General features: G+C 38.7%; 6 protein-coding genes across 7 annotated transcripts; 1 reads left to right on the top strand and 5 right to left on the bottom strand.

Annotated features, from left to right (window-relative positions):
* Window positions 1–8,107: 8,107 nt before the first annotated feature.
* On the bottom strand, window positions 8,108–62,726 carry cnnm2b (cyclin and CBS domain divalent metal cation transport mediator 2b). The gene is made up of 8 exons (XM_042485420.2): window positions 58,743–62,726; window positions 21,925–22,068; window positions 19,605–19,742; window positions 16,719–16,888; window positions 15,022–15,115; window positions 12,960–13,022; window positions 10,509–10,687; window positions 8,108–9,736 (listed from the first exon to the last, which is right to left on the bottom strand). The coding sequence occupies exons 1-8, from the start codon at window positions 60,226–60,228 to the stop codon at window positions 9,455–9,457; spliced, it is 2,556 nt and encodes an 851-aa protein (XP_042341354.2). The 5' UTR covers window positions 60,229–62,726; the 3' UTR covers window positions 8,108–9,454.
* Window positions 62,727–62,870: 144 nt separating this feature from the next.
* On the bottom strand, window positions 62,871–69,213 carry as3mt (arsenite methyltransferase). Its single transcript, XM_042485357.2, has 11 exons — window positions 69,057–69,213; window positions 68,695–68,737; window positions 68,277–68,404; window positions 68,021–68,171; window positions 67,234–67,370; window positions 67,068–67,137; window positions 66,819–66,900; window positions 66,574–66,705; window positions 65,304–65,443; window positions 64,587–64,709; window positions 62,871–63,645 (listed from the first exon to the last, which is right to left on the bottom strand). Exons 1-11 carry the CDS (start codon window positions 69,071–69,073, stop codon window positions 63,538–63,540), a joined length of 1,131 nt encoding a protein of 376 aa, XP_042341291.2. The 5' UTR covers window positions 69,074–69,213; the 3' UTR covers window positions 62,871–63,537.
* Window positions 69,214–70,680: 1,467 nt separating this feature from the next.
* Window positions 70,681–91,793, bottom strand: wbp1lb (WW domain binding protein 1-like b). Of its 2 annotated transcripts, none has more exons than XM_042485402.2 (4): window positions 91,415–91,793; window positions 81,126–81,228; window positions 76,256–76,417; window positions 70,681–74,421 (listed from the first exon to the last, which is right to left on the bottom strand). In XM_042485402.2, the coding sequence occupies exons 1-4, from the start codon at window positions 91,499–91,501 to the stop codon at window positions 73,586–73,588; spliced, it is 1,188 nt and encodes a 395-aa protein (XP_042341336.2). In that variant the 5' UTR covers window positions 91,502–91,793; the 3' UTR covers window positions 70,681–73,585. The 2 variants fall into 2 exon arrangements, with proteins under 2 accessions (XP_042341336.2, XP_042341337.2); XM_042485403.2 differs by lacking the exon at window positions 91,415–91,793 and adding an exon at window positions 84,974–85,143.
* Window positions 91,794–93,552: 1,759 nt separating this feature from the next.
* On the bottom strand, window positions 93,553–99,221 carry poll (polymerase (DNA directed), lambda). The gene is made up of 9 exons (XM_042485279.2): window positions 99,151–99,221; window positions 98,056–98,199; window positions 97,573–97,870; window positions 97,191–97,308; window positions 96,698–97,036; window positions 96,351–96,524; window positions 95,475–95,603; window positions 94,672–94,840; window positions 93,553–94,572 (listed from the first exon to the last, which is right to left on the bottom strand). The coding sequence occupies exons 1-9, from the start codon at window positions 99,209–99,211 to the stop codon at window positions 94,211–94,213; spliced, it is 1,794 nt and encodes a 597-aa protein (XP_042341213.2). The 5' UTR covers window positions 99,212–99,221; the 3' UTR covers window positions 93,553–94,210.
* An 81-nt stretch (window positions 99,222–99,302) lies between these two features.
* dpcd (deleted in primary ciliary dyskinesia homolog (mouse)) lies at window positions 99,303–102,788 on the top strand. The gene is made up of 6 exons (XM_088075769.1): window positions 99,303–99,513; window positions 100,165–100,245; window positions 100,363–100,487; window positions 100,655–100,788; window positions 100,954–101,056; window positions 101,498–102,788. Exons 1-6 carry the CDS (start codon window positions 99,450–99,452, stop codon window positions 101,600–101,602), a joined length of 612 nt encoding a protein of 203 aa, XP_087931895.1. The 5' UTR covers window positions 99,303–99,449; the 3' UTR covers window positions 101,603–102,788.
* A 1,496-nt stretch (window positions 102,789–104,284) lies between these two features.
* fgf8b (fibroblast growth factor 8b) lies at window positions 104,285–109,171 on the bottom strand. Its single transcript, XM_042485482.2, has 5 exons — window positions 108,496–109,171; window positions 108,371–108,407; window positions 107,586–107,766; window positions 105,396–105,502; window positions 104,285–105,135 (listed from the first exon to the last, which is right to left on the bottom strand). Exons 1-5 carry the CDS (start codon window positions 108,552–108,554, stop codon window positions 104,839–104,841), a joined length of 681 nt encoding a protein of 226 aa, XP_042341416.1. The 5' UTR covers window positions 108,555–109,171; the 3' UTR covers window positions 104,285–104,838.
* Window positions 109,172–121,792: the final 12,621 nt, after the last annotated feature.

The following is a 121,792-nucleotide window of genomic DNA, read 5'->3' as shown; positions in this document are numbered from 1 at the left end:
ACATGTCCCAAAAACAGCTGAAAACAACTCAAAACAGCATAAATGACGTGCTGAGACACGCCATAGCATTTAAAAGTGCAAATATGGTCAAAAACACCATAATTTGGCATGTCAAAAAAATCACCAAAAAAGCAAGGCTATAGTATGGCAAAAATGTCAAAAATTGACATGTCCCAAAAACTGCTGAAAACACCTCAAAACAGTAGAAAATATCGTGCTGAGACACGCTATAGCATTTAAAAGTGCAAATATGGTCAAAAACACCATAATTTGGCATGTCAAAAACATCACCAAAAAAGCAAGGCTATAGTATGGCAAAAATGGTGAAATGTCAAAAATTGACATGTCCCAAAAACAGCTGAAAACACCTCAAACAGCATAAAATAACGTGCTGAGACACGCTATAGCATTTAAAAGTGCAAATATGGTCAAAAACACCATAATTTGGCATGTCAAAAAAATCACCAAAAAAGCAAGGCTATAGTATGGCAAAAATGTCAAAAATTGACATGTCCCAAAAACTGCTGAAAACACCTCAAAACAACATAAAATAACCTGCTGAGACACGCTATAGTATTTAAAAGTGCAAATATGGTCAAAAGCACCATAATTTGGCATGTCAAAAAAATCACCAAAAAAGCAAGGCTATAGTATGGCAAAAATGTCAAAAATTGACATGTCCCAAAAACTGCTGAAAACACCTCAAAACAGCAGAAAATATCGTGCTGAGACACGCTATAGTATTTAAAAGTGCAAATATGGTCAAAAACACCATAATTTGGCATGTCAAAAAAATCACCAAAAAAGCAAGGCTATAGTATGGCAAAAATGTCAAAAATTGACATGTCCCAAAAACTGCTGAAAACACCTCAAAACAACATAAAATAACCTGCTGAGACACGCTATAGCATTTAAAAGTGCAAATATGGTCAAAAACACCATAATTTGGCATGTCAAAAAAATCACCAAAAAAGCAAGGCTATAGTATGGCAAAAATGTCAAAAATTGACATGTCCCAAAAACTGCTGAAAACACCTCAAAACAGTAGAAAATATCGTGCTGAGACACGCTATAGCATTTAAAAGTGCAAATATGGTCAAAAACACCATAATTTGGCATGTCAAAAAATCACCAAAAAGCAAGGCTATAGTATGGCAAAAATGTCAAAAATTGACATGTCCCAAAAACAGCTGAAAACACCTCAAAACAGCAGAAAATATCGTGCTGAGACACGCTATAACATTTAAAAGTGCAAATATGGTCAAAAACACCATAATTTGGCATGTCAAAAAAATCACCAAAAAAGCAAGGCTATAGTATGGCAAAAATGTCAAAAATTGACATGTCCCAAAAACTGCTGAAAACACCTCAAAACAACATAAAATATCGTGCTGAGGCAAGCTATAGTATTTAAAAGTGCAAATATGGTCAAAAACACCATAATTTGGCATGTCAAAAATTCACCAAAAAAGCAAGGCTATAGTATGGCAAAAATGTCAAAAATTGACATGTCCCAAAAACAGCTGAAAACACCTCAAAACAACATAAAATAACCTGCTGAGACACGCTATAGCATTTAAAAGTGCAAATATGGTCAAAAACACCATAATTTGGCATGTCAAAAAAATCACCAAAAAAGCAAGGCTATAGTATGGCAAAAATGTCAAAAATTGACATGTCCCAAAAACAGCTGAAAACACCTCAAACAGCATAAAATAACGTGCTGAGACACGCTATAGCGTTTAAAAGTGCAAATATGGTCAAAAACACCATAATTTGGCATGTCAAAAAAATCACCAAAAAAGCAAGGCTATAGTATGGCAAAAATGTCAAAAATTGACATGTCCCAAAAACTGCTGAAAACACCTCAAAACAACATAAAATAACCTGCTGAGACACGCTATAGCATTTAAAAGTGCAAATATGGTCAAAAACACCATAATTTGGCATGTCAAAAAAATCACCAAAAAAGCAAGGCTATAGTATGGCAAAAATGTCAAAAATTGACATGTCCCAAAAACTGCTGAAAACACCTCAAAACAACATAAAATAACCTGCTGAGACACGCTATAGCATTTAAAAGTGCAAATATGGTCAAAAACACCATAATTTGGCATGTCAAAAAAATTACCAAAAAAGCAAGGCTATAGTATGGCAAAAATGTCAAAAATTTACATGTCCCAAAAACAGCTGAAAACACCTCAAAACAGCATAAAATAACGTGCTGAGACACGCTATAGCGTTTAAAAGTGCAAATATGGTCAAAAACACCATAATTTGGCATGTCAAAAAAATCACCAAAAAAGCAAGGCTATAGTATGGCAAAAATGTCAAAAATTTACATGTCCCAAAAACTGCTGAAAACACCTCAAACAACATAAAATAACCTGCTGAGACACGCTATAGCATTTAAAAGTGCAAATATGGTCAAAAACACCATAATTTGGCATGTCAAAAAAATCACCAAAAAAGCAAGGCTATAGTATGGCAAAAATGTCAAAAATTGACATGTCCCAAAAACAGCTGAAAACACTGTAAAACAGCATAAATGACGTGCTGAGACACGCCATAGCATTTAAAAGTGTAAATATGGTCAAAAACACCATAATTTGGCATGTCAAAAAAATCACCAAAAAAGCAAGGCTATAGTATGGCAAAAATGGTAAAATGTCAAAAACTGACATGTCCCAAAAACAGCTGAAAACACCTCAAAACAGCATAAATGATGTGCTGAGACACGCCATAGTATTTAAAAGTGCAAATATGGTCAAAAACACCATAATTTGGCATGTCAAAAAAATCACCAAAAAAGCAAGGCTATAGTATGGCAAAAATGTCAAAAATTTACATGTCCCAAAAACTGCTGAAAACACCTCAAACAACATAAAATAACCTGCTGAGACACGCTATAGCATTTAAAAGTGCAAATATGGTCAAAAACACTATAATTTGGTATGTCAAAAAAATCACCAAAAAAGCAAGGCTATAGTATGGCAAAAATGTCAAAAATTGACATGTCCCAAAAACAGCTGAAAACACCTCAAAACAGCAGAAAATATCGTGCTGAGACACGCTATAACATTTAAAAGTGCAAATATGGTCAAAAACACCATCATTTGGCATGTCGAAAAATATGACCAAAAAAGCAAGGCTATAGTACGGCAAAAATGTCAAAAATTGACATGTCCCAAAAACTGCTGAAAACACCTCAAAACAACATAAAATATCGTGCTGAGACAAGCCATAGCATTTAAAAGTACAAATATGGTCAAAAACACCATAATTTGGCATGTCAAAAAAATCACCAAAAAAGCAAGGCTATAGTATGGCAAAAATGGTGAAATGTCAAAAATTGACATGTCCCAAAAACAGCTGAAAACACCTCAAACAGCATAAAATAACTTGCTGAGACACGCTATAACATTTAAAAGTGCAAATATGGTCAAAAACACCATAATTTGGCATGTCAAAAACATCACCAAAAAAGCAAGGCTATAGTATGGCAAAAATGGTAAAAATGTCAAAATTTGACTACTCCAAAAACAGCTGAAAACACCTCAAAACAGTAGAAAATAGCGTGGTGAGACACGCCATAATATTTAAAAGTGCAAATATGGTCAAAAACACCATAATTTGGCATGTCAAAAAAATCACCAAAAAAGCAAGGCTTTAGTATGGCAAAAATGTCAAAAATTGACATGACCAAGAAACAGCTGAAAACCATTTAGTATAGCATGCAGAGGTATGTTATAGCATACGGTGTTGAAAAACATCCAAAATCTTAACTATAACCCATAAAATAGCATGTTGAAAAAATGACTAAAAAGCACGGCGAAAATGTCAATATTTGACATGTCCAAAAAACAGCTGAAAACCACTTAGTATTGCATGTAGAGGCATGGTATGTTATACAGTGTTGAAAAAACATCCAAAAACAGTCAAAAACACCATAATATGGCATGCATGGCGAAAAATAGCAAAAAATGACATGTCCCAAAAACAGTTGGTAAGACCTGAAAACTGCACAGAATAGTGTGCCAACACACGTCATAGCATAGAATGTTGCAACAACGGCCAACAACACCTTTATATGGCATGTCAAAACAATGACCCAAAAAGCAATACTATAGTATGGCGAAAAATTTCAAACAATGACATGCCCCACAACTGAAAACAGCTCGAATCTGAATGAAATAGCGTGCCAAGATAGGCCACCACATAGAATGTTACAAAATCGGTCAAAAACACCATAATAAAGCATGTCGAAGAAATGACCAAAAAAGCAAGGCTCTTGTATGGCAAGAAATGTAAAAAAATGGCATGTCCCAAAAACAGCTGCAAACCGCCTAAAATAGTGTGCTAACACATGCCATAGCATAGAATGATGCAAAAATGGCCAAAACACCATAATATGGCATATTGATAAAATCACTAAAAAGCAAGGCTATAGTATGATGAAAAATGTCAAAAAAAATGACTTGTCCTAAAAACAGTTGAAAACAGCTGAAAAGCGCATAAAAAGCGTGCTGAGATGCACCATAGCATGGTATGTTGCAAAAACAGGTGAAAACACCATAAAATAGCATTCAGAGACACACCATATCATAGAATGTTTCAAAAATGGCCAAAACCACCATGATATAGCATGTCAAAAAACGTTCAGAAATGTCATACTATAGTATAGCAAAAAATGTCAACATATGACATTTCCCAAAAACAGCTACGCTATAGAATAGAATGCTGAAAAACATTGAATTTTGACATGTCCAAAAATGGCTGAAAACAACATATTATAGCTTACAGTGAAGCATTATATTATACAATGTCTAAAAAAAAAAGACCCAAATCGTCATAATTTAGCATGTCGAAAAAATTGCCAAAAAACAATATAGTATAGTATGTCGAAAAAAACATCAAATTTTGACATGTCCAAAAAATGTCAAACAATGACATATCATAGCTTGTAGAGAAGCTAAACAATACCAAGAAAAGCCTAATAAGAAAACATTTAGAGGCAGCAGAGCTTTAGATTGACCACATTGAGCCACCAACTGTCTGTCTGTTAATCATTCACTTTTTTATTAAACAACCAGCTGGAGGAGGCAATGAGAGTGTTCGTCAGGTAGAAGAAGCATTATGGACAGCACATGTGTACAGTAGCAGCACTGGTATGGACAAAAGACCCATTAAACACAGGCCTGCAAAGCATTCATATAATGGAAGGATGATAATCTTGTGTTCAAGATAACGTGTGTGTATTAAAATGACCGAGTCACAGATGATGCTTCCCCTAGTGTTTCCTGTTGTGCTTTTGGACTTCTGTGTTATCCTCATGCTTTCTGTCCTCCTGTCAGGCACTGAGTATGTAAAGCAGAGTCTGAAAGTCCCAAACACAATCTTACAAGCTGATCATCATTCATTGCTTTATCTCTGGAGTGATTGTCCCTGCAGAGCGGGAGCACGGCCTACTGCATAGGAGCACTTTCAAGTAAACAATAAACAACAGCGAACACAGCTGCAAAACAATGCAGATGTACTCTTTGTCTGACTATACAACCGAGACACCCCTCGTGGCTGAGCAGATGGAGGGGCTGTTTGCTCATGTGTGCTGTTTTCAGGGGCCGTTACACACACACACACACACACTGAATTACATGTGAAAACAGCGACCACCAGTGGTTACAAACTGCAACTGAATATTAAGAGAATTCAGCTTTAGGACACTGATGTTGGCTGTAAGGTGGCAAGAAAACTGCCAGCATACAGTACATATAATGTAAATGAACAGGCTTGGAAATGGAATCAAAGTCTTTTTTTAGTTAAAGAGTTAATTATCTAAACCCCTACAGATATGAAGTAAACAGAAATATTCTACACTAAGACTTATGTAGCTTTAGGAAAAAAATCAAGCACACATACAGTATCTTGAAACGTTTTTCCTGTCTTTATGAGGTAAAACAATAAGGGCAAGAAGGAACTAAAGCAAACAAACAAAAAAAAACTATAACATCAACATTAAAAACCCTTGAAGGAATAGTTTGACATTTACACTGCACATGAAGCCAGAGCCAGAGGAAGGTAGCTTAGCTTAGCATATATATAGCGGAGGTGGGACCAAGTCATTGTTTTGCAAGTCACAAATAAGTCTAAAGTCTTTTTACTCAAGTCCCAATTTAAGTCCAAAGTCAAATTAGCATGGACCTAGCACCAAATTCTGGGCCCTATGCATAAGCAGTCTCTGTGAGCCCCCCATCCTTCCTTTCTTGATCCATTTCTCTCTCACACAACTTTTTTCCCTCCACAAATTCAGTTTGCTGTCTTTTCATTTCCTTTCTTTTCATTTTGGACAGCAGCATACGCAATCACGCACTCTGCTTCATTCAGAGACGAATTCTAGTGCAAGGGAGGACCAAACCATTTTGCGCCATTAAGGGCTGAGAGGGGTCTCAGAGAGCTTCTGCTATTTTTTATACAAAGCTCAGACTTCTATCTAATTTATTCTGCCAATTTGAATTTAGTTAAGGAATTACATAGAAAATGAAAAAACAACTGCAAACAAAACCAGGCTTCTTGAAGGCCTTCTGTTAGGGCCCCTGGGAAATCCTACTTTTCCCCCAACTACAATGCCCCTGCAAATCAGCTGAGTCCCAAGTCAAGTCCAACTATTAAACTTTGAGTTTTGAGTCCTAAACAAGTCATAATTCACTCCTTGCCAAATGTAATGCCATCACAACAACAGAGTATTAATATAGAATAATTTACAAAAATCATGAATGCTTTCTAAAATGTGTAGGGTATTTCTCTGTAAGCAAGCTGTCCAAAACAAGTCAGACTTAGTCATCAAAAGCACTGCTGACATGGTACTTTCAAAGCATATAGCATTATTAAACATCAACACAAGAGAAGGAATTTTGTATGTTTCTCTCCTATCTTGTCGTAATTAACTCATCTTACTTTGGAAAAAATTCTATAACTTTCTCTTCCCAAATTGGCTTGGAAGAAGATAATGAGTATTTTAAAGTCAAAAGGCCCAAGTCCAAGTGAAGTTATTGCTGTTAAAGTCCAAAATGAGTCTTTCTTGAGTGTAAAATAATCAAATTGGTCACTAAAGTTTAAGTCGTGTAACTGGGGAATAACTTTTGGAATAACAGTAAAAATCACAACTTTTCTTGTTAAGGGCGTATCTAATTTTTTTCTTTTTTTTCCAGATAGATTTAAAAAAAGGATATAACTTGCTAATTAGTATAAAAACATCAAGTTGTAGTTTTGCCACCACAGTTTGGACTATGTCTCAGAGCAGTGACTTTCAGGAGTGTTAATAATCTTTAGAGATGATTGTAGTTTGATTTTTCTAAACCTGTGGACAAAGCCAGGCTAGCCAGCTCGTCCTCTCACAGTTTTAATGCAAGGCTAAGCTAACCAGCTGTTGGCTGTGGCTTCATATCTAGCGTAGATAAATTATAGTGGTATCGAACTTCTTGTCCAACTCTTAGTAAGTACGCCTGTTAGTGTATTTCCCAAAATGTCCAACTGTTCTTTCGTTGCGTTTTTTGAAATTGTGAAAGAAATAAACATATATGGCTACAATTTTTCTAAGATGAAATGAAATCAACATAAATATATTTCTTTAATAGCAGCCAACATCTGTGCCGAATGTTTTAGAAACTGACAATCAACTCAAGAATTATTAAGCGTGGATTATAATCTGCATTTTTTGGGAGCGCCAAAAACATGAAAAGTTTAGTCTCTTTCACATTCACTGCTGTCAAAAAATAGCCTTTATGATCTAAATCGGCGGGCTATGTTTTATAGTGGCACACATGCAAGTACTAAACATGCAAAACAAAAAAAAGAAAAGAAAAAAAAAAGAAAACATTCATACACATAAACAGTGGAAAAGCATAGCTGTGTATCATTCATGGACATGTTTAATGTCGAGGTTACTTTTTGTGACGTTGATGAAGCTCAACATGTTAGATGAGGTCATTAATACTGTGCAATTATCAAGTTTGATTACGCGTAAAATTGGCAAAAAAATAAGACACATAACCTCCACACGCATAGACGCCATGTCACTTTCACCCGCCCCTCCCTCCCCCTTCCCTCCATGACACTGTGGCCAATTGTCTAAGCGTCATTACTCTCATATGAACGTAGAGCAGACGTTGTGTTTGAGGTCAAAGGATGCAAAAACATGAAAAAGAGGAAGAGAGACTGACAAAGGACAATTTTGCTTGTGGATGGCTGCAGTTAAGCATTTTTCAAAAAAAATAAAACAAAACAAAACAAAGAAACAAATATACATATACATACAGTACATACATACAAATATATCTGTCAATTTATAATACAGTGATTCTTTTTTATTCATAATCATCTCTTAAATAAATTGCTGTTCATTGCACTTTGTTAAAATAATTAATTATATGATTTCTCTTAAAGGCAATAGTGTGATTTTTTTTTAAAGGTGAAAAAGATAGTGTACCATAAGCCTGATTTAGGATAATAGTAAAAATAACAGGATCTGTAATATACATACTGTATCTGTAAAAGACCCTCACCTCCTCATATACATGAACGGTTGTTCGTCTCCATATATGTAGCATGTCCTTTTTGATATGACATGTGTGCACCGCGCACACCTTCGTGTACATGCTAATGCATGCTTGTATGCCCGTTTATGTCATACCATGTATCCACGCATACATATATATAAACATACAATATTATAAAATAAATAAATACAGGAAAACATTCTTGGTTCGTGGTTTAACGGTTTCTTTCACAGCGGTTTTTGGTGCAGTCTTTGACCGACCGTTCTCTCTGCTTGTTTGGGTTTAAGTCCTTGCTGATGGGATCAACAGTCGTCTGAGCCTCCCTGAAAGATGCACAGGTGGGGAGTTGCATTTGTGTGTGTGTGTGTGTTTGAATATGTGTGTTTATGTGAGTAAAAACAGTCTATGTCCAGTGTAAGAAGGGGGGACCAAAGTCTTTGGCCTGAGGAGAAAATACAGCGAGCGCTTGTGTGTGTCTGTGTGCGTGTGTGTGTCTGTGTGTGTGTGTGTGTCTGTGTGTGTGTGTAGGCGAAAGGGACGGGTCTGCATGCACCCTGTCGTCCTCTGGTCCAAGTCACCGCTATGAAAGTGTCAGATTGTCCCGAAAAAGAAGCTCAGTCACAGGTTCTGTCTGAGTGCACCCTCTGTCAGAGGGTGTAGTACAGCAGGGATTCTGACAGCGTTCAGGTGGGGGGCGTTCAGGGTGACGTAGCACCCGTCTTCCCCTCTGCCCCTCCATGAAAGGGTCTCACTGACTTACTGACTGGGGGCTACTGGTCGGAGCAGAACCCTCACTCCACCCGCCTCCCTACTTTCCCTCATTTCCATCTACGCCACCACTCCTTGTGTGTCCGAGAGACAGGGTGGAGCGTCTGGGTCTCCACCAGGCTCAGTGGGGGCTAGATGGGTCCCTCGTTGTGGGCGCTGTGGTTGCTTCTGCTGAGGCCTACACAGTTCTGCTGCTGATTGAGCAGGTGGGACGTCTCGTTGGCCACAGACACGGACACGGCAGGGGTGGTGCTAGTGGTGCTGGCTGTGGTGGTGACAACGGTGGGGGGCTCCACTCCGTCATGAAGCTCCGTTAGCGTGAGCTCGATCTTAGTGAACTCACTGTCTGTGGATTGAGGCGTTTTGTCCATCCGTGACGCCATGACAGCGTTTTGATACTGTTGGCGTGTTACCTAGGAAACAGAGGGGATGGATGCACGAAAATTCTAAGAATTATTTTTTAATTTTGTGAGATTAGCTGATGCATAAATAATTGATTTATAATGGAAACCAAACATTTTTAAAGTGCTCCAATTATTAATAGAAAGCTATTCATTTGTACAGAATTTGAGCTCCTTAAAATTCATTTATTACACTCATTTATTACAAACCTGAGCAAATCTTTCTTTCAAAAACATGGGAAGAAAGCAATGAACAACTTAAGAAATTAATTACCCAAAAATAAACAAAAAGGAAGTTGCCTGTAAAAAGTGCCTAAAAATAATAATTCTATAAAATATTTTAAAATACAGAATTATGATAATTTATATATATATAGCTTTTTTGTAAATTTTTTTCCTCTCTTTATTAAAAATAATTTCTAAATCTTTCAGGCAATTTGTCGAACATTTCTTACCAAGTTGCTCATTGCCTGTTTTCCCATGTTTTCAAAAGAAAGCAAACCAATTTGTTCACAGTTCAAGTGATTAAATGCTTTTGAAAGGTGTCAACGCAGCACAAGAGAAGTGATGTCAATCCTGCTCTCAAAGGGTTAATTCATTAATTTGTTAATTTGTTGTGTCAGATCTTTTATTTAACATCTTTTATGGATCCTTTTTTCAACTTTACAATTAATCTATTTATAGATTGCCTTGTGATCATATGCAAGAATCTTTCTTACCGGTATTTATGTATACACACGTGAGCCTCACTTTACCTGACTTGCTCACCTGTGTGTGTTCTCACCTTTATATACTGCAGGTCTGTGCGCGCTCGGACTGAGTAGTCAGGAACATAGATCTGCAGGAAAGAGTTGAGCTGGTTGTTGCTGCTGCCGAGAGTCGGGGTGATGGCATCTATACGATCACTCCTGTTGAGCGAGTCCGAATGGTTGAGTCCAAACGGGCGTGGAGGAGATTTATTTTCTGCAGTGAGGTGACGGGAAAGGTAAATACATTTAAACACCCCAAATGTATGAAATACACATTAAAGACCAAGTCGAGATAAAGAGCAACATAGATGAGTTATTCCTTAAGCCTTCGAAACCTGAGCAAATTAGCTTGATTTCTCTCAAAAACATGGGAAGAAGGCAATGAGCAGGGAAAGAAGAAATGACCCCCAAATTAGCTAGAATTTACTAAAAAGTACAAGATAATTACTTGAAAATGAGCAAAACAACAATAACAAACAATAAGTGATAATGATATTTATTCAGGGTTCCTACACATTTTCATGGACAAAATTTTGAAACATTTCCATGACTTTTCAAGGACCCATAAAACATTTTTTATACTCCAATTTTAATTTTAGCTAGCTAAAACGGAGAGATAGAATACAGGAAGGCAAATAAAGAAATGTACGAGATGGTGAACAAAATGTTGTCACACGATTCAAATTACAGCTACGTAACGCTGGCAGCTACAGCAAATAAATTTGCCTTTATGTTACAAAACATGGAAGTTTATCTTTGGAGGATCGCATTAACAATTTCATTACACACAATAAACTTCCATGATTTTTCCAAATGTTTCAACAATTTTTACTAATTCCATGACTTTTACAGGCCTGGAAAAATGTAAATGAGAAATTCCATGACTTCTTCAGGTTTTTCATGACTGTGGGAAACCCCGAACATCGCAACTTTTTGACATCAGTATGTTAGCATCGTCATTGTGAGCATGTTAGCATGCTGATGTTAGCAGTTAGCTCAAAGCACTGCTGTACATAAGTACAGCCTCACAGGCCTGTAGACTCTTATTCGTGTTAATAAACAGGGATGCCAGTCATCAATCACCATCTCTCACATCCCCACTGCTCTAACTGAATATAATTCCAAGTTTATATGACACTTGTTATTGATCCATATGATTGTTTTATCTGGTTAGATGCTCTCATCAAAGTGACAAGTACAGTACATCATCTGTTTGGACTCTGACACTATCGGAGTTGTTCAGCACTTCAGCTCCTGTGTGCTGGTAACATTTTTCCAGGTTAGTGTTCGACGCCAGCACAGATGCTGGCTGTGATTTATGGAAATCTAATTTCTACATAAAGTCTTTAGGTGAGGGGAGTTTCTTGCAGCAGGTATTGAGTTGGTGGTCTCCAGTGATGCTGCTTCCTTCTATGTGCTACCACATAGACGACTTGTTCTGTATTTTTTATTTTTTTAAATTTTTTAATTAAAGCCAGATTATGTTTTCCACTTCTTAAAGAAGCCTAGTGAAAATCACACACAACAAAGTGGAAACGGCTTGGCCAACGCTAATGCTACTACGCTGACTGGAATGTATGTAATCCCATGTTGGAATACGTGTGTGAGTGCGTGTGCGTGCGCACCGAGCGCAGTGGGCAAAAGACCTGGCATGTGAACTCTTGCGGATTAGTACTCTACTTCTAGGGGCTGCAGGGGCCAGGTCAGCATACAAAAAAGACAACGTGTATCAAGAATACACACATAATGCATTCATGAACACGCAGACACTTAAACGTGTGCGCAGCGGGGCACAATGAACACGTTTAGAGGTGCACTTTGGGTCACTGCTAAAGAGAAGAAGAGACTGTATTTGTTCAACTGCATTTCCGGGTACATGTGGGTGTGTTTGTGTTCGTGGCAGTTATGTGTGGAGTGTGTGTGACTCTGCGTACATGTGAACATATGTGTACGTGCGTGTCTTTGTATGTGCGCTCAGTGGTGTGTCCAGCAGGGGGCTGTAACTGTAGGTCTTGTTTATGTAGTCAGAGGGTTAAAGGTTAGGGGCGAGGGGGGCGGAGCCTGGGTCCGCTCTGGGGCCTCCAGTCTCCAACACCATTCAGCCACTTGACTAATGGCTCAGGGGACGAGGGTGTTAAGTCTCAATCTGAATCTGTTTTCCTCTCTCACTCTTACTCTTTCACTTACACACGCATGAATATACAGTAAGTGTTGCATCATTCAGGGACCAGCAGACTTTCAAGCATGCAGCCTTTGACATCTTTTTGGTCACATAAAACAAAAAACTATGATCAAAATGACCAAACACTTATGCAAGTTTACATAAAGAATGCAGGTCAAACTTTGAATACAATCTTCTGTTCAATTTTTTAAAGTTCATAAAAAAATTCACTTTCTTTTTCAAACTATCTTATCTAATCAGTGATATTAGTATGATGTCATATGTGAGGATGGGTGTAGGAAGAGACAGAAAAAGTCCACTGTACCTGGAGATCCTGCTAATGATTCAGCCCTACTGACCACAAATGTGCGAGACAGGGACAGGGGCACTGCGGGGGAGAGAGGGAGCATGCAAAAGAAGGACAAAAGAAGAAGAAAAGAAAGATGAGATTGTCAAAGCGAGAAACAATCAATGCATATACACACATAGTAAACTTGGATACATTCTAGTAGTAAAGCAACAGCGGGAGCAATCAGGTTAACTGCTACCGAGCAGCTAAAGTTGAAGTCAAAGAAAATTCACATCATGTCTTATTATGAAGTAACTGATTTCTGACGGATGGGCGCCGCACACATGACATGAAGGTTATTCTGCTATTTCACCAGTAGGTGTCTCTCAGATCTCACCACCCATGTGAAAAAAAGAGTCTTTGAAAAAAGGCTGAAAATAGTTCTGTAGTTTATGAATGAACTGAGAGGATCACTAGGTGACGCTTTCTCATGATGTCACTGCAAGACAGCCACGTCAGTCTTACAATCATTGTTCATAATCCTTCATCAAAGGGAATGTGGGCTTTTAATAACAGATGGTGTTAAACTGATCTGCACAATGCCAGCATGGTGACACAAACAGTGATGGAAAAGTATTCAGATCCTTTACTCAAGTAAAAGTGGTAATACCACCCTGTGAAAATACTCTGTTACATCTGTCTGTCTATGTATCTCAAAATTATTTGAAGAAAATAGAAAAACACCCTAAAATTAAAAATTATTTTTAATTTTAGGGTGTATATCCAAATATATATCCGAAAAACTCAAAAGTATAAAAAAATAGGACAAACGCCCAAACTTCGAACTTCAAAAGAAAAAAAACATCTTAAAACTCAAAATTATTGAAAAATAAAAATGGAAATGTGAACATGAGCTACTCTCTCTCAAAGCCAGAAACCAGTGAAGTAACTCTCAAAACGTGTGATTTCACAGGCAAAGGGTATAAAGTCTTGAAATGCTGCATAGATGATGAATGGAAGCCTGATTTTGTGGACCCACAAATTATTTGTTTTCTTTTTGTACACCCAAATGATCTTTATGCAACTGTTGTGTTCTCAGTTGTGAAACAAATTAGGTACCCATATATTCAGAACATTCCCCCCACGCTGCTCTCAGTGTCATCTATAATATCTTTCATCATTCATTGTCTATGAAGCAGCTCCAGACTTTACAACCCTATAACATCACAAATCTGACTTTAGTGCTAGTTTTTGAATTTGGAAAAAGCACACAGTCCCCTTTTAAATGTTGCCACAAGAACAGAAGCAGCTACCCAATAACTTTGTTTGAACAGAACATAGTCAAAGTTTGCAAAGTGTGGTGGTATGGATTTTGTCTGTTTACTGGTGTTCTTTTTTTCTGCATTTTTGGGGCTGTTTTTTCTGCTGTGTGTGCTTTCAGAGGCTGGTCGTGGCTGCCAGATTGTTTCTGCATCTCTCAGTGATGCTTTCGGTTCTTCTCAAGTGAAGTTTTTTGAACTTTTTTCTGAACAAGATGCATGAATCATTCTTATGTGTTTTCTGGATTCGTAACAATTTTTTTCTTATTCCAGTGCCTCCTTCCTCAGAGCTCCAGTGCCTCTACCACAAGCCACCCATCCTCTCACCACCTGTGCCTCCCCCCTCAAACCACTGCAATCAGCCAACTTCATCCATCTGCAAACTCTACAATCAACCCTTTTTACCAACACAAAGTTACTATTTAATCCCTAATTATCTCGGCAAAGAATAAACTAAAAGGAGCATTTTGATACTTGGTGCCACTGGTGATACTTGGACACATTTCAGTCAGAGCCAAAATGCAGTTATGTTTGGTGACTAGCTTTGGTTGTGACTCATCTTAAACTGATGTAAGCTACAGTCAATTCCAATATGAGTGGACTGGACCTTCAAAAACGAGAGAAGAGCTGCCTTTAAAGTTTCGTTCTTGTAGTTTTCTCAAAAATGATGAATGACTTAGTTCAATGTAAGATTTTTCAAATGTTAAACCGACAAAAAAACTTTGTTCAACCACTCTAAGAAACTTCAGTTTACTTTTGACATCCGTAAGAGATTTTACCTGGTGAGGCAGTCAGAGCCATCATCCCGTAGAAGGAGAACGGTCCTGCTTCAAACTTCATCCCCTCCTTCCCTGCCTCCACCTCCACTTTCCCCTGTGACGGAAAGATCCAGAGATGACAAAGAACAAGGAGTTAAACAAGCAATGTTCTCCAATTTTGTTATTGCTTTTGTCCACATTAAACCAAAATCAACAATCTAGGCTTTTAGCGTTTAAAGTTTTGTATTCATCCTTTCAGACTGTACATGTGTTATCACACTTATTTTATTTCTAATTAGCTCTCAATTGCACATTTTCCAGTTTGGAGCATTAGTGCTTCGATGTGTTAATTATCCTTTCTATCTAGGATTTCCGCTACAGCTTTGCAGTCACACTTTCACCCTGTTCAAAATCTGCCACTTTTCCTGCTCAAATATATTTATTCATCCTACCCGTGAGTTTAGAACAAATCCACCCCGCCCCTCTTTCCTTTCCTTTTTACTACTTGTCGAAAATCCGTACTCTGTTTAATAACTCCCAATCTACTCCAAAACCCCGTCTCAAGGGCAGTGACCCCAAAACGTGTCCAACCTGGATCTTATTTGAATCGGGGCTATAACACATTAGTGCAGTGGTTCCCAACTGGTCCAGCCACAGGATCTAGATTTCTCCATAGTCATTAGATCAAGATTCAGATATTAGATACATTACCAAACATTTAACTTTATTTCACAAAATATAAACAACATGTTGGCTTAGAACACAAAGAACAGAAACGGCACTTCAAAATAAAAGCTCTGTGCTGGAAATTCACTGTACAACGAAATAAAGTGTGCTTTTTTTCACAAACTTAAAATGTTCTTAAGTCACTGGACTACAGGGGAAATATACAAAGAATGAATATATAAGACTTTCAGCTCCACTTGAGCACCACTGATTTGGGATTCCCCTTGATCTAGATCCTTTTTAAAGACTTAATACTCCCCCTAAGACCAAAGAAGAAGATGCAATGTTGGCAGTGTCAGAGACAGCACTGACATTCGGACCAGTTTTCAATCTGTAGGCTACGTGAAGGTCAGCAGCGCTTGTTTTGATCTGCTTTTGAATAAATAATTGTAACTCTATAGCAGGATTTCTTTTAGGTGTCTGCAAAGAGAGAATGGCAGGGAAGAAAGAGATGGATGGTATACAGTAATACTACTGATGCACTACATTTTTAAGTACAGCACAGTAGCATAAAAACATGAAAATAAATGTATTTCACTTTCTATTTGTGGTGTTTTTCAATAAAAATGGAGACTGCAGTCATCATTTTCATCATACTAATCATATTTTTTAATTTATTTTGAATCGTTCTTGTGAGTGTCATATCTTAGGCCAGATGTTTATGTTACAATATAACTGTTTAAATTAGGTATTGTTGCTTGCTTTAATCCAAACTGCTCTGCAGTACAATCATACCATGCATACCTTTTTAGGATGCGTGGCCCCTGTGGGAAAAAAACTGCAGTACAGTTTTGTTAGAAGGATGGCTAAACTGTGAAAAACTGCAGGAACAGGGAAGACAATAGCTACCAACAGCAGCATATCCCTTTTTTAAATGTGTTTCGTATGATGTATAGTTTAGTGTAAGAGTGCAAATACTTTCTTACTGAATGAAATATCGTTTTATTTTGTGAGTGACATGGACTACTTTGCACCTCATTGTGTCCACACACCTGCAGTACGAGGATGAAATAATCCACAGGCTTGTTCCTGTGGAAGAGGTAGTGCTCTGCCGCCCGCTTGTTCTTCTCATCGTATTTCAGCTCCTGGATGACGTTGGGGTGCTTCAACAAGCGCAGCAGAATTTTTTCTGACATTTGCACTGGTGCGAACGGTTCGACCTCTGAAGAACCAGAGAGAGACAGAAGGGGAGACTGTGAGAAATATGAAATATGAAGCACAGACAAACACATACACACGAGGCTAATATCAATATCAATATTTGAGCTTTCAAAGTCAGCGGTATATTGGCTTATAATGTTTTACTCACACAACTACTGATTGATTTTTTTCTATAATTATGAATCACATATTTTAAAAAGTTGGAGTGTGGGTTTGACAACACAAGCAAATGTGATGATGTCACCTTTTGCAATGATTTTGATTCCATTTTCACTAATTTCTGACATTTTAAGGACTAAACATCCAATTAACAAAGTGGGCCTCATTGCAAGAATTACCCATACAAACAGCTTCATTCTTCAGTGGCAAGAGAATTGGTGACCAATTCCCCTGCAGTAATTCTCAACCAATTTTCTTGTACATAAGAAGGAGCAAAAAAAAGAAACAAGGTGTCCAGACCCGTCATATGAGTCATGCATTGACAGACCGACTCTCTCCACATGAGGAAAACACACTCATTTGACTTAAGAACTATAATGCTATCATCTTGATGGCTGTGGAGTATAAAAAAAACAACAACATATAGTTCAGTATATTATCACCATTTGGCCACTACTGGGGACTTCTATAACATCTTATATTATCTGATTTTCTTTGCATATTCTGGGCTGTAGTCCAGTCGATGTGTCAGGTCTACTTTATCGCCTCCCATCTAAGACATTTTGCTTGAGAAAGTTGTTTCATGGCATCTAACTTCATGTCAAACTATTCACTCTTTAAGTCTGTTACTGCTCTAATGACACACTGCTGGCAGCAGTAACCTACAGATGCTTTGGTATTTGCAGTTTCCGGTCTTTTGATACAGCAATAGACACTGCTTAATTTGTTCGTCTGCTGATCTTCAGCAGGACTTAAAGCTCTGCGGTGTGAAATTTTTTTCAATCTTGTGTGTCACACACGAACAGGGCTGAAAAAATAGCCTTAAATGGCAGTTTTAGGGGTGTCCATTACACTAATGATGAGTAGTATTATTATATTAAGTATAATAATAATAATAATAATAATAATAATTATTATTATTATTATTATTATTATAATTATAATTATAATTATAATTATAATTATAATTATAATTATAATTATAATTATAATTATTATTATTATTATTATTATTATTATTATCACTTACAGTGACCCATGAAAGACTGAAAACACAAGAACTTTTTCTGGCTAAACAGTGCTTCATTATAAGTGAAACTTGAGACCATTTTTAAATGGAAGTATATATAAAAAGTCTGACAATCAGCAGAGTAGGAAAGGAGATGCGTGTGCGCAACTAAAATTTTGCCATAGGGTGTTAATTTTTTTTTTTCTGATATGGTAGACAAGAAAATGTGCATGGTGTGATAACCGTCAAATTTCATACAATGATGTACAGTTTAACTGTCTATCGTTACCTTTATCAGGTCGAAAAAAGTAAATTAAGTTTGTGCAATTGAGAGAGTTTAGTGAATCTGACTTGGAAATCTCATATAAACAAACCTTAACGAAAAAAATTGGAGAATTTTAGGAAAAGAACACAAAAATGTAGTTGCGTGAGGCCCAGTAAATTTCTCCATATTGTCATTTAAAAATTGTTACTCAAGTCTGCTCTTTGTTTATATGACACTATTGCATCTTGTCCCCTTAGAGGGTTATTATTTGTGGAGTTTTTACTTCTCCAAATCATAAGAATGCATGTTCTGTTGACTGTAAAATTACTTGAGGCACATTTGTGGTTTGGGGTAGTAAAGGTAAAATGAAGCTGATGTGACTATATCTTAAAAAAAATAATTAAAATATACTGTTGCAGCCCAAGTTTAAGCTGTTACTACATTTATCCAAGTGAACAAACATACAAAGTTGCCTAAAAACTCCATAATACGTTTTAAACACTGTATCTAGATTGTGACTGGTCTGCTTCATCCACCCAACGGGCCAATCAGCTCCTTCAACTGAGCGGCGGTGATATGTGTCAGCTGGCTGCTGGCTCCACCACCAGGAACTAAACTCCCTAATAGCCTTTAGAGGAACTTAATCAACGCTTAGCTGCTAGGTCAAAGTTCTGAAGCAAATCCAACTGCAACGAGGCATAGTCAACTACTGCTACTGCTGCTGCTGCTGTAGTAGAGCTCGGATATTCTGCAGCCTGTTCAGAAATCCATTTCCCAAGGGAAAGCGGGTGAAATATTTCACATTTTACACTAAGTATGTCGACTTGTGTGAGAACCCCGATCATAGGCCAAAAATGCTGGACGTGATGTCACTGAGGAACGCGTGTAAGCAAACAGGGCGGTGTTTTTAAAGCTGTGAGCTAAGATCTCAACATGTAACCATCAGTGCATGACACGCAAGTAAATAGACGCCTGTTTTTTTTGGGAGGGGGGGGTTTGGATCTGGGCACAGTGTGCACAGACATCCCGTGCCGCGCTCCCGAGAGGCCTTCCACCTCCGTCCTCACACAACTCATTCCCTCTCACACACACACACACACACGAACAACAGATACTCATTCTACACACATACTCACTCCTCCCTGCACCCAATTGCCCAAAACTCAAAGCCCACATGGGCACATGCACACACAAACAGCTCTCACATACGCACACACAAACTTTCTCCACAGTGGGGGCTGAGGGCACACTGGGGGAAGTCAAGCAGCAACGCAGCCCACTTGCCTGTTGCTAGGAAACGCAGGGTAGCCAGCAGAAGCTGAGGTGATATTTTAACCTTCATTTCATTGTCGGTAGGCTTGAAGGCCGAGAAATCCTGCTTCCTTTCCCGATGGGTGATTTTCTTCTTGGTCTTGTTGTCAGCTGAGAAGGGAACATGAAAAGTCGAGTGTAAGACACAAACTTAAAACTTTTAGTGCAACAGCACAAGGTTGATCCTCGCCACTCCACAGACAGTGAGCAAGTCCTCCCGGGTCATAGGGTGACTAAACTTGAGTTACCCAAAGCTTATTGCTTTTTCCGGAAATGTAGCTGTGGCGTTCTTTCTCAGAACTAAAAGAGAGCTATAGGGGGCTACATTGTTAGCTTACCACATTCTTAGCATTACTTAAAGCCATATGTATTAGGGCAACAAATAGACTGGCACGTACTCCAAGTCTGCAGGCCTTTAGCAATAGAGGTGTGACAGTACAGTCAGGGCAGGCTTTGGTATGGTGCACTGTACTATGAAGTTAAGAAATAAGTTTAAGTTATTAATTCCTCCATGAGTATAAAATGTAAAGTTTTGGTGCATGAAGCATTTAACTGAATCTAATCTAATCCTTGATGAAAAACATGAAGAAATTCTTTATCCACATAGAAGTGAAGGAAAAAATATTACGATTCTGAAATTAGTTTAAGTTATGCTCCTGAAAGACCACAGCTGGCCACAGACCTTCATTTAAACATTGTCACACAAAGTGACTTAACATTTCTGACTCAGGACATTTTTCAAGTTACTAAAATCAGTGTTTATATAAAAGACTTATAATAGTAACTTGACAAACACTGATCTACATGTAATGTGAAAGTGGTCTCTCACAGTGACAGTTCCCCTTGGCTCTTCCTTGTTTTTAGCATCTGTCTGATCATTGTTTTGGTTTTCTTGTAGCAACTTTATTCTTTTTTAAGTCACGCTCACTATTCTCATTAATTATGTTTTCAGGCGCAGCAGGCATATGTTGTCATCAGTAAATTTAGGAAAATCAACTGTATGCTACCTGCTCAACCCCGAACAGCAGACAGACAAAGTCGGTAGTAGTCATTTGATCCTTTGTTAATGTTAAAATATTGTCAACTGCAAGTTTAATGATGCACTTTAATTGGAGTTTATGGCATGAAAACAAAACTTAGTATCATTCAGAATTAATGACTGATAAAATGTTATGAAAACTGTAATCAAAATTCAGCTCCACATTACATTTTTGTACAATTATATACTGTGTCATGACCATAAAACATTTCTCAATGGCCTAGCAGTGCTGGTTTTTATTTGAAAGCCCATGCAAGTTCACAAAAAAATGTATATTAAGATTGTTGCTGGATAAGTTAAATAAACATCAAGGTTAACCCTTTGAAACATATGCAACTGGATTGATGTCTTTCATTTATAAACGTGGGAAGAGGGCAATGAGCAATGAAATAAGTAATGACCCATAAATTAGCAAGAAATTACAGGAAAAATTAGGGGGGGACTTGGAAAAACAAAGAATTTCTGAATATGTAATTATGCTAAATATAATTTAAGTTTTTCCCTAGCTTTTTTCTTTTTACCTAGACATTTTCCCCAAGCTTTTAAAAATTAAACTATAACTTCCACTAATTTCTTGCAGTTTGTGGAACAGTTCTTACAAAGTTGCTCACTATCTTCTTTCCATGTTTTTTTTCAATGTACTTGCACAAATGCCTTTAAGGGAAAGTGTCTGAAATTATGTCACTTCAGGTTTCAAAGGGTTAAATAAGTGATACTCAACTTATGGCCCGTGGACCAAATCTGGCCAATGATAGGGTTCTTTGTGGCTAGCTGACCATTGTTTAATTCACGATTAAAATAAATTGACTCAAACTGGATTTTTTGTACTGTTAATACATTGCCTAATACATCGCCATAAAAAGCATCAAAACAGAGCTTGTCTTTACAAAGCTGACAGGGGAGGATCCCCCAGACACCAGACAGAGGTCCAGCCTAAGCTCAGAATGTCCTAAATTCTAGAAACGCTCTTGGCAAAGATGAGTGAGGACAGCAAAAGTCAAAAGGTTGGGAACAGGCAATTATTTTATTATATAGACTGTTGAATACTCATATTTGTTAATCAACAGGCCCCTTGACATCTGTCATTTTCCAAAAGTTGCCCACAGTGTAACAGAGCTTTTAAACAGAGCCAGATTGCTGGGCTTGGTTTATATCGGGTCTTGGATTTTATACCAGTTCTAATACAGTGACAGGCTGGAGATGTCATGAAGTCTTTTAGTCTATGAGGGTATGAGCTTAAAAATAGGAACCTACTGTACAAGTCAGTCTCGTCCAGGATCTCTGACTTGATGATTTCTTCAATAACGTCCTCCAACGTGACAATACCCAGAACCTCGTAGAAAGGGTCTCCCTCACCCTCATTGTTCACCCTTTGAACTATGGCCAGGTGGGATTTTCCTAGCAAAACATACACAAACACACACGCAGATACACAAACACAGGTCATAAAGTTAGGGTCATATAATGATAAAGGGAGTTTAATAGAGGTCAGACAGTGATGGTGGTACAAGGGCAAAAACAGGCAAGGACACACATGGCTGTTTATGCTTTGATACATTTTATAGGGTAGCAATTCAACTTGTATCACAGATAAATACTTTATACATAGTATTTATTACTGTGAAATATTTGCAATAAATCACTCATGTTGAGTAGTGTTGTGACTGTCATAAAACTGAGGCTGCAGTATGCATTACAGCAATCTGATGATTACAATCACTCACAGAGAAACTGTTCTCGTATCAGACCAGGGATGCAGGACAATGGCAGGTCAAGCGTTAACAGAGCCAGCAGAAACTCAAACAGCCAGACAGACAGACTGACAGTCAGACAGTCCTTAATTTCATCATACGAGTCCCCTTAGCTTTCCCTCCCTCCACTTCTGTGTTCCCAGGACCCTCCTGTGAGCTTTACCATCTGAAAAAAAAAACACACAAACTGCCGTGTATGCAGAGAATACTGTCAAGCAAAACGCTAAACAAATTCTTTGCCTTTTCTCAGCTTGTGATCATTTAAAAGGAATTTTCCAGAGGCCCAGGCTAATATTAGCCCCTGCAAAATGAAGTTTCCATTCCGCCCCGGCGATATTCTCACCGAGCGAAGGAACAGACCGGGCGAAGCCTCCGCTGTGTGATCAGATTGTCTCGGAATGGGCCGTTTGCATGCAGATACACCTTGGTGAAAATAGTGGAGTGTCGGTGTGCCTGTGTGTACGTGTGCATGCACATGTGTCCGAGCGTATGAGTGTATGGGTGCGCAAGCATGTGTGTGTGTTTATTTCTGGAGAACACAGGTACATCACTGAGTCGGTGCTCACATGCTGTTTCAGCTAATGCTGTCAGCTTTGGTGCAGGCGAGTGCAGACTCAGAGAGCTGAGAGGGCTGATCACCAGGAGTGTTTTATTGCACTGCAGCTCACTGCTTCCTCACAACCCAGTGACAGCACACACTGATGTGCGGCGTACATAGTCTGAGTCTGAATTTGAGAATGCTGCGAGCATTAGATGCAGAATTGATGCTTTCGAGAAATATACTCGGGTTTCACCTAATAGGCTCGCAGGGTAAGATCCCTAAAGAGCGGTATTAATTATGTAAACACCAGAAATCCACCATGACAAAGAGTCTGCAGACGGCAGGCGATATTTAAGTCTTGTCCGAGGAAAAGCGTCTTTCTATTTCTATTAAGATGTCAGTGATATCTTAAGCATGTTCCTTTATCGGTAAAGGGGTTGGGTTTAACTAGGACAAACACAAAAGGAGCCTCAGTGGGTTAAAGCAATCAGGTCTCAGAAGTCCTTGAGCAAGCAATTACTCAGAACTGCCCAGAGATGGAAAGGCAAATGGAGAGGCCCGCAAAGCACAGTACAGTGAAACAGATCAATGCTCACTTCCTTTTCTTTAATGGCATCCACTCCACTCATATCAGGTTTTTAAACAAACCTTTCAAATGTAGGTTTTCAGGCAAAGAATGTCAGCATGACATACCAACATGACAACTTTTACCACTTCATCTGTTTTTAATGTCTCTCTTTGATGTCATACACTTTTAGTGTTATGAGTGGATCTTTAAGTGTTTAAAAATATATATTAATTGCGACTGCTTTATGTTAACTGTATATATTCTATTCTAATCCTCACTTGTAGGAAAAAACTTAGCGGAGTGTCGTTCCTGTACACCCGGGCAGCATTGAACCCCGCTCTTGCCTGACAAAGAGTAACTGCACAAACCCGCTATTTATTAACATCTCACTGCGGGAGACTCTCACTCCAGCCTGCAGCCGTATTCTGTCGATGATAAACAGGGAGCAGCATTCACTCTGTATCGCTGCTGAACAAAGAAACACAAAATACAGCGAGTGCTGCCGTAAAGAGCAGAGAGTGACAATGACCTCACCTACATGCAAAAGCACTGTCTGCAGTGGAAAAGCTCAACAGATCTAGGATTTAGGTACCTGTTCGTTGGTGTTACTTTTGGTCCAAAAACTACTTTACCAAAAGCTTTTTCTGGAAACGCAGCTTATGTGTCAGCCCTGTGACTGTCTGGCGACCTGTCCAGGGTGTACCCCGCCTCCTGCTCAAGGTCAGCTTGGACAGGCTAGGGACCACTAATAGGATAAGTGGTTACAGCTAATGAATGAATGAATGAATGAATAAATGAATAAATTAATATAATATAAAATGATCAATTTCCAGCACAAATAAGCATTCTTTGTTCCTTGTCATTTAAAGGAATACATTTTGGTAAATACACTAATGTCATTTTTACATAGATGAGATCTACACCATTGCTGCAGCCAGTTTTCTTAGCTCAGCATAAAGACCGGGAACATCAGGATACTGTTTGCCTGTTTTTGTTAAAATGTAACAAAATCCAACAACCAGCACTTCTAAAGTTCGCTTATTAACAATTATATCTTGTTTGTTTATTCTGTAAAAGAAACAAAGTGTATATTGAACACTTTGTGGCTTAATGCCGGAGGGGGGCATGTCCTGAACTGTTTTCTGTCTTGGATATTTACTTCCTGAAGTCTTCACTAGAGAGAACCAGGCTAGTTGTACATGGATGTACAAAGAGAACCTGATGGAGCATCAAAGGTGGAGCCCCCATTAATCCTATGAAAGTTGCTCTGTACCAAACAAAGACAAAATGGTTTAACTTCCTTGTATACAATCACCCATTCGATCAGAACTGCTTGCACACTGTGCAACCCATTAAAAACCCACTTGAGAAGACTTCCTTTCATTATATAGGCTTCTGTTAACTTGAATTGGGATTAAATAATTTAATTGTGTCCTTTAGACCTTACAAATGTTATCAGACTGAATGGATCAAACCCCCATAAGGAAACAAGTCACTTTGAAGGGGTTGTGACACTTTAACAGATGTCTCTTTTACCATGTAAGTCAATGTGAAAAAGTCTTTTTGGGCCACTGGGCATCACGTAACAGATCCAGAAATCGTGATTACACTGTTCGGCCACAATGAACATTGGCGGGCCTGTAGCTGTTTCTTGTCTTTATGCTAGTTGAGCTAACCTGCTTCATATTTATCGCACTGGCATGAGAGTGGTACCAATCCACTCATCTAACTTTCAGCAAAAAGGCAGATAAGCATATGTTACTAAAGTGTTTAACTATTCTTTTAAGGGATTGGGTTGGAAGCAAGAATAAGTAGTTTGACCTACAAATCCTTAAGCAAGGATGACTAACCAGCTTTTTATAGAGGTTTCAACCTCTACAATTAAGTTTTCATTATCAAACTAATACATAATTATTGTTTACATACCAATATCCAAACTAGAATTATAAAGCTTATGATCTCACCCTATATAACCCCACCAGCCTTCACATGACCCAAGCCTCATTCTGAGGTCACGTGGTGACAACTAAGAAACTACTTTTAATTGCTGTTGAAAGCTCAGAACAAAAGCTGATAAGTGGACCTTGGGTTGAGATTACTGATAAGGTCAGGAAAGGACATTCACTCTCAAGAAGACAGAATTTTAAACAATATCTATATTTTGTGTTAAAATTAAAACAGCTATTAATATTCTACAGACACTTCCCCAATGGAAAATAATATTATATACAACATAACAGGAAACCTTTCAGTACAGTACACAACAATATAACATACCGCAACCACAACAACTTCCAGTCTGTGGGCCAAATCTGGCCCCCGATAGGGTGCCGGCTGCCACCCCTCCAACCATTTTCTTATTCACTATAAAAATAAATTGATTCAAACTGAGAATTTTTTGTACTTTTTAGTATAACAAGATGCCAGAGTACATAAAATAGCATGAAAATAGTGCTTGTTTATTCAAAAAGTGCCAGAGGAGGATACCCCATAACCCTCATAAGAGGTCCTAGTTAAGCTCCTAGTGTCCTTAAATCCTAGAAACATCCTAAAATCCTTGAAATGTCCTAAAATCCAAGAAACATCATAAAATCACAGGAATGTACTATAATCCAAGAAATGTGCTAAAATCCTATAAACATCCAAAAATCTGAAAAATGTTCTAAAATCCCAGAAATGTCTTAAAAGCCTAGAAACATCCTAAAATTCTGGAAATGTCCTAAAATCCTAGACACATGGGGTTGCTGTGACTGGCCCCTGGCCTCCTGTAATTTTGCAAAAGTGCCCCCCAAGAAAAAGCAAGTTCAGTTTCCCTCAGTTAAACCATCACAAACAAAAGTGAGTATTGTAATTATTAATTTAAGTATCCTTTGCAGGGATATGGTATTCAGTTGAATGTTTAGTAAAACTGTTCTTGTTACTGCATTCATCCCGCGTGGAATGACAGGTTTTGCTTTATCAAAGGAAGAGGAACAACCAATAGGAATGTGTGTCAACACAACCTTACCTTTCTGTCACTAACCGAGGCCCGAACTCCGACCTTTATGTAAGCCGGCTGATAAGAATTGGAGGACATCACTGAGATCACACACAATCTGTTCTGCTCTTCAAGAGGCCATGTGCTTAACAGTGCAAGTCACTTGTTTGACAAGTTAAAGTAAACCCATCAGGATGTTTGTTCACACCAAGAACACTTTCCATCACCTCGTTCTACAGAGGAGTTTACTCAGGGTTAACTATTAGAGATGACCCGTTGTAAGAGCTTTAAATGAGGTTGCATAGGTCACGAGTGAAAAAGAAAAAAAAAAGAATTAGGGAAAAAATGAATGGGAAGCTATTCAGTAGAAAAACATGTTCATGAAAAGTTTAGTGTTTATTCTAGAGTCTGTCTCATGGGCTAAACTGTAAGAAGAAACATTTCACGAGTTCCATGGAAGAAACAACAAAGGGATATCAAACACCCACCGCTCCCTTTATACTATTCATATATTTTCTATGGAAATAATTTGGCTGCATATTTAACTTGTGACAAGTATTGAGAAAATATTTTTGCCATGCTGGTGCTGTGGTTCCAGGGATGGCAACATCAGTCAGGAGTACAGCTGAACGACCACTTTGTTGCAGAGTGAAATATCTCAACAACTACTGGATGGGTTGCTAATGAGGTTTGTGCAAACAATTCCAGGTGCCAAGTGGATGGAGCCTTCTAACCCTGGTGATCCCAGACTTTTCCCCTAATTCAAACCAGAATATCAAGTATATTACTCTTCGTTTGAAATATATTCAAATCTTCTGGCACACAGTTTGGTGCAGACATTAATGGCCACCACATGATGAATCCTTATTACCACCAATAGGTCATTTCCTGTTCCCCATGGCTTGAATTGTATTAACTTTGGTGATCCCTTTTCTTTATACCAAGTTATATTTGAACATCTACTTGGTAGATTGGCCAGCCTGTTCTCATTCTGCTCGTATAATAGCGCTGCTTTGTCAGTGCTTTTGGCATAAGACTGTGATGCCAAAAGGTACCTTTCACATGTGCATGAAACACCACTGGACCGTGTCAGGTGAGAACACAACTGGTTCGGTCGAGCCGTGGTGTTATTATATGCCAACGGACAGCACCTGTCGTCCTCCAGGTCCGTGTGACTTGAGAACGTGAAATGCTGCTGGTAATGAAGGAGCACAACAGCACCTATAGGGCGGGTGGAAGAGGCAGTGGATGGGTCGAACAAACCTGGACTTTGATGCAGGAGTCCAGTGTTCACTTCCCATTTAAATGTGATGTTTTTTTTTCTGCACCTACCCATGTGCCTCCTTACCCCAATCCTAACCATCGATGACTTTTCCCCCTAAACCCAACCATCCATATCAGCATGTGTGTTTGTTGATGTTCGGGCATGGGTTGCCATGTGCTGAACATAACTATGTGCAGTGTCATCCCACCATGTGCATTTGTTCACATCAAGGTGGCGGCATCCTGAAACGTAAAGAGCAGACGCAGAGGATACCTAAAATGTAATATGTGGACGTGAAATTCCAATGACAAAGCTGCAATATGTGAAAATTCGGGATGAGAACGCCCTGGATTGGCACAAACTTTTGTAAAGGCATTCATGGTTCCAAGAATATGAATCCTTATGAGTTTAATGATCCTTTGACTTTATCTCTAGTGCCAGCATTGGTTGACACTTTTTGTTCTGACAAGCACATGTCATTCTTTAGCTCGATTTGTAATAATTTTCCGGATTTTTTATCCCTGCTGAACTTATGACAAACTAATCCACCTCAGCTGTACTTTTTGTTATTTTGTGTCAACTAACATATGTTAGCATTTTAACTTGCTGATGGAACCTGGTAAATATCACAACAGAGTTTTAACATCGTCACATATTTTAGCAACGTTACGTCAATATCTACAGAAAATAAATGTGCCTTTATGTTACATTACATGGGAGATTATCCATGTAAGATCATTATAACAATTTCATTACCCACAACAAAAATCCATATCTTTTCCTAAACTTTAAATGATTTTTACTAATTCCATGACTCTTCCAGGTTTTCCATAGCCATGAGAACCCTGCATTTAGTCTTACCATGAACAAGATTAAAAGTCAGTAGGATTCATCCTCTGGGAAACAAGAATGGATATACAACATTTTGTGGTAATCCATTCAATAGTTGTTGAAATATTTGAGTTTGGACCAACATAGCTAGAGCCATTGTGCAAGCATACATATACATCTTGCAATTTATAATTTATTTTTCCTTTTTACTCCAAATACTCTTACATTTATTTTGGGGATGCAGTTAGTGTTATGTGTCGTGTAACATACGGTAGTGGTAAATGAGCAATATAACAGTCAACTAGGCAATGAAACATATCTGACCACCTATATATATTGAATTTTAGCCTTCATAGTGAGAGGAACAGACACCTAAGTTGAAAATCACACAGTGAAATTGGACTTTTTGCCCAACTTACAAATTTGTCAAGCTGGATGGATATTTAGGTTTGAATACTTCCTTTCTATACATCAAATTTATGTGCAGACGCTTTTGTCAGTAGTGACTTACAAAAGTTCACTGAAAATTCAAATCAGCTTGATCAACTGATCTTTATGAGCACCACATGCTTCTACAATGACAGTAGTTTAAAACTGAACTATTTTATGTAAATGATGATCTAAAAGTTTCCAGTTCACAACAACTGCATGTAAACTCCTCTTCTATTGTTGTTGTCTAAAGTCTATCTAGAGTCTATTTCTGTCTCTGTCAATGTTACACACAAACATACACACACACACACACACACACACACACACACACACACACACACACAGTCGCCTTTTGCACAGTAGCTCCACTCCAAATCGTTTTGTCTCGCAGTCCCACAAGATGAGTGCATATTTTCTAGTTTCCCACAAAGACAAAATACCACACAAGCAATAGAAAAAAATGTAGCTTCTGTCTTCCATAAATATATTACGAGACAATGACAGCCTGTTTATTCATAGCTCCTTAGCTGCTGTTATGGCAGTGGGTTTTGTGAGGGGGGACTGGAGGTAGAGTGGGGGGGCTGACCCTCTGGACCCTCTGAAGCCTGGAACTTGGCCGCAGGCCACAGGGAGAGCGTGTCCTTGCGAGGACCAGTCGTCTGGGGTCCTATAAGCCACCACTGACATCTGGGGCTGTCTAGCTGGGCTGAGGCTGAATGCATGCTGGGTATTCCGGCACACAGGCACACTGCACACATCAGGGTCAGGGGCCAATTCACTTTCAATTTCATCTATTAAGGAAGCATGTTTTCTTGGGGTCAAAAACTAAAATGCTTCAGTCATTAGCTCTTATGTGCGATTTCGAAAACATTTCTGGGAATAAAGGTTATGCCATTAGACCTTTAAATGGCAGTTTAAGTTTACATTTGTATTTGAAGTAAAAAAAGAACACACACACAGTATTATTTTGTTTCCCCTAACAACACAGCAGCAGATGACATAGGTATCAGGAGGTGCTTAATCTCACTGAGTAGAGAGTCAGGGACCACAATGCATTTATTCAGTTGTGTGCATTAAAATACTTGCTGTGGAAGGATGAAGATGCATGGTAAAATATCTGCTACACAGGGTTGTAGTCAGAATTTTAAAAATTACTGAGGTAACTCCTGCGTAAACCTCCTGGTGGTGGAAAAGTCAGAAAATAACTAAACTCAATGGACTTCCTCCTCTGAGAACCATGACTGTCTCTGCAGTAGAAAGATGCAAATCTTATATTATTTGATCAGCACTGCTTAGTTTTACTTTTTGATCTCTGTTTTTTCAGCCACAGTTTTTTACTGTGCAGGAAGCAGTATGGCATCCACTTCCTGTTCACAAACTCTTGTTATTACAGTTACACAGGGCACTACAATATGTTTCTGAAAATATTTTTGTTGAGTAAAAGGTAACGCAGTAACAATCTTGATTTATGTGCGATCAGCACTACTTAGTTTTACCGTTCAAGTTTGAGAGAGACTGAGAGGAGCGGGTAAGTGTCTCCATCCAGCTCTATACTCTTTGTGTCCGAAGTGGTGGCATGGATGGCGACCAATACGAGAATGCAGAAGTGCAGCCTGTAGTTTGAGCAACAACTCTGAAACTATGGTATCTAGGCACTTATTAGATGGAGGGAAGTTCACCACAGTTCATCCACACATACTACCCACATTGTTTTGCTGGTTGAAAATTGTTGGAGTATCCGTTTAACTTGAATTCCCACCACACGGTTGTATGCTTCTCCACACCAGTCAAGATGCACGAACAGTTTACATCCATGTCTGTGAAAACATAGATGGTTCACACACTTCTTCCCCCTAGCAGCGCAGAAGATATATACAATCAGCACGGCTTGAAGGACCAAAGATTCTTTAAATATAGCCAAAAATATGCTTTGTAAGGTCACAGTGACCTTGACCTTTACCTTCACCTGTTCTTGAGTTATTGTGTTCACAGGAATGAGACGAATGCAAGGTCAGAGAGACCTTTGATCACCAAAATCTAAAAACCTCATCCTTGACTCTACTTAAACATTTGTGCCAAATTTGAAGAAATTCCCTCAAGATGTTCTTGAGATATTGCTTTCACACGAATTAGACAAACGCAAGGTCACCATGACCTTGGCCTCTGATCACCATAATCTAATCAGTTAAAGTTATTGTGTTCACAGGAATGTGCTACATGTATGTATGGAAAAAAAAAAATCCTCCGGCCTTGGCCAGTGCTAGCACATAAACAAATCTTACCTTGTGCAACCATAAATTATAATATGTAAACTAGACATCCTTTAATTTCCAGATAAAACATCACATTGACCAATAACCCCGGTGATAACTACAGCCCTGCTACTGCTTTGCTTGAGGGATACACTATCTGAAGATATGAACGGCAATAGATCAATAGAACGGCATGCAATTGTGGCAAAAGAAATAACAAGGTGATAAACAGGAGATAAAAAATGAACTTTTAATGCCCGGTGTGCCTACATATTTGTCACCACAGTAAAGAGAAATACCACCAGCACTCATAAGACTTCATTTATTTAGGGCAATCGTGGATATGAATGCATTTTAGCTCCCAAGCTGTCTTGTTAAAGCTGAAGATAGCTTGTTAGTCTTATGAGTTCTGGTGGTTTTTAATGGAAAGTGCTTATTTTACCCTGTAGATTGACAAAGCCCAAAATCAAAAGCACTTCAACTCTTGATAGCTGCAAAGAGTAAAATCATCCATCCATCTATCCCTCCCTCCGTCTATCCATCCATCCCTCCATTCATCTGTAATCCAAAGCCAGGCCTGAGAACCTCCACTCAGGCCTACAGAGACCAAGCCGTGTGCTCTTTTCCACCATTCCCAGCTTATTTATGGAATGCAGCTTTGTCATATTTTTCCATAGCGCAATTTTCCCCTATTAATAGGCACGTAAGGCTCAGAGAGTTGGGGTGGGAGTATGAGGGGTCAGTATCTGTTGTGGACACTCATCATTGCCCCCCTCCCTGTCTTGCTCTCCCCCTATTTTTCCAAATATTTGAGCTCTGACAAATATAGTGCAATGGTAGGGTGATGGGAACCCATTGGACAGTCTTTCTTCTAAATCTACCTCCAGTGAAATTTTCCAGCCAGTCTGACCCATTTTTCCATTGACATGGACAAAAACTTTACCCTGATGCCGGTGACATGTCAACTATTTAAAGCCTCTGCATTTACATAAACATTTAGTCTGAATACACGCAATAAATAAAATTATTCTGTTGGTCTGGAGACATCAGTGGAATGTGTGTCTGTCTGTATGTTTGTGTATATAGACGTCTGTGTTTCTTCGTTTGCTAATATTATAGATAAAACAGATAAATAATATAAATATGAATATCAATAAATATAAAAGTGAGGTCACTCAAAGCATTTGACTACTGATGGGATTTTTGGTTCCTTAATAATCTTACACACTTGTCAATACAGAAGTGTTCAGATCAAACACAAAGCCAATTTTTGATGCATCGCAAATACATATAAAATCAATACAAAAATTGTGAATACACATCTGCATGGGCTAAAATGTTTTAACTTGAGCACAAAATTCCTGTGACACCGTGTCACAAAAGCTTACCAGCTTTTGAGATTCTCCTGATGTCACTGAGCGACAAACTTAATGTTACCGCCTATGGCCACCCAGAGCTTTATGACTCAACGTCAGCACTGTACAGAGACAGAACAAGACGGAGAGGGCTCCGAGAAAAGTGAGCAAACCCATGGGACTACATGGTCAATTCTGAAAACATGCATGAGTGAGAGAGGCAAGTGGACACAGAGACAGACTTGCACACAGTGACACACACACACACACACACAGATACATAGCCAGATACACAAAGGCAAGCAGGGACAGAGAGATAGGGACAGAGCTTTCCATGTGAACAGAAAGGAGCAGAGAAGGAGGATCACTGCTGACCAGCACAGAAAAATGCGCTCCTGGTGTGAACGACCAGGCAACTTCTAACGCGCCGCTACGCAACAATTAAGTTAGCGATGCACTTTCTTGTCCAGTGTGAACCTGGCGTTCAGCTACTAGCAGTTGTATTTGCATGAGTAAAGCTAAGCGAAAATTTGCATTTGGACTGAATACACCTTGAAACTTTATGATGAGCCAGAACTCTATTACATGGGACCAAACGCTCGAAAAAGTTTTAAAAGAAATTTAAGAAAAGCTGGTGTTTACTTGGACAACTGCTACGAGTACTTGCCAAGACCACAGATTGCTACATGATATGAACAACACTGAACAAGCTAATGCTAATATTTGCAAACACTACTTTAAACACTGACATTCATCCCTATCTGGAAGTGTAACAAACACATTACCGCTTTAACATGCTTCCAGAGGCTGCATGTAAGCAAACGTGCCCAGTTATCATTCACTTAGCTTTTAAAACTTTTACAAACATATACTTTTTTTGTCTGTCTCTAGAAAGAAAGAAAGTTAAACTTAAGCTTAGTCATGACAAGAGGAAATAAGAAAACAGGCACTTCCTCTCTGGCTGACTTAGAAAGAATACAAAGAAGAAGAAGAAGTTTGCATTCAATTTTTTTAATAACTCTAAATGAATCCAACCAGATTTTGCCATGATCTCCCGAAGACAATAAAAATTGTTGCCGTCATATTTATAACCGTTCTCCTCTCTGTTGCTGTCAGATGTCATTTCAGGACGCACAGATGCAACCCTCCTCCACCCCATTTATCCTCCCGTTTTCAGCACATCACTGCCCAGTCCTGCCACTCACCCCATCAGCCCCATCCTTTAGCCATCCCTCTTCTAACCTGCACCACCAGTGTCTAGACTACACTGGGGGAAATATTCCTCAACTATCCATGGCATCACTACAAATACGTTTCCAAAGTCTCAGGCCATCATCTTTGAGTTGTGAGGACGGTCTGTAATTCACTAGTCACACAGCTAGCTAGCCAGGAAACACAGACATAAGATTCAATAATACACACGCGCACCAACAGTCACACACTAACAGTTCAAAGACAATAAAGTATTACCAAAGCTCAACAGTCCTTGACGAGCAAACATTAGGAATTACAGATGACAAACTGGAGATCTATTTTATGTCACCACAATCATATCTAATACTTATATTGAATTTCTAACTGTAATATTATTTCAATAGCAAAACATGACAAGCACAACATTTCACTGCTGACACCAAATACTATCAAAGAAATGATTGAATTGTAACCATGCACTGTCTTCAGCAGCACATTCTTCCATCACACGTACAGATACTTTGCCAGCATCCTGTAGGAATTCAGTAAAATTACAGGCCTTTGCATGCACAACACATTCTGCAATCACATGTGTAGCCCACACTACTGCCAACACCACTGCATTGCCTAAGCCAAGGGACTACATGCTTTTAAGTAAGTTTTGACTATATTTCATATTTGTTTATGGTATTTAAGTTAACCTGCAGATAGTAGCCTAAAGCGGGGATCTTCAACATTTTTCAGGCCAAGAACTCCTTGGTCATTTCTCTGAAAGAACGATGGAGCAAGGACCCCCACTACATTTACTGTATAAAATTTAGTTGGACTAGAGATAATTTTCTGAATATTTTGGGGTCCTCTCTAATTTGCAATTGCCTATCGCTGCTAAATCAGCAGCAGCTGTAGCATGGCTATGTGCATTAGCCTTAACCTCTGCACCTTCGCCAGTGGTCTCTGAGGTGGATGGTATGTAAGGGTCTCTTACTCGAAAACTTACAAAAAAAATCCATTGTGATTCACAAGAATGTCCATAGAGTTGACATATCTGGAAAAACATCGCCTATTTGTGAAAACAAGTTTGGTTTTTTTTGTTTGTTTTTTTTAAAGGTGCTGCAGGATTAATGGGTAACAACATTATTATTGTGTACTGTAAACTAAATAGTTTTAATGAATAGGTCAATTTATCTTCACTAACAATATGTTAGATTCAGGTTAATGTAAAAAAACCCCAGTCATCACAAACCCCCTGTTGAAGACTCAGGGCCTATAGCAAAGTTACACCAAAGTTACACCTAATTTTTTGCTGGCCAGCTGATATCATGTGAGTGTAGCTTGATTAAGCATGCTAACTGAGTGTTTCAATTAATCTATTTCCATTCATTCTTTACTGTAAAACATATGTTTTATAAATAATTATTTACATTAATCCCTAAGTTTGCACACGGCCCACACTGTCAGTTCAAAGACTCAACATACATCACCCCACAGGAGTGTAAATATAGACAGTGCAGGTCATAGATAGGCTATTAGAAACATAGATACGTTATTGGCCACTGTACTGAGCTCACTGCATGTATCTTTATGGGGGCCATATTGGGGAGGTCAAGATATGCTGGTAAAGAAATACATGGATATTGAGAGATTCAGATTTCACAACAAAATTGTCTGTAACTCACTTAACTCAAACAGTTTTCATAAAATTTGTTTTGTTGTGGACATCGGAAAGTAAACACGATAGCGGTTACTTGTTTGAATTAATTTCTGTTACTGGAGGAAATCTAATCAGTTCTATGACAAAACAGTAATATGCTGAAATGCTAAAAAAAAAAAGTCTGGTTTTCTTTAGTATTTTTGTCAGATTAAGATGACGATGACTGCTGCATGATGTATGCTGATGTTGTACAATGTCGAGTCTATATGATCATGTTACAAGACCATATTACATACAGTAGCAATTTAGGTGAATAATCTGTCTAGACTGACAAGCGAGCACAAGTTCAGTGTGCGGTCATGAATTTCAAGCTAGAGTTGGGTTTATATATGTTTTTTCCTGTCTGGTCCGATGTACAAGCTTAAACCAGTTTGATTTATGCAAAGCGACCAAAACGGCATTTGTCATTATGACACGTTCTAGCAATTCTAAAAGTGGCCTACCACGTCGCTAAATCTGAGTCAAATTACATTAGTAATAAGCAATATGACAGCATGAGTAATATATCAGCCTATCATGTTTATAAACTTACTAATGGAGCAACTAGTGTCATACAGGCTGTGCTTTAATTTACTGCCGGGCAGAGGTGGCTGGTATCAAACATGAGAAAGATCAAATTTCAGCAGAGGTGGGAGAGCGGCGCACGCTGTTTGTTTACTTTTTAGTGATGAGAGGAGACATGGTGACATGGAGTTGTTCTCTAAATAATAAAAAAATTTGCGCCACTATGACAACATTTTGGATTTGAAGCCAACAAAACAGCTATATTGGATGCAAGCGCTGTTGTGAGCTGAATTTTCTTAGGACACTGTGTTTCTCTTTATATCTATTGCTCGCTTTGAAAGCACTGCTGTGGACAAGTACTGGCTGATTCATGAAGTTTAAAAGAGGAATTGTTTATATGAAGCCTACTTTTTCACTAAAAAAAACTAAACACAGTGTCAGTTGGCTGAAGGGAGATGGCTGGGAACATTTCTGCTTAGTTAAATGACCATTACTAAGAACAAGCTAGGCCAATGTTACTAGCTGTTTGCTATGATGTATGTAATTTTCAGTTAATATCACAATATAAAACTGGGGTTTTCTGATTTAAAAAGTAACGTTGCAAGCATAGGAAGATAGCAAGTGGGCTTCTCACCCATCTTTTAAGTGTTTACATCTCCAGTCTCACCTCAAGCGCACAGCTGTTAGCTACATGGTTTGTTAACATGGAGTAACAGAAGTTCATATTTAATCAATTCAGTGGTGACAGAGAGCTCTGGTGTTATGCGACGCTGTCAAGTGTCATTATGTTCCCTCGAGGACTGACTGCTGAATCATGTGGGATACCTGGCGTAGATTCGATTAACTGGTCTGGTCAATTGTTTGGCTTAATATCAAACCAGTTTGAAAATTTCCACACAGACCAAACCCTATTTCAAACATAAAGGCACCAGTGAGAAAAGACAAGAGAAATGGTAGTAAAGCTGTGTATGTTAGCACTTCTTAACCAGTTACCAGCATGCACTAGGGCCCTACATAACAGTGTGCACTGGGGTCACTGTTCCCCCATTTGTTTACTTGCTAGCTAGCCAACTCACCACATAAGCTTTATACACTCAGTGACGAGAAATCAACAAGACGCAGATGTCTACCTGCTCACTTATTTTAGCCTTTTGTTTAACTCTGCTGGTGCTGCACAATATAGCAGACTTATGTCAGTTTGACCTAAACCAGTCTGGGGCTTGTTTTCAGTCACTGACGCTTTGGTCGCCTGGCCTTTAGGTCAAACAATACAGTTGCACGACATGAACTAATCAGGGTAACACAAGGAAGTTAAGTCTGCTCACAGCTCCTAACCGTCATTAAGGGGCCTTGGTCACAAGATCACTCTGCTGCTACTAGCCAGTGGTGTTTCACTACACATACACACATACAGTACAGCAGTGCGCGCACCCACGCACACGCATACACACACACACACACACACACACACACACACACACACACTGCTGGAATGACATTGTTGTTCATTCAGAGAAGCAGCTTGCTGTCGTAGCTGGCTGCGTTTGTTGTTGAAAGGTCCCCTGGGTGGAGATTCCTTTGGGCCTCAGTCATAAGGAGAGGCATCAATGGGAAACCAGTGGGGATAAATGAATGGGCCTGTGGTCAGGTGCTGCTCTGTTGTGTGAGTGTTGCAACTGCTGAATGGTGAGCACATCACACAACGATGACAAGAACTGGGGGTGTTTTTAAGTAGCAAAACACATTAAAGTAGAACTGTGTCCATAAGGATTTTTAACTTAAAAACAAATTATGTTCTCATAAACAACTGCAACTACTTTATCATCATGTTTCATCACTAGTCTCATACTGTTGTTTTATTCTTTTACTTGGTCTTGGTTAGGAATACACATCTGGATTCTTACATGATATATAGCATCTATAGTTACACTTGCAGAAGTTGGCATACTTTCTTTAACATAACGTAGTTATGCATTTAGACTAGAAGCTCGGGAAAATAATTTAACGGACTTGTTTTAAGTTGGAAAAAAGAAAATCAACCCCTCTAAAGCTTACTGTACTTATGATAATGCATCTTTTAACTTGTATCTCATTTTTTTAGTTTGTATACAAAAAGGAAACTGGAACTATAACTTGACAACAACAGTAAGTGCTGTGACTGTGCATCCCTAAGTCTTATCAGAGTGAGGTTGGCAGGTTTGTTACCACTGAGCCTTTAAAGTGACAATTAAAACTTTTGGTGAGCAATCATGTCTCACAATCCACACCATAGCTTAGAACGCTGCACAGAGGTCCTGGGTAGTATAGTTACAGTATGTGAATCCACCTAAAATCAAAGGTTGCATTTTTTTTTGTTTTATATACATGAATTAAATAAATGAGATACAATGTGTGATCTAAAAAAGGTGTTGGCAGACATATATTCTTTCTTACTATGGGCAGAATAAGGCAAGCCGTTTCTCTCTTTCCTGGTGTTTACACCAAGCTAGGCCAAACATGTCTTGACGCCAGCTCTGTACATAAAGCAGGACTATGCAACTTTTGAAAGGCACCATAACACAATTCTCCCATTGAAAGCTGAATTCATGAGTAACTAGAATCACTGCCTTGCTGTTGTATGCCTCTGCCAACCAGTTAAGTTTCAGCAGTTTCAAGTTTTTATCCATGACTCAGATGAAGCCATGACAGTAGACAATGCTTCAAACATGGGTGCTGCTGCAAAGATGCTTAAAAATTCTAAAACGCAGATGCTTCACACACATCATCCACCCAACAGCTTAGAAAATCCCTACAATCAGCACAGTTTCAAGATGAACACCCAAGATTAGTGCCACCGATTCAGTATCTGACCAAATGTCTGCCCTTCTGTTCCTGAGATATGACGTTAAGTAATGACTAGAAAAGCTTTTGCAGAGCATTATGATGTCACAGTGAAGTCAACCCTTAACCTTTTGCATATAAAATTTCATCACTTTATCATTACATCCAATTAGATGTTTGTGTGAAATTTTGTCATATCTAATAAATGAATTCTTGAGTGCTGGCTAAAAAATGTGTTTTGTGAGGTCACATTGACCTTTGACCACCAAAATCCAATCCCTTCATTTGATAATAACCAGATGATGCATTCGCAAGAATAGGAAGTACGAATGGACAACCTGAAAACAGAATGCCTAGAGCCACGGCTGTCGCCGGTGCGGAGGCATAATACAACACAACCAGGAGTTTTGCCTCTAAAGCCTTTCTTGGTCTTTAGTGGTGGTTCTTAGATTTTGTTGTGTAACTGATGGTACTCATTTGGTTTGTTGACTTCATGACTCTTCTTTACCGGTCTGCTGTTATATACATATATATTTTTTTTGGGGGGGGGGGCTTTTTTTTTGGAATATGCCAAATATTTTAAAAACTAATGTTTTACATTAAAATCACTCTTTTCCTGAAAACCTTAAAATAGTTTTGACGACTTATCTTAAATTTGGGGGCATATACAGAAATTGATTCAATAACTTATGATTTGGATGACTCGCTAACCTCGCCCATTAAAGAGCGTGGTTGAGGTCTATTTTTTTTAATTTTTCCATCATCGTGTTCCCCTACTGATGCGTAGGTAGAGGCAAGCTCTGCATCTCTGTGCAGCTCTGTATCGTGCCATACTTGCTAAGCCACGTCCGCTTTTGAGCAATCCAATCAAATTTGAGGGATTTGATTTTAAGCCTTCTCATTATTACTTTCGCCCCACTATTCTGTTTTACATCACTTTATGGAGGCTAAAGACACTTCAACTGCTGCTCCTTGTGACTTTAAGCTCAGTGCTATTTGCTTTTACATACAGTATGACACATGTTTAGAGTTGAATACAACAAAAGATTTAGCTTACTTGCCAGGTTGTTAGTAGGTGCAAATTTGGGTGGTAAGCCGTTGATCATTTGGGTGGTAAGCCGTTGATCATTTGAGCGGATCGTTCACTAATCACAGGGCTGGCGGATCGATCCCCGGCTGTGATGTGTGTACTTGTGTGTGTGTGTGTGTGTGTGTGTGAGTGAGTGTGTGAATAAGAGGCAAATTGAAAAGTTCTTTGCATAAAATTGTTGTTTAAATGCAACCATTTAACTTATTGAAGTCACCTGTCATTGTGGTCAATCTTCTACAGTCTATACAGAAAAGTGTGATACTGTATCAAAACCAGGAAATAATAAATCACTATCATGCTTCATATGGATGCACCCACTAAGTATACTACAACTCCAAAATTTATCAGTGAATATCAGCAACATCAGCAGCAGTAATATGTCACTACTGCAGCTGAATCATTTGACGCACTCCTCATTGGTGACACAGAAAGAGCAAGCTAATTAAACACCTAAAAACACGCATTTTTGGCACCCAGCACTTGGAGCTTTAAAACTCATAATTAATACCTCAATAAAAACAATTAGCCGTGGCGAAATCCTTAAAGCTAGAATGAGCTAAGTACTCCATAAAAAAAAAAAAAAGCTCCCATGCTTTGTGCAATAAGCTTTGAGAATGTGGGTTGTTCAGGAAAACATGAAACCTGCAAGAACATTCAGTAGCCTGAGTTGTTTTTATTATATTACTGGCAACATGAATCATCGGGATATGAATAATATGATCCTATTTCCGTGTAACTAGGCACTCTATTGGAAATTTCACTTTTGGTTAAATCTAAAGAACAATAGTCTGGTTTAATTGAATGTGTTTCCCGTTCAAATGGTGACTTATGTAGGGCAACGTATTGTATACGGCTCAATGCAGACTTAGGTTCTCCTCTTAACTGACTGTAGCTTAAAGCCATGTTAGTAGCAGCATTTTCATGGACAGAATTTCAAAACTCCTCCATGACTTTTCAAGGATAAATAATAATAAAAAAGTTTATAAATAAAATCTATAAAAGCACAAGTTTCACTGTGTCTGCAGCACTTGTTGGCCTGTTATAGTACTTTTTTTACACACATGCTGGAAATCTCACCTCCCATAAAAAAATACCGGATGCTACTATTACACATTGCAATGTCGATACTGAAACCACATATTGCGTAGCCCTAAGTCGACATTTTCAAAGCCACATTTTGTAAACATAACTTACAAAAAACAAATCTGCCAGTATTAAGTGGACATTAAGTGAAAGGTTACCTTCAGAAGATTAGTGTAACAATTGTTATTACAGACAACAAATTTCCATGACTTCTCTAAAACTTTCAGTGATTTTTACTGATTCCATGACTTTTCCAGGCCTGGAAAATGAGATTTGTGAAATTTCAGGAATTTTCCAAGCTTTCCATGCCCATGGGAACCCTGTAACATGTTCAAAGAATATCAATAAGTTAGTAGTTTAAAAAAGACCTAGTAAGTATTTCAGTATTTTGTGTGTCTTATGTATGTATATAGTTTTATAATGAAACATGTTCATATAAAATGGCCAAATTTCAAATAATAAGGCTAACATATGGAAAAGTCATTTGTGTGATCAAAAAGCTCAGGCTTCAGATCATTCTGAATTCTCTGTTTCCAAATTTTTTTTTTTACTCTGGCTAAAGAATGATGCCATAGTGTGTCAGATTTCTTCATATGGTCATCTGCCACAGACATGCTTCTCCAAATGTTTATCTCAATGACGGTGCAGCGACTCAGAGATATGGAAGACCTGGAAACACTGACCAGTCAGAGCTGACCAGTCTTTTTTGGGAGGGTGGGGGGCTTTAAGAGACAAGTGCTAAACAGTGTCTCATACAGGGTAAACACAGGTATTCCACCACAGAAAGTATGGGGGAAATGAATACTAAAGCATGTAAACATGTTCTAATATAAACCCAAAATACTAGGGATGTCCTGATTGGATCAGTATTAGGCCCAGTCAACTTATTTTTTAATTGATCGGGATTGGTTAATTTGAGCATGAGCCCCGCCCGACCCTTTGTTTGCATCTGCCATCACGCAGGTGCCCTAAACAGGGAGCACGATTTGCAGCACAAATTCAGGTTTTATTGTGATGCTGCTACTCCGATGAGTAGAAAGTGATTTCTATTTTAAGTTCAACTTAAGCTGCAGCATCATTTAAAGTGGAACTAAAATTTTTGTTGTTCATTTTTGGTGAACGGGTTTTACTATAATGCTGTAATAAGCAGAATTGTGACCGAGTTTTATTTGCTGTGACTGGGAAAGTTAAGTTTCAGCTATAACACCAGTCACTGTGAAAACACAGGAACAGCCTTAAACAGAGACTCACTCAACACCATACTGTATTACCTAGAAATGATTTGAAATAATTCTGCTCAAACAATAAAAGTATTGATCCTATTTCCATGACTAAGATCTTATAGATGTCAATGCAATTTCACGTTGTTTTGGATTATAGTTTTATCTTGTTTGTATGCATGTATTTCTGTTTAAACAAATGTCTGCTTCACACTTGAGCTAACATTAGCTATCCATCAGTAGTGACTGTCAACAGCATCATTAAGCAATATGCCTCACTGACTGAATACTCAAAAATCTCATGTGCCTCAAATCTTAGTGTGAAAGCCTTGATTAACCTGCTACACAAGAGCTTTTCAGCATTTTCCTGTTTCTCTCCTTTTTTTGACAGCATGTTTCTTTCCTCCAAAAGGGGGCTTGCCCTTGGCAATGATGTAATGCTGGTCTGGTCTATGTGTATCATGTGATACTAGTGACTAGTTGTCACTGTCAGGCAGCACAGCGTTACATTGTAATTCATTAAGAAAAGGGGTGTATTTAACCTAACTTTAGACATGCTTTGGGTTTTACATGAAAATATTTTAAAAATAAGCCACAAAGATGTTTTTTTTTTTCAAATCATAATGTTAATTTCAAACAATTTCTAGCCTTGCAAAGTTCATAACTTTTCCAGGTATTTTGTGACCATGGGAAGTCTGCCAAAGGGAAAATCTAAATATAACAGATATTCCAATGATTTCAAACACTGCAACTTTCACCTGAAACAAGAAATCCAGACATTAAGACTTGCTAACACACTAAACACAACTTCCTCTTTAGGCACAGAAAAATCAAATAGCAAATCACCGTCAGCCATGGCTGCAAACAGGACAGGAATAATAAGTGAAGCCGGAGGCTCAGCTGTGGATGGGGTTAATGCTCAGAGCCTGGATCTGAGTCTGGAGGGTCAGCTAGAGCAGTGGCAGGGGCCTGCAGACCATAGTGGGGCTCTACTAGCAGCCCCCACCCCACCCCTCGCTGTTAGTTGGGAGACACCAGCGAGGGAAAAAGTGCAGGCATACGAAAAGAACTGAATGACCTAAAAAATGTGCATTTACAACAAAAACTGCATATGCAGATATTTGGTTTCTCTCTGGTTTATTTCTGTGACTAAATGATCTGAAAACTGTGTTTTCCACCTGCTTTTCCCCCCATTTACAGATTTCATCTGTGCCACATCACATGTAAGAACAATAAACTGGGTCAGAAAAAGATGCCGATTTTGGAGTTTGCTTCATTCAGATTTTAATTGGTGAATACCACCCTTGGTTATAATTTTTATATATGTTACATCCAAATGGGCTTTACGTAAAAGCAGAAAAGGAGTTACACTAAACTACCCAAAAAAGGTGTGCGTCTCACAGTCATTAAGTTATTATGGGCTAATAGGACTGCAGTGTGGAACTATTTCTATTTGTAAGATGAGTAAAATCACCTTGTAATGCCTGTAATTTCAGTGTAAAGAGCAATTTATGATAATATGAGGTGCCACTTTTAAAGGAACTGAGCGTTTTAATGACATTGTTATATTATTTGTTTGCACCTTTATTTTGTAAAATGTTATAACTATTTAAAAAAAAAGCTGTGATGCCATATATTTATTCTTAATAAAGCGATGATTATCAATTGGGGTCTTGGGTGGATTTTCCCTTTTAACAGTACTTGGGTAGTGTGAGGCCATAAAATGATCACATGCACTTGAAAGACACTGTATGACCCATTGGCTTTTGCTAACAAATACTTCTGAGTGGCTGGTGCCAATTTCTCACAAACCAAAATGGCAGCGTGAGAGTTTTCTTAACGTCAGCGAAAAATACTTTGATTAGTTTCAAACCCATCAACTTTCATTAATAATTAAATCATAAGATGTTAGAGTAAGTCTAACGTCTTGATACTCAATCCATTTTTGTTGTTGTATCCATTATTGATGTGTTTTACGTGGCTGGCCGAAATGAAACACTAGCGCTGCTGAAGTCTCCGAAAAGTAGGCTCCATCAGCTGATTGTAAAAAAGCGCTGGTGTCTTTCGGGCCTGTGAAGGGCCCGTCTTGGGCTTTTCCTCCTGCCAGTAAATGGAGAGACGGACAGTGTGCCCGGTGTTATCAATGAAGCCAGCCCTCTTGGCTCTCCAAAAAGTGCAGCTTGGAAGGCGTCCATGGCAGGGCATTAGGCAGGAGGTTTGTGTCGTTTGTAATTTATAACACTGAGGGAAATGGGCAAGAGGACAATATGGAGAGAAGAGGGAGAGAGGGAATGTGGGAGAAGGGGGATGGGACTGCTTGCTGCACAAGCAAGTGGCTCTGCTTCCCTGAGTGTGCTACACAGAGCCTGGTTACTAGGCTGACCAAGCTGGAGGGCTTTCTGTCCCTCTGAGGCACAGCCTGAAAGGGCCTCAGTTTTCCTTCTGCTCTAGTCAAAGTTAGACAGAAACTTTACAAAGTACATCCATAGTTAAAGATAAAAATAAGTACAAATACAAAGAAAATGAACTGTGGAAGGAAAGGAGTGATTGGTTTAACGAATAAATGAAATATCAAAAGCTCTACACTGTGCAAGATGCAAAGGGCTTGATAGCAGCTAGTAGCAGCTTTAGTGTACATCAGAGACTCAGAAGGTGTCAAAGAGAAACCAGTAGATCAAAATGGATGACTTTCATAAAGTATATCTACCTCCTTGTTTTACTACTGCACTGCACCTCTGCAGCTTAATAACTTAACCAATGTGACAGACTGTCACTGTGAGGAAAATGGGCCTGATATTTATTGGAAGCTTTACAAATTTGCACATTTCAGCCCTCACTGCAACACAGCGATCATCATCATCATTCTTCTCCTCTTCCTGATCTTTATACAGCTACACTAATAGCAGCAATTTCCTTTCATTTCATGAGAATGACATAATGCACAACACCCAAATTACCATGATAATATCTTAAAGACACCACTGTAGTCAAAACAAACATGTCTATTATGCTTCCTCTCATCAGAGACAAAAAGAATATGGCTTTACTTTTTACAAGGGACAGAATTAAAGTTTTACAAAAAAAAAATCGTAATCAACCTTTATGTCCTTTAGCGAGGCAAGATGTGACACTGAATACACAATTAACCTCTCTTAGCTGTCTTTTCATGATGACATTAGGGAAAGAGTTTTTGGTGTCCTTAATGATGACTAAATGGTCTTGATTTAACTTGCCTTGCACATTTAATATTATTTTCTTATAGGGGAATGAGATCTGCTACTACATTCATGAATGCTTTGGACCATTCACTCAAAACTGTGGATGTCACCAAGCGTATCACACAGCTTGAGACCACACAAACAAGAACTGAATCTGTCATGTGACTGACACTGAGAACTCAGAGATGCTCATTTGGTGGGGATGTCCTGGTCCGATCTCAAAGATCAGTAACAGGGCAGATCAAAGTATTTTTTAACTGACTGGGATTGACTACAATGAACTATATAGAGCACAATGCAAACCTTTGTCAGCTGACAGCAGTGCAGAGCTAACGACAAACTCATTATGCCACTGCAAGTGCATCAAAAGCCTTCGGAGCACAAAGCTAAGAGTAATGTATTAATGTAGCCTAATCTGCACAAAAGATACACAAATGACAGAAATAAACACTCAATGGAGCATAGTAGGCTAACTCTGAGCGAAGCATCAAACAATGAAGACTACTCAGGGACAGAGAAATTTCCTCGAGGAAGCAACATGGCAACAAAGATTAAAGAGAAGGTTTTATATGTAGTTTGTTATTTTGTAAAAAAATGACTTATAGAAGTGCTTGTATAGAAGTTTTTATTTCTCATTGTATTGCCATTCATTTGTCGAGGAGAGGCTATATTCAATTAATTTTGAAGTTTCCTGTGAACTGTGCAGCTGTATTATCTGGGAAAATACTCAATATTAAATCATACACACACTATACACATATCAGTAGCCGATTTTGTTCATTTTTGCCCAATTTCAAATCATATTCCTGCTGGAACATGAGCAATCGTGAAGATTTTGGTTGAGAAACATTTTTGGCTGCAGTGATGGTGCACAGATGCTGAGATGTGGTAGACCTGGAAATGCTGACCAATCAGAGCAGACTGGGCTTTTTCAGAAGGGAGACTTAAAGAGTAAGGCGCTAAAACAGAGCATCTCACAGAGCTTGCACAAACAGTATGAAGTGTTGTTTTTCTTTTTACATTAAAGAATGTAAACAAGTTCTAGTATAAAACCAAAATACAAATAGAAACCTGAAAATGAACATAACAGGTCCCCATAAAGTACAATACACTGTCTACACATAATGATCAGGCCTATGTTTGACTGCAGAGGTGTTACAAATGAAGCACTGAACAGTTCCACTACAAGCTGCATTTCCTAGTCTTAGTCTGCTGTTATGGTTTCAGTTATAGTGTCTATATAATCTTCTAATGCCGTGGCCCTTCAAAAAGACAAAAACACACACACAGGTCCAATATGATCTCTGTTTTGGGAAATAGCTTATTAAAAGGTATGTGGGGGTGGTTGCATTCTGGATTGCATAATAACAAATTTCCTCAGTAGTGCATGACTACAGATCCTTGGCAACACGTGTCTGAAGCAGACTCAGCTCCTTAACTACATCCACAACACAACAGTACCAAAGCCTTTCTTCAGGAACAGGAATCATCAGAGGCTACCAGAAACAAAGTGAGTCACTAATGAGTCTACGGTCAAGTTATTAAGAAGAAGAGACGTGACGCGTCTGATGTAAAACTGTGCTGGAGAAAAATAGCAGTCAAAATGTGGGCAATATGAACAATTCATTACACTACTGTGATTTCTGCAGAGAGAATCCGAACAGAAGAGACCTTAGTAACACAGAAAGACGAGTATATCTGTTACAACAAATGCATTAGATGTATCCTACTCACTTCCTGGGTACAATATGGGACTTATTCTCAACTGGCTCTATTTTAGTAGGCATCCATTGTAAATCTATAAAAGGCAGTCTTGATACATCGCCATTGCCCTACAGAGGGAAGGAGGCCAGATCACAGAGGTTTAGATCAAAAGTCCTCCATGAAAGAAATCCACACAATTAGCTCTTCAAAGTGAGATTTCATAACACCTCATCTTCAACACAGGGACCCTGTTGTGATTTTTTTTTTTAGGTAGCAGCACACTGTGTATCCTGCACGATTTGTTGGTTGCACACTGATTTTTCCAAGTGTGGTGAATTTGGAGGCAAAATGTTTTCCAAGTAACACCAGATATGACAAGCTGACACTATAACGCAGTTGAAGTGAATAACAACAGTAGGAGTTGTAGGTAAGCACCACATCATGGTAAAGGCTACCCGGAGACCTGACTTCAAGCAAAGCAAACATTTGACCTTTATAGCACACACATCACTGAATGGAAAATCTGTGGTGTTTTTGTTTTACACACATAATATAGGGTGCCCAAGGAGAAAATAAATGTAAAGGAAAAGTCATAATGCCAGATCAGACAGGCTGTGGGAATGCACTGCGCCTAGATTCACACTCCTCAACTGTTGTACTAATCGGGTCTTAAAAGCCTACTCCATGTTGTACCAGAATCTGAGGAATGTAGGCCAATTCAAAAGCCAGTCCTTTAACACAACAAACTCAAGAGTTTTATCCAGACAATAACTAAATCATCAAAAGTCAATCATGTATCCTTTTTTAATGAATGGGGCTAATTACATATTACGACAGATGGGGAATTTCTATAAAAAGCATACTGTACTCTACTGTGTCGCTCTGTTTAATATATGCACTTTATCCACCATAAACTGAAAATACCATAAACTGAGCATTTCTGATAAGAATTTCCTAAAGCATCCTTAACAAATGGTTTAGATTGATATTCTAATTACAATCCACCACTGATTTCCATTCACTTAAGTGTGAAAATCAACTGCAAAGATTAAATCAACTTGGCAGGTGCTTGAAAAAAATCCATCAAACTAAACATTTTGTCATCTTAGTTATTTGTAAGACTTACGCTATTGTGGAAAGTTGCAGCATTTGTTAAAAGGGATGATTTTGAAAACTTAGTTGAGCACTCAAGGACACCCTGACATCCCGAGCCCGGTTTAATGAAAAACAAACCAAGAAGACAAACAAGTTGTGAATAGATAATTTCAGTTTGGTTGGCTGTTTTTCAATTGAAGTGAGGCAAACAAGTCTGAGATCCCAGAAACCTGAGAAAGCTGTACTAACAAGTATTAGGCTATTACAGAAATGTTGAATCAAATGACTATGTGTAATGCGGAGGGGTTACTGACACTGAGATTATAACCCAACTCTGCAGTTCTACAAACCGGATTACATCTTGGAGCTCAATGTTTTGGTTTTCCAGCTAAAAAACTGCACTGATACTCGCACTACACACTATCTGCCTAACATCAACCATGGTCATTTAGACTACACTGTGAACATAGTGGAGTATGAAAGTTTTCTGGAAAAGTTTTGCAAAGAGATAGAATATTGACTTCATTGCCAGGCATCTGAAAAAAAACAAACAACTACATAAAATAAATTTTAACAAGGGATAGGCACGTGTCATGTTTTCCCAAATCACGACATTGCATGAATTACTCAAGGAAGGACCTTGAAGAGGGAAATCTATTTTTATGAAGGCATCTTAAACAGCATGGCAGCAAGAGCAATGTACGGCACTGTATTCGGTGCATATTGCTTATTTTATGTCAACAGTCACAGCTACCATTAGATATATATACAAAAAATCACAACTAACAAAACGTCACAACAAAGCATTAAATCATAGGCCTAACATCACACAAAAGCACCATCTATCAACGTATTAAGATCAAAACAAAAATAGGAAGGGTCTACAGTCGCTTGCAGTTTTTCACAAGTAAATGTTACAAATAAAACTGCAACATTTGAAACAAATAATAACATTTGAAAAATAGAATTAACGTGCCAAAATTGGAGAAAAAGGCAGACAAAGTGACCAATGCCCAGTTCCTCTGCACTCCACTTAGAGCTTAAAACCGATTTTCCTTCTGAGGTACATTCTCGCTCAAGAAAACAAGCATTTTGATATGCTTAGGAAAATGGCAAGAGCGATTTTGGTTAAAGATCAGGCCCACTGCGGAAAACACAGATTACACAGTCAATTCAGATTGCTTGCCTCAGAATAGTTTCATTTTTTAAAACTTAATTTAGTTAGTTTTCCATTCATGGAGCCAACAAATAGTTTTGTTTTAAATACCCCCCAAAATATTTTGAAAGATATGAAATATTTTGAAATTGAGTTCTTGCAGTGACCCCTCAAGTTCCCTTATAATTGCAAGTAATTTAAGAATCAGTTACTAAGGCCGATCCCCAATTGTAATGTCACTACATGTCTGCTAGATGTATAAAAATGACTTGACAAATTAGGAGATTTGTTTGATAATAAGAAGGCCAAAACAACATTTGCCATTAGCCTAACTGTGACAAAAAGTAATCCCCATGGCACTTTAACTGTGATGGATCACATACTGTACCTCCAGAAGGTTTCAAGTCTATGCAAATCAGTCCTTTGAAACAAAATTCTGGCATTTATGTATTCATCATTTGTAGTATAATGGGCTGAATCCTGCAAAACAGCAGGTGGTCCTTTAAATTAAAACTCAAGAGTACAATAGAGGAAAAGTTACCATGCAACAGGTTTCTACAACAGCAGTTTTTGCTTTCCCTCTTAAAGTGCTGCCAAAGGGGTCGCATTAGCACATAAAAACTCAAATACATGATAAATGACACACAGGTGCAAATCAAAGAGACGAAAATTCTCATTCATATACGAACTATATCGTGAGATTTAAGTCGCAGAAGGCAGCACAGGTGACTGGACGAATCAGCAGGAAACACAGCTGATGGATCTTTAAAAGTCCTAATAAAATACATTTTTTGTTCCAATCAACAGCATGTGTTAATGTGTTAAAGCTGTTTGTTATATGTACAGGCCACATGCCAGTTTTGTATGAAAATTACATTCCACACAAGAAAATCCATCTACTACTAATGCCATCTCCTGTAACACAAAGTACAGTGAAATGCAGACAACCTTTAATTCGAGGTAATTAGTTCTGATAAAGTGAGCGGCTGGCAGGAGAAGTCTTGCTGAGTTCAAAGGGGTGTCCCTCATCAGGAAACATTAAGTGTTCTTACCAACATGATGCCATTTAATCCCAACACTCGTTGCAGCATTAGCACCAAGGGTTACCAGGCAAACACACACAATTTCTAGACATTTGCTATGATACGCTTCACAAAAACACCCAGAAAGAATAACAGCGTTTGAAGCAAACCACAAAACTCCTGTCAGTGTTTCAACAAGGCCAACAGAGAAAAAGAGTTTCACTTTAAGACAAAGTACTGAGCAAAGAGACCGTGAAGGCTGCTGAATCTGAATTAAGCATAGATTGGCCTATATTGCAGCGATCGGGGAACTAGTTCAAGACGTGCCAGGCCTCATGTAGGCTCATTTACACTGGGGACCTCAAACTGGGAAGCACATATACCCTAGGCTATGAGACACTAGCGGAGAAGATAACGAAACAAACTGTTTTGGTCATTTACCATTAGGATATTCACTGGCAGATTTTCAGAAAAGGCAATTATAAAAACATGACTTAACTTTGTCGCTTTAAAAGGAATAAACTGTGTAACTTAACATAAACTTATACACCAAGCTTACAAAGCGGTGTCTAGAAGTATCAGGCACTTTGGTGATTTTTACAATCTTTTCAAGATAAATATAACCTAATTAAGACAGATTTTGGACAAGCTTTTTTTTTTATTCAAGCATCACAGGCAACCATAAAGTTTAGTTTTTATAGAGATTTTATGGAGATTTTATGTAGAAACATAATTGTTTGAGTGAGTTAGGTTAATCTACATTTTGTCAACAGATAAGTGCAACTATTAAGTAAAAATATATGAGTACTCCAGGATTAAGTTCTAAAACCCAGAAATAAGTTAGCTTTTTAGCACCTCCATTTGCCTCGTCTTCGAGGTCAATGTTTTTTTTTTAATGGGTTTTTGGTTGGATGCCAGAAATAAGGTCTGTGGTTAACACAAGCTTAAGAAAATTTCCCGTTTTGTCAAACAACACAGAATACATCAGTAAATCCCCCACTCATAAACTTTGAAGCTTTTATGTGTAAAGGACGGTTGCTAACAAATGGCTGAATGAGACTACAGAACGTTACCACGACCCTTTACAGCCCCACTGTGAGGCCGACATTAGGTCGGGTGACCTAGTGTTGTACACCCTAATGGGAGGTTAGTTTGTTGATAGCCTAACATTAGCTTTTTACCTCAGGTCGATCACACTGAGACATGTCGCTACAAAAGCATCGCCAACAAGACCATTGTTTCCTTATGGTACAGCGCTCAATTTTTGGGCATAAAAGATGAAATATTTTGTACTTTTCCACTCAGGGCGCAGAGTCGCACCGCTCATCAAGGCCACTTTTGGCCATGCGCACGCAGTGTGCGCACCCAGCCCTGCTCCACAGGCGCTCCAAGCTGTTTTTCCAGATGCGCTTCAAAGGCGTTTTTGGAGCTGTCGCGCCTGGCACAATGTGTCTCAGTGGGATCAGCCCCTTTCGGCTTCAAAAATCCTAAAAGTGGAATTTATTTTTGAAGATTAGCTTGCTGAACAAAGCGTGCAAGTATCATAAATGTTTGTTTGCCACAGAGCTTATTTTCTGCCATGATCTAAAATCCACAAGAAAAATCCCATAGGCTTTTTGACAAGAGAACCAGGATGGTTCTAACTTCAGCATCAACCCACAGAAAAACATCATCCCTGGAGCACTCTATTCTGTGACAGCTTTAACACCAGAAATGTGGACTTCCACACAGAAGAGCTTGACTTGTTTTAACAAAAAAGATATTAAAAGATATTAAAAGATGGATAAATGAAATTAGATCAAATGTTTGTGGACATTAAGATCTCACAAATTCGCATGTAAGACTATTTAGTGATTTTTAGGGTCTCATATAATATTTAAATCAAATGTATGACTTTATAAGCACCTGCAGACACCCTGTGCAGGTTAGAGATAAGGACTTGGAGTTTGTGTATTTGTATCCATTGTTAACAAAGCAGGGAGACAATTTGCAGAAAAGGTTTTCTTGTCTCTGCTGAGTGAAGTCCCCAGTCCCTCTCTGGACTCCCATATTCAAGTTAGGCAAGTGTCCTGCCTTCCCCAGGGGCAGAAAGCACACATAACCTGATTTTGAGCTCTCCAAACATCCATACAGTCGATCCCGTCCTCCTCTCAAAAGGCTGGTTACACTGCATGTGAGTGAGTGAATTAACTTTCACTTTCAGGAATATCACACATAACTAAGAGTCAGAAGGGCAGCTAAATTCCTGTTTCTGACTCAACTGCTTGGTTTAGTCCCAAATGGCACACACTGACCCACTCATTAACTGGTAAACCTGCAGCTTGACAAGCAGCCCCTGGATGACAGTAATTGTTGCAATCGCAGATGGAGAGCAATTAATGAAGGGTCAGAAGTTTCCAGAGGGGTGTCTGCCTGAATTAAAAAGCTCTCCCATGAATCTGACTGTAACCCTTAACCCAGGGCCGGGGTCGAGCGGGAAAAACATTAGCATGTGCATTAGAGCAGCAACAATTTATCGATTAGTCGATCGACAGAAAATGAACCGGCAACTATTTTGACAGTCGAATGCTAAGAGTTTAGTAATTTTACATTTAGTGGTTTCATGTTTCTTAAATGTGAGAATTGATTTTGTTTCTTTGGCATACATGGTAATAAAGTGAATATCTTTGGATTTTTGGACTTTTGATTGGATAAAGCTTCTTCATAAAAAAAACAATATGAAGACATCACCTTGGACTCTGGGAAATTACAGCAAGAGAGATGTTTGACTATTTTCTAACATTTTATTGACAAGACGATTCATTGATTTATCATGAAAATAATGGGGAGTTTAATCAATACTGAATATAATCATTATTTACAGCCCTAATGTGCACACAGTTGGGATCATTTCACTCACTACCAAGAGATTGTTAAACTAGGGTTCCTGCAGCTTAAGGCGAGTGAGATTTAAGAATTGCTACGACTGATTTAATGTCACTTGGAAAAGACTAATTTCACAATAACCAAAATTGAAGGAAAAAAAATTGAACTGACATCATTAACTTTTGGTTAGGGACAATTTTGCTCAAATGTTTATTGTAACATAAAGCATGATTTTTTTTTTTTTGTTCCAGTGAAAACGTTAGGTTATCTACTTAAAATGTTGGAAAAAAAACGTTCTCTGCATATCAGAGACGAGGTTAGACAAGGAAAAGAAAAAACATCGATAAAATCCTCGTTTTCAAGTGTTCGAAACATTTTTTCAGGCTTCAGAACGATTGATTTAAGACATCTTAATACCTTATTTTTAGATAAATGAATTCCATGTCTTTAAAGCTTTTTAGGGCTCCACAAGGACCTGTTAACAAATAGTACATTTAAAGCTCTTGCTTTGCTTCCCATTGAACCATCAATACTTTCATTTTTAAGGGTAACATCAACTCACTGTGATTTGAGGTGGAATGGAAAAAATCATATTACAGCAAACTAAAAATTGTTCTAAGGTTGAGAATGTGAAAACGAAAGCATCTCCTACAAATCAACCACAGCAAAGAGACCCAACTTGCCAGAAAGTTGATATCCAGTGCTGCAACACAGTCTCTATAAAAGCACGTTGTGGGGTTCTTTCATTTTTGTAACAGACTTCAGACGACTGTGCAGCTCCGCAAGCGGCATCAAATTAATTAACAATGACTTACAATACAAAGCACTTTGAACTTAGTGTGCACTGTGAACAGAGCCAGATTGACGGGAAACTTTGACCCCGCAGCCCTCCCCTACAACAGTTGCTTATGACTTCCATAAGACGCTGAAGGCGAATTCCCTCTGGCGCAGGGCCAGTCGCACCAACAGTCTGCCTCAGCCATGACACATCAGGACCAGACCTATACGATATATAGTATTATAGACCTATACCTATATAGTATTTGAGGTGTTTGTTGACACTGACTAGGATACACTGTCACACTTTGTATGGGTTTTAAATAAACTGTGCAGGTTTACATTGTGGGCTGTTATTCAGCTCGTGTCAGATGACCATTGCAGCCAAATGACTAAGAAAAAACTATTATAATGCAAATCATAAAGACCGCTGTATAACAATATCCTGTATATCTGGTACAGGTTAACACCTTGATAACATTATACACAACAAAACCACACTGCCCAAGCTCACTGTTTGAGATACACTTTGCAGCATTATCTGAAAAAACAATAGAATCATGTCCCTCTCATTCATCACTTATGACTCACTAGAAGTGTGTAGTGGTGCATTTTTCTGCAGGGGCTCTGCCCTCTACCTGTATTACTTACTTTTTGAGATCAGGCCATTTATGCATGCGTACCCCCACAGCACTCAGGTGAGGGGCTTTAGAAAAAAGTAGCGACCAGATGCCAATCCATCAGCAGCAAGAATCCAAAAACACAAATATAGTCAGGCAAAACACCAAACAAGAGTGAATCTGGGTTTGGCTTTTACTTTCACCAGCAAGCATGTCCACAAGCAATAACCGACAATCCTGTACAGTATACCTTTAACAATTTCAAACACTAGTTTGCACAAAGCTAGAAGACTGACAACATCAACTCTCATTTAGACATGGAACTGGAGGCGTAAATCACGAGTTTCATCACAATACGATATGAAATCGATTTCAGCAAAGAGTGCAAACTGTAGCTAGCAAGAGGGGATGAGACCTGATGCGACAGGGCAGGTGGTGAGTAGAAAAACAAAACCTGGATGCAAACTGAGGAGTTTCCCTAAAAAAAAGGACATTGTGAATGAAGCTCATGTCATAGCTTCGTGGTAAGACTATAAATCTACCACAAAGGCTCCAATACTATTTTCAAACAAAGTCCCATACTGTTACTAAACTCCACTTAGTTTAATAGTTAATTTTGAATAAGCTTAGTATTATTTATATAGATAGCAGAGCCAAGAGTAATGAAGGTAAAAATCAATACTGATAAATCATCATAATACATTTCTGTTAGAGACAGGGCTTCCACTAGCAATTATTTTCATTGATTAAATATTAACTATTAATGCATTAGTTATTTCCTCTATAAAATGTCAAAAAAATGTGAAAACAGTCAGTAATTGTTTCCCAAAGCTGAAGATGACATCTTCAAATGGGTTGTTTTGTACACAACCCAAATATATTTGTTTATTGTTATAAAGGAGGAAAAAAAGGAAAATATTCCCACTTAAGAGGGTGTAATCAGAGAATTTATAACTTTTTTTCTTAAAAAACTTTTCAAACCGATTATTGGTCATCAAGTTAGTTGCCAATTAATGGTTGACAACTAATAAATTAATCATTTAAGTTTGAGTTTGCAAATAATACTATTTTCAGAATGTGTTCAAAACAAATGACAAAGATGTAGAAACCGTAATGAGCCACTGATCCTGCATCAGCACAACAATTTTGCATCCACAATCAGAGATCTCGCTGCTTCCAATCACCTATTCAAACTTTCAATAAGAGCTGAAAACATATGTATGTGTATTTGTACATGCCATTGAATTCAATATAACGTTGCATCCTCTGACTTTTCATTTGAGCTGCTGGCTGTCTCCTGATACTCCTTTCGCTATCTGTTTCTTCTTACAATAACCTTATTAGCTTATTGTAATAATGCAGCAGAACAATGTGCAATCGCTTTGTCTGAAATATGATTAACAAGGTGAAGGGAATCAATGTTTCCTGCTGCTTGTGAATGTTCGTAAATAGTCGACTGTGACGAAAACAAACAAACCCCACTAACTAGTATATTATGCAATTCTAATTTGGCATGGAGAACTTCACCTAATTTCTAGTAATGGAGCTGAATGATTTTCTCTGTTTTCCTCCCAATTAATCCTCTTAAAGCAAAGTGAATATTCTAATGAGCACGCAATGCATCTATCACGCTTTCCTCTCACATTTTAAGTATTGACAAATCCGTTTCAGTACAGGTGTGCCCGTGTGTCAATGGGCGACTCTCATAGCTGCGCATATGGGCCTAGAGAAAGAACAGGCTAAATCTACACACACTGCCAGGAATAACTTAGTCAGAGGCAACAACAAGAGAGGGGGGTGGCTATGCAAAACATCAGGTAAACCGTGGGTGAGGTAAACATCTTTCTCAAACTCCATGCGCATACACACACAACACATGGGGGGGCTCGAGGGTGTTAGAGGCTGTTATTCATTATCCACACGACTGCATTCCAGGGCTGGACAAAAGGAGTTATCGCCACCATCATTCAGAGGCAAGCACAAGAGAGGTAGAGAGGGATTTAAGCAGGTTCTCAAACAAGATGCCCCCACCTGATAACCTTAGCACTGCCGTTGCACCATTCCCACATGTCCTGATGCATTCACAAATCAGAGAGGGAGGGGGAGAGGGAGAGAGAGAGAGGGGGAAAGGGGAAAGAATAAAAAAGACTGAATGAGAGACAAGGTGAGAGGAGGAAAGCAAGAGGAGAGAGAGAGAGAAAGAAACTGTGTGAACATTAACGCTGAATGGAAGTGATGGAGAAAGATAAGGACACCTCCACCTCCCCTTTACAGGAAGTGACCAGTGAGGTTGTTGCAAGTGCACCTCACTATGAAGAAGAAACACCAAAACAACTCTTTCTCTTTTTCCCCTCACTACCTGGAATTTCTTGTGAAATCTTGAAGGGGACACTAAATTCTCGTCCTTGTTTTATTCCTGAAGATCAGGTTTTAAGCTATCTGGCAAGAGCCTTTGGCACTAGCAAGGAGGGGGGGCACCTGTTCAGTGGGGGAGGTTGGAAGTCCTGCCCCAGAAAATTCAGTGTCAAACACTTAATTTCCTGCATTCTGGTGAATTTTTACCAAATTGTGCCTTTCTTGCAACTTTTTTCAGTGGAAATGTCTTTAATTTAATTTTTTTTTAAGTCTTCTTGCAAAAAAGCCCTCACTAGGCCCTGGATACTTCCTGTAACTTCCTGTGCTTTTAGGATTCCCTCACGCCTTGACCTTTTGATGGACTGAGCATCACAGGCATTCAGCACAGACTGAACAGACAAGCTGTGGTTTCTTGTATGATAACACCTGAAATAATTCACCTGTCCCTCATCCGAGGGTGAGAAGGCTAGACAAGTGAAAGGCCAACCAGCTTGTGCTATGACCTTTGACACTTGCAAGTCAAGAGGGATTAAATTGAAAACTGAGTGGGCTCTTTTCATGTGACATCAGAATACTAAATTAAAGTTGATAGGGTGAGGTCAAGTGATGTGGGACACATTTTGGAGGATTACCAAAATAAACAACACCTAAAATCTGAATAGAACCTTGAAAAAAATTGTTTTTGATCTCTGCTATATCGCTAGAAATATATATATTTATATATATATATATATATATATGTATGTGTGTGTGTGTTGTTGAGTAAAATAATTTATAAAATGTATACCTTGTTCAAACATATGGAGAACCTCAACCACATGCTGATGACATGTTCAGGTAAAATGTGACAATCATGGCAGTTTTTTAAGTGGTTAAATCCATTCATCATTTCATTCATTAATAAACTAAAACATTATCTAACCTGAGGATATTCACTAAAAAAAAAATGTCAAACTTTTGTGCCTTACTTTCCCTGTTCTCTGCTGCCTGTTTCCTCAGTGCAATATTATCCACAATGTACAGGTGTGTGTGTGTGTGTGCAAAACAATGATAGTTATGCTATTCACAGCATCATTTTGAATATTTTAAGCGACAAACATAATGTAAATGTAGGAAATGTGACAGGGTGGCACACAATAGCATAAGTCCTGATTTTATGGCATCTGGTAGTCTAAAAGAACTAGTTTCACTTCAGAAAAATGTCCCATGTAACCTAATTTTTTGTCCCATTTTACCTGAATGCTTTAAATATTTACTCAAAATCCATCTCCATAAAAGGTAAGTGCATTGTGAAAATATTTTAAAAATAAGTCAAGCTGTTGATAAAATGCAGCACCCTATAACCATCTCTGTTGTTATCCTCTTTTTGTTTTAGCTGCAGTGCTCTTATGACCATCATGAGATAATCAACATGCCACACAGTTTTCCTACAAATTGTGGGCCCAGTGGGTTTCTGACTCTTTTCTCTGCCCATACTATTTATCTCTAATAAAAATGATTGTTTCATATAAAGCACATTTAAAGCAACAACCCAAGAACATGTTTGGTGTCCGGCTGCTAATATTTTAAGAGGCCAAAATGCAATGTGTCCCATTTTACCTGACGTCCCACATTACCTGACTTCACCCTTACTGAGAAGATCTGCGCACTGTTTCCAGTTGCCTCACCTTTTTTAAACTCCTCCAGCATTGCATCCAGCTTGGTGTCATTGAACACAAAATGTAACGGGTGGCTGTAAAACTTTGTGATGGTTTTGAGAGGGGTGCAATCATCCGGGTCCACAAACGCCAGGTCCTTGACAAACAGCAGATCCACAATGTTGGACCTCTCGCCCTCGAAGACTGGGATGCGCGTGTAGCCGCTCTTCATGATCTCGGACATGGTGTTAAAGTCAAGGGTGCCATCACCGGGGATCATAAAGCAATCTCTCAGCGGCGTCATCACGTCCTCCACGGTCTTAGTTCTGAGCTCCAGCGCGCCCTGGATGATGTTCAGCTCCTCCTTCACCAGGTCGTTGTAGGGGTCCGTGACGCGCAGCATCTCCAGCAGCTTCTCCCGGTTGTACACGGTTCCTATCTCCTGTCCCAGGAGGTAGTCTAGCAGCTTGCTCACCGGGTAGGAAGCAGGGAAGGTGAGCAGCATGAAGAACTTTGTGAGGAAGATGGTGTTGGCCCCGACAGCCAGGCCGTGTCTGGAGCAGATGGCCTGGGGCACGATTTCTCCAAAAATGACTATTCCAATGGTGGACATGACCACCGCGACCAACCCGGAGCCGGCGATATCATCCAGCAGGATGGTCAGCGTGGTGTTCACCAACACGTTGCCGAGCAGAAGCGAGCAAAGCAAGTAATTCCCTTGACTCCTGACCGGCTCTATTTTTTTGGCGTAATTCTTCTCCTTCTCCGTGCCGCAGTTCTGCACTATCTGGAGCTCCATGGGGTCCAGAGCCATGAGCCCCAGGTTCAACCCGCTGAACATACCCGACAGGCACAGCAACATGGAGATGAAGATGACCTGGAGCCAGAAAGGCAGCAGAAACTTTTTCTCCTCCACCACTATCACTTTGGTGTCATCCCCATCGTGGTAGATCCAGGTGTTCTCCGTCCACGGGTCGTGCATCCCGGCCACAGCCGGTGTCGCGGTGGCGATGCAAAGGTAATACGCTTTACTCCTCTCCGTCTTTCGCAGAGGTTTGACCTCAATTTCAACTATTCCGGACGTCTTTCGATTCAAGATGATGTTGGGCAAAATTATTATATCCGAAGTCCTAATACCACACGGATGCAAGCCGGACGAGTCGTCCTGGCTCTGGTTATCCCCCGAGGAGCTGTCAAGGCTCCCCACCGTCCTGCTCCGCTCGTGTTCCGTGAAAGCAATTTTGGACCAGGTCTCGTTGTTGATGTTCTGCCCGTACACCCTTAATTTCACCCGAGACCGCTCACTCACCCGCAGGTAGCCCTTATCCATGAAGGAAATGTCGTCCGTGTCCTCCAGTCGGAGCCCTATGATGACGGTCTCCTCGGACCCTTCCTTGCCACTTGTCGGGGTGACACAACAGCCAGTGACAGTTAAGAAAATCATCGCCAGAGCTCGGACCCGGTTAAGTGACGCCATTTTTGCAGCGGTGGGCGCTCGGGATAACGGCTCTGCCATATTGATAACCGTTGGCAACCGACCTCCTGAATGAAAAGGGCTTTTAAAAATCAGAGCCAGTCGGAGTCCGCCTTCATCTCCGCCGAGGGTTGCCGTGACTTGTGCATCGGGACCTGCTCGTTCCCACTACGTGTCCGACACTGATGACTCGCGAGCGCAGGCTTATGGGCCAACTCGTGCCTCCCCTGATGTCCCCGAGACAGGCGACGGAGGCGACCAATCAGGAGGGGCCGTTGGCCGGGGGGCGGGGCGTTCGCAGCCTCCTTGGCGAATGAAATTCCAAAACAAGTGCACCTCATGTTAAGAGACAGACAGGACTCTACTCGTGACTTTTTTAACATATATTTTTAGTGGTGGATGAGGTACAATAATGTGCATAAGTCCGAGGCCACCCTAAACTATATTTTAGTAAGGCTATAATGATCATAACCATTTAAAGAAGAGAAATTGTTTCTATATTGTTGTTTACAAAAGGAGCAGTAAGTGTCAATGTCTGTAAACTTAATAAGTCAATTAGCAGGGTGCATGGATGTAACACTTTGAGATGTACTTATTTAGCCTTATTTGGGAAGATATATCTAGTTGCAGTATAAACTGGCTTATGAAAAAATTCATAATTTGACTCAGAATCATAATCAGAAATACTTAATTTATCTCCCACGGGTGAACTGTGATTTATTAGTCACTCTGATGCCAAGCATAGAGAATTAGATAAAGAAAAATAGGTACCAGCACAGAGTATGTAAACATATAAATTACAGTAATATTAAAAACCCTAGTATGTGAATATTAAAAAAACAAATATTTACAATGTGCTGAGTGATTAAAGAGTGTAAAAATCTAAAATAAAAACCATAAATACAGTAATAATAGGAACAATTAGCACTAGTATGTGACAAAAAATTACAAATATATGTGCTAAGTGTGTAAAGTGTTTAATAATATAAACCTATATGCCTTATGCTACAAAACAGGGTATAAAATGAGTATGTATAGTTAGAAATATAAAATATGAGTCTGATACTACAATGTACAACAGATATACAATACTGTGCAAACGTCTTAGGTCACCTTAAACTGTGTTATTTTAGCAAGGTTATAATGATCATACATATTTATTTTTTATAGTAGTCTCTTTAGCAAAATACAACCTGAGCATACAAGATAGATAGATAGATAGATAGATAGATAGATAGATTATTAAAAATGCAAATAATTCAGAATAAAACATCAACAGGCTAAAGCTGCACGTATTTAGTGTGAACTCTCTTTCCACTTCACATGGTCTTGAACTCTTATAAACAGACAATGTGAGATTTACAATTCTTGTCTTTTGGTGTATTTACAACAGGTTGCATTTAAATCGTGTCCAAAGCTCAATACTGATTATTTGAGCCACATTTTGTTATGGTTGTACGATTCTATTTTTCACACTAAATATTTTTGCACAGTACTATCTGAAAGCCATACTTACATACATACTTGAGTAAAAGTACAGATATTTGATCAGAAAATGCCTTTGGAAGAAGAGTCACCTTTTAGGATATTACTTGAATCAGAATCAGAAGTACGTTTATTGGCCAAGTTCAACAAATAAGGAACAAGGAATTTTTTCCGGGTTGGCAATGCTCACAGTACAGGGGAGGGAAATAAGTTAGGGATAAGAAAAATAGAAAAAAAGACAGACATAGACATGTAATTGTATTTTCAAAAGGAAGAGATAGAGAATATATACAAATGTACAGTATGTAATTAAAAAATATACAGTATGAACAGTTTAGTGCAAAAACCACTGTGTGTGAGTTAAGGTCTTAAAGTATATGATGTTTACTGTACTTCAATATCAAAAGCAATGTCATGATTTTAAATGTAGTTCAGTATTGAAAGTAAAAGTACAAGGAAATGCTGATGGGGAAAAAAGAGAATTATGAAATTTCTTCTTTGTAATATAAACCAATGTAAAAAATGGATTAATTTTTTTTTTTACAACTTTAATGATTTAAGGAATGAAATCCAGAAATCCCAAATCCATTTTCTTTCTCTTTCTTTCTTCTTCTCTTTCACTCCCCATTTTGTAGTGAGTAACTAAGATGCTTAGGGGAGATGTAGTGGTGTAAAAATATACGAGAGAAAAACTGAGCATTGACAGAAATATAAAATATAAAAACTCAAGTGCATTACAGATACTCTCAAAACAATCTTAACTACTGCAATGAAGTATTATTATTTTGTTACATTACACCACTGTATATCTTAATGTTCTTGATAACCAATGTAAATGGTTTAAGTGTATTTGTTAAATATTGGCATACCTATAAAGATTGAGACAGTAACATGAACACCTCCACAGTATAACTCAATGCAATATGACTGTTATGTTCCCTTTTTAATGAGACTTTCAGAGGTGTTTAACTACATGGTAATTGTTGAGATACTTAATGTATTTTATTTATTTGCTTTGCAATGCGTTTCATTTTTTGGAAAAAGAAAACAAAACAGAGATGCAAAACTCTGGCTCCTATCACAGTGGTTCCCAGACTTCTTTTTTTTTAAAGCTAACCCTTAAAATGAAGCACTATTTGTGACCTTCAATCAGGTTAATATGGTTGCAGGTGTGAGTCAAGGGGAGTTTGACCAAAGAATACACTTTCCTTCTTAGATTTTTTTATTTCAAGGATTTTAAGGCAACTGGAGCAGGGAAAAAATTCATTATTTCACAAGTAAAAGCAAATGTTAGAAAAAGTTGTACTACTACTACTACTACTACTACTACTACTACTACTACTACTACTACTACTACTACTACTATGTATTTAAAAAAACAATTAAATTAGAGGTATTACAACAGTACTAATGTTATTTGTGAAGGCATAGGTGGGAAAGTCTGATGAAGGTGTGAATGGCACAGTTAAGAAATTCAGATGTCTAAGATTGTAGACAGATGGAAAAAAGCCTTATGAAAAAAAGGCAGTTCTGTCCAAGATTATGTACAAGTTTTGAATTTGTAGGGATTTGGATCCTGCCTTAATAAAACCAAAAGTCATACTCATGCAACATTTTTATATGAATAAATTAAATGAGGTTGTGGGGATTAAGAGGAAAGTGGGCGCCAAACATCAACAGCACAGATGTTTGTGTTGAAGTTATTAATTTTGATTTTTTTTGATTGCTGAAATCTTTTTGAAATGTTAATAAGACACAAGATTATGACACTACATGATGCAAAATTAAGTCAGTACATTTGTACTACTGTTATGATGCAAACACATTATGATGCTGAGCCTGTATTTCACAGTGCTCTTCCCACAATCACTTGCAGCAGGTAGCAGACTTAGTGCTGCAGCATCCCCCTGTGGCTGAACCTGGACCCTGTTTCTCCAGCTGAAGGACCAGCTCGAAAGGATCCACAATGCCTGCCTGTTATCAATAGTCCAACAAGGTAAAAATCAGTGGGAGTGTACAACCTATATCCACTTCTATCTAAGTATTACACACATGATTCTTTTTTTTTGCCCAAGATGACTGTAAGGAGTGTAGAAAAGTTCTAAAAGTTATTTCTGTTTCTAATTTTCCAGCAATAAACAATAAATAATATGCTGAACACTTTATGTAATAGCAGAAAAAAAACGGTGTTCACTGATGCTTTTTTTACTCCAGGTATCAGTACCTTTTTTATCAGGTTTAATCAGGTATCTGGTTGTTCATTAATTGAACATTTCACAGTAGCCAAGCTTTCAACAACAAGACCAAAGGGGTTTTATTGCTATTATCACCAGCTAGCTGTGGTGATTAGAGAAAAGCATCTTGGTCCTGTATTCACTTCAGAGGGGCAGTCCGAAGGTTAAACCCAGCCACAAATTAAGATAAATCACTGAGATTTTCAATTTTTGCTTCACAAAAACGAGATAGAAATCCCTCAATAGCAGAATAAAATGAGTGATTACAGGATTAGGGTAGTCACTGAAAAACATATAGTAGTGTTTGTAGATGTGTGTGTGCACAGAACGACCATGAGTGCTGATAAGATGGCATTCCACTCGCTGAGAAGAGAACATTCCTCCCTGTTCAAGGTTCCCCAGCATGACTCCACAGTCTGGTTATGACTCCAAGACAGCTGCTTGACCTTGTGTGTGTGGATGTGTGCGTATGTATGTTTGAGTGGGTATGTGAATGTGTGTGTAGGAATTTGCAGCATGCGTCCCGGTGCACACATGCGTGTGTGACTTTGTGAACAAGTGGGGGCTCTCTGGGTGTGTCACACACTTGAAATCGATACGACAAACACACTGACCTCTAGTGCTCAAAGAAAAATCAGACAGACGTTTATCCACATCCAGGAATTTAGCTGTGACACTGACCTTAGGTTTGGCTCCGCAGGGCTCACTGGGGCCTCCAGGTGGCTGGAAAGTGAAGTCCTCTGTAAATCTGGACTTGGTCAGGATGGTGGCTAACTCTCCATCTACCTCCGCCACTTCATTGACCTGTGGAATACACGCACATGTGACTTAATTTCAGGGTTCGCACAAACATGGAGTCAAATTCAAGGATGTTGACAAGTACTCTTTCAAGCACTCATTTTTATTTTCATTGACGAAATTGTTTTCCACACGATCATCTGTTGTAAGAAAAATGTGCAAATCTGTAAATGGAGCAAATGTGCAAACCAGAGCTTAAAGTAAACTTTTTATTAATTGACTTTGCTTATTTACTGCCAAAGTACAGCTCAAAACTCATGCTAACGTCTCTAACTGTTCCAGTGTGAGAGTTTTGCAGGCTACCAAAACATCTTGGTGCCGTCAATTTACTGGTCCTTACCAAAGATGAACTCTCATATGGCATTATTGAATAACTCTATCTAATACAGTTAATAAAAATATTTATCATTCTGTTCACCTCTCAAATATATTTAAGTACTTTTTCAAGGACAAAGATCAAAAATGTCTGATTTTCAAGATATTCCAGGACTTTCAGTGTCGCATATTCAAGTACTTCAAGCACCTTGTGCGAACCCTGTAATTTGCATACAATGCATGAGCTGAACACCAAGCTGTTCTTGTACTGCAGAATGTACAGACCTTGAACGTGTACTGACAGTCAAACTGGAAGCTGTCCTCTACTCCAGTAATGCTCCCGTTATATATGACCTGACAGGGCTTGGTGTTGCCTTTAGGAACCTTGAACAGGCGGTATGTAGCAGAGACAAACTTGAAGTCACCTGTATTGCCAGAAAAGGAAAGAGAGAATCAATATACGCATCAGTCAACCTCGACAACAATCTACTGATCAATGAACCGCTGATCCTTAAGTTGCACAACACGATAAAAAGTTAGTGATAAGTTTATTAGAGCCCAGTATAATGAACGGTGAACATTAACCATAGTTGAGCTACATTAAACAAAACAAAACTCTAGCTCTGTAAATCAAAATGAAAAAAAAAGAAAACCTAAAGCTGTCTATCTAAACTATTGTCTAAAAGATGATGATTAAATGAACGTAATTTTAGCATTTACATCACTCATACTGACAAAAATTATAATATTAAATTTAAATAATTATTATTATTTAAAAAATAATACAATAGATGGTAAAATAGCTTATTTTTTTTAATCCGGTGTTGTTGTACTACCTTTTCCACAATACAACAAACAGTGGAAATGTTGGTGCTGGTCATAGCATTTAATTATTTCCTAATCAAAAGCTTGCCAGCAGTGCTCCAAATTTAGCTTCATTGATACATGATTTGTATCAATTCCAGTTAAATACAAAACAGTTCTGTAAAACAATTTTGGGGGATTTTACCTGCCAGAGTAGCCCGCATTACTACAGACTAGGGCTGGGCAATATATCAATATTATATCGATATCATGAAATGAGACAAGATATTGTCTTAAATTCTGGATATCACAATACCATAAATATTGTCTTTTCCCGGTTTTAAAGGCTGCATTACAGAAAAGCGATGTGGGTTAGTTTATTTTTTAACTTACTAGAATGTTCTAGCAGTTTAATTACTAACTTTTACCAGCTTTTTCAACATTAATATCAAGGTGTTTGGTAAAAAATATGACAATAAATTAATTTTCAGTCAATCATCAAGCCCTACTTCAGTGTTTTTATTAAAGCATAAAACTGTCCTAAAAAAACATCAAAGACAGAAGTACTTGCTGTTACTAAATGCACAGGACTGAAGGAAAGAGTATACATGTATTAACGCATACAATTCTGTCTAGTTCAAAAGCGAATGCTCTTTACTGCCACTGACCCTGACTTATAGTTTCATGCACACAATGTAATACACAAAAGTAAATAAACAGGTTAGAGATAAAGAACAAAACCGTATCTAACCCAGAATGTCCTGCAGCTCTTTGTTGTCCACAGTGATGATGTTGGCTGTTACCAGCCGTGGCGGACTGAAGCCCACTTCTTCAGCCAACTGTAGCAGATCCTTCCACCAGAGCGCTCCACCAAGACACTCACCTGCCAAGACAAATTAAACCGTGATGTTTTGACGTACGTGTGTGTGTGTGTGTGTGTGTGTGTGTGTGTGTGTGTGTGAGCTTTTATGGCAGTAGGATATTAATTTGACGCACCCCAAAGGACTTTGTGATTTTTAATTTCCTCTGTTAGCCTGCCACTGCTATAGACGTCACTGAAGTACAGCTCACCACCATCCTAAAGACCAACAGTCAAACAGCGCATGTCATGAAGATCAAGGCAAACTACAGACTAATAAGTTCATTATTACATATTTTTAATTGCCTTTTGCCGCAACATTCTCATCACGTTTTGTTAAATTTGTTTGTTGAAAGAGGCTGAAACTCAAGTCAAAAGCAGCGTACCTTAAGCACACTGTAGGCTTCAGCCAGTACTCGCCTCTTGTCTGGAGAGAGATTCACCACACAGTTGGAACTATGGTGGAAAATAATCATTTCAACACGTTTTCTTTAAAAAAAAAACCCACAGCATTTAAATACAATAAGAAGTGAGACAAATAAAACGCCTTACATGATGATGTCAAATGAGCTCTTTTCAAGATCTGCTTCTGTTAGGGCCTCAATGTAGCCCCGGACAAAATTGACATTGGGCTTCTTGTAGCCAAACTCTTTGGTGTGATAGTCCACATACGTCCTGGCCACTTCAAGCTAGAAGAGAGCACAATGGTGCATTTCAATCTGAATTTTCTTTATGTGATGAGTCTTACATACTAGGGAGCATTATTTAATCTTTGAAAATCCAGAATAGGACAACAATCACATTTAAGTGGAATGAGTTCCTATTTGGCATTTTACTCTCAACATAAACAAATATAAAAACAAAATACTTACTTGGAATATTGAGTTTAGCTGCTAGAAAAGCAATTACAAGGATGCCCCATTTTATAATAGAAAGAAATACCTTTTCAATCAGGTTGCATGAAAACATATTCTGGAAAGATGTGGAAAATGTATATTTCCCTGAAACACTAATCTTTTGTTTAAATATGATAACTCAGCTCTGTGTCTTTATTTCTATTCATTTATCTTAAATGCTGAGCACCCTATTTTCTATTTTCTGTTGTTGTTTTGTTGTGTAAAAAAATGGAAAAATGGTTCACTCTGTGAACATACTTAATTGAAGGTGATTGTTGATAGTTGCTAGGTAGTGAAAACCAAATAAACAAAATGTCAAACAAAAAGAAAATCCAGAATAAGAAAGCTATTGTTTACAAAACAGAAAGCCTTCAGTCAAGTCCCAGGGGAGCAATTTTTATTTTTCCGTATTGACGCTTCACCATGATAGTGATATACAGTACCTGTTCCTCAGTCATGTCAATGCCAGTGACATGGCCCTTCTCGCCCACCAGCTGACTCAGCATGTAGCAGTCTCTCCCACTTCCGCTGCCCAGGTCCAGTATCCTGCAGCCCTCCAAGCACTCTGGCACCACCAGACCACAGCCATAGTACCTGAGGGAGAAGGACACACACTGTAAGCATCTATGGACCAGTGATTGTTGCAGTGTGAACACATCTGAAGCAACAACTGAGAGAGTTTGACAGCAGCCCAGTGACCTGGCAGTGACCTCGGGGTGCACTTTCTTCAGAGCCTGGCGGATGAAGGCAGGGATGCGCTGGGCTGGAGCCACACAGGCATTGCTCTTTAGGTCTGCGGAGTTCTTCAGCCTCTTGCCATAATAATCCTGTTTGAGCGCACCAAAGAAAGTTATAACTTTAATGGCTCCTCATCATAAAAAGGGTTGCCATCAGTTAGTACACAGCACGTGGGTACAAGTGTAATATTGACTGTTGACTCATGATAACACTATGGTCGGTTTATTCACTTAGAGATCGGAGCTTTACTGAAGAGCAGTAATGAACTACAAAACAACTGTCTGTTTTAGCTAACTTTATTATTAAAGCACTTGAGCTAGGCTAGCTAAAATGCCAAGTACAGTGATTAGGACATGACATGTGATGCACGTTATATTACCTTGACGTCCACGTGAATGTTGCTATCAACGAAGCCTTTTGCACTTTAAAAAAAAAAAGTTTTCACGAGTTAGCTAACTTCAAATAGCAGTATGTCAAAACTAAGCTACAATTAGTTAGCTGTATGCTAACTGCTAACTCACATTGCTAGCAAGCTACAGCACATTAAAAGTTATAACTTCATTCAACAAGTTTACAGTTGCAATTTATTATTTAGTGTGTCGTTGCTATAAAAACATATATTTCTGTCTCAGTCTAAAGTTACAGGTGAGTCTTATTTGACACACGCCACTCGCTTCAGTGCAAACGTTACGTGAAAATGCGATAAATATGATAACAGGTATGTTTTGAGGTCGCTCTTACCTGTTTTCTTCGGCCATTGTCCCGAGCAGTGACAAAAGTCCACCGTTTACAGAGGAGAGCTGTCAGTAGTGATTCGCTCTCTGCATAAAATGAGCATTACAGTGTAGAGTTGACTTCCTGCTAAACAGCACACCCTGCCCTTTGATGACTAACATCACAGCTGAACCCTCGTCCGGTCAAAAAAGTTTAAAGACACAGTGTCCTCTGACATGCGCAGCGTGTGGCACACACACCACATCTGCGCATGCACTGGTGCCCCGGACTGCTTGATCTGCACTTAGTTGATAACTAACGTTTGATTCCTTCACACTGCGCAGTTAATCTGTTTGTGTTTCATATCTTTTAAAATGCATTTTACTGTTTTTTTTTCTACTCGTGCTATGTGCCCAGGGAGATACCCCGCTGTTTTGTTATTTTATGCAACAAGATATGATGCGTGTTTGATAGTTTATCAGGTCTACTTATCTAGAAATGTTGGTTCTATAAACGTTCTGAGAACGTTACAATGTAACCAGTGCGATGTTTTGGGAACGTTTTCAGCGGAACGTTTTCTTTTAGTTCCCAGAACGTTCTTCTTAATGTTAGGGTAACATTCTCTGTAATCAGCAGTAGTCTTACTTATTTCAGTTTTTGAAATCTACAGCATATAAGTAAATGTTTTTTCTTTTATTTTTTTTTGCTGTTTTTCTTCAACTACACTGTATTTATGCTACATAAAAAAATATTGTTGAAACGTTGATTTTCTGGTCTATCAGTTAATGTAAGTGCCAGTTGTCTGAAATTTTGTTGGTAGGTAGCACAGGAGTCCAGGGAGCATCTGCTCTCCTTGGGACAGTTGGGACAGTATTATTTATATGAATCAACAATAAGCAGACAAAACAAGACAAAGGCTTTTCTTAACAAAATAAAACCCACTGCAAATTGACTATTTTAAGGTATGTTAAGTCTATTAAGAAATTAAGGGTGCCAAAATTAGTAGGCCATGTAAAAAACAAAACAAAAAAGAAAAACTTTATATAGGCCTACATTTAAATCTCCAAATATATTTTGAAAGTGCAGAGATGAACTTTTTTTCTTAGTTGTTAATGACTGTATTTCCTTAGAAAAATGAAACAAACTCTTATTACCTAGAAACCTATAGACTACATGAAGCCAAATCGAGCTGATAGATGCAACTAAAATGAAGACTCAGAAGACAGCCAAAAAACATATTTCAGTAATTTATGAAAATATAATAATTTTACAAATGTTATTTTCTCAAAGATGTGTTTGCATAAGTGTCAAATATAAGGTATTCAAACTTATACTGCATTTTTTCGTTTTCATTTTTTAAATATTGGCCCCGTTATTTTTTAGCCCAGAGGAAGGTGTCCCAACTGACCAAGGGAGGCAGAATTTTGGAAAAAAACGCACTCCTGGTACATTGAACAAAACGGTGCCTTTAACATTTAGGATGGGCTCCAAATAAACTTGACAAATTGTTTATTGACACCTGTATCTGTTAAGGGATGACATTATTTCAATATTGTTCAATTAGTCTGTAACGGAAGGTTCTTTTGTCGAAAAGAAAGCGTCCCAACTAAACCTGCTTTCCCCCAGTTTCCCATACAAAAAAAGAGTCAGCTTGAATTTGAAAGGGCAAATTTATTGAACATACATCCATCTTGGTTGTTGTAATAAATGGCTTATGATCAAAACATTCAAAGAATATGTGCAAAACCACCTTACACACATGATGAAGAAAGAAAACGTGTCTTTGGCAAGATGCCCCTGATCTTGTTAACAAATAATCTACTGTGCTGTTAGTCAATCGTACCCTTCAAAAGAAGTTGTCTTTCCTTAACAGAAAAAATAATATCCATAATGAGGAAAAAAAAAAAAATCTGTCCATAACAATAAAGCTAATGATTTCATAAAAATTATGAAAGCAACTATTTGGTTCACAAACATGTTATATAATATAATACACATTTTCAAATATAAAGTGGTTCTGACATTTTATACAGTTCCAATAATTCTTCTTACAGGATTCAGCCAATATGAAAAATAGCTTGTCTTGGTACCACATGTACCACAGTCACACAGTATCACTTCCTAGCTCACAAAAAGGATTACATATAAAGCACTTTAGAGTGTATTCAGGCATTGATGGGTAAGATTCAGTCATCTTACTGTTAATACATTAAAATTTAACTTGTGCTAAGTAGTTTTGAGAGACATCTTCTGTTAGTTTGTTTTAGGGTATAAACAGAAATCTGCACAACCAATGGCTGAAACATTTGTGCTTTGCAGACATTGCACCGTGTGCAGTTTTGAGGGTGCTCAAGGAAATCAGAAAAAAAAAGAAATTGAAACACCATTTGCATCATACAGTGGTATGAAGCATTGCCAAGTTCCAGTTAATTTCAGAGCGGGCAAATTAAAATTTCACTTAATTTGTAAAAGATACCCACAGCACTTTCATTATATGACCAGTGGCATTTTTCATGGTACATTCATCATCTATCAACATCTACTGTTGTAGCTCACGTAAAAGTTTGATTTCAAACATTCAAGTCCTCATAGGCATTTCAAACGAATGAGTCTGAATCAGATGATACATTAACAGAACTACGTGGTTTTTGCTTTCTATCCACAGTGCAGCATTATAAATATTGCTTGTTAACTTGTAGTTTATTCATCATAGAAAAACACACATGCTCCTCAGGCATATCCTGTTTGCAAACCCTTGTTAATAGATATTAAAATATTAAAATTAACCAAGGGCAACTATCAAACTGTTATGTTATTACCTCATCTGACCTGTCATTTCCTCAGCTTTGTATTTACTGTTTTGGTTTATCATTTATTTAATCCAAACTCAATTTATTTTAATTCTTTCCCATTCTTCAGTGCCCAGTGAGGTATTTTTCCTCTCAACTGTAACTGTTGATAACTGTTCTAAAATTGCCCTGTTGGGTTTGTCACTCGTGTTACAGATAATGTGAGATATTTGCTCCACAACCACAGAAATTATGGTATAATTTATATTCTTAAAAAGGGGATGAATATCCCTTAAATAATGAAAACACAACAGACGGACACTTAAGGGTTTTTTTTTCCCTAAAAGGAGCATTTCTTCTCTCACGCTGAACAGAATATATGCATTAGAGTGGCAGGGTCATCCATTGGTAAAAAACAGTTTACAAGCCATATTTAGTCCAGTTGACTGAAATCAACCTTTTTGAACCCTTTAGGAAGCTGCTAAAAATGTTTATTTATGAATACCACATCAAAAGCATGGTCAAATGTGCTACTATGAAAATCCAATACAAAGAGTGTAAATGTTTTTATTCTGTATAGCTGGTGAAGGTGGTAATCTACTGAGGCGACTAGCACAAAAGTTTGAGGTCTGACGTTGCCCATCTCAGTTTTAATCTCTAAGAAGCTTTTTTTTGTTTGTTTGTTTTTGTTTTAATACCTGCTTTATAATGGTCTCACTGAAATCATTGTTCATCAAAGTTCTGCTTTTTTGGTTGACACAAACTACAAACATTATTTAAATTAAGCTAAAAAAAAAGATTGTGTACTAAATGAATCTGTTGCACTCCCTACTAACAATTCACAGACGTCCATTTCTTACAGATGTTGCAACAAAATCCTAATCATGTACTGCAATTTAAGACTGAATTAATTAAAGCAATTTCTGTTTTGATTTTATTCTTCAACTAAAGACTTCATGTATAAAGATAAATACACTTTGTGCAAAATAGGAACTGCTCACATGAAGATTTGTAAATGCACTTACACTTCCTTATCACTAGCGGGGCAGATAGAGAGCAACAAAAACGGACACAAGGCAGAGCGGTTTTTAATTGCTGCAAAAAGCACTTAAGAAGTATGAATCTGACTCTAATGGGATGTCCCACACAGTCTTGTACTAATGTCCCTACAGTATCAGTTTGCATAAGCACACACTGTGGCAAATCCACATTGCACTCATCCAAAAAGTTCCTGCTGTTTTTTTTTTTTAATTCTACTTGGTTTCCTGCCTGCAGAGAACAGCTTTGCAGAATTGTTGCAAGCACCCGGTGAGAAGAGCTGCTTTTAGCCTGGGCAGTGAACGTCGTGTCCTGACGTCACAGCCTCAGCGATCACGTCTTTGACTGTGTATCTGTAGCTTTTGTTGCATGAGAGGAAAAACTGAAAGACCCTGTGTGCGTGTGTGTGTGTGTGCGTGAGCAATGTGAGAAGTCTCAGTTGCCACAGGCTGTTAAAGGGCTTGTACTGCCCGAACATACACAGGTTAAGGCCACTGTTCCAGTGTGGAGTCAAGCAAGCTCTCTCAACCTTTGGATCTCAATCATATTCAGTTGAGATGCCACTTCCTTCTCCCACACCTGTTTTATCTAAGATGCACACAATCATAAAAATACTCAATCTGAAAGTATTTAAACACAACAAACTTGCTCTGATACAAAAGCGCTTGCCTCCATGCTCTGTCTCAAGTGCTCTCTCCTTCCCTCTCTGATAGGTGTGTTGATTGTGGTTCACCCCTGCGGCTCAGTGCTGCTGCTGTGGTGCGGTCCCTCCTGCTCATTGATGGTGTGGAGGAGGAGGCACACTGGAGGGTGGAGCGAGGCGCTGCCGATCTGGTGAGCCGGCTGAGGAGCTCCTGGTGGTCCACGTGCGACCCTCCTCTCCAGCCCGCCCAGCGCCTGCTCCTCCTCCGCACTGAAGGAGGCTCGATGGCCGCAGCTGTCACAGAAGTCGCCTGCCTCCTCTTCCCCCTCTTCCTCCTCTTCATCTCCCTCTCGTCCCAGCAGGCGCTCTAGCTCTCTCAACTCCTTGCCTTCCTGGCCTGTCCCTCCAGCTCCGCTAAAACTGTTGCTCCCACGTGTGCCACACACACACACCTCAATCCCAGAGTCCCCTGTAAATCGCCTCCTTCTCCCATTGGGGAGTCGGTCTTTGTCCTCAGCAGAACCCTCCGACAAGTCCTTCAGCAGGGGATCCTTGCAGGAGTCCTCCCCACTTCCACTTCTTTTCTCCTGGCTGGTAAGTCCCTCACTGTTGAGGTGGTCTGACAGCAGTATCACGCCTGACTCTTGTGCTGTCTGCATGGGCTTGTTATCAGGCTTTGGCCTAAAGTCTAAGGTGGGGGGTTGTGGTTCCTCTATGCTGGGTCTGCAGCACAGACTGTCAGAGACCGGGGCCACTGCAGTGGGCTGGATGGCTGGACAGTGTCCCTCCTGCTGCTCAGGATCCAGTGGACTAGAAGCCACTGAGGATGGGCCTGTGTGTAAGGCACTGTAGGGAGGGGGAGGAGTCGGTGGCCGATTGACCACCTCTTCATAATCAGGCAGGAGGTAGTTTGGCAGAAACCCTGCAGAAAAAAAACATACATTTGCCTATGCAATGAAAATGATTACACAACAAGCCAAGGGCCATCTAAAACTGCTTTGAGGGCCACAACTGACCCTGGGGCCGTACTTTGGACATGCCTGCTTTAAACAAACCACCCCTACAAATTTCAGTATGACCTCATTGAACTTCCCAGACCACTTTTCGAACATTCCCAAAGCAATAGGGGGAAAAATGTGACAAAACAAGCTAATTTCTGGGTCAATTCTGTGCCGAAGGCTGTTGCAGCACTGTGCGAGATGGTGTTGCAACACTGGCGAGGTACCAAGAGAGCAATACTGGCCGTTTCCTGAAAACTGGGGCATGCAAACAGGCAAGGTTCTGACGCTGTGTGAAACCAGGGATACATGTCAGTGCAAACATTACATTTGAGCCAGGGTTTTGAGTCAGTACTACTGCCTTGTTTGTCACTAGTTTTAAATCCTTCAATTTGATGGAACAAGAAGACCACTGATTAGAAATTTGAATTATTCAGTAATATTCTTTCCAAGAAACAATGAAGGAAGCTTCTGGACAACGTCTGGAGTACTGCCTGTCAAACTCTGCAGCTGGTGGGCCAAGTGATGGGCTCAAATAATAAAAATGTATACGAGCAGATTTAATGACCAAATAATTTATACACTCTGTGCACCAGCATTAAATAGAGCTTGCTGGGTTTCACAAAGTTATTCTGTGCACCAAAACTTTTTTTTTTTTAACAGAGCAGAAGATTGATTCGTTTTTCACCAGCTTCTTCGCAGGCCAAAGACATGCACAGCCCTGAATAGGATAAGCAGTTACAGATAATTAATGAATTAAATGAGATTGTGTGTAGTGTGGCGAAAACTGACAGTTCTTCCAAGCTAAGATGTTTAGGGGAGAGAGGGGTAGGACCATCCTCAAACAAAAAAAGAAGGAACCATAAATACTTTTCATCAATAAGGATTTAAACCTGATATTCTGAGCAGGCCTTTTTTACCCATTCAAACTGACTTGACAGTGATACGCAAACTAACATGAAAAAAATTTGTCAACTTTTGAGAAAAATGGCACCCTTTAAAGATTCTACTTTATTATCATTATTGTTTTTTATCTGATGGTTACTGGAGATTTATTAAGTGTGTAAAATTAACCTGTTTCTTTAATTACAAAGCTCAGGATAGATAGCATGAATGGATGTTCACCAAGTAGTTGGAGGATAAAAAAATTAGATGTTTTTTTTTGTTTGTTTGTTTAATTTCCACTTAGGGACAGCGCCACCAAGCTGTAAACACAACATTAATATTATCACCTTATTAAGTTGTTCACAAAATAAATCTCTCTACTCATTCCACAGACACAGAGCATCTTAAGCACGTGTGTCTGTCCACCTGGCTCTTTAACCAACCCCTGAGAAAAATATATGTCTTTTTAGCAACTAAATGCTTGACTGTGTTCACCAGCTAGTGACTAACTTTGTCTGTCTGTTGTTTGGTACGGCGCAAAGTGACAGAGGGTTTATAAAAAAAGTTTTTGTTTGTTGCAGCTGGAGACAATGCAGATAGGAGCAGTAAGACTGAATCAAAGTAGTGAAGTATTGGGCCAAAACATTGAGATAAAAGTGGTTTCACACTATATTAAGTTATAAGATCCATTGAGATCATTATGACAGTGTTGATTATTGCAGCTTTAGCTGCTGCTCAGTACTCATATCCATGCAAAGTAATTGTCATCAGTCATCAATAGAGGTCATATCAAGTATAAAATGAATGCAACCCAGAAATGTTACTCATCAGGTTTAATCATCAGGTTGTGTGTGTCGGAGTGGCAGCTCTTACTGAAGTAGAAGGGCACAGAGGGGTAGTTGTGTGCTTCGCGGTAAGCGATGAGGTTGATCTCGTGCTGCCGTTGTTGCTGCTGCAGTCGATGTTTGGTGCGGCGATGGTGACACACGCAGCAGCAGCTCAAAATAAAGATGATTGCCCAAACCAACCAAAACCCTGAAGAGAGAGGAAGATCAACACTGTCATGATATGTTTACCGTGGAACCCCGAAAGAAGTTAATGTGATTGTTGGCTTGATATTTTAAACAATAGTTTTGAACGGTTAAGACTGTGCTCTACAGTATCCATCCTGTTAAACTGTACCAGCTTGTGGTGATGTAACATAAGTTGCCTCCTGCTAACACAAACATAACACTGCAGATCAAACTCTGCCAACATCTGGTTCCAACATAGTGAAACATTTACATGTTTGTATCGTGTATTGCATTATGAATTTGATGGCACAGAAACAATTTGGTCATCCTTGAAAGGTCCAAGTCCGTTCTTATCTCTGCAACAAGGCACTGACAGATTTCTCTCTGGAGCAAACACATGTATGACACTGCAGCAAAACATCCCAGCACAGTGTGATTGTTTAAGAACAATCTGTGCTTTTTCCTGTTGACGTCAAGTCCTAAATTTTTTACAGAGGTTTGTGTGTGGAAATGTACTATTTAAACAGCAGTCTTAACACCAGCAGCAAGCAGAAGCTGGTTTCAAAAACTCCAGTTTGTGATGACTGTGTGTTTGAAGTAAGAGGAACGGCATTACGTCAACACAGAAAAATGCTGGGACTTCACTTTGAGGACTATAGGGAAAACAGCCAGTTTCTCTATAAAATAAAGTACTCAGTACAGTGCATCTCCGCCATTCTGTCATCAAGACATGCTAATTCAGTATTTGAGATTTTCAGCTGAAGTTAATAATGGCCAATTTATCTGTCTGCAGTAGCTCTAATATCCATGTGGCAGGGACAGCATGACTCACTCACACCCTGGACTACAGCATATTCAGAGAATCAGTTACCTCTACCAGCGTACTTTCAGAAAGAAAACTACATTACTTAAACAGGCCTAAATTGTGACATAAGGAGTAAGAATATGGTTTTATTTTATTGGTGCACAAAACAACATAATTACTTAAAAGTGCACGACTAATATCATAGTAACATAATATAATGCAGTTCATACATTAATGTAAATGCCAACAAATGGAACTGAAATCCAGTTACATAAAGGACATTTAGATTAATGCATCTGACCAGATTCTGAAAGCAGAAAAGTACGAAGCTCTTTTACGCCTTCATGCCAGCGAAAGCTGAGGCGGGAGGCATTCTGTCTTCGAGTTGTCTGTCCATCCCAGACTCGTTAACGCAATACTTCCAAGAATGCCTCAAGGGAATTCATTCAAATTTGGCACAAAGGGTTCACTTGGATTCAACAGTGAACTAATTAGATTTTGGTGGTCAAAGGTCACTGTGACCTTGAATCCATCTTATTCTTGTAAACACGAAGGAGAGAATTTCCTATTATCTGACACAAACATCCACATGGACTCAATAATGAAGGGTCAAGGTCACCGTGACCTCACAAACTCTGTTTTAGGCCATATGTGAAGAATTCATTTACTAATTGACCCTTCATTAAGCCCTGTCCCTTTGACATGGTTAGCATGGAGCTCACCATGTGACTGATTGCACTCCCTGAAGAAATAATGTCTAATTTCAGGGGACATTTTGAAGCCATTTCACAGAGACACAGACGAAATGTTTCTGAAGTATATGTTCAGGACATCAACCTCACTCAAGTGCAGAAACAGGTAAAAAAAGATTAAGATAGAAGCTAAAGCCTAACGTACTGATCATACTGTAAAAGTGAACCACCACATCAGTTGGCGATTAAGACTTCCGAAAATGAAAAAGAAGGGAAACTTCACCGATATTCAGCAAGCTGTGTGTAGTCTTGTGTCATTACAGTGTGTGCAGATGAACAGTGTTTAGCTTTCCCCCGTGCTGCCGCCAGCGTGCGGTCCTCCGGCAGCTGACAGTTTGGGAGCTTTGGGGGAGGACCATGCGCTGGCAGTGGCATGGGGGTAAGCTTAACACTGTTCATCTGCACACACTGCGATGACACACAGCTGGTTAAATACTTGTGAAGTTTCTCTGATTCCCCCCACCTGTTCCTGTAGGTGCTTATTCACCGTCATTTAAGAGCCAAAGCAGCATGTGTATGCTTTCAGTAGCCAATTCAGCTAACTAGCTGACCTTAGCTAAGGTAGCTGACTAACACAACACTTTTAAGGGTTTGATTTTAGAACAGGTATGAAATGTTTATCTCTTTCAAACCTCTCCAGCTAACGAGAACCATTATAACAACGTTTGGTTCAAAATCCACCGAACCAGCCTGAAAATAAAGAAAATCTGAAACAACTGCATGAGAGTCTATGGACCACAGTGATGTAGTTGTCGGACCCTTGATGGAGTTGACCGATGCCACACTATGATTGGCCAGTCTGTGTCGAGGGGTGGGACTTAGTGAAAGGTCAATTATGACAAAGTTTCACAAAAATGCCAAAGAGGATAAAATGATAAGTGATGACATTTTATATCAAAAGGTCAAAGGTCAACTTCAATGTGACATTTTAATGTTCTGCAGAAACACTTTTCCATCCATTATTCAGTTTTGTAAACCGGGAACAGGAGGGGAGACCCCAGGTCACATACTGAATTGGTGGCACTTATCTTGGTTGTCCACCTTGAAACTGTGCTGACTATATAGATCCGCTGTGCAGCAGCGTTGAAGATGTGTGTGAACCATCCATGTTTTCACCGACATGGACACAAACCGTGACTGCAACTTGACTGGTTTGCTGAGGCATGCATCTATCATCTACATCTGATGTGACTGGCTGGCTGGCTGAAAAAAATAGTTTAACTTTTCCCTGAAACAGGCAATGATCAAATGCACAAGTCTGAAAGTGTATCTATTTTCAAACACAATTGGTGACACATAAATAAAGGTTACAGTGAGTTTGAATTAATATAAGCAACTACTCACAAAGACTCACAGTGACTTGGTCATTTCATCGGTTTGAGCGACAGGAATTTATGAAACATCCTGCATTAGTTCCTTCATGAAATCATCACAAGTTATGCATTTCTTACGCCTGTTTTGTACACTCATCATAAAATGTTACAAAAGAGGCTGAGTAAGGTTATTTGCATGTAGAAAAGAAAAAAAAAACTCTGCTGGAGATTTATTTATCGACCAAATCTTTTAAAAGTAATGTCAGATAATAAAAATACAATATGTCATTAAAATGGCATAGCATTGGCAGTGCAATCAAAAAATTCTAGATCAAAGCTGTGATTGTATAAATTCTGGGGTAATAAATGTAAACTGTATTTGTTGACATCATGTGAGCTGGAGGTCACTAAAATAAGCTAAGAGTTCTGCTCTATGTCAAAACCTGGTGATGCTCAAACATCGTGGTCTGAGCCTGGAAAGGAGGATCACAAAAAGAGAACCCATCAGCACATGTAGCATGACTACTGCACTAATGTCACACCCTGTTGCAGAGAGGATTATGTAAACATACCCTCTTTGAGTTTGAAACCCTTGTATTTAATCTACAAGTATGTGCCCCTCTCCTCTCCAACTGTACGGTGTCACGTCAGCAACAAGGTCTGACGTGGACTACATCTTATTTCAGGGCTGCCTCGTGAAACAAATAAGGCCATGTTGCCACAGACTTTTAAAGAACACTTTTCAGACACAACCTGTGTAAATTACGACATTTGACATTTCACGTTCTTAAAGGGAAATAAGAACAGCTAATACATAGCGTTCCTGACATTATAGTTCATTTAACTCATTTTAACAATTTCAAAAACCAGAAGGAGTTTCAGCTTATACGTAACATTGAACAAATAAAGAACTGTAGTTAATTTTACGAAAATGTATTTTGTTAAGGTGAAAAAAACCTAAAGTTGTGTTTCACAGAGGAAGTGAAACCCTTACAAACCCAGCCAAATTACATTTCTTTTAGTTTTTAAAACTCCAGGAGACCTACCACCACTCCTCAACCACTTTATGGTAGTCTGAATGGCTAAAATTTTAAATATGTCTTATCTTAAGGTCTTTGCACACTGACTCTGAAACTTTTATCCATTATTAAGGTTTTTGGAACAGGTTAAATTTTCAGCATTTTTCAAATCCGTCAAAAGTTTTCAGAGAGTTGTTTGACCAAGAAAGAGTGAAGAAAATGTGGCGGCTGGACACGTCCGCGACAAGACAGAGTGCAATTTCATTACTCAGACAGCTCACTTTAACAGGTCAGATGGTGATATTAAGGTAGATGATGATGACGAGGAGGTTGATGAGGACCATACACAGAGCCAGAAAGCAAAAGTGTGGAGACAGAGAAGAGGACAGTTTCATGCAGCTGCGGTGCCTAAATGCAAGATGCATGGAGACAGTGGTGAATGCCAGAGAGGTACCTCCAGTGGAGAGAAGCAAGGGAGCAAATGTGTCTCGTATTGCAAATTTTTGCAATAAACAAGAAGCTTAATATGCTAGAGTACATTATCCGAAGCAACTCGATCAGGTCTCCCTCCCATCCCTCAACAGTAGATGGCAGAAGTATGATGACACTTTCCAATTTAGGGTGTGACAAGTTGCGTTCCTTTATAATTTTTTTTCAAAAAGCAATGGAGGAATACTGTAGCTTACCGCTAGGAGATGCTGGTTCAGTAAAAGCAATGACAGAAGGTCATATCCATAATTCCCACTAGGAATTTTGGGGGCTAGGAATATTGTGGACACAGAGAGGGAGAGTGAGAAAGGGTATAGAAAGCAGAAAAATCAAGAACAAACAGGATACTTACACCAAAGCTCGTAGTAGTAACTGCAGCACTGAGACTCCCCGCAGCAGTGTCCCGACTCACAGATGTAGCTCTGGTTGTTGACACCTTCACAGTGCAGGAGGCTCTGCAAAAGAGAGGCTGTGTCACTTTAATAGGAAAGCATTATCAAAATCTCAACTAAAAAAAAGTAAAAGGGAACAAAAAAAAGAAAAGGCAACACCACGTTGTGGCATCCTGTTACATGCTGAACCACTAAAGAAATAAAAAACAGAGCCCCCCCCCAGCAGGTTTCATGTTTTATTTTTTGACTCACACAGCATGAATTACGTTTCTTCTGTTTTACACTGATCAACAGGAAGACTGTTTATGGCCAATGCAAAGAGAACTCAACTGATCTACAATGGTTTGGGAAATATTTGGCCCTATCATGATGACATAACCTCAGTCGTAACTGGTTCAGTCAACTGCGTTTGGAAGCTACATAACAAGTTCAGTTGAGTGACAAGCATGAAATAAAGTGAGAGTGACTGTGATTTTATATTTACCACATTATGCACATTATGTTCAGCCCCATCAAGTGTTCACAGCTGGGTAATGATTAAAAATAAAATGGTGCACTCAGGCCAAATGATCTTTGTGTTTTTGGAGGGCTGCTTATCCTGTTCATAAGCTGTTGTCACTTAATGTATTCAATTTATTTTCATTGTTGTTCATGTGTTTCCTTTCTAATGTCATGGTCAGTTTCTTAAAGCCTTGGTACTCCTTAGCCTACACAACCAAAGTGGTTTGAACTAACTGTCATCGTTAGAGCACCACGCTCTCTTAAGCAGGACAAAAACTGGAGCTGGGTAAAAAAAAAACAAAAAACACTTTTTATTTTCAAATCAAGATTTTCGCTTCCAAAAATTGCAAAAACAAGAAAATCTAGAAAAAATCGTTTACTTTGCCACATTCTGTTTCGCAATGATGCTCTCATTTTGACTTGCGTTATAACTCCAGCACACCCCTTTCCTTTACAGGGGTGCACTCTATAGATCTAGCAACTTTTTTGACCCTCTAGCAGCCTTATTTCTTAAAAGCAACCAGTGACAAATTTAACAACTTATGCAGACCATCAGGGGAAAAGTACGGAATATATTCACATATATTATATTCTAATTTATTTCCATGGGTGCTGCTCAAAGTAACTGCTGTTCACAACTTTTCCTTCTCCTCTTTTGCCATGTTCGATTTATATTTCTATTCATCTATTTTTATTATTTAAATACGTTCAATTAATACATAGTGTTTTCAAATTCAATAAGTAATGGGTTAAATAATCATTAACTCAACATTAGACAGTATAATCATGATTATGATTTTTGGCCATAACTGAGCCGCTCAACTTACAAGTTGAGTCATTTCTAGAGTTTCCCTTCTTTTGCTTGCATTTTGTCACATAGTACAAAGAGCACAGGTGACACAACAAGGACCTTTCGATACAAGTGTTCCAGTGAGCCATGACAGTGTGGCGGTGGGTCAGCCTGCATGACTCTAGGACCCAGAAACCAAAGCAGCTCTAATTTTATTATTCACACTTCTGCTTTTCCTTCAGTGACATTAGGTCAACATGTCAACTTTCTCTGTGAGAAAGGAATATTTTTGATTTAGTTTGTTCTGAAGCTGGTTTATCGTGTACTATTTTCTTCCGTTTACTGAAATGCGCGCTGTGTCCCAGTTCCACACATAAATACATATTTCTTAACAGGTTTTGTGGTGTGAAGTATGTAAACACAGGAAAAAAAATGATAAAACTGGGTATTTTTGAAGACAGTTAGTATGCATATTGTGGATGTACACTTCTGTCCCACAGCGCAATTCACTAAAGCAAAGAGAAGCAATGTGCAAGGCTGAAAGAGAGAAAATCTTTCTCTTAATGAGGATTAAATGCTAACTTTAGTTTTTTTCCAACCTGGACCTTATTTTCCCATGGTTTTGTGTCAAGTGACTAATGGGTACATTGAGGAAAAAAGTAATGCCTGCACCCTTACTCCTCACCACACAAGTTTCATGAACATCTTCTTGGATCTTCATTAGGCCAAATTGTTTAAAAAGTTGAAACCACACTTATATTTCTACATACTGCACACCAATAGGCTGACAAACTCTATGGCGGCAGTTGTATTTAACCATCTCAATCACTCAGGGTGGTAAAACAATTCAAAATCAACAAAAAACACGTAGAAAAGAAATAGAAATAAACATAAAAGATATGGGAAAAAAGGGAAAAACAGTGATACAGTGGCCATACTACAAAATATCAGACATATATCTTAATTAATAAAACATTACATCAAAAATAAGTGACTAATGGGAACAACAATGTTTGAAATTGGCCCAGTATTGAGTGAGAGCGCTGCAGCAGCGAAACCGGCCGCAATGTGATCCCTGCAGGCAACTGAGGAACTTCAATGTGCATTCATTAAAATAGCTTGTTTTTGCTACTGACAGGCTCAGATTGTTATTATAGATGTCTGAGAAACATTTGGAATGGATTCTTTTTGTTAAAGAATAAGGGCATTTTTGTTTAACCAGAAACAGATCCCAATATTGCCATTGCCAAACACACAAGACTTCACTTAAATAATCAAATTTAATGTGTACAGAGCCAGCATATTTTCACCTTTAACTGGGTGAAGTGTTTATTTAAACCAAACCAGAGTTGGTGATTGTTGGAATTGTGCAAAGACAAAGCTTTGGTGAGTTTTATTATGTTTCTGCTGACTTGGAATTAAGTGTTTATAATATTGCTAAAATTACTGATTATGTAATTGGAGCTTAGATGATCTTACTCGTTGAAAAAAGGTCTATCTCTAGATATCCTTTCAGTAATGCTGTCAGACACATAACAATCTGAGCCTGTCAGTGGCAAAATAGAGCACTTTAGTGGACAGCAGCGCTCAATTTCACGCAGGGTCTACACTGCAGCCAGTTTATAAAAAAATGTTCCATGTTTCCATAAGTCACTGAGCACAGAAACATGAGAAATGAAAAAACATGAAAAATACCAAAGTTACCCTTTAATTTTCAGGGGAATTTTAAAATCATATTTGATGTCCGATAACAAATGTATTGTATCATTTGCTGTTAGTTTAAAAGTACAAAGTATGCTTATTTCTCATAAACTAACTACAAAAAATAGACAGCATTCTATAAAGACTATTACATAATGCATACATAATGCATCCTTTGTACACTGAGTAGTATAGGGTATGAGCACAGTGTTTTTAACATGTCTAGCCCTCATCTTTGAATAATCATGATAACACTGCAGATATCTTGTAACTAACATTTATACTTAGCTCTGGAGTAAACAAGTCCCAACCACTTGTGCTTGTAAGCTGCTTAAATTTCATCAAAGGCCCATATCAAGTGTAAATTTCTGAATCGCAGCCAGTGCAAAACCAGTATGTAGCCCCAGACCTAATAAACAACTTCAACTTAAAAGTTTAGCCAAGTGGCCAAATCAGAGTGTTAAACTATCAGAAGGTGTTTGGCTCAACAGTCCATTTTTATCCAAAATCAATCTGTTTCCAATTCAACAGTACATTACACACTTTAGCTGTCAATAAAGCAAGCTAGGAGCTCTGCCTGATCAAAAGTTAATCTGAGTAAGCATTTCCATCATACCCCGTGAAAAGTTGTGAAAGGACACAGATGGATCAGCACAGTGCCGAAAGACAAGAGATCACTGTAATCAAAACCCTCTCATAAGAAACGTCTATGGATTTTTCCATATCTGCGATCCCTCAGATCTTTTCTTCGAGACTAGCTTAATGATTAGCTAGGCAAATTTCTATATCAGGATAGTTTTGCTCTCTATAGATTACCAGCGCAGGTCCCAGATTGTGAGGCATGATGATCCAGGGTCCAAAAATCCCAGACAAGTCCCTCCAACCTCATGGGTCATTATCCCACAAAAGAAGTCAAACAGCTCTCAAACATACTCTCACTCTCTCCCTGCCTCTTTCTCTCTCTCTCTTTCTCTGTCCACCCAACACACACACACACACACACACTCACTCACACACACTCACACTCACCCCACTCCAATCCAGGCCCAAACAGTGGACAAGAATTGCTCTACGGAAATTTCCAAGCAGCAGCGGAGGGCGAGCTCCTAGCTGGGGCCGCTGCGTGATAATACGTCGTACAGAGTGGTGAGACGTGTGTGTTGAGTGTGAGGCAGGGAGAGAACAGCAAGAAAAGCCCTGAGAAATCCAGACACAGAGCAGTAACACAGGAATGATTCATCACACACCAGATCAACACAAACCAAACTGCTGACTTTAAATGTGGCCACAACCTCAAACCCAACAGATTAGTCATTTCTCAACAGCTGTTTCAACCTTATCAACATGACATTAAAGAAAACAGCCCAAACACAGAGGGATTGCGTTGTCTGTGTAATAAAAACATGATGTTCTGTCTCCACTTTGTCTCTGATAACTTCAGCTGTTTTCACTGAGTCACTAACTACTCTTCACCATATGCTCTCTACTTGGCAGGCGGAGCGCTTTTTGCAATTCAGTACAGATACGTATCTAGTTTGTTTGGCTCTTCAGTTACACAAAGAGTACTGAAGGGACTTTGTGAAGAAAAAGTGCTCGATCTAATTTTTAACATGCATGAGACTCCTCAAAATAAAACTAACTTGTGCAGCAAGAAAAAATTAGGTGATAGGGTGTCAATCAAACAGCTGAACCTGAAAAAAAGGTGATCATCTGAGATCATCCCTGGCTGACTTTTATCCTGTAAGACAAACCGAGCAAAGAATCCAGACAGACTAGATTCCTGTCAACCATCCAAACAGGCAAACATGAAACAATCCACCTCTCTCATGCTATACTGCCAGATTAAAGGTGGATTTGGTTACCGTCCCAGAAATTATTGCAGCGTTAGAAAATAATCAACCTATATAATGAGAAGCTGTTGAAATGAGCCGACAACGAGAACGGTTAAAAAATGCCCCTTTGACTATTGAATACTGCTCCTGGAGATAAGTGGCTGCAGTTCTTGGTTAATTCTGACTGCACAGTCAGCGTTGATCCACTTAGCACAGGCCTGTAGGACTTGGCAACTTAGCTGATGCACGTAATGACCTCATTGACCCCTTATTTAATATTCTGTCCTGCAGCAAAGAAAGGTGCTGTTTCATAGTCATCAAGGTTATCCAGAACAAAACACCCCTGCCATGTTTTGAGTGTCTTCCAAATTTCAACAGCTGAGGAGGTCGGTCGAGAAAACACAAATTACCATTTTTTACCTAAAAGTTAGAACACAGAGTACGTTTGCCAGCAGTTTTAGATACAAGATTTAGACAAACTTTAACTGTTACTATTAAATGACTAAGCCTTTTCACATAACCGTTGGCACAAAATTAAGAGGTAAAGCTGTCATGACCTCTGTCCTGAAGCTCGGCACTAAAGGTGGAGTGGCAGGTAGAGTCAAGTTGAACATTCATGATGGACATCCTCGCTATACCTTGCAGAATTACTATCGAATTTGACACAGATTGTTTTTTTTGTCATTAATGTATTATAAACACTTTGATGCATTAGCAATGCTGATCATTTGAGAATGTTTTAATGATTCAGGCAGACCTTTTTAAGACTGAGGATTTTGTCCTAAGCAGTACTGCATAAAAACCAGTACTACAAAACTTACAAACCAGAAGCACAGCAGGGTGGAGGGATTGGGGGGCTTCTGGGGCCCAAAATGTTTTCTCAAAAGCCTAGAAACTTTTAGGTTTTTTCAAATACATTGGTGTCAACCTTGTGCTATTCAGAGAAAAATACATGCCTTTGTTGCGCATCCTGCTATGCCATTCTTTATCTCTCTGAATGTTCTTCTCTTAGCCTAATATTAAGTTCAGAGTATTAAAGACCACATTTAGTAGGCATTGTTGAGGATTCCTGATTTGCAATTGGAGCAGTTCAGATTATTATGAAATGGATTCAGTGTAATAGATTTTTCAGCAAAACATTCACTCAGTGAACTCTACTCCAGCATAGTTTTACAAACATTGTTTTTCAGATGCTGTTTACACCACATTCCTATCCTTCCTTTGTTATGGAGCTTACAATTCATAACATCAGGCAATTTTTGCCTTCTTTTAGGTGGCAGAAGTGAAATGTAGTCACCCTCAACATTTGTCGAATTGCGGCTGCAAAACAATGAAGATAGTTGGAGAACAGTTAGATAAAAAAAAATAGGACAAAAGCTCTAGAGGATTATCTTTTTTTCTTTGGCAACTATCATGTTCTCCCCAAATCATATAAAGATTTCTAGGCATTTGATTATCTTAAATGGCTTGATTATCTTAAGCCATTTTAGGCATTTGATTATCTTAAATGGCTTGATTATCTTAAGCCATTTTAGGCATTTGATTATCTTAAATTGGGCTGAGCCCTGAAAGTTTACGATCACAAACATGAAATCTTAAAATGTCTTTAAAAATTATGGTCGTCATTTTCAGGAGTTAAAAAAACCCAGAGTATTTGTGTGTTTAAGGTGTGTGTGTGTGTGTGTGTGTGTGTGTGTGGCAGAGGATAACATGGTGCTTATAGGCTAGCTTTATTTTAATCAACAATGTCATGTGACTTTAATAGTCACCATAGCTTTACAAGCTCTTAATCAAAGTATTAGTAAAAAAAAACAAAAAAAAAAAAAAAAACAAAACGTCAGACAACTTTTGTTTAATATCGGTACTATGAACAGCTGTATAAAGGAACAAAGAAGTTGTAAGGGTTTTTATACAACAGCATCTAAATACATCTTGATGACAAAGTTACATCAACAGGAAATGCATTTGTTTGGCGGACAAGTACTGAAGTATACAAGACTTGTTAGTTTATATGGGCCTACATGTATGTATGTATAAATCTCTCTCTCTCTCTCTCTATATATATATATATATATATATATTTTTTTTTTTTTAAATATATATATATTTAAAATAAATATATCATATATACAAACAAAAAATGATACAGAGCCATGGAGCTTTAAGAGTGAACAGTGTATATTGTTGACTGTAAGAACAGAGCAAATGCGAGGCATTAACCATAACGTCTGACAGTAACAAGAAGTGATCAGTAAGTGGTTATGATAATACTGTGAAAGATATAATATACCTAACTCTATGGTGTATGCTGTTAAGGAAGAACGCAAATAGCAGATATAACTCAGGGTCATGCAATGAAACTATTTTCTCCCTGAAGCCAAGGGCCATCAGCTTAACATGCACCAACAAATAACATACTTCTGTTCCAAGGGATAGTTTCACCACCTATGCTTTTCTTTAAATAATGATAATACCTGTCTGCAAATACATGTTTCATGACTCTAGTTGGTTTATGCACACATGCGTGTAACAAACAGATACAGACTTTGCACGTGATATGGCACGTGGTAATAATAGTAACTGCTTGGGAAGAAAAGGTGCAGACACCAATCCCTTTAAATTAGTTTGTGACCCTTGTGCCTTGATGTCTTCTCTTGGACTGCAGAGGAACTTAAACCATCAGTACTAAGTGAATCCTAAGAGATATTTGAGCTACTGATAAAACTTGGAGGAGGAAATCTTGTGTGAGAAGACTGATTAAGCCCTGATCTGGGTGATACCTGATAAGTTTTCTTCCTACTTTCTCATGACTAGTAGCTCATATTTACAGTAATGCCAACACAACGCTGCAAACTCTTTTGCCGTGGCATTACAGCCATAGCTTTTCATGTGTATTTACTTTGACCAGAAGAAAACAGCAGTGATGGGGATACCAATGATGACCTAAATCTAGATTGTTGTGAAAATCTATTCAGTCTAGCTCATGACGAAGCAGCTCAGATGCATCCTTGAGTCTGTATTCAGCAAAAATGCAGATGCAAGAATGCAGAATGTTGTTACTGCATCTCGTTACTCAAGCTACTGGCAGGCATTATCACTTGATACAACACAATGCTAAATCTGCTGCGTTTCCTCAAACAGATATATAAAAAAAAAAACTTACTTAGTATTATGCAAGTTTGTGGTTTCACACTTATCATGCCCTGGTAAAACATGTACCTCACATTCAGCGCTTCTCAGTGCACTTTGCATGCCCTTAAATGTTCCATACTATGATTGCTTTCAGGTTCATACTTGTATTTGGGGTTTCTACAAGAACATGTTTACATGCTTTAATGTTCCATAAACATTTCATACCTGTGTTCACCCTCTGTCTGAAACGCTCCACTTTAGCACCTCTCTCTTGGAGCTCTCCTCTCAAAAAAGCCTAGCCTTCTCTGATTGCTCGCTGTTTTCCACATCTGCGCTCTCTGCATCTCTGCACCATCATTGCAGTTTATATAGCTAATCTGTGACACTACAACTTAACAGAAGTCCAGACATCTTGTTGGAGATATGCATTTTACAATATGGGAACTTTTGAAGTTCTCACTGAAAAGTCATATGACCAGGAATAATTGCTAAGTAACCATACCCTACACAATGTCAATTGCTGATGCGGAGCAGTACTGGATGCTAACTAATCACATTAACCTGCCCACTCAAACTATGCATGCTTAAGTTGAGTCAAAAGAATCACAACAATATGTAATATTGAAACCACAGCATGTCTCCAAAAGATTTAGCATCAAAACGGTAACACTACTGAGACTGAGAATTTAAAAAACATCCCTCTAGGCAGGTGCAAATACTTTTGACAATGGATAATTATTTAAAGCTCACTTCTAATTTCTGCATCCTCAGAGGCTACATTGTGAATTCACTCATCCAGAGACAGTGAAGTGAGCAGTGACTTGTGAACCTTTGTAATGTAAAATTGCAGTACAATCTATTCAGAAATACAAACTGTACTCTGATCTCATAGGAAATCATTATGAATGCCATGACAGTATCATATAACACCCTATAATTATTATTATGACTTATTATAAAGATGGAGGGAGAAAGCCTGGAGACTGTACTAAAATTTCTGCAGACATAAACGGATATATATCAACACATAGCAATACAGTGATTATTATCTTTTAGCATATATCAATGTACCTGTTAGTCACTCCTTTTAGTAACTTCATTCCATGTTTCTTCTTTTTTTTTGTTTTATATTACTTTTTTGTGAATTGCATATTTTGATTAGGGGTCGACCGACATTGGTTTTTCAAGGCCGATAACAATTCCGATTATTAGTAGATATTGAGACCGATAACCGCTATTTGGAACTGATAGGCATTTACAATAAAAATTGAAGTCTTTTTGGCAATATCTAAATTTTGTAAGGTAACAAACTCCAACACAAAAGTTTGTTTAAATGCCTTTGGAAACTATTAAATCCAAACTGAGACATTCAGAATCATATACAGCAAGTTCCCAGCAATGTTTTTTGATACAGTCAAGCAAAACTTTAAATTAAAAAATGAATAAATACAAATAGAGGTTTTGCAAAGTAAAGGTTCCTATCATGACAAGTTTCTTTGCATCTAGTAATAAATCATTTTTTTAATAATCAGTAAAATGCCAAATATCAGCCCTGATAATCGGCAAGGATGATAATCTGTCAACCACTAATATTGATTTTGTATTTTTTGTTCTTTGTCTGTCTGTAACTTATGGTGCTGTCTGTCTTGGCAAGGGCACTCCTAAAGCTCAAGAGGTTTTTTTTGGTTTTTTTTTAATAAATGAAATAATTTAAAACATATTAGTTTCTATAAAGAATAACACTGACTGGTGACCTGACTACTGGGTCAACTGGTAGGACAGGATTATTACAATGTCACTGACAAAAACAACTGACATTATCTTCACACAGAGAAGCTTTTGGGTTAACTGACTAAAAGAACAACTTTTTTGTTTTACTGGCAAAGATTATGCACTAATAACGTGCTAGTTGTGATGTCTACTAGTGTGGCTGCATTCATACCTGAAGAACTGCTTTCATTGTTTATGCAACTCACTTCTGCCTAAAAGTCAACCCTTTACCATAAACACAACAGCGCGAGGCCCTGACTCACGAGCGTCCCAGCAATGCTAGGAGCGTTAGCAGCTAACAACCGTGCACAGTAAACAGGCTAACATCTCTCTTGACAGTACAGTACAAGTTAAAGCAAGTTAATATATAAAGACAGCATACTTACTACTTTCTAACAATAAAATGGGTTGTTGTTCTATGACACAATAAATGTCTAGTTCAACAGTTTACTACGTTAGCCTGGTAACTAGCTAGCTAACAGTCCCGTGAGAGAGAGCCTTGTTTTCGGCTGCTCAGCCTTACCCTGTCTGCTGCGGACTCGGGAGGGGTGACAGAGCCAACCGCGTGCAAAAACAATCCCATTTTAACAGCCGAACACGCGCCTCTCATTCCATTCAAAATAAAAAGTGGCTACAGCCTCGGCAAAAACACAAACATGCAGCGGCTGTCGTTCACAAACTGTGTCCGAGTATCCTCAACTACTTGGCGGCCCCTGTGGCGCTGCGAGGCCGCTGCATGCGCCGCCTCCTCTGGACATTTCAACAAGGCACGGAGCTGCTGCTGCTGCTGCTGCTGCTGCCGGCGGTGCCACTGGCTGATACAGCTGTTACACAAGCCGTTCCTCCAGCACTCTGCCTCGGTCTGCTGGGTGTGGCGTGCTCACCCCGACTCGATCCATGTGCGCAACGTGATGGGCGTACAGTTGCGTGGATTGCCACTGGTTTTACGGACTGACACGCGATTGGACAGCCCGGGCCAGCTGGGGAGAGACTGACCAATCAGTGATCGGTGCGTCTCTGGTGCATGGCCTTGTTATCTTCCTGGGTTCCGCTTCTCGTGTTTATGGGAACACATGTTCACAAGGGAAGGCATTCCTTTCCTCATGACCTTTTAACTTTGTTATCCACGTTTATGAGACTGTAGTCAATGTGAGACGTGATAAATGACTGGAGAGAGGTTTTTATTGTTATTAGAGACTATGTGTTTGGACCAGAGGCCGCTCAAATGATGTTGTATGTCATCAGCCAGTTTGTACTGCAACTCAAATGAGGCTAAATAATTAGGTCTCAAATGTTTACAGAAAACATACCCTGTTAATTGTTTTATTGCTAAATTTACAGATATTGCCACTTAATACTCCCTTTGTAAACAATATATTGGAAAATAATTAATATTTGTTAACAAAACAAACTGTCCACATTATTTACTTTGGGATTTTATCCGCTCATAATGTGAAATTGCTTTTTATATTCTTAATATGTACATGCTTAACTGTATTTTGTGCCTTTTTATTTCAATGTTGTCCTCTTTATTGTTGTATTTTTTAAAATTATTTTAGGATGCCTGTTAACATCGAGCAAAGGACTACCAATGACAACTAGTTCCCCGGCTAACTCTTGTGCATTTACATTTGTTTGAATGTGGATTAATGTAAATAAATAAATAAATTACAAAATTATAAATATAGAAACTATTTATCATAGCTAAAATGTATTGTCTTATAATATTTAGAGGCTTTACTGTCATATATTAACAGTAAATATACTACACACCTTGTGTGTAATTCAGTTATTTTGTGCAAGTATCAATAATGAGCATACAGTATCTTTTTAAGTGAAAGGTTTATGTAGTGTATTTACCAAATATCGTCCCTGATCTATTTAAATGTCATACTCTATTTTAAATTTATGTAATTTGCATTTTTTATTTTATTCTATTTTTTAGCGCTCAATCACTTAATTCTTTTTATTATTATTTTTTTTTCTTGCTTCAGACTCTCGAGCTGTCAAACGTGAATTTCCTCGGTGTGGAATTAATAATGATTTTAGCTTATCTTATATCCAAAAGATTTTGGACAGATCTGGAATCGATATTTTGAAACCTCTTATTCAGGGTATTCCTTTAACTTGAGAGATATTATTTGTTACTATGATAATCCAGACAACAGTGTTCTTGTTTATCTCATTAGTTTATTTTAAATGCAATTTCTTTCATATTTCAGACATTCTCCCAGTCACTTCCTAAATTTTCATCTTTTCTCCCAGAATTGAAGGCTTTTTTTCAAATCACTTAGCTTACTAACTAAAAAAAAGTATCAAGCTTTTGGAAAATCATCCATCTTCCACTGAATCCACTGACTGAATATACTTTTTTGATCTGTATGCTCATACTCCTGTTTATCTTTCTTTTTTAATGTTGTTTTTAAATTATTCATTATTTTATGTTGGTTTTTGTCACTTATATTCTTCATCCATACTTGTATCATTCAGATATGTTGTTTTTTATGTGTGCTGTTATTAGTTACCTGATGTTTTGTACATGTTAATTTTGTCAAAAGCTAAAAAAGACACTCATTCCAGACTGTAGCTTGTAAACATAAAATAGTCCTAAATAAACTATTGTGTAGTTCTGAAAAATGAAGGAAGACGCAAGATGAGATGTGCCATTACCCTCTCACATGTTTTATTATCATTACATATCTTTCATAAAACATACAGTATCAATCATCTCTGATATTAAAACATCTTTAAAAAGGGCCAGTTCACTAGTGTTGCCAGAAAATCAAAATTTTCCACTTACCTCTAGTGGTATCTAGCCCCTCACATAGTGTTGGATTTACCTGCTTAAGTTTTGAAATATTCACCTTTGAAACCTTTGATGCAAGCATTATTGAATGGAAGTTTCACAAATTGACTTGAAACTCAACTGCAACTTATCTTTAAACAATGTTCTGGTTCACTAAGATTAATCCTTCTGTTTAAGAAACAGACCATACAGCATTATTCCATTCATTGTATTGGACTGGGGTGCCAGCAGGAGTTTCAGAAGTGGACATTGCAAAACATCAGCACATTCCACCTAAACAATCTGTAGGGACAAATACAGCAGAGGATAAGCAAGAAAAATATATTGTTCTTGATTTGAGTCAACCTGAGCTTTTAAACTGTAGAATAAAATTAGCATTCAAGTCAAACGCTGCTCTTGCATGATCTTTGGAGCAGTTAAACATTCTTAAAAGTGGTTATTTGAACATAATTGCAGCTTCCATTTCATCATCATTTTCTATAAAACCAGAAAACTGATTTACTTGGCTACTCATCACCAGTCCCTTTCATGAGGCTGTCTGTACGGTATGCCTAAAAGACTAAAAACATCCTTCTCTGTCTGTGTAGTAAACGGAGTGCCGCCGTACACCTTCAAGCTACCCTGACGCACCACGTCTTTGTTCAGCGAGTGCTCTGATAAGCTCATGTTTTTTGTCTTTGCCAGAGCTCTCATTGAGCGGTTGAAGTGTGCCGACCCGGTGAAATACATGATCGCGCAAGCAAACTCGTTGTAGGGCACTACGATGATGTCAAGCCTGCGATGGCGTTGGCAGGGTCCTGGCAAACGGCAAACACCCATGTACTTCTTCTGCTCTCCATTCTCCTCATGGCTCACCAGGTCGTCTGTTAAAAAGCCTTAGAAATAAACAGTTGGGTCGTTTTGGGTTTCACTGAAGGAAAACCTACTAACAAGTCATGAGAAAATCCTCAACACCTTAAGAGGATGGCACTTACCACTGTCATGGAGGATCTGTAACACTTTGCTGAAAACCCCCTTGTGGGACTTGCCATCAGGATGGGTTATAAGTACGTCAACATCTCCACAAGTGGCCTTTCCTCGACGGTACGAGCCACACGCCATCGCCACCAGTCCTGGGTCTATGGTCATGACAGCATCCTTCAACTGCACATTCACGCAAAAAACGACACAAAATATCGGCCATCATTTATCCTGGAGTTTTTTTTATTTATTTTTGGCTCCTCATTAACAGAAAAGCACAGCGCTTACTCTGAATGTTCTCTTGTTTTTATCGTGCCACTGGCAAACAAGTAAGCTATTACCTGTTTGCAGCCAAATACTGGGAGGTAGGCTCGCTAAGGCATCACATATTATTTTGACAAGCCTGAGGGAGTACACGTGCTTTAGTCATCTATATAATGTGCACTTTCTTTTTGGCAGCTTTGAAGGAAAAAGAAACTCCAAGTAATACAATATGAAAACAACTAGCGTTGTACTCAACGCTCTGGAGTGAACAGGTATCTGTGCAGCTACTTTTTTAAGTTTCAAGAGTGAGCGTTCCCCTTTGGGATGCTCCAATCTGTGAGAACACAGTCTGCTTTTCCCATTATCAAACAGTCAAGGAAAGCTGACACAAACTTTTTCCTCCTTAAAGCCCTCTGCTTTCAAATTACTGGAGGTTAGAGGGGGAATCTTTTTCAAAGATATCTCACCTCTTTGTTCTTGGATGAACATATTCAAGTGGTGAAAGATGGAGTCATCATGACAGAGTAATACACAATGAATGAAAAAGCATTACCACTTTCTCTATGGCTGCTGCTTCTTCTCTGGGCATGCGGTTGAGAAAGTCATCGTAGTGTTTGAGTCCTATTTTCTGAGTGTTGCTCAGGTGGGCTTTTGTGCGGATGTCCTCCAAAGTGCGAAATCCCTTAAAGACAAATAGTATGTTTAGAGTGTCATCAAAGAATACGATCTGTTCTACATTAGATATTGATCTCTTAAAGGGACAGTTAGCACCTATATCGAAAAATGCATATTTTTTGTCTTGCCTGTAGTACTGCTTATCAGTCTTGGTTGTTTTGATGCAAGTTGCAGAGTGTTGGAGATAACGGCTGTAGAGATGTCTGTCTTTTCTGGCATATAATGAACCTAGATGGCATTCTGCCTGTGGTGCTCAAAGCGCCACAAAAAAATACATTTTAAAACTCAGTAGCAACGTCTCTTTCCAGAAGCCATGACCGAGTTACTTAAAATTAGATTAAAAATAAACTTGTCTGTGCTCTCTGGTGGACAAAGTATGGAGACATTGTTTCTTAGTAACCTCAAGCATATCCTTGGCCTTTCTGTAATATCTTGTTAGTTATCAAATAACACAAACACCAATATATAGGTAATAAACTGTTATCAGTACTACATCCTGATTATTATATACTGATTTATCAGTAAGGCTGTAATCCAGAGTTTCAGTGTGGACTGTATTTCTATTATCTGAGTCCAACATATCTGTTAGCGCAAGCAGATATCTTGTCACAGAGTCGTAAATTGTACTTTGATGTGAATAGCCCACAGGCGATTAAAACAGCCTTGGTGCAATATAAGAAAAGCAAGCCTGCAGTCATATCAAATTCAAGAATGACAGTGACATTTTAATTCTGTGTGTGTGTGTGTGTCTTACCTGTTGGTACCACAGCTGTGCAGTTTTCGTCCCTGCACCCCAGATGTTAGTAAAAAGCTCCAACACTGGCACAGCCTCACCGATGTGATCCAGCTTCCGCAGGTGACCACTTTCCATGATCTCATCAATTTTGTCAGCCATGCTCTTCCCAATTCCCGGGATCTGACAAGCTTCCTAAAACAAATGAAAAATATTTTTGTATTTAAAAAAAAAAAAGAGAATAGACCAAAATAATCCCCGTATTATGCACTAAAAAAAATAACCTTGTCAACCAACCAAAAATACTTCATACAGTTTATCCAACAACTATAACAGCATCATAATAAAAAGCATCTGCATCAGCTTACCTGATACGACGTAACAGGCTTGTGGTAACTCTTGAGTGCGTTGACAGCCTTGGAGTAGCTCAGCGCCCTCCACTTGTCCCCCTGGTGTGTGTAGGCCTTGGCCAGCACTTCCAGTTTGTCTGTGATGTGTTTGTTGAAGTTGTTACTTTTGGACTGAGAGGACTGGGCACAGACCCACTTCCCTGAGACCACCTTCTGAGCAGCGGAGTCTGGACTGGGGTTGAGACTGCAGCCAGGAGTCTCCTCTTTGGGGTGCTGGCCAGTGATGAGAGCTTCCAGGTCACTCTGAGAAACCCCGTCTTCGTCTCCTCGCACTTCCTCTTTAGTGTCTGGGAATGTCTGAGAGTAACGTGAAATGTTAAACAGTAGTAACAATCCATCACACAGACTTGTTGTTTTTATGTGTTCAAGGTCTAGCATTTGTCCCCTACTGTGCCAAATAATTACTGACTGCAAAACCTGCAAAACCTGTACACATGACCTGGAAACCTACTTTGTCTGTGGTGTCCTCTTGTTTTGTTTGATTTGGTTCTGGCTCTAGAATAGTTTCTGCAGCGGGCTTGACACTCGGTAACTCCTCTTTAATGTTTTCATGCTGTGTTTCAGATTCCCTAAACAGGAATAACATTAAAAACATTAAGAAACTGACGACTCACTGAATTCCTGACATATATGTGCTGTGTCAGTGTCAACACAGTTTGTAAATGCTTTGATTTTAAAGCATTAATGTGACGTATAAGTGACAAGTAAATACACATTCACCATGGCATGCTTTTCTGCAGTTAATTGACACGCACAAGTCTATGTGATCAATTGGAAACATCATGACATACAGGTTAGCATTCTAAAAAAAATATGATGAAGTCATTACAAACCTCTTGGGTAAAAGAAGGCTGTAGCTGTCCACATCCAACAGCTGTTTCTCACCGATGCACAAGCTCAACCAAATGCACTTCACCAGTTGGACTCCAGAGGGCATACAATCGACTTTTAGTAAGCGCAGAGCTCTTTCACAGTCCATGCTGTCATCCACAACAACATGTGTGACACTGGGACACAGCGAACTCTCCGTCTGTCCTCCATTCTGCTGAATTTGTCTTTGAAAGATCTGGCATCGTGCATTTCCTATTCCAGCAGGCAGGATGTACACTGTGACACCATTAAAGGTGTTTCCTGGGACAGAAGAGAACAATGTGTTAGAATAAACAAATATGTTAAATTTTCTGGCTGATTTTTTGTTTTTTTCCTCTTAATCCATCTCTCTTACACAGCTTTAAGATTTTTGTCAGTCTTTCTTACACAAATGCACACACACACACACACACACACACACACACACACTGACACAGAGTAACAACCTGTGACATCACATTCTTCAGGTTTCTTCTTTACCGGGGGTGCATCCTTTCCTGAAAATACTTTGGCTCTTTTAACTTTGGGAAAGGCTTTCATAATTCCGTGACGAGGCTCCATCTCGTCTCTTGAAGGGGGGCGCCAGTGGCCTATGACATAGAGAGCAGAATTATTAAGTTAGCTATAACTTTGCAAATTAAAACCCACCCACAAATCTAGATCATAAGTTATATATCACTAATTTTACACTAATATATAGTAATAATAACTGAGTATGTAGTGAGTTCATGCAGATAGACTAAGCAAAATTAGCAAATTTAAGTATTAAACCTTTGATAGTCATTCTTTTTGCTTGCCATTACTTTGCTTTTTATATTTTAAATTCTACTGTAGTTTTTGAAAGACACACTTTGATGTTAGTAGCATTACACTTGGTCTCATATTCAAAAAAAGTAGTTAAGTAACAGAATTTAAGTAATGTAATCTAATTTCAGTATAAACGTTATACTTCACTTAACTAAGCAGCACAAAACTGAAGTACAATGACCTAAAAATTGTTCCACAGTACTAAACTAAATGCAATTTGTGCCACTCCAACCCTGCAACGTGAATAATGCCTAGTACTACACTGTAAAGTACGTTACATTTCTCGCACAGTTACTGCATAAAAATGCTCTGCATTGTCAACATCAGCGTACACTTTATACTACCAGTATATAATCATATAGCACTAGACACAGGAAAAGAAAATGTGGGATATGTTTCGGCTTGTATCTACTGCTGCTTTATCTATCACAGCTGTTTATCCTGCTCCGTAAAACAGACACAGTAATCCAATCTGTGATATTACAACATAGACAAAAAGTATATCGCGATCAAAATATACAGCATACGTTAAAAAAGATTTATAGTTTTCGTGGTTTGCTAACTTCCTTTAGCTTATTAAAACGCTAACCACAACAAACAGGCGATGTTAGACTGTTTCAACTTTTATTTCCACTCAGTATTTAAATTAAGATATAATTCATTTCAACATATCCAAATATAATTTAACAATTTAAGCTGAAAACTCTCTAAACTGTGATATTGTTGGCTCTTACCCCTGGTCAGATGGAACCATACGCACACAAAACACGGAAAACTAAACGGACAACGTTCCATTTAAATGTTGTACTTCCGGGTCATTTATTTATTTATTTATTTATTAAATTGTAGGCCATCTAAATTATACCCTAAATGCTCATGACACATCTTGGTTGTTTTGCATATATTTTAATGATGATAAAGCTGTAACATCATTAATTCTATAAAATGTTCCTATTTGGAGTTTGACCTCGGTTGCTGTGGTTACGGTTTGAGTCCGGAAGTGGCTCTCTGCAACAGAAACATCTTTAGAAACATGGCTGTGCGCAGCTGGAGTGACATCCTAAAATCCTCAAAGAAAACAGCTTTGATACACGATGGTGAGTAACTTAGAAAAAAAGAGAAATTATTTATTCAAATAGAAAGGTTTGCTTTTGTCAGCGTGGCAGAATTAGCGTCGTTTAGCCAGACTTGGACTGCTAGCTAACTTTCCAGCTATCATAAATGCTACAAGGCAACAAGCAGGTGGCACAACTGACCATGCAGCTTATCACACACGTTGTTTAAACATACATAGACTGTAAACACATACATTTTTAAGATTTAACACAATGTCTGAAAACGTTGTGTCCTAAAAAGAGGTACAATGTGACTCATTGCTCTCTGGATGTCTTTACAGTCTAGTTAAGCTTTTAATTTAAGCATTTAACTAATTGTAAGATCTTATTTATCCATAAGTCTGGTTTGCTTTCCTCTTAGCATCTCTGCTCACTTAACACGCATTCCTGATACAGTACCCTTTAGATATTCATGTTCTTCTCTGATTACAGCCATTAGAACAGTTTTTATTTGACAAAAATGCATAGTTATTGTAGTTTGTATGATGAAAGACATGTTCAATATACAGCTTTCTTCGTCCTGAGAATGAACACATGTAATGTTGTGTTAGTGCCGACATTAGTTGGCTTTTTTGTGCTTCTGTTTTAGGCTAGATTGTATTAAAACCCTTTTTAAATTTCATCTTCTCTCAGGAAAAAGGAAGATCCACTACCTTTTTACAGATGGAAAAGAAATGGCAGAAGAGTATGACCTGAAAACAGACGAGCTCATTGGTAAGATATTGAGCTCATTGGTAAGATATTGAGTCACATACAGCAGCATGTAGAAGCGGACGGTCTGGATTTCATTATGCCTCTATTTTTCTAAAAAAAACTTTTGATACTTTTCAGTACGAAAGTGGCGCCATAAAAGCACACTTGGAGCTCAGGGCCAATGGCAGGTAGAGGTTGGGGAGCCACTTTCTGGCCCTGTCACTGCTTCGAATTCGGAGTTGATCAAGGAGAATTGCTCCAACGTAGGTTTTTTCTCTATCTTGTCTATGATTTTGACTTTAGAAATACAATTTAGTTCCTTCATTTTCTAATGTGCTTTTCTTGTTTAAGTTCTCCTTGATCATTTTTAGAGAAAATTCCAGTTGATGTCTTATCTGTAAAATGGATTTGAATGTTTCTGCCTCCACAGCCTGTGTTAATTCGGAAAGACACAAAGTCCATCTTTCAGTGGAGAATCCGCAACCTTCCCTACCCCAAAGATGTCTTCAGTGTTTCTGTGGAGCCATCTGAGAGATGCATCATTATAAAAACTTCTAACAAGAAGTAAATATGCATAAGAACACTGGGTTTCTTTTGACATCTTTTCATTCACTTTTAAACTTGTTGCATGTAATCCTTATGTCCTCCCTATAGGTGGCACTGTATACAATACATTTGCCATTAGAGTGGCTTGACAAACCTGTGACATCCTCTCCATGTCTTTCACAGGTATTATAAAAAGTTAAGTATTACTGATTTAGATCGCAGTCAGCTGCCATTGGACAACTCCGCCCTAAGCTTCACTCACGCCAGCAACACTTTAATTGTCAGCGTAAGTCCTACACAACAATGAAAAATGAAAGAATCTACACCACTGATTGAAAATATAAAGATTCAAGTATTAAAGCTTATTTTTTTTAGATATATGTTTTAACCTGAAATGTCAAGTGCAGGGACCAACATGATATAATCTCAGCCATCTCAACAGTTGCAAAAGTATCTGCATAAGTTAAAGCATTCTATGCAAATCGTATGGATAAGATACAGTTGTGTTTTTTTTCTGAGATTTTGTACGCTATTTCTTCTCTGTGCACCTGCAATTCATGTCTAAGTTTTTGACATTACATATATTTTTAAGGCTACAACATTTGCTGTTTTTGTGTTATATTTGCTTTATATTTTGCACACTCTTTCAACATGACGACACTGAAGGATCTGCAGGAGGGAGACGGGGAGAATGTTGAAGTAATTATTTTTCTTCTCTCTTGTCCAGTACAAGAAACCTAAGGAGATCTTAACCCTTGAACAGGAGCTACTGAAGGAGCTGAAAAAACTGAAGGGGACCGGCGAAGGGGACGTTGACTGCAAAACTCAGTGAATTCCGACTGTGGGAGCGAGAGGGACAATTCTGCATTGCATTTAAAGCAGAACCTCACCGCATAATTTCCTAGTCATATGTGAGCCCTTGTTTATTTTTTTTTAGCCGATCCCCTCATTAAGAAGACCTTTACACAGTGCCTTGTGAGTGGTTAAAAGCTTCTATTTGTGTTTACTAATTAGATGATGTATTAGAGTTGTTTGTGTTGAAAGTTTCATTTATATTTGATACAGGCATATTCAGTGAAACATACTATGCGTGTATTGATGTCTCACAACCAGATTTATTAGCTTTGACACTGATATGTGAAACTGTTTTTTTCACATTTAAAAAAAAAAAAGTTGAATTGTATCTCAACAGTTTCTATTTTTGCTTCTTGTTACCAAACCTACTGGGGAGCAATTTTGATGGAGGTCACATAACCTACCACCCTCCTTTCATTGATGTCCTTGTAAAACACTCAAAACACACAATGCCTCATCCCTGTTCGTTCCGGGGTCACTGTTACGAGCACAACCCATTTGTGTTAACTGAATACCCTCATGTTCCTTGCATGTAGCGGGCCACCCTGAAAGCCATTACTGAAACTCTGGTCAGCGAGCGAGCTAGTGTTACTGTTTCCCTTCACAACAGAGGGTCACTTTGACTCTGTGAGCTCCAGCTCAAGCTACTACACACACACACGTCAGACATAGGTGCAACTTTTGCAATGAATTTGATATTATTGTCTCACAAAGACATATATAAAAAAGGTATTTTATGCTTTTTGATTTTTTTAATTCTAGAAAAGGAATAGAATTTTACAGGTCCAGGCTTGAAAATGGGATATTTGTCTACTTTTCCACAAGTCAAATAAAAAAAAATACACTGTCTGGTCAGAAATACTTAGACAGTGGATAAAAAAATAACAGTTCTGTTTAAAAGAGACAATGGCATTTAAATATAGCTTGTTTTAACGGTGTGATTCCTTGCATTTTTTTACCACTTGTCCAAACCCAGAGAGCAAGTGCAAAAAGCAGAGACAAAACCACAGGTCTCGCTCACCATTGTGCTTTGTCTTTTTCCAGATGGAAAGAACAGGAATTAAATACAAGAAAACATTTTAAACTGAGCCTGTCCTGTTGTTTTGCAAATTCCTGTGAGACTTTTGTTTTTGTTTGACTTGATAAAAATGCATACTTAATGAGCTAGTTTGCCTCTGTGGTTTTTAAACAGGTGCTATATTACCAGAGTTACCACACATTGTCATGGACAAAATTTTAAAACTTTTCCATAACCTTTCTATTTCTGAATTTTTACTTTTATTTTTACAGTTTCTGTCTATTTTAAATGGTGTAATTTGGAAATTTTCAAAGAAAACGTGCCCTTCAAACCCATTTTCTTGAAAAAAAGAAAACAGAAAAGCAAAACAAATCACCAAAACTGTTAAAGTTTTCTATAAATATTACCATATAAAAAAGTAAAAGAAAGAAAACATTTGGAAGGTATGTTTTCCTCAAAAAATAGGCAGTAAAAAAAAAAAGAAAAAAAAAAAGACATTTAAAGTTGCATGCCCTTCCCCTGAGCCAAAAGTGCTTAAAGATGATTTTACATTCCTTGTGGCATACATGAAGGGAGAGACAGAACCCAGGGAGAAAATGAGGAAATTTTCATGGTAAATAATAGAGCTATGTTGCATTGTCAGCCACAGCACATATATTCACCATTATATTACATTAGGGTAACTTAATTTGTTACACACAACACATTTCCATGACAAAACTCTAAGTGATCTTTACTAGTTCCATGACTTTTCCAGGCCTGGAAAATATTAATGTGAAATTCATGACTTTTCCAGGTTTTCCAGGACCGTGGGAACCCTGTAATACTACTTCTGTTAAGTGGATGCCCTGAATACAAAAACATTCATTCTGAGATCTTAATTTTCGTTATTTATTTTAGTGCTTTACAATTTTAAGAGTTCAAGCTGCTATCAAAACAAAGTCCCACGGGCAGCAAACACCAACTAACAAATTGGACATCCAGCTCATGCACTGTGAGAGCAGCCGAGTCCTTCTGTTCAGGGTCTTCTTCCTCCCCTGTCGTTTGGCCTCTGATGGTCATGCTCAACTGCTTCTGGGAAGAGGGTTTCTTTTCTGCCTCCCTTTCATTCCCGAATGCCTCTTCCCAGCCATTCCCCCTCTTTCAGCCAATGCCACATTTTGCCACACAGGCCCCGATGCTTTTCTGCAACTCCTCTCCGCACCCCCACAACCCCCCCACAACCCCTTACCCCTCCCTGTGTGACTGGCTTCTTTTTGATAACTGACCCCTCCTCGTGTTATTATTCGAACCCACTATTGTATAACATGCCCTTTTATATGAGGTTTCACAAAGGGCCCATTTGATCAGAGGGTTACGGTGTGCGATCGTGAGAAATGCAACTACATGGTGGTAACCTTTGTTTGGGCCAAAATGGTGGGCTGACCTCATCGCTTTTAATGCATAGCTCGGGCCATTCAGGCCCAAGTCTCACTTGCTGAGCACATTGAATTCAGTAGCCTGTCACAGATATTGCCCCTCAGTTATCTGGGTCTCCAGCTTGAAGAAGAAGAAGAAAAAAAACAAGTTTTTTAAGGACAACCAACAATGTATGCTCGCTTTCCATCCAAAAACAACCACACAAGAGAAAAGCAGAGCAGCTTGTGAACAGATTCTTTAGTGGTTTTAATATACACTCTACAATAAATATTCCCATCATTTGACACAATTTACATTTTTACAGTAAAAATATATTCATATATGTAGAAAAAGAAACAGGTTATTCTCCAGAATGGCCTCCTAAATGCATGTCGACTGAGACTCAGATGCTGTAACCACAAGAAAATCCACAGATAGCTGCCGTGTCTAGCTTCATTGTACTTGTTTCTCTTTCAAACATTCTTTGTTGCAGAGCTCGCTTCAGAGGTTTTCATTCAGGACGATATCTTTGAGCCCTTCAGACTTTAACTGCCCCCTGATTTAATAAGTAAAAATCTGTCCTACAGTCTGTCTGAACTGGAAATAACTAGCAGATTAGATAGTCAATGGTTACATACAATCCAGTACAAAGAATTACACAAAAGTCCACAAAATGAGAAAAAAAAGTGTATGGGCACTTGACTGTAAAAGTTAATTTCTCTGGGAGCACTTGTTTCCCCTTGTAGTGGTTCTTCTGTGCTGGGTCGTCCACAGTTCTTCCTCAGTGGTTTCAGTCCTCAGCGGCCCCCTGGGCGCTGGTGATGGGAATGTTTAGTCCGCTTGCCCAAAGGGTGCGCAGGGACACGCAGAGGAAGGACATCAAACGGCCTCCTCTCACTCAGCAAGTGCCCCCTGGGTAGCCGCTTCATGAAGTGGGCCTCCCTCTGGTGCTGCTTGGTCTTGGAGGCCTTCCTCGGACGGCCCTTGCGTGTGAAAGCCATGTACCAGCCTTCGTACTTGGCGTTCTGCAGCGCCGTGTAGTTGTTTTCCAGAACAATCTCGGTGAAGATGCAGTCTTTGCCTCGTCCTTTCCGCTGGGAAAGAAAAAGAGGAGGTTAGAAGCTGAGGTATGTTGGACAATTTCCAGGAAGCGGAAACATTGCCTGGATTACCAGACGATCAAATATCCTTTGAAACCTTGAGAGAGCTACTCAGACAAATTGAAAATCAAATTTGTCCTTGCTTCGAATGTGTCTCAACAATGTGTTGCCATAAGCTGCAAAATCAGGATTAACATTTCGAGGGAAGAAACAAACTTCAAGATGTTGCCGCAAAACTATGAATTCCAGATTACCTTGCCGATCAGCTTCCCCCTCTTGTTCATACATATGTAGTATCCTGTCTTCACCCCTTTAATGCGGACACGGCTTCCAAAAGAATCCGTCTCCACCTCCAGTTTAGCTGCACAGACAAAACAAATCACAAATAATAAGACCACACAGTTCTGACACGGAGATTATGAGGTTACAGCATGTGAGACAAATGTGTTCTTAATGTATGGTGGAAAGTGTAATAAAGTTACATTATGTCATCATTAAATGTCAGTAAATGGTTTTGAAACAATCAACCAGAATCATGAAGATGACAAATAAATTCCCTCTTAACCCTTTTATGGTCCAGTAGCCGCCTTCAACAAAGCATGCAAGCTGTCCAAAATAGCACCAAATGATAGTGCTTTTGCACGGCGCGATTGTTGTTGAACGTCTGTAAATGCCGTGCTGTGATGCAGTTCAGACTGGGGATAAAGGAGAGTGAGAATACTGTGGTCAGGGACACAGCCACAAGCACAGAGCAGCGGTCAGATTTGGGCCGGTTACAAGAGTGACACCCACTTAGGATGTGTGGCCAATGTGTGCATGACTGACTCTGTCTCCCTCTGTCTCCCTCTGTGTGTGTGTGTGTGTGTGTGTGTGTGTGTGTGTGTGTGTGTGTGTGTGTGTGTAGGACGAGAAATTTAAAAGACAAAAGAGCACACAGGAGAGGCAAGGAGAGGAAAAGGTATAAAGTGAAGATGCTGACTTCACCGCTCCTTATAAATTGAGTCATACATTGAGTTGTAAAGCAATGAAAATTCCTCATAAAATGAGCCTCCAAAAAAGCAGGCAGCAGCAGCAGCAGGCATTGAGACAGGGATGGATGGTGGTGGCTGTGGTGGAAAGATGGCTAGACACACCAAAATCCTTTGGTGACAGGATTTAACTTTAAGACATTTTTTTCCCCCTGGTTGCTGCAAGGACTCTCTCTCTCTCTCTGAAGTCCATCATAACAGGTGTCAAGGACTTTCTAGACACACTAAAGAAATAAATCATCTTCATAAGGCCATAAAAAGATGGCAACACTGATGCCACTAACGATGTTTACAATTGCTACTCCTGTTTCTCCTGGCTCACAAATTTTCCTACAGGCTGCCAAAAACGACATAATTTATAAGGCTTTTCAACACCGCCCCGTGCACCATTGAATTTAAACAATTCAAGTGTTTGTAATGTGCACGTTTCCTATTTTATTGTTTTCCCTAGGTTTAAAAGCAATGAAATGTAAAAAAAAGATGGCCTTTAGCTGTCATCGGTTCAGAATAATCTGACTATAACACACCGGGGCTTCAAGTAAAGTAGCTTTATCATTTCAAACATAATAAAGAGGGTTCCAGGACATTTTACAAATAAGTTTTCAAAACTTCAAAACTTTTCCTTGACTTTTCCATAATATTTTCCCCCAATTTAAACACTTTATAATAAGGGCAGACTTTAAAACATTTACTTTGCAGCAATTTGCAAAAATGCAAACAGCTATAGCGCCTGCTATCTTTACTCAAAAGATGGACATTCCTGCATTAACTAGCTTCATATGCCAATAGAGCAGACCAGCACATACAGGTACTTTGCAGAACATTAAGGCTGCACCTCTTTTGGGGGGATAAATAACCGAAAATCCAGTCAACGATCAAGCAGCACAACACTATATTTTGACTATAACAAATTTTGTGTAATTTTAAGCATGTTTTGGCAATTCTTTGAATGTAATTTAAACAATAGCCAAAACTTTTATTCAAAACTTTTTCAAAACATTAAGTGAATTCCAAACCATTGCCAGGCCTGGAAAACAGTTTTCCTAATTTCATAGCTTTTCCAGGAATTTCATGACCACAGGTACCCTGATTAAAAGTGCTCCCACTGAACATATGACATATATGGACTTTAGTTTAGCCATTTATCATGGAATTATGTTGAATGTGTAATTAAACTCCAGAAAAAGTAAATTTGCTAAGTTGTCAAAATCTGTTTAAACATGTATTCTCGCGATAATTAGTTTTTTTTCTCATCATTTGACCTAACTAACCTTGTTCTGCCCTTGTTCTGAGACATAGACTACACTTTTTAATTGGATTCTGAATTATGTTTTGTTTTTCTTTTCTTGTTGTTTTATTTTAAGTTGTATTTTTTTTTGGCTCTTTAAATAATTTTCATCACTCTTTTTTCCCTACCGTGCACCGCTCCGTCGTCTCCGTTGGCGTTGACCCTCTTGTTGGCCAGGACCTGGACGTGTTTCCCGCTGGTGCGGCTGTACAGCTGGTAGGTCCGAGTCAACCTGCGGCTCATCCGGTCCGACAGCCGGCTCTGCTCGGTGACATGGTGCTTGAAATTAGGAGGGGACTGCACAGTGTTCTGACGGACAATAGAAAACACATGTCATGAAATTTGAAATGGCTTTTTAATGTTGCAGTTTTTTTTTTTTTTAACTTTTCATCTCAGGGGAAAAAAAGTCAAAAATGAGAGAGAGACTAAAGCTTGCCAGTCAAACAGCAGAGGCCCAGGTCCACAGTTCATTATGTCATTCATCACATTTAAATAATACATTCTGCTTCTCTTTCATTTATTTGTACACGTGCAGTATCTTTTTTGGAGATGCTTTCATGGACCCTCGGGGATGACATTTCCCTCTGATGGGTTGTTTTTACCACCGATGATCTTTCACCCCTTTTTGACTTCTCTTTTTTTCCTCATTTCAGCCGTTCTCTATCCACATGTGTTTTAACAATTACTTTTTTAGGCTGGAGCTTACCTCTTTTCAAGATGTTTGAATTGTTGCCAATTGCCATAGCGCTCATAATAAAATGTTTTCATTGTTATTGCAGCCTATTGCAGATGCAGAGACGCTGAACTATGAGCCGCTGAGCACGGCGCCTGCATACCTGTTAAGTTTTACCTACTTAATTATAGAACTTAACGCAACATTAATGCTTTTTATTGAAGTGAAAATGTGAGTTACCTGTGCGTAAAAGCAAAGCGCCGTGAACTGAAGTAACCTGAAGGGAAAACAGAAAAAATAAGCATGTTGCTCAAATTCAGTGTCTCACATGTGCAACTAAATTATCTTGGCATCTCTTTACTTACAGATAACCTAACCTCGATGTTCTCAGCCTCATCTTGTAATAGTTCAAATATTGCTTCATGAATACTCCACTGATTCGCTGCTGGAAGCTCTCAGAAATAAAGTTCCTCCTGATGGGGATTTCAGATAAGTTTTATCCCCCTCTTGTGACACATAGAAGGTGATAGCCGTGACAATTAAGAGATCCAAAACTGTCAGGGTCCCATGCGGATACGGGATCAGCTCTCCTCTCTGCTGAAACATTAAAAAGTCCAAAAGATTTAAAGGCGCTGCAGTGCCAATCCAAACTGAAAGTCCGGAGAGAAAAGTGTCGCTGTCACCATCAAATCCTCACAGTGTCCATCACTTTCTCTGCGATGAAGCTTTCAAGTCGAAATAAATCCTCTCTGACATCTTGCTATGACAGAGCAGTGGCGATTATTTTTTTACTCTTACGCACGGATCTCAACGCATCAGCGGTCAGATGCGCGTTGTGAATTTCCTGAAAATACGTGATTAAATAAATTTTAAAAAGTTGAATGAATCCCACCAACACGGCTTTATTGGTCTGCTGTGCCGTTACAGCGATGATGCTTCAGCTGTCCCACTATACGATGCTCAGATGGTAAAAATCTCCAACGTCAACCTTCCTCCCACACGTGTGTTTCTTGCGGTCGCCTCCAGTCCACATACAGCATCTGTCTCCCTCTACATTTAAATACTTTAACTTGCGGGAAAGTCAATATCCTCGGCGAGAGCAGGCGGAGCGTTGGAGCTGGAGCCAATTTGAAACTGAATACTTATTAAAACACTTTGCCTGCACCTATTTGCTCACAAATCCTCAATACACATCCATCTATACGTTGAATGTTTAAACAAGATGAAAAATGGAAATATAAAGTATTTTATTAAGAGAGGAGCTCATTGTTCAGGTTTAAAAAAAATCTAATAGTTACATTTCTTCCAAAATGCTTTTTAACCAAGCACTTATTCACAATCATGCACATATTGTTTTCGACATTTCTGTATCTTCATTCATGTAAAATCACAGAGCACTTCTATAAGCAGAAATGTCCACATGGAAAAATTCCCTGGCATGTACTTAAGAAAATCTACAGTTACATTAACTTATTCCCTGACTGCAGGTTAGAGGTTGTTTGGTGGTCCCCCAGGACAGACCTTGATGTACTTTTTCATCCTACATATGTAAGTAATATGTATTCCATGTGAACACATGACACAGAATGGTTTTCACATAACATCTAAAGCCTTCGCCCTGGATACAAATGCTCTCTCGCTCACAATCATTCTTCCATAACTTTTCACAAACCTGGTTTGATTTTCAAAAGTGTGTCCCTGGCCCTGGGTCTGCTACTTTCACAGCATGGCTTCATGCACTACATCATGCAATTATATTGTAATTATTCTTTGTGACAACAAAGCTGCAGGGTTTCCTTCAACATGACTGTGAAACACTTGTCTGATAGGGAAGAAAGGGGGCGGTTGTAACATGGGACACTTTGAACTCTTGCCTGTTAGGAACAGACTCTAAACTTGATCAGTTGTGTAGACGCCTTTTTCAGTCCAGCACTGTGAGAGAATAGCTGTGAATAAAGATGTTGAAGTAGCATTTACTTTCTCCAAATTAAGGTTTTGTTTTTCTTTTTGGATAAAGGCCACACACTCTCACAGCTTGTAGCATAGATGAAGCATTACATTTGAAATACCAGTAGTATAAATTTACTCCAGATTACGCGTACTCTAAAGTGTTCAAGTGTAACATTTGTTTTCTGACTTTTAGATACAAAATAACTCTCTTTCTCTTTGAAAAATGTAACAAAAAAGTGCTGGACAAATAAATGATAGAAATAAACAATATGAAGAAAGTTCTGCAAACTGTAGCTCTGTTTCTCAGCACATCCACAAGTAGCATTTTGATCTGATACTCTTGTTCAGTCTTAATAAAAGCAAAACATCAATTGTAGATATATTCAAATGGGTTACACTTAACAGAAAAATGTAACACATTCGCATCAAATTTTAAAAGTGACCTACAGGAATACTTCACTGACAAATGAAATCATCTGTATAAAAATCACTCAAGTGTCACCTGGAATTCAGGAAGAAAATTTTATTTTTCTAGCACTGTGAACAAAGAACAAAAGAATCAAGAAGATTATTGATGAATTGAAGTCTTATGGGACCATGTTTAACAATAAAACTATGTCAAACCATCGGTTTACAAACTCACACAACTCATGCAATATAATCCAGGTCTCTTTTATCCAGTTGTATGCTCAGTACTTCCTAAACACATGCATTTTACTTAAATTTTGCAATTATATGCATATTATAATATGCATGTGCATATAAGTGGCACATCTGGGCAATTGCACGAGTTTGAACTGTGTGAGAGTTTGTAAACAGATGTTTTCATATAGTTTTGCTGTTCTTAAACGTGGACCCCAATACTTAAATTCATTAACAATTTTCTCCATGTTTGGAGTCTTCATTCAAAGCATGCAAGAAAAACTAATTTTCTTCATAAATTCTATGTAACACCAGGCAAGTAAATGATATACAAATCATAATTTCCGTGATGAAGTATGCCTTTAACTGTAAAAAACTGTGACTGTATAGGCTAAAGCGGAAAAACAAAAACTTAGGGCGACATCAGCATCTATATGCCTGCTTTAAATCAAAATAGAGGTGCTAAACTACAGCATGTGTTTACTTACTTTACTGACTGACTCAGACTGGATTATTGCCCCAATGAACCAACACAGATTTTTTGACATTGATTCTTACCTGTGAATTCTCACAAAAGCAGGCTCTTTTTCTCTGCATGAACAGTATGGGAAACTTCTGCAGCCGTCACACAGTACAGCTGTACAGGAGTAAAGTTTAACATATACATATATATATAATTGTGTGAGTTTGGTCAATGTCTTAGCTGTAAATCAGTCATTTCAGCCAATACAGGGGATTTAGAGGGTGAAAATAGACCTGCCTTATTAGTTCCAGCGGGACACTGTAACAAGTGATTTTGCCACCTGGAACAATTCAACTCTTTGTTCTTTCATATTTTGACCCCTACAAAGCAATGATCACACATCCTAAATCTGAAATCCACATGCATGATAATTAAAGAGACTGAGTTTTATGAAGACCACACAATGACTCATCAAAAGTGCTTGTTTGACCGTCTGAACCCACAGATTAGTTCTGTCACGAGTCATTGAAAAAGAATTTGATTAGGAAGAGGAAGCCTGGAGAGATGGCTGGTCTCTGTAACAGTCTACTGTACATAACTCAAACTTAACTTCAACGTCAAATACATTATTCCAGAGCAGAAATGTTTCTTTTCATTCTCTGGAGCGAATTCAAGCAACAGTTTTCACATAAAATATATAGATAAATGAATCAATCTCATCCACTAAAAAGCTCCTACTCGTCAACATCCCTATTGTTTGAAAATAATAGCCAGTGAGTAAATTTAAGAAGAATTACATTTAAAAATAATAAAGACTGTCTGATTTCTATGATGATGAAAAAACCTACATTAGACTTTTTCAGTTCTTTACAAAATGAGCACAAACTGGTCTGTATTTTGTGAGTGTGTTGCCTATAAGATCAGTGCATCGTTTTTCTCTAATCAGCATCTGCTGTTTGTGTAGCAGGTAATCATGTGAAGTGAGCGAAAAGCTTTAATACAAGTTCTGTAGAAAAGAGGCATATGTATTTGTGATAGCAGAAATTAGTAAACATTTTGCTTAAAAAGTGCCGCCAAAACAGAAAATGCTCAATGGTACCTTTACTAACTCTGACCTAACTTATTTTTACTTAAAGGAATTGTTCGATAGTTTTGAAAATATGTTTATTCACTTTCTTGCTGAGTCAGATGAGACGATTGATACCACTCTCATTGCTCTATACTCAATTTATGTCTACCCTTGATGCATTACTCAAAAAAGGGCCGAGGTAGGACCCCCAGGTACCCTGACAGAGGTCCAGGCTAATCCCCAAATGTCCTCAAATCCTTGAAATGCTCCTGCATACACCTGATCTGTGAGGGGAAGCTGCGACTGGTCCCTGGACTCCTATCATTTTTCTAAAAGTGGCCCTCAGGCAAAGCATGTTGAGTATCCCTGGATTAAAGCAATAAGATAATTATACTCCTTTTACGCCAAAATTAGCACGTGTACATGTTTTTTTTATACACAAAGGAAAACCTGCTAAAAATAAGTGATGGGTAGGCGATCCTTTCCCACACAGCAGCAGATGAATGTCATTCTTTATGTTTTTTTTTCTGGTGTGTCAAATTCCAATTCACAGATGGGCAGAGAAACAGGTTAACAGTAAAGCAGCATGGAGGCCAGTGAAACTCTTACGGTGGCTACTTCTTTTTTAATATCTCTTACTTATTCAGTCTCTCTTTATAACTTTGTGCAGACTGATTTGGAAAGATGTTTGAGTGCTGCTTGGACAGAGCTGGATGGTATTTTGTGGTGACGCGTTATCACAAAAGGTGCAAAGGAGCTAAAATTAGCACGTTCACCCAGGGGTGGTATTTACATTAATGGCGATCGGAACTGTAGTAGATAAATACCAGTGATTACTTGAATCTGTGAATGAATGCTGTTTATAACCTTTCCCATTAAAACAAAAATAACAAACAAACAAAAAAACAAAAAAATAAACAAACAAATAAACAAAAAAACAGATGTTAGTGGGTGTTAGTGTTTTTTTGTGAAGTGGGAAGGGAGATTTAGTGTATGGTTGTCTGCGTATTTTTGGTTTGTTTGTTTTTTAACCAAGGACAGAGCCAGAAAAGCTGTTTGCCTATGTTTCCAGTCTTTATGCTGAGTTAAGCCAACTAACTGCTGGCTGCAGCTTCATATTTAACGACAGATGCAAGAGTGGTAGCAGTCCTTTTGTCTAAATTTCTGCAACAAAGCAAATAAGTGTATTTCCCAAATTGTTGAACTATTAATTTAATTACATGAAAAAGTTTGGCTTGTTATTCTAACATGGAGTATCTGCACTAAAGCCTCGGCTGCTTTAAAATACTTGAACATTTGGTTCCGTACTGTACAACTGATACGTCTGTTTGACTCGACTACAGTCTAAAACAGACACTTACAATTTAGAAACAATTCTGTCTCTGCAAACCTAAATGACATTCAGTTAAGGTGACCTGTCAGCCAATTTTAGCTAAAATTCTCCAGACTTTACATGAAAGGTTCCTCTGAAACATGATCAAAAGCTATCATTTTTTATTCTAGTTTTTTACATACCTAACTGTCTGCCGCCTCACTCCTGAGATTCTCTAGTGAGTAGCTTTTCTGGCCTTTCTTTTAATGAGTTTGAGAAGAGTTGACACGAGTCCAAGTTTTGCCCCAGATCCCGACTCTTTTGCCTTTTCTCTTGGTCTCCCAATGCTGCTTTTCTCATTTGGATCACAGTTTGCTAACTAATACAAAGCCCCGGTATCAGCGAATGAGGCACAAAAACAGCAATCACTGGACACGAAAAAGAAATCACAGAGAGGAACTTCTTGGCAAACATGCACATTGGTTATTCTTAGAAGAAGAGTGACTGAATGTCTGAAAAGGCCCCAAAGCAGACTACCGTTCAGTGAGAGGTATTATTCCCGCTAGCTAATGTGAGACATAAAAATACACACTCTTGCATAAGGCAGAGCCAATGGAAAGGTAGACACCATAGAGAGAGAGAAAAAACAGAGCCAGTAAGGAAGACGGTCAGAATTTGAGAGAGAGAGTGTGTGTATGTAGGAGTGTGGAAAGAAAATGTGGGATGTTGTGATTTCCAGTGTCATCTGGTAGCAGTGCTGCTCACTGCCCAAACCTCAGCGGCTTTTTAGAAGAAAAACTCTTCAATCACCTGTTGTAATTATGCACTGCTGCTTTGTTGCAACAACGCGAACCACATAATGTGCCTGTAACCACTTTACCACACTTACCTTAAACTGACTGGAGAGTGTGCTGACAGTTTGTTCCTGGTGCGTTTGCAGGATGACACAGAGGATTAATGGACATGTTGTACTAATGGATTTAAAATGACATTTTTAAAGTGAGATGAAAAATTAACTGATGATGATGGTAAATTGGAAGACTTATACTACCCCTTAATAAATCTTCCGTTATGGAGGATTTTATAAACTGTAACAAATGCTACATCAAGATTAGACCATGCTGTAAAAGAAGAACAACTTTTGGGTGGCCAGATTGTGTCTGTTGTTTGTTCTTCCAGCACTTCCTTTGTCTTCTTTGCACTTGAGCTCATCATTAACACTCCTTCAATGGACCATTTGACCTCTGACCTTCTGGAAAATAGCACTAGATCTGGACCAACATGAATTTGTAAACTACTTACAAACATTTCACTGAAGACTGTAGACAGACTTTTATTTAAAAAAAAAAACTGATTCCCATTTCAACATATATATGACTTATTCACTCTTGCTGTATGATTATCAAAAAATTGGAAACTTTTGACTTGTTATGACAAAATAACATTTAGAACTGCAGATTTCATGGTTTAGTACCATCTAATAATGACTTACTAACATGGCTGGATGAACCTGTCAAGGGCCATGGGGCTTAAGTTAGCTGTTGGGCCCCCACTGACCCCTTATCTGCTACCTTGTGTGCAATCAGTGTGTCTATTAAACAGACATAACATACACGATGGTTGACTAATATTTATAACAGCAGACATGATTGTTTATTACATCAACATTTATAACTGCAGACTCTATTGTTTTTTGGAAAGTAAAAAACTTATTAATGATTCAGTAGCCAGACAGATTTTATTTTAGAATCTGGACTATAATGTCAGCAGAGAAGCAAACAAGGTGGATGGATGGGTCAAACAAACACAGGACTTTGCTCCAGGAGATAGTTGTTTTTATGCGAAGCCAAAAGTTGATGCTGAGTTATTTTGAACTTATGTGCGTACATAACATAACATGCTTAACATCACATAGTGCCATGTCATCGAGTTACATTATGTACCTAATGTGATGACATGATGTTACATAAAAATATAAGTTAAGTTATGCAGCATATTTATTTTAGCCCAAATGATTCTTCTTTTCATAAACCTAACCTCACCAGTAGGGGTGCTAAATGGAAACCTCCTGTGGTTCATATTAGAGGGTAGGAACAGATAAGTTACATGGTTGTGTCAGCTGGAAGACTTGTTAGTAAGACATATTCTTGACTCAGTGAATTAGAAATGATGTGCAAGTTGCATAATTGCATATCCTGCATGCAGAGTTGCCTGCGACATATTTTTAGGATGCAAATAAGGTCTCATTTATGCCCATTGTAAGATATGGACAAGGATGAAGCCCTCTCTGGACTCTGTACGTTTTGTGAAAACATAGGGATACTGACGAAATGGAGTAGTAATACTGGAAATTGTGGGGCCAGTGTAAAGTAGTTGAAGTGAGACCCAACTGCAACAAAAACATTTTAAAAAACTGCCATGGACTGAATCCGCAATATAGCCAAAGTGAAAAGAGTTCTCCATCAGCATGTCCCTATGTATTTAAAGGCCTCACAGAACATTGCCATCTACAGTGTTGCCTCCGTTAAAAGACACATTACGGCCTCCTTCACTGTGGCCATGTTTATTGGTATCAGAAACATCTGACTCCGCTCTCCAGAGTATGTATCTATGCCAAAATAAAGGGCGCGTGAAAGTATGAGGGCCGTGACAGTTACAACGTTGAAAGTGAACTTCTCTATTGTCGTATGTAAAGGGAATGTTAACGAACCTTAAGTGCCCAGTTTTTTTTTTTATTCCAGTTATGGTAGTTAAGAGGACGATGCCTATCATATATCCTCTAGTGTTTCTTTCAGAGTCAAATTTTTTTGTTGTCATCTTAGAAATTAATTTGGACTGATGGAAACACAGCGTGAGACAGACGGTAATTGTGCCATTAAAATGAGGTAATCAGGATGGGGGTGGGGGATGGGGGTGTCTGTCTACCTTTCAGTCACCCGGAGCAGCTCAGTCACACACTGACGCTGATTTGCTGAGTGTGCTGCATGTATAAACGAGTGTGTATGTGGCGGTGTCACAGTGCCAGCGCCTGAGAAAATTGTTACGGTGAGAAAATTTGGAAAATCAAGTCAAAGTTCTCGCCACCGAATGACGTTTGAAGTACTTACTCGTGTTGTAGCACAGCAGAGAGCCTGAATGACTTTTTAACTGGATGAAACGACTGTCTGGGAATGACCCCGGTGTGTAGAAGTGATTAAGGGGACCCAATTTTGCCATAACCCAAACGTGTTTGCATAACGACTTTGAGCGGTGTTCCTGGAGGTATTAAAAAGCTCTCTGCTGAAGCTTTTAACAACTGTTGAGTATAGCGGCTCTGTTTTGCTATTTCTCTTGGTAGTCTTGTTTTTTGAGTATCTCAACAACAATTTCATCATTCAGTGGGTCTTAAATTACTCATTTGCTCTTGTCAGGACAGATGAAACTGAAAGAGATGAAGACAAAGGGGCCCACAGTGGCGTCCTCCATCAAATCCCTGTGAGGAAAGGTGTGTGTGTGGCGTGAAGTGCTGGCAGTGAGGTAGAAAGCTGCAAAGTTGTCGTTGGCTCTGTCCATGTAGTCTTCCTTTCCAGCGACTTGGATGTTTCCCCCGTATTTCACCCCATAACCCCCCACCCCGAATGGAGCGTGATTTACTGTCTTGTAAACACATAGGAAGTAGCATTGAAAATGGTTTAACAAAGTCAATAAAAGCAGACATCATTCCTGGTATCAGGGGGTGGTGAGGGGGAGGAGGTCCGGGGTGGCTGAGGGCAGGTATCCTCCCCTCCCTCTCCAGCTCCCCCCTCACTCCCCCATCTCTCTGTATTTTCTCCTTGTCTGTCATCTGTGTCCTCTGTTCCTTCTCTCCCTCTTCTTTGAGTTTCTCTTTACCCTTGTTTTCATATCATCCTCTCTCTCCCTCTCACCCTCTTCTGCACTCCCCCCCTCCCTCTCTCTCTTTTCTCTCTCTGCCTTTTTTATTTCATGCGTTGGGCAGTGGACAGCCAGAGCAATGGCTTTAACAGACCTACCTGCAGGGCTGCTTAGGGCGGCTCTTTCATCTGGGCTCTGGAGAAAGAAGCCCCCGGCCCTGAAACAGCTGTGTAGACCTGGGAGTGAGAGGACCATGAAAAACGTAGAGAAGAAAGAAAGGAAATTCAATGGACCTCTGGGAATCATACCTCCCCATGCCTCTCTCTTGCTCTTTTTCTCCTTCTCTCTTTCTCTCTATCTTTATCCTCCTCTCTTTTTCTTCATCTCTCTCCTTCTCGCTCATTATCTTAAAGAGCTTTCTTGTTTTCTCAGTCAGTCCTTCAGTCTTATATTTACTTATCTCCATTCTCTTGCTGTTACAACTTGTCTCTATCAAAACTGAAACAACTCGGCTTTAGATTCACATCTCCGTTATACAACATGTCCTCCTGCTCCCTTTCACCACTAAATCGCTAAAGTGCCTGAAAACAAATTGAGATGCAGGGCGTCTGTGAAGGTCAACCATGGACTGAAAGACGGCCAGGAGCAGGGCCAAACTCAGCTGTGAGAAACTTAATTCAGGAAATTAAACCTTTATAGTCTCATAGTAACCTGACAAAAATGAAAAAAGTGTAGACATAAGCCTTTTTATTAATCTGTTTCATGATAAATTATTTTCAGTTTTATGTCTAAAAGGTTTGGATTGACTGCAGAATTTCCATCCACAAAGTTAACACTTCACATTATTATTCAAATAAAAAACATTTATTAATTGGCACCATACTCCATCAGTGCAGTATATGTGTAGTACATAAGTCTTTAAATATTTAACTCAGAAGAGGAATCCTTTAAATTCATCTGAATTTTTGCCATTCAAAGTTAATGGTTAAACATTATTACCATAACTCATTAAAAATTAAAAACAATAAAACTTAGAAATTTGCTGCTTTTGGACCTGTATTCACCACTGTCAGTTTATGTTAATGTTCAAATAGGTCAGGCCAAAATTACAAATACAAGTAAACACAGTGTTTAAAAATGAGACAGTCTTACTTAAGCCCCCTGCTGCAGTGTTTATATGTAATTTATGCTATATGAGTGACATGAACATATAAAGATAGAAAAGAAATACATCTCTTTGAACAGGCTCAGTTAGAGGTTCGCAAATTTTGATGACCGAGTACCAATTTAGGGAGCTAACAAATGATTGAAGGCCACAAAGGAAATATGCAGTCTTTTAAAGTTTGCCTCCCATTCTGTCTTATCACAAATTTGGTCTCCATCAATTCCTGAGAAAAATGTCAGCCGTTTTAACCACCTTGCTAATAGCAAGGTGCTTGACTTCCTTCCCCGTCCACTAGTTTAATGCAGTGTATGCTGTTCAGCTATGTGCTCAACAGGTAGCAGACACAGGCCTTGTATGAACTTAATTACTGAAAAACAGCTGCCCTCGGTTTAATATGGAAACAGTTCAAATACGTGAGACTCAACCAAACAGCCAACCACTAATCACTAGATCTGTTGTTTGATACTTGGCTCTTAGGTATTGAGTCATCCTCAACCCCACTGGTTTTACACATCAAAGACTGTTTACAGCTATTTGCAGAGTATGACTCCATATGTGAAATAAAAAATAAAAAAAAAGGCCTTTTGTGGCTCCAGAGGAAGCTGCACGAAATCTGATGAATTGCCTCAGTGACATTTGGGATGAAGACTACAAAAGTGAGTCCAGCCCTGTTGGAGTGCAGTGTTAAATTGGTACTCTTTTAAAGAAAACAAGGAATTCTATATTGCTCCCAATGTGTAGTTTCTTGATTTAATTATCCACTGGTGCACCATTGATGATCCTTCACAGTTTTAAAATAATGGGCATCTAAATGCATTTATAGCTGTAAAAGACAATGTATTAATTGTGTTTATTGCTTACTAAATGCATTTAAGATTTCAGCTTGGAATAAAACACAATCACTTATATTTGTGCTGCAGCGCTGATACAGTAGTGACTCAGGTTTTGGGCTCTAATGTGCACATTAAAGCCATCATGAAACTAAGAGTATTGGACAAATTTCTCATCTCTAGCACAATGCATTTCAGCCTCAGCTTCTGAAAAATAAGAAAGAGGAGCTGGAGTTTTGGAGCTGAACGTAATGTCCCTCATGCATCATCACCATCAGTCCACTCTGTGGTGAGATCACCATCCTGGTTTTAAAATTCCTCACTCTCCTCCAAGTGGTGGGATATAATAAAAAAATGAGCAATTGGTGACAATCCATACCATCCCCATGGGTGCTGCTCAAATAGCTTCTTTGTTTTATAACTGCTCCATTTTAGGCTTTCTAATCCTATAGTTGCCACTCTGTACATACCAGCCACACCATGCACTGTCTCTATTAGTTGATTTGTTTTTGTTGGACACCGTTGTGCTTGCTGGGATGTCTCAGTGTAGTGACTTGGTTTCATGATTGCTTTAGATTGCTTTAAGTGTGCACTTATGACGATCTCAAGTTTTAGGATATGTATCTTTGGCCAGTGAGTGCGTGTGTGGGAATAAGAGTAGTCAAGTACCCAGACGCTCAATTTGGTGTAATTGACTTTCCTTGGTGTGCTGAGCCTCCAAGCTAACAAGTGCCATGTGTGGTTTTAGCGGTTGCATCACTGATGGACATTTATTCAAGTTAATATCATGTGTGAGCCATGTGTGTTTTCTGTAAATGCACACATTTTTTTGTTGCTGACAGTCACATGTACATGCTATGATTTCAGCTTTTATGTCATAAGGTTAGGTTAGCATAAAGCCTGGAAGCTGGATGGGTCAAACAGGCACAGGACTTTCACCCAGGAGACCGGTGCTCATGCCCCAAAGTCAATGTTTACTTTGTTACTTTGTCTGACACCATCCTGTGCAGGTTCCATCCGGCTGCGTTCTCAAGTGATGCCGCCCATCTCTGTACCATACAGACAGAGCAGGCGCCGTCCAGCCATCTACTGGTATAACCCCGCAACCAGTTCTGTCCAGCTGCATTCTCACATGATGCTGTTTCATCTGGACACGAAAGGTGGCTTTTGGCACTGCGATCTTACACCAAAAGCAATGTCAAAGCACTGGTATTTCACGAGTTTGGAATGAGAACGGGCTATAATATCTCACTTGTTTAATATAGTGGCATCAGTCCTCTCATAACTCTTGGCAAAAAAACCCAAATAAATAATATTTCCCAAAATGTCAAATTATCTTTTTAAATTAGCTTCAGTGAGCATGTTATACCCCAGTACAGACTGTATGTACTTCAGCACACGACATATAGAGATTATTCAATGGAGTATCATTTAGTAATATTGTAATGCTACTGCTATTGTGCACAGTTCTGTCCTGAATCAGACAACACACTGCATGTTAAACTTTTATTCATCATCATCTTCTTTTTAAATACATGACAAGATTATAGATATCCATACACAGAATATCATAACCCACTCTGTCCTGTTAAAATAATATCAGGAGAACCTAGAATACTAAGAAGAATCAAACGTTTTCCATTCCTTTACAGTCAAGTGTTTTAAAGGCCACTTAACAGTGGGGACATTAATAGTATCATAACACTTATGGATTACTTGTTAAGTATTCCAGCAGCTCAGTTTCCCCCCTCAGCTTAAAGCCAACTTTAGAAGATGTAAAAAACTGACCTGTGAATCACCTGGCCCTTCTCTCTCTCTCCTACTCCCAACTCTTCCTCCCCAAGAGGATCTGCACAGAGAGCGAGACCGCAAAATCTAAAACAAAAAACGAAGATGAAGGGATTAGAAATTTAGATAAGGGGGGGTGGTTGGTCAACACCAGGGGCTAAGTGCAGCAGGTATTAGAGTGAGAAAGCAGAGAAGGAAAATCCACTTTAAGGCAGGGAGGAAGAAAGAACAGTGAGTGGACGGGCTGGTGTTGAGTGCTGTTGTGTTTGTTTAGTCCCCTTCAAAGGTAAGCTTAATTATTTTACCATGCTGTGTGTGCCTGCAGAGACTGCAGGATTCATGAGCTGCTCTCAGCCCCTATCTCCTCCGACCAACTGAGGGCTTAACCCTTGATACACTTCAAATGTTCACGTCCAAGAGAATGTCAGAACTAAAGATTCAGATGATCATCCCTGACAATAAAAATGATCCTGGAATATATGCATAAAATACTCCTTTTGGTTCATTTACTTTTTGTCTCTGGAATCTACATTTGATTGATAAAATGTCTCACCCTGTGACAGTGAGCCAACTGATGACTCTGTACACATT

Source organism: Plectropomus leopardus, chromosome 3 (genome assembly GCF_026936395.1).
Source record: "Plectropomus leopardus strain MGB_pleo_1.0 chromosome 3, ASM2693639v1, whole genome shotgun sequence".
NCBI lineage: Eukaryota > Metazoa > Chordata > Actinopteri > Perciformes > Serranidae > Plectropomus > Plectropomus leopardus.
Note: the sequence above shows the minus strand (reverse complement) of the source record. Positions and strands in the feature narration are given on the sequence as shown.

What these genes read in the sequence shown, in the direction of transcription:
- fgf8b (XM_042485482.2), bottom strand. Translation starts at nt 108,554, where the DNA reads ATGAAGCAATATTTGAACTATTACAAGATGAGGCTGAGAACATCGAGG. An exon ending in CGCTTTGCTTTTACGCACAG is followed by an intron (nt 107,767 to 108,370) that starts GTAACTCACATT and finishes ATTGTCCGTCAG; the next exon opens with AACACTGTGCAGTCCCCTCC. An exon ending in GGGGGAAGCTGATCGGCAAG is followed by an intron (nt 105,136 to 105,395) that starts GTAATCTGGAAT and finishes TTTCTTTCCCAG; the next exon opens with CGGAAAGGACGAGGCAAAGA.
- dpcd (XM_088075769.1), top strand. Translation starts at nt 99,450, where the DNA reads ATGGCTGTGCGCAGCTGGAGTGACATCCTAAAATCCTCAAAGAAAACA. An exon ending in GAAAACAGACGAGCTCATTG is followed by an intron (nt 100,246 to 100,362) that starts GTAAGATATTGA and finishes GATACTTTTCAG; the next exon opens with TACGAAAGTGGCGCCATAAA. An exon ending in TCAAGGAGAATTGCTCCAAC is followed by an intron (nt 100,488 to 100,654) that starts GTAGGTTTTTTC and finishes CTGCCTCCACAG; the next exon opens with CCTGTGTTAATTCGGAAAGA.
- wbp1lb (XM_042485402.2), bottom strand. Translation starts at nt 91,501, where the DNA reads ATGAGAGGCGCGTGTTCGGCTGTTAAAATGGGATTGTTTTTGCACGCG. An exon ending in CCGAGTCCGCAGCAGACAGG is followed by an intron (nt 81,229 to 91,414) that starts GTAAGGCTGAGC and finishes TCTCTTTTGCAG; the next exon opens with AGCCTCCTGCACTGTGAAGG. An exon ending in TTACTACTACGAGCTTTGGT is followed by an intron (nt 76,418 to 81,125) that starts GTAAGTATCCTG and finishes CTCTCTCTTCAG; the next exon opens with GGTTTTGGTTGGTTTGGGCA.
- poll (XM_042485279.2), bottom strand. Translation starts at nt 99,211, where the DNA reads ATGGAACGTTGTCCGTTTAGTTTTCCGTGTTTTGTGTGCGTATGGTTC. An exon ending in AGCCTTCTTTTACCCAAGAG is followed by an intron (nt 97,309 to 97,572) that starts GTTTGTAATGAC and finishes ATTCCTGTTTAG; the next exon opens with GGAATCTGAAACACAGCATG. An exon ending in ACAGATCCTCCATGACAGTG is followed by an intron (nt 94,573 to 94,671) that starts GTAAGTGCCATC and finishes TTTATTTCTAAG; the next exon opens with GCTTTTTAACAGACGACCTG.
- cnnm2b (XM_042485420.2), bottom strand. Translation starts at nt 60,228, where the DNA reads ATGGCAGAGCCGTTATCCCGAGCGCCCACCGCTGCAAAAATGGCGTCA. An exon ending in GGACGAGACTGACTTGTACA is followed by an intron (nt 19,743 to 21,924) that starts GTAGGTTCCTAT and finishes TTCCCTTCTCAG; the next exon opens with CTGACAACAAGACCAAGAAG. An exon ending in GGCTCTGACTGCCTCACCAG is followed by an intron (nt 13,023 to 15,021) that starts GTAAAATCTCTT and finishes TCTCCCCCGCAG; the next exon opens with TGCCCCTGTCCCTGTCTCGC.
- as3mt (XM_042485357.2), bottom strand. An exon ending in CACCCCGAGGTCACTGCCAG is followed by an intron (nt 68,172 to 68,276) that starts GTCACTGGGCTG and finishes CTTCTCCCTCAG; the next exon opens with GTACTATGGCTGTGGTCTGG. An exon ending in TTGACATGACTGAGGAACAG is followed by an intron (nt 67,371 to 68,020) that starts GTACTGTATATC and finishes GCTCTCTTCTAG; the next exon opens with CTTGAAGTGGCCAGGACGTA.